At 49.3% G+C, this 121,303-nt stretch overlaps 1 protein-coding gene and 2 long non-coding RNA genes across 3 annotated transcripts; all 3 read right to left on the bottom strand.

Moving 5' to 3' along the window:
* Positions 1-11,184: 11,184 nt before the first annotated feature.
* Positions 11,185-15,105, bottom strand: LOC118968713 (uncharacterized). The gene is made up of 3 exons (XR_012127109.1): positions 13,111-15,105; positions 12,122-12,184; positions 11,185-11,553 (listed from the first exon to the last, which is right to left on the bottom strand). It is a non-coding gene; the product is annotated as an uncharacterized lncRNA (long non-coding RNA).
* A 6,822-nt stretch (positions 15,106-21,927) lies between these two features.
* Positions 21,928-27,362, bottom strand: LOC140847277 (uncharacterized). Its single transcript, XR_012127115.1, has 3 exons — positions 27,013-27,362; positions 25,743-25,888; positions 21,928-23,948 (listed from the first exon to the last, which is right to left on the bottom strand). It is a non-coding gene; the product is annotated as an uncharacterized lncRNA (long non-coding RNA).
* A 4,303-nt stretch (positions 27,363-31,665) lies between these two features.
* On the bottom strand, positions 31,666-119,770 carry CRTC3 (CREB regulated transcription coactivator 3). The gene is given in 15 exon segments (XM_037000477.2): positions 31,666-35,020; positions 35,476-35,578; positions 36,823-36,903; positions 36,992-37,177; positions 40,854-41,152; positions 43,493-43,710; positions 48,241-48,290; positions 49,870-49,955; positions 50,653-50,688; positions 57,047-57,147; positions 59,109-59,171; positions 60,905-60,966; positions 69,227-69,346; positions 111,968-112,066; positions 119,490-119,770. Coding segments are annotated over 15 exon segments (1,845 nt in total). The 5' UTR covers positions 119,622-119,770; the 3' UTR covers positions 31,666-34,811.
* Between the last annotated feature and the right edge of the window lie 1,533 nt (positions 119,771-121,303).

The raw sequence follows: 121,303 nt of genomic DNA, 5'->3' as shown, positions 1-121,303 counted from the left end.
TATGGGAAAAAGAACAAACAACAAAGATTCAATAGGAATTCACCTCCAGATAGTCCAGACATTGGACTTAGCAAAGACTTTAAGGAAATTATTATAAATATATTCACAGATCTAAAAGAAAATGTGTTAAAAGAATTAAAAGAAAATATGGTCATAATGAGTGAACTAATGGGAAACCAAGCCTAAAGGTATATGCAGTAGGTAAGGGGACCTAGGGATCTAACTGCTCTCAAAGTGCTTTGACCCAACCCTCAGTGTTTCATACCTTCCTTCACTCCCAATTCTAGATATACCTGGTCCTGTCAGTGGCTGTGCCTTTTAGGATTCTGTGATATAAACAGGTTGGTTTTCATTTTTGCCCACTGCTGGCCCAGGAATTGTCCCTTCTCGGATCTACTAAGATAGTCACCATTCCTCTTCTGTCTAGTTTCCAAGATTTTTTATTACTGTTGTCTCCTCTATTGTCCTCATGCTTATAGATTTCTTATAGTTTTAAGAAAATCACTTTCCTCTGGTCTTAGTAGTGGTTTTAGAGGGAATGATCTGAGATGTGCATGTTTAATCTTCATTTTCAGCCCAGAACTCCTGCACTAATTCCTGAAAGTGATTTAAATAACATAACATTTCCTGGAAACTGTGCTTAACCAATATGTTAGCAGCCTTCTGCTGGCCTCCCCTCACTAAAAGGCCTCAAATGAGATTTCTTAATCTGCCTTTCTCCTGGTGCCTTCAGGGGCCATCAAGCCTTTGAAATAAATTACAGTTATGCTATTCCCAAGCCCATTACTTGGGCACAACAAATCAGTAAAAAAGAGACACTCATTTTCTTCTAGGGAAGTAGCCATCCCCAAGGGACCTGGGCTCATCACAGTTTCACAAATGCATACCTTCTTGGACATGTCTGGCTTTTGCTGGCAGTACATATCAAATTATGCTTCAACTATAAAACCTCTACTGCATCCAACTCAAGCTAACAACGTTAAATGATTACCTAGGTCTTAAAATCTGAAAGGCTTTTTCTTCCTTTAAACGAATCCTGTCAGCCTCAGCATTAGGTATCCATGATTCTAATAAACTCTTCACCCTTTTCCACCATTTAAGCAGTTTTTTTTTTTTTTACTTTTGTTGTACAAAGACTAATGGAGACAACTCCCTATTGCCTACTATAATTCTCCTTCCAATTGCTAGCACCAGATGTGCCTCCCGCTTGTGTTCTGTGGCAAGGACATCTATCCGGTTGGAGCCAGCTTCTATTTCTGTCTTGACTGCCTTCTAAACAGGGAGGGAGCCGCTCCACTTCAGGTACAGCACTCCCTCTAAAGGCCAACACACAATTCCTATCTAACGTCCAAGTATGTTTTCATATGAGCAAAATAAGTTTTGCTCACTTCAATTGGTCACATTACCCTTACACATTGCTCCCAAGTAAACTCAACTTCTTTACTTCCAACTCCACCATACTAAAAACCTCATAATTGTATTACAGTGTTTGCACAAATTTCCATTTGCCTTCACACCTTTCTTTCCTCGATTCTGTTAGCAGAATCTTGATTTCATGCAGACATCTGTGCATGCCCCTCCTCCCCTAGAAACTGACACTACTGGGAAAATCTTGATTCGTTGGGAACCATTGCCCTGAATAGGGATTGGTCAAGTTCGGATACAGTTCTGCCAATGAGACAGAGGGAGAAGTCTGGGGAGGCTTCTGAGAAAAGTTTCCTCATTCCCCACAATAGACCACCAGGAAGTCACGCTCTTTTGCTGATCACTGTTGGGCCTGAATATGGCACCTAGAGCTGCAGTAGCCTTCTTGTGATTGAGACAGAATCCAGCCTGGGGAGGACAGAGGAAAAAAGACGGAAGGCCTTTAGTTCCTCCATGACACCCTGAACATACCAATGATGGAGCTGCTGCACCTCAGGAAATCTTGTCAAATAAAATACTCAATTTTTAAAGCCAAACTGAAGTTGAGCATACTAGATTATTTTCTGTTTGTTCTTTGAGACCCACGCTCCACTCCTGTCCGAGAATCCGGAGGTTGGGTTTAGCCAATGGCATGCATCGGCAGGAGCTAAAAGGGTGGGCGTGGAGAGCCAGGCTGTGGTTCAGTTCTGGCTGTATTATTTCACCAAGGCCATGTTACTGAGGCTCCCATAACCACCCGTTGCCCTCTCAGGCAAGGGGGCAGCTTCTCTCTGTTGCTAGTTCATCCCTCGTTGGCTCCCTGAACTCTACCCATACTTTTGCAAAGAATTCCTACATTAGCCTCTCTTGAATGTTCCCTTTTGAGTGTGCCCTCCCTTTTCTGCCAGGCCACTGACTGATACTTTGGGTTTTTAACTATGCAGTTACTGTCCACCTGACTGAGACTATACTGGTCTCAGAGACACTTAGGTGATCTTTCTCTGGACCTCTTCACTGGTTTCAGTGCATGAGGTAAGGTGACGTTCCCCTTTGACATCCGACATCTGCGCAGGTGAGGCACTGACTGCTTTCAACAAAACACATACTCTAATACATCTGCCAGTATTTTTATAAATTCCAGCTAACTTTTGGGTTGTTCATATTTATGGTCAACTGGGAAAGCAATAAATAGAAATACATCTCCAAGGATCTTTAGATTAATGACTCTTCATGCCTTACAACTATCTTCTAAAGAAGCCTTATGAGACACTCCGGCTGAAATGCTTTGGCTGCTGCAATCATTTTCTCTCATCTCAGGCGATGGCTTTATTTTCCTCACAAACCAATGAGGCTCCTCTCATAACTTTCATGAAGTTGTCTCCCCAAACCAGCCCCCCGTTTCAGGCAGGAAATGTGCAGAGGCGGGATGGTTGGTTATTCCCTAGATGTCCACTTGATGGCGCCCAAGAATCTTTTCCTTCACTGCTCCCATGATCCCTGGAACCGCTCATGTGAAGGAATGAAGGGGATATGATAAAAGAAGTCTGATAAAAGTTGTTAAGTGCTCCAACATGTTCCAGTGTGGATCATAATGTCATGCCCGCCATTTTTAAAGCATATAATGGAAGGACACAATCCGCAACAGATGTAATCTGTTCAACTTCAACCAGATGAAAAAATACTGATCACATAAACAGGAACGTGTGTTCACAGGATATATAGAAATACTACCACGTGTAAAATAGAAAATACTATCGTCATCAAAGAGCTGTGAAAAGGTTTCACACTCAGATTTGAAATACCCTTGTCCTTTAACATAATGGGACTTTATAGGTCAAACTGGAAAGGAAGTCTGTGACACTTCTCAGAAACAGCAAGAATTTCACTGTTGACTTTCACACAGATTCAGCAATGGGAAAATTGCAAAATGGGGTTTTGAAAACTAAATTGGCCAAGACATGTGCAGAAACCTGAATCAAACAGCCTAGCTCCTGCCCTTAGTTATTGCAGGTATAAGATGCATAGCTATCAAAGAGACAAGACTTTCTCATCTGGAAATTTTAATGGGTTGGTCCACAAAACTTCCCACTGTTATGCCTAGGGGCACCCACTTAAAAAAAATCACACGTTAAGTGATATTCTATTAAAGGAAAGCTTTTTTTAAAGAGTATGTCAAGGCCTTCCATTCACAAGCTTCCTACACAGCAAACGCTGTTGGTGCCTCACCTACAGCTCCCTGGGTCCCTCTAATTCTCGTTCCACGTCTAACGAGTACTTTTTCTCCCACACCAACCAATCTACCACACCAGCTGTGTGTCATACAATTCAGCTCAACGCTGACACAGTCTACCCGGACATGGCATCAGATCCACAGGTTAAGGTTTAAGTCCCACAAGATTGCCGTCCTCCTCTTCAGATGCCAGTTGTAAATCTAGGTTACCACCCGGGCTTCTGACCAACTTCTATAGGCTGGAGGATCCCATGACCCCTTCCTTGGCTTTGATTGATTTGCTAGCCTGGCTCACAGGACTCAGAAACAGTTTATGTAATAGATCACCAGTTTATTATAAAAGGATATAACCCAGGAACTGGAGCCAGCGGGAAGAGATGAACAGGCAAGGTCTGTGGGAAGGAGCCCAAGCTGCCGTGCTCCCTGAGCGCCATGCTCCCACCGTCTGCACACATTCCCCAGTTGGGAGGCTCTCTGCACTCCGTTCCTTTGGGGTTTTATGGAAGCTTCACTCCACAGGCATAACTGATTACATCATTGACCACTGGAGACTGATTCAACCTCCAGCCCCTCTCCCCTCCAGGGGACCAGGGGCTGGGACTGAGAGTTCCAACCCTCTAATACACAGTTGGTTCCCTTAACAGCCAGCCCAACTTTAGGTGACCTAGGAGCCTCCCAAGTTACCCCATTAACATGACTTTTAAAGACACATTTATTGGCTCTCATCACGTAGGAAATTCCTAGAATTTTAGCTCTATACCAGGATCAAGGATAAGGACGAGACATATATTTCTTATTATAAATCACAATATCATAATCTCATTCACATTTTTGTATGTCATCTTCCACCTCTGTGCCCTTCGCTTCCAGTGGCTTGTACCTGTGACTTTGGGCAGAGGATCTTCCTTGGGCTACCAGGGCTGCCGTGCACACCAGCACACACAGGGGGCCAGAGCTGCCGGCGTGAAATGTGCAAAGTGATCATACTGCCTGCCTCCCTGTGTCCGTGGCCAGGCCCTGGAGCAGCAGTACAAAAGCCCAGCTCCCTTGTTCGAGGGGGACAAACTCCGAGGCACAATCACCCTCCAGAACTCCCTGTGGACCAGGCTGAGGTCGAGGTCTGGCCTACATCACATACCTCTTTCCCCCATTCTTTGTTTCTCCCTGGAGCGCTTCCTTAATAGATCCTTTGCACATGACTCCTGTCTCAATATTTGCTTTTGGAACCCAATGTAAGAAACCCACCATCCCTGATAAATAAACCATGCTGCCACGTACAGCCTAAAGATGAGATACACATCAAAGTCCACCAGAAAAAAAAAACTTCACTGAGACACTGCTGGGAGGAAGTGAATCCGTGACTGCAAAACCATTCTGCTCCGATGCAGGCAGGGAGGGGACCGAGGCCAAGCCATTTTACTTACAGCTTCACTTCTGACAGAGCCAGGAGCTGCCAGGAAATTGCCCACCGCTCTCATTTGTGCTACAAGAGGAGCGGTCTCAGGCGCTGTGGGGTGTGACTCTGTTCCCCCTGATTGCTCTGGAATGGTCCTGGGTCTCTGTTTTAACTTCCTATTCAAAGATTTGCAACCCCAAAGTGAAGAGACTTACTGGCAGAAGGTCAATAGTAGCCTTACGCTGTGTCACAAAGCCCGCGTCACTCCCCTCCGTCCATCTCATCACACAGGGATTTGATCATCTCACATCATCACGAGAGGGGTGAGAGCAGGACAGAAAGGTATTTTGAGAGAGACCACATTCACATAAGTTTTATTATAGCGTATATTTATAAGTGTCCTACTTTATTATTATTGTTCATCTCTTACTGTGTCTAGTTCATATATTAAACTTTATCATAGGTATGTATGTATAGGAACAATATATATAGTGGTTTCAGGCATCCACTGGGTGTCTTGGAATGGGTCCGTGGATTAGAGGAAAATACCATATATTAACATAAAAATTTAAACAAAGTGTGTGAAATGTGCAAACTGATAGTATCGAATAACTCAAATGTTGGTTAAGAGAGAAGGTCTTTTTCTGTTGAAATGAGGACGGGGATGGGAGAAGGGTGGGAAGGAGTAACAGTTATGGGTGAAGAAATGGAGGGCTGGTTTCTGAGATGCACCGAGCCTGGACCGCCGAGGCGCCAGGGCACCGGGTTCTCACCTGGACGCCTGTGCCAGCTGTGCAGTGTCACAAGCAGTTTCCTGAGCTGCATCACGTTTCCACACCAGTTTGCATTCTCTCCTTGATGTTTCTTGCACTCAAAACTTTTTACTCCTCTCGCAGCTCTAACCTAAACACCATGTGAAGCCAAGTTTTTTTTTACAATGTTATGGGGAAGCAGATGAAGTTCCACAGGAGGCGAAGACAGGCGTTTAAATTTAGATACGGTGGATGAAAGACAGTCTCATGCTGCGTCTGAATCAGAAACGAAGTAGAGTCACTTCTTTATTCTAAAAGCCAGCAGTTGCTCAGAGACAAGCAGATTGAACCACTTCCTCCCTGCTCAGAAATTCTCAGAGCGTGAGCACGCATGCACGCGCGCGCGCACACACACACACACACACACAGACAGACACACACACAGACACACGGTTAGAAGAACAAAGAAAAGGAGCACAAAGGAAAATAATGCATTGATTATGTCATTTGCAACTTCAAGGCACAGTTACATGTTTCATGTCACATGATTTCCTGCCAAAAGCACATTTATGAGTCCAGATCATTCTCTCAAACCAGGAGGCTAAGGATTACACTGCGGATAAGTACTAACCAGCCTATTAAGACAGACTAGTTATTTTTTAGAGAGAGAGCTGTTTCTTTTTTAGATTTGTATTGGGAAAAATTCCAGACATACACAGAACAGGATAATGATCCCCTCATACACCCCGTCACCCAGACTGAACAATCGGATCATTCTGAGTCAGAAGAAATCATAAAAAAGGGATCTGGGGTTTGGAGTATGGAGCAGGGCAGAGTTAAATTTAGCTTTCCTGGGAGCTTGCTCCGACTTGATTCATCAGCTCATCACAGCTCTTTAATTTCAGTGTCCCTGTTGGCGTTAAAAAGAAGGCTGCTCACAACTTACCATCTGCACCAAGTTTCTAAGGTCCAAGTCGAATGTCGTGCTCTGCTCAAGATGCTCTGTGTCGGCTGGTCCCTTTTTAATCTACATTGGGGAAAAAAAGACATTACCATTCTACATTCCTTTCAACAAAAGTGAGACTTACATTCTCTAACTACGATCGTCGTGTCTGCGATGGTGCCGGGTATCCATGTAGAAATGATCACCGGGCAAATAGAGCTATGAGCCTGGGTCTCAGGAGAGGGTTCTGGAACCAGAGATCCCTTAGAAATGATAGTCCATAAAATTGGGAGACAACGTCAAGAAAAAAGATGCAGAAGGAGAGTGAGGTCTGGGGAGCACTCTGTGAAAGGAAGGCTCCCGTTCAGGTTCCAGGAAGGACGAGCAGGAGCTAGGCCATAGGTGCACAGCCCCAGGGAAATGGGGCCTTGGGGGGTGCCCCACCGCAGGGACACCGCATGGGGAAGAGCACGTCCCACGGGCCCCCCGAATCCTCTTATCGCTGTCTTCTTCTCCATCCCTCCTGGACTAGTGCATCCCTACTCCTCAGTCAGACCACGGCCTAAGCATCTCTTTTCCGACCTTCTGGCCAGATCAGACTCCCCCTTACACACCTGTCCTTTTTCTCTCTGAAACATCTAGGTTGCCATGACTCTAATCCCTGCCTCCTTGAGTGGGTGGTCAGCTCCATGAGGGCACAGACCATGCCTGCTTCATTCCCAAAGTACCTACTGTGCCTAAGCGCTTGGCCCAAGCTGTGCTCACACAAAATGAATGAATGAATGGATGGATGGATGGATGAATGAATGGATGAAAGGCGTTGGCACATTCCCAGGACTCAAGGCCAGATATTCTTTCTGCAACTGCACAGAAGCTCCGTTCTGTCATCTGCAGCTCCCACCCTCAACCCTGAGTCAGGCCAGCTGTCGCGGCCTGCTGCCGCTCCCGTGCCGGCCTCCTGAGGGGGAGCAGGCCGGCCTCAGCTCCACACGGCAGAGACCACCAGCCGGGTCAGAGCCGTGTTGGGGAACTGCTGTGGGTGGCAGGCAGGCTGGAAGGGGTGGGAGGTGAGGAGGGAGACAGTGGAGGGGCACAGCTTTTTCTCAAGTTAGCTCTGAAGGGGAGGAGAGAATCAGGGTGGAAGGTACAAGGGGCTTTGGGGGCACAGCAGCTTTTTTTTTAATTTGGGGGGAGACTGAAACATGTTTAAATGTGGGGGGAAGGCTTCAGTTAGGAGGGAGAGGGTGAGTGATTAGGAGCGGGAAAGTAGGCTACGAGGAGGAGGAAGGCACCTGGCAGGCACGCGGACTCAGACGTGAATGTGGCGCCGCCGCTCCTGCAGCCCAGGCCCAGCAGGGGAGATGTCTGAGGACTGATGTCTGATGGACCGCCCACCTCCAGCTTATTAGAGGTTGGATGGGCTGAGAGAGGAACCGAAATTAGGAAGCAGATTTCTTGGGAGAGGCTTGTTCTGGGGAGTCCCCCTCCCCCTGGGTGGGGGAAGCTGTGTTTCCTGTCTCCTCAGATCAGCTGAGGGGAGCCACTTGGAGAACTCCAAGGGTGAAGCCATGGGGACACAGGGTTGAGGCCTGCCTGGAAATCTGTGGGGAGGCTGTGGATGTCTGTCAGCAGTGGGGCTTCTACACAGGGCCGTGTGAGAGGCGCTAAGGGCTGGCCCATCAGTGTACTTCCTGGGGACCAGATGTGGGCCACCAGGGCAGGACAGAGCGGCTGGGGGTTGGTCTAGATCGCTGGTTCTATGCCCCAGGAGACATTGGGCAATGTCCGGAGACATTATTGATTGCCATGATTGGGGGGCCCTGCCGGGGGGCATCTAACTCACAGAGGCCAGCGATGCTGCTAAATACCCCAAGCACGGGATGGGGCAGCAGGGAGGGTTTGTGTTGGCAAGTTGTAGGAGTCCCTATATGATGGTCTGCACTTTTTCTGTAGAATAAGAAACTCATCAGCTGGGAGCGAGGGGGGGATGGGAGAACCATGGAGATTTGCAAAATCGAAAAATTGAAATGGTCATTTTAGGAGTGAAGGAGCCATGACACACAGTAGGGCTGCCAAAGGACAGGGAACAGCCACCACGTAAGAGAATGGAAGGGCCAGAGGTGCGGCGGATTCCTGGAGGCCACCCAGGTGGCACAGAGGGCCTCTTGGTTAACAGTCCCATCTTCTTTCACTGCTGTAGGTCTCCTTGATCAGCGATGACACAGTCACTGCCAGGAGCCCCTGGCCTCAAGCACCCCATTTTGATTTGCAGAGAGAGATCTTCTGACTTGCACCCCATCAATGTCCTCGAGTGTGGCTCTAGTGCCACATGACCTGGGCCCAAGCCTATGAGATGTGGACAGGTGCCTGTCTCAGTACCCTGAGCAGAAATGACTGGGTACGTAGTGGTAAGTGATAGATGCTGACCCGACCACAAAGGGAATTCCCTGCAGGGATATGGGGCCCCTCACAAAATAAAGGGGAACATGAAGAACCCGGTCTGAAAGGGACAGGAAGCAGGGAGGCCCCGGGGACCCAGAAGCAGGCACCCGCAGGTCATCTCATCCAGCCACCATGGGGCCATGTGGGCCCCACTCTGCTCTCTCTTGCCTCTCTCCAGAGCCCTGGGAGAGAGCACCTAGGTGGGCCCCGCTCCCCCCCAGGAGGGAGGACGGACCCCAGGACCCCAGATCTGGCTCCTATAGGTAATCGGAGTGCCGATCCAGAATCCAGGGATGAGAAAGTGAGGCCCAGGGATCTCCCCAGCTGTCGGGAGGAGAGTCCCAGGGCTCATTTCCTGGAAGCCCCTTCTCACTTCCAAGAGCCCCTTCTCCCCTAAACTCTGAGTCTCAGACGGCAGGAGGAGATGGCATGGCAGCCCCAGGAGGTCTCCGGACCCCCGTCTAGAACCTTCACTCCAGGAGTCTCGCCTCCCCTCGCGGCATCTGCCCGGCTCAGCGGCAGGCTTACACATGCAGTTTAACCATTTCACACCCACTGACACAGGGATTACACAAGCAGGGCCCCAAGCCTTGTCTTAACCTTATAAATTTTTTTTTCTGAAAGGGCAAAAACACTATTTTTGTCACTGTTTTGCAGAGAAAAAAAGTCCTGTTTGTCCTTATGATTCATTCTGGTGGTTTTGGACGATGTTGTATTGATTCATGACGACTCACTCAGCATCTGGTATGAATTAAGGGGGACTTTCTCTTGGTGGCAGTAAAATGAAAGATCTGAATCAAGGCTAACATTAAAAAGAGGCCTGGTGGGAGCACAAGCGTCTGGGCGACCTTCAGGACTTGAGTCAGTGCCATCAGATGCTGCAACATCTCAGGCAAGTTAGCAAAAAGCAACGCAGCTTCAGTGAGGTGCCGCCCTTGACGTAACGTCCGCTCCTCACCTTCACACCTGCTTCTGTGTTGTTGTTGCGCAGCCATTATCCCCATAAGACACATGGGAAATGGAGGCAAGAAGCTGCCATGGATGTCACATTGGGGGCCTGATTTTCTCTGGTTTGTTCCAGGACATTTCTCATGCCATCCTCGAAGCCATCCACAGTTCCTCCTGGGGAAGGATTCTGCCACCCCACGGGGCATTTGGCAATATCCAGAGACATTCTGGGTTGTCACAGCAGGAAGGGCACTACTGGCATCTAGGGTGTAGAGGTCAGGGATGCCACTAGTCATGCCACAGTGCTCAGGACAGCATCGTGACAAAGAATTTTCCAGACCAAAATGTCAGCAGTGCTGAGGCTGAGAAACTGCTCCAGTCCAAACTGACACTAAATCCCAAATGACTTGATGGTTTGAGGTCAGTAACTATGTAATGAAAAGGCTTCTAGTTACGGTAAAAACAGATCTGAAAATCAAGTAATTTCTGTGTTGAAAAGTATGTATATCTTGCCTAGTTCTTGGTATCTAAATACCAAGACTCCTGAGACATGGCCGTACCAGGGCTGGGAGAGATGAGCAAAGAAGGTATCAGAGACTGTAAGTTGGGTTAAAAGCACACAGGAACCAACTTGAAGGGGCTCTCTCTAGTCAAATAGGAGAGATGTTCAATTTGATTTGAACATTAAAAACAATAATGCAAATATGCTAAAATCCATATCTACAATCATGTGGTTTCTAGAAGTTTGCTTTATTCAAAAGAAAAAGGTGCCTCTGTTTTACCTGGGTGGTCTCATTATTCTTTAGTGTTATCAACAAGAAATGAAAAGAGATTTTGTATCATCTTGGCTGAGCTTTTATATTAAAACTGTATTAAAGCTCTTGTATTAAAACTGTAAATGAAAAGAGATCTGCATCATCTTGGCTGAGCTCTTGTATTAAAACTGCTCCAGAATGGCTCCGTTTCTGGAGCTACTTTAATACAAGAGCTCACAGATAATAAAAGACCACACAGGCATCATCAACGGAAGCATGACTGCACACATCCTCTGAGGTGGCTACAGCTCTGGTGCGGGAAAGAGAGAGTGACTTGCTGTCTCTCCTGAGGGTTTCATCCCCAGAAAAGTTCACTATGGATTCAGTGAGATGGAGAAATGACAGCGGACTGTTCCTGGGGTAAAAGGGTTTATACCCGACTTTATTCTCATGGGCAGTAGGTTGAACACTAGAATCAGTCTGCAAGTCTATAATCCACCTCCATCTCTGCCTCCACCCAGAGCCCTGGGCAGAGTTCTTTATAGAGGGACTCAGTCAATGACAGCTCATTGCCTATGGGTGTGGGAGCAGTCGCCCAGCAGCAGGCCAGTGACGTCATCAAGTAGTTTAGGTTCAGGTGAGGATCCTGGTGTAGGAACCTTCACTTTATCCACAGTACATCACTACAGATTAAAGAGATAGTAAAGGATAATAAGGGAATATGATGAATTTTATGTCAATAAATTCCATAACTTTGATGATATGGACAATTTCCTTCAAAGACTCAAACTACCAAAGTTCACTCAAGAAGAAATAGATAACTTGACTAGCCCCATGTTTATTAAAGAAATTGAATTTGGAGCAAAAAACCTTGTCACAAAGAAAGCTCCAGGCCCAGATGGCTTTACTGGTGAATTCCACCAGACATTAAAGGAAGAAACAATGCCACTTTGATACAAACTCTCCCAGAAGCTGAAGAGGAGAAAATATTTTCCAACTCATTGCTTGAAACCAGCATTACCCCAATACCAAAGCCAAAGACATCACAAGAAAATACATAGAAATCCTTAAAATCCCAATACCTACAAAATTGGCACCTATTCCTGAGACATCCATTACTTGTTGCCTGCCCCTCTTTAGAAAAGACATTATCCTTACCCAGGACCTGGCCCTTAAATGACCTTGAACTGTACTACATGACCTTCTTCCTGGTTCCAGGTGTTCAGACCCAAGGGCAGCCATTTAACTTACATCCAGAGACGGGCTTGAAAAGGTGTTCTGGAACCTGATCACATTCCTTCTAGGGAGGTTGACCTAAGAGACACAAAGGGAAGGAACAGTTGGTGGTGGGAGTTGAGGATGAAAACTCATGCTTACTAGGGTGGCACTACGACCGGCTGTGGGAGCCGTAGGATCCAAGACGAGACAGGAGAGGAAACGAGTCCAAAGAGGGAACTGCGGCAGATGCGTCCGCGTAGGCAGGAACTTCAGGAGAGGGAGGGAGAGCCGGGAGGGAATGCCCCAAGTCTCTGTCTTTTGTGAGGCTGACCTCTCCCATTCTTTTGGACTCTTGTATGACTCTTAATACTTGACAAGGTGAGTAGACTTCTGTTTCTGACAGCAAAATACTCAATAAAAGTTAGGTTCCTTCTCTTCCTGCAAGTCCTTGGTGTCTCTTCTTAGCCTAAGGACACCATGGGTCACCTTTTTCATTCCCAAAGGCCTCAGAGATTTAATGGGATTCTCTGTTCTTTTGTGTGTTCATTAAAAAGATTGTTTTTATTGAGGCATAACATATATAAGATGCACAAATCTTAAATATACAACTTGAGGAATTTTTACACCTACACCCACACCCACACCCCTAAGTAACTACCACCGAGATACAGGGTATTTCTGGCAGGTTCACTACTTCTACCTCTCTGGAGCCGCAGAGCAGACTACGAGCCATTGGCTGGGTGTCTGTGAACTGGGGTGTGTTCTCCCATAATTCACAAGTTGAGCCCCTGGCCCCTGATGTGACTATACTCGGAGAAAGCGTCTTGAGGGTGTAATTAAGGTTCAGTGAAGTCATAAGGGTGGGGCCCTAGTCTGATAGTATCGGTGTCCTTATAAGAAGAGACCCCACAGCGCTGAGTCCCAGCTCCCCCTCCCCTACAGGCACAAAGAAGAGGGCACACGGGCACACAGCCAGATGGCGGCCCCCTACAAGCCAAGAGACGAGGCCTCAGAAAACCTACCTGGCCAGCACCTTGACGTTGAACCTCCCAGCCTTCAGAATTGTGAGAAAATGAATTCTATTGTTCAAGGCACCCAGTCTGTGGGATTTTGTTATGGCACCTCAAGCAGACTAATACACAATGTGACCCATCCTGAAACAAAGAAAGGAGAAAGAAGTTTTAAACAGAAAGCCACCTTTGGCAGGAGCTTGGGCAGCTGACCCCACAATATAAACAGATGGCCTGTGCCCAGCGTGGGGCAGGAGGAAGGTGCTGGCAGAGCAGCCCGGAGGGCAGGCAGCTCCGCTGGCCGCCCAGCCCAGTGCACTTCCAGGCTCACCTGGACATATTGCAAGGAGACGTTCCGTAAATTTGGAACTACAGCTAAATGTCAGCTCCCATCCACTCTCATCTGTCCCTTAGGAAGTGCTCCAAGTCACCCCAACGAGCCACTAGGGCTTCCATTTTATTTAGATGAAATTTATTTATTTATTTTTACTTTATATTCCAAATGGGAGCCCGGTAGGTAGACCCAGCTGAGCATTGACTTCACCACGGAACGGACTTAGGGCCCCTTACCCGCCAGATTACACTGAGCCCTCTCTGCAAACGCTGCCCCGCGCTGCATGACTTCACGCCCCTGTCAAATGGTAACAGCCCCTCATCTGAGTGTGGGTGAGCCTTTGGCCAGGAATAGCTAGCAGGGGTCAGGCTTGGTCCAGGCCCTGTACTTTGTCATTGTGTTATGGGCTGTCCACCCACAGGCTTCCGTGTCCCAAGCGGGCCATGCACTAGACCTGTCACTCCTTGTGTCGAGAGCTAATGCATCAGTGACAGAGAGCTTCTGGTCGCTGCATTTCTATCTGCAGAGTTTTCATGTCTTTCGTGGCTTCCACAATTTCTGTTGCTGCAGTGCTACGATGCAGCCCCTTCTGTGTCCATGTGCGAGGGGGCCGTGCCCTCTGGGCTGCCAGTGGGATGAGGGACGGATATGCCCCAAACTCAAGATGGCCTTGGGTGGGGGGCGGGGGCGCAGTCAGGGGGCCGCCATGGGGCTGCTGCGCTCTCCGCGATGTTCATTTTGTTTCCCTTATACTAGGCCACAGGGACGTGAGTATCTTGTTTTATTCTTTATGCTTTTTTGTATGTTTCCTAAAAGCTTTGTAAAAGGGATTAATACAGAGAAAAGCCGGTGTGCATGAGTATCACAAACAAAACAGAGCGAAACCTGCCCGGCTTCGGGGCAGGGTCGTCTCCCTAAGGGGCCGGCCATCCTCCTGACCCCGCCCACCCCAAGGGGCCACCTCACGGCCTGGTGGCTGATGGTGCTGGACCCTCTATGCAGGTGGGTCCAGAGTCCCGGGAAAGCCTCCTGGGTGCAGAGAGTGAAGCTGTGCGCTGTGCGTGCACTGTCAGGCCGGACATGCAGCAGCCTCGGTCAGGAAGCATTTGGGGTTCCTCGTTGATCTGAAAAGGAGGCGCGTGGTGGACATGGCCGGACTGGGGGAAGAAACGAACCAGCAAACAAAAACAAAATCTTAACCCTGTTTTTGGTCCTTGGGTGACCATTCAATACTCTGCCTCCTGGAAAAAATGGGAGGGTGGACACCGGGGCCCCGCACTCCCTGTCTGCCACCCTACTCCACCTCCCTGCCAGGTGCTGAGCACGCAGCACTCGCACAGAGTGGGAGGTCCCACAGATGGGGCCCCTTCAGCCTCCAGCTCTCCTGCCCCTCACCCAACCTCTCTGTGCCCACAAAAGCGCCCCCCTTGCCTGCACCTCCGTCCTCCTGCCTTCGGTCACCCTGTGCTCTGTGCATGCCCCAGGGAGCTCCCTTCTCCAGGCTCAGTCAGCCTCACCGATAGCTCTGTTAAAATAAGAAATGTGGTAGAAATGTCTGCACATCAAGGAACCAGAACCCAGTCTGGAAGGCTGATCCTATGTTCCTCTTTTTCTCGACAATAGAAATACAGACCTGTGACTACCTCACTGGTTCCCATCTTCCCCATTTGTGTCATTTGAAAAAATATCCAAGGAGAATTGGGTCCCACAACATGTTGGGGAGCAGACAGTGTCCACAACCAAATGACCTATTTCTTTGGGCGAGGGTCTTCTGGACCCTTTTATAACCTCTTCTGGGAGCAGAGATAATTAGCAAAAACGCTTTCCAGTCAAAGCTCCATTTCCTCATCAGACCCCTCTTTGTTCAGTAATTGGCACATTTTGAGACAAGAGTTTTCCTAGGAACTTTTGAAAACACTCCACGTTCATTTTGTTCCATAGATGTAAAATGTGTCTTTGTGTGAAAGCAGAACACAGACCTGGGTGAGACTTGGACTTCTAAACAGTCACAATTTGATGATCTTTCTAGAAAGAGGAGAAGCCATCCAGCTGCCAGTGGCACAGCGCTCTCAGGCTCCAGAGCAGAGGTCCACCACAGGTCCTGTGCCACCTCGACGCTGACCTTCTGGAAAGTGCTGTCTGAGCTCAGCCTCTCCTCCCCTCTCCTCTCTCTCACTCCTCTCACCCGTTCCGCCGTCCAGCCTCCGGCGTTTCTGTCCGCCCACTGAAGCCCCTGCCCCTGGGGCCGCACCAGCGTCCTTGTCACTCTGTCCTGTTGACCCTGCTCAGATCTGTCACCCCACCCTGGGGCCTCATCCACGCCGCCAGACTAGGACAATTCAGCATGGCCCCCTGTCCACTGGAATCCAGGTGAACCACCAAGTTCACTCATGGGGGAAGTCAAAGGCCTCAGGTTCCTTCTGATTCCCGGGCCGCTCAGGGTCCGGCTTCCTGCGCTGCCTCTCTGCCTGCATCGTGCAGACCTTGATGGAAACGCAGCCTCTTTTTGGTCCCCCCACAACTTTTAATCACACCCCTCCATGGGGTTACCGGTCTCTGCTAAGGTTCTGGGGGGACCAAGCCGGGTGGTCATGTCAGGCCTTGCTCAGCCCCCATCCTCTGCTTTCTTCCCCAACCTTTTACCCCTTTACCTTCTGTTTTGCCATGACAACTGCACAACCTGCCTGTCGTCTGGAGCATCTGCCCCTCCTCTGGGCGCTGATATCTGCTGACACCCGGCCTCCAGGAGTGGGCATTTCCCGTCTCAACAAGCTCTTAACGCTATTTGAAACAGAACTTCTGGAGCCAGCTACTAATTTAAACATTATTCTTCCACCTTGTTCCGGCCCTGGCTTTCCTCCTAGCTCCAGACCCGCACGCCTCACAGGCCCTGCAGACTCAATATGTCCACATGAGACCCCATCATCCGCCCACCTAAGCCAGCTTCTCCTTTCCTTTTCTCTCAGGATTGGTGCCCCACCGACCTAGGTGCCTGGGTTTTCCGGGGCTGCTTCCTCGGGCCAGCGTCATCTCCTGCCCAGACTCCTGGGCACGCCCCTCCCACCCACCCTGGCAGGGCAGCCGCGGGCATCTTCCAGAAAGGTGAACCTGACCTAGAACTGCTCTGCATCAGACTCCCCAGTGGCTTCCACTGTCTGCTGACACCCCGGCTCACACCCCCTACTCCCGCCACCCACTCCAGGCTCCAGCCCCCTGAACTCTCAGCTGCCCCCTCCCGCTCTGGGCCTGTGCGCCTCCTCCACACGCTCTCCTGATCCCTTGCCACCTCAGGCTTGTTCTTTGAGTCGGTTTATCTGTTATTCCTCTTCCAGACATCTTCCCCTGACCCACCACTGGAGTCAGGTGTCCTTCCCATGGTGTGTAGGGTATTAACAGCATCTTCTACAGTCATAGTAATACGAACACCATTGATTTAATTAAAACTGTGATAGGACTCTCTTGTGAAGATGAGGGGGAAAGGCGTGTGGGTGTGTGAGTGTGCAGGGGAGACGTGCGCGATGACACAGCTTAATCTTCCTCTGCCACAGTAGGAATGCAGAAATCGGTAGATGACAGTTCAACATGAAAACCCAATAATCACATAAGCGTATTGCTGAGGTAAATAAAATAAGTAACTCAAGATTTTAAACTTTGCAGGGCTAGATGGTGGGCATGGTTGCTATTTAACCAATGTTTACTGTACAACTGACCAAATAAAAATTAAGTTAGGAAAGTAAGTAAAACAAATCAAATCAGAGCTGCTGTGCTGGGTGAGGCGGGCAGACCCTGATCCCACGCCATCCCTGGGACGCTCACAGCACAGCTGGAAACTAGACAAACCATGGTTTCAAGAAATGCCCAAGAGACAAGAGAAAAGCGCCAAATGCCTTGGATGAGAAACAGCCGCCTGAGCAACAATTAGGCTCTCTGCGGTTCTGGATGGGAGAACTTTCTGCATTTAGCAACTCTGCAGACAAAGGAGCACAGACATCTCCCTGCTGCAGCTTTGCAGCATTCAGAATCTAAAAGCCAGACCCGTGTCGCCTGAGAGGGAGAAATCGTCTTGCCCCCACGTCAGCGGCCTCCTTCTGAGACGGCTTCTCGCGGCTGAAGATACGCCTTCCTCCTCACTTACAGGGGAGGGCTGGACGAAGCACGTGGGAAGGAGCCCCATCTCCAGAGCTGTCTCGGCTAATACACAGAATTTTTCAGATACAATCCTGGCCATTTTAAATCAGTAAAACTGCATATTTCTGTTAGATCCTTCCTGGGCCAAGTTTCTACACAAATTTTCAGCAATGTCAATGCATGACATATAATTATAGTATTTTTAAATTAGAGAGGGCCTACACGAAGATGCTCGCCCAACATACTGCCTTTAGAAAACCTTCAGCCTGAATCATGTAGGACAGGGACCTACTTTTACTATCTAATCTCACAGTCACATGTGCAATATGTCTTTTTTAAGCCTTAGGAATTTATATATAGTTATAAAATCTGCAAAAAGGGAGCAGTACATGGTGGGGGTGTGGAGTAGGGTGGCTGACCCCGAGGACGCACTCCGGAGGCTGCGCCAATTGCCCCCAGTCCCAGGGATTCAGACCTGTGAAGCCTAGAGACAAGATTGGTTCACAGAAGCACCGAACTTATTAGGGTTTTGCAGAGACTGGCCACATTTCAGCGGAGGTGAGAAAGCTGGTCCGCAGAGGGAGGGAGGGGAAGCAGTAGATGCGCTGGGGAAGCAGAGCTGGGAGGTGGGGGTCCTGCGAGAGACAGGCCATGAGGCAGAGCCCCATAGTGGCCAGGAGACGGACAGACCAAGAAACAGAAACTATAAGGACAAAGACACGGGGACACAGTAAGAAAGAAAAGAGATGACAAGGACAGAGAGAGGCATAGTCCAGAGAGAGGAAGGCGGAGGGGCCAGGAGATGGGCCCTGGCTCCCCCCACGCCCCACCCCAGGCCGGGCTGCTCCCCGTCGGCAGCTGGCAGCTGGCTCTGCATGGCCAGGAGGGCACCGTGTTTTCCTGACCTGGTGGAAGGGACCTTTGGCACAGTCCCTGGGTGAGTCAGTCCCCAGACGGTGCCTGGGGTGGAAGGGAGCTAGGGCTGCTGTTTGTATTTGTTCTGGAAATTCATTTTTATCCTTTGCCGGGTGGGGGGACCACGCAGTGCTTTCTCCCAAGAAGGATGGGAGCTCTGCATGTCAGTCAGCGTGATCAGACTGGCCGCGCTCCTTGTTCAGACGGTGGCACTTTGCCCCCAGTCCCCAGTCGTTAAGTCGACGCTGCTGTGGGAGTGACACTTCAGTGACTGGGTTTTATTTTTGTCCCGAAGGTACAGGAAGTTCTGTCCGTTTCCTTACTATGCACTGGGTGGGCGACATGTCCATGGCTAACAACGGATGGCCTTCCCCTGTCTCTCTTCCCCATCCTCTCGTCTTACGTCACATAATTTTAGGACATCTCAGGATTTTTCCTTAATACGGGGAGGTGCACAGAGTGACCACAGTGTCTAGAAGTCACACTGTCCCCTGGGCCACCGCCCAGGCCGACGGGCCCGCCGTGTCACAGAGCCGCACCCGCCAGCGGCCCTGCGGACTGAGGCTGCCCGGCTGAGTGTGATCCCATCTCCCTTCACCACCCACTGACCGCCTAGAAGCCCACGCCTGGGACGGGGCAGGCAGCCCACAGGGGCTGCTACACAAGGAAGGTGCAGTGAGGAAGGGCTTGGCCTTCCCGGGGTTTCCCCAAAGCCCCGTGGGGTCATCTTCCTGACTTTCCTCGGAGATTCCCCTTCCTCGGCCTCCTGGCGTCAGGCGTCCTGGGAGACACCCAGTGCCCCGGGCGTTCTGGAGTTTTCAGTCCATAGTCAGCAGCGGCTGTTGCTGTCTGACATTCAAAGCTGTCTTCATTATCAAGATTTTTGGGAGTCATTTGACTTTGTTTCATTCTGCTTAAAATTTGGGAGAAGTCTTTACTTTTCCATGAAGTTTAGAGATTTCACCCGGATGTAGCTTAGAGGCAAGTTGGCTTCTCGTTTAAATCAGTTCAAGATGACCCATCTCAGCTCATTATAAAGTTTCTCATTCACTGAGTTAACAGATATTAAGGGACTACTATGGGCCAGGCACCATTTTAAGTGACTAAACAGAAAAACTTCTTTGCCTGTGTGAGAGAAAGAGGAAGAGGGAGAGGGACATAAACAAGCCTGGATGATTGATTCTCTTCCACTTGACTTAATGCAGACACTTCAGGGATCTTCGCCATGTATAACTTCACACTTTGCCCTAAAATTCTGAAATTTTCCCCAGTTTTCCTCTCATTTCTCCATTAATTTCCCCAATTGCCACATAGGCTTCTCTTGCCTAGCTTCTGTCTCATGATCCAATCTCTTAAATCCTAGGAATTGTAGTTTCCAGTGACAAACTAATGAGACGCGGCAGGGCACCCAGTCCCGGGACGGTCCTTGTCTAATCCCCTGAGGGTAGGTAAGAACTGCCTTCTAAAATCTTCCATTTCAAGGAGAGATCTCTTTGAGAGAACAGGATTATCAATAAGATTTCACTGCTTCTTTTTCTTCTATGTCCGGGGCTTTCTCATTGGGATCAGATTAAGTTTCTTTCTCTTAGAGTCAGATTTCCTTGCAATTCATGTGTAAATTCCGTAACAGCAAGGGGACTTTTAAAAAAATCACTAAACCTGGTAATATATGTGTGTTCAAAAGAGAGGAGAGAGAGGAAACAGAATGGAGGGGGGCAGAGGTGAGACGACAATTTAGTGCTGCAGATCCTGTCTCCCTTTCTACGCAAAGACCACATGCCCGCCTTGAGCAGAGACAGGAGATGTGCTGGCATCGGTGGTTCTCTCGGTGGCTCTTGGGTCCCGTGTGCCTTTCACCCTGTGAGCATCTCATCATGAGGAGTGTGACTAATGTCCCCAAAGATGTGTATTTTTCATACAACGAGACCCAAAAGGCAAGACAACTTCATTTGGTGCTCAACTGAAGAAACAGCCATCTGTCCCCACTTGGAAGAGAAAGCTGGCTGAACTGGAGTTTTAATAGGCGGTACTTGTACAGCAGAGAAATTTATGGGTAATTTAAAGAAAGGACTTTCATGAGGAACTCTGACTATATGGGTTAGAGTCTTACATGGAGATCTTCAAATCTGATCCTCAGGGAAGATGTGACCCCACTGTACTAGACACATCAGTCATGCATCTGGGGTTCCACAGCCCCTTCTCATGGGTTAAAATGGGGCAGACACCTTTCCCCAGAGCCTCCGATTTTTAGCCCCCTGACAATCCATAGATAGGTACAGATGCACAAGATGAACCAATCAGATCCCTCCTTTCTGGAATCTGAAACTGGGAACAGCTAAAGAAAGACAGTTAGCCACAGCGCTGAGGCCTGAAAGTCACATTCTACCATTTCTGCAGCATCGTACTGGTTACCCAGGTCAGCCCTATTCAGCCGGGGAGGGGACACAACCCGCTGCGGGCACCTACGCCGTGCCAGGCACTGTTGTCGGTAATGAGGGCCTAGAGGCGGACAAGGCTGCTGTCCTGATGGCGCCCACCCAGAGGGGAGCTCGAGGCAAGCAGGAAACGAATGCAGCCAGACAATGGCAGAAAGCTCCAATTTTGGAACGAAGCTATGAACTCTTTTCACAAGTAACTATTTGGTTTTTGAGAAATGCTGTCAGCTTGCATTTGGGTTCTGTTCGTGTTTGTAAGTTTAAAAGGGTTGTAAGGAAAAGGGGTTGAAGAGGTTAGATAACTCAACAGGCACACCACAGAGGATGTGTGTCATCGGGTCACTTGGCTTCCCGACGCCATGTGCCTTCTTCCTGCGCTCTGAGAATTTCCCACCTCATGAACACACACCTCCCCACGGAGGGAGCCAGATGCGTCCCCAGGCCCGCTTGCAGATGGAGCAGAGCTTGTGACATAGATACCACCAGTCAGATGCACCTGCTTCGGGCTTAGTGACACGGGGAAGCAGGTGCCAAGGAACCTCCTCTGGCAAGGATGACAGCAGACCCGCCCAGCCCCCGAGGCTGCAGCAGGCGTTCACCTCACAGGCGGGTCTCCAGGCACCCACGGGGCAGAGGCACTGTGTGCAGTGGGCCCACAGCCTGGGTCTGTGGTGCAGGAAGGGAGAAGGGGAGTAACCCAGTGAACGAGGTGATTTCAGCGAGAGGTCAGTGCTGGGAAGACGTTAGCACAGGTGTGCAGATGGGTGTCTCCTAAGGACACCAAGCATGACACGGGAACTGACTGCGTGTGAGCACATCGTACCAGCAAACCACAGAGCATACGTTACACATCATCATTCATGTACTGTTGGAAGGGTGCTGATCATCAAATTCAGATGGAATTTCGAGAGACCCACAAACCAAAGCCATCCTGAAAAGGAACAAAGGCAGATGACTCACAGTTCATGATTTCAAAACTTATTATGAGGCTACAGTCATTAACACAGTACGGTATTGGAAACAGGACGGATATATAAACCAGCGGAACAGAATTAAGAGCCAGAAATACACCCATACATTTATGGCCAATTGATTTTTGACAAGGATGCAAAGTACATTTAATGGGGAAACATCAGTCTCCTTAACAAAAGATGCTGGGAAGACTGGATCTCCCAGTCGTAAGAAGAATGAAGTTCAAACCCTATTTATACCATATACAAAAAAATAACTCAAAATAGATGAGACCTAAATATAAAAGCAAAAATCATAAAACTCATAAAAAATAGTAAATCTTCATGTCTGAAATTTGGCAATGACACCAAAAACATGAGGAACAAAAGATAAATACAGTAAGCTGGACTTCATCAAAATTGAAAACTTTTGGGCACCCAAAATCCATTATCAAGGAAGTAAAAATGCAACCTACTGAATGGAAGAAAGAATTTGAAAATCATATATATCTGATAAAGGTTTAATATCTGAAAAAGGTTTAAACTTTTTAACACTTAGCAACAAAAAAAAAACCCAATTTAAACATGAGCAGAGGAACTGAATGAACATTTCTCCAATAAAGATATACAGATGGCCAGTTAAAAAAAAAAGTTTGCAGTTGTGGGAAGAGAATCCACACAAGGTGATGTGCGAGAGAGTGACAGGTGAGGAGGGGCTATTTTTGATTAGGTGGTCAGGGAGCCTGTCTGAGCAGGTGACATTTGAGCTGAGATCTGAAAGATGAGAAGGAAGTAGCCACGCAAAGATCTGGGTAAGGAGACTTCCAGGCAGAGGAGCAGGAAATAGGAAGGATGAGCTTGGGGCTGACAAGCAGATGGCAAGCTGGCGTGTCGGGAGTTGAGAGTAAATGGGTAAAGGATGTGGGGAGATGGGGACGGAGGGAGGGGCCTTATGCCAGGCCTTACATTTTACTGTAAGGGTGGGGCAGCCATCAGAGGGTGTAGAACAGAAAGTGATACTGTCCTGTGACGGCCAGCCTCTGGAGCGTCCCCCAGCGGTCCTCGCCCCCTGCATTCACACACTGGGTAGCCTGTCCCACTCAGCACACAGTTGACCTGTGGCTACTGCGGAAATGACAGCGTGTGACTTTCAAGGCTAGGTCCTAAAAGACACCGTGACCTTGCCCTGCTCTCTTCTGCCACTCCCTCTGCGGAAGCCGGTCCCCACGCCGTGAGGTCGTTCAGGCAGCCCTGCGGCGAGGGCCCCGGTGAGGCACTGAGGCCTCCTGCCAACAGCCTGTGGAAGAGATCTTCCAGCCCTGGTCAAGCCTTCAAATGGTGGTGGCTCCAATGGCATGGTGACTACAACTCTGTGAGAGATCCGGAGCTCCCAGCTCAGCAGCTCCCGATTCCTGCCCCATAAGTGTGTGAGATCATCCGAGTCTGTTGTTCTAAGCCACCGAGTTTTGGGGTGATTTGCTACATCTGTCCCTGTTCACAGCTGGTGCCTGTTTGGCTTGGCAGGTGCCCAGGCTTTAGTAGCTGTTAGGTGTTATGACTATCAGCCCGGAGTAGGAGTGATGACATAGTGAGATGAGACCAAATGGTGGAGGCAGAGAGAAAGCAGCACCCCAGGGACAGCTGAGTCACTCGTGCCCTTTGGAGGAGGACAGAGCAAAGATTTGCAGCCCAGCTTGACAGTAGTCTCGGCCCTTCCTGGTTCCAGGCTGTTCTCCTGGGTTCCCAAGTTTGTGTGTCTGCACTGTGAGTGCCCCAGGACGCAGGGTGACGCGCGTGGGCTCTCTTCTTTGTTCCACCGGGAGCAGTTTTGAACCTGATGTTGGCCCTGGGCTGTGGTCCTGGCTCCCTCTCTGGGGCTGGGCGCTGGGCACAAGGCACTGCAGCAGAGGAGCCCCTTCATCCTGCCCCTGTATGTGGGCATGGCCACATCCTCCCCTCACATCAGCCTCCCCAGGTGGAGTAGGGGCTGCGGGAAGAGAATCCTCTTTTTCATCCCTTCCAGTAGCAGGGGCTGGATGACACAGATTCGGGTTCTGAGCTCTGCTCCTTTTCTGATCTGGCTTGTGCCTGAGAGTTTGGGTGGATTTCAAGGACAGTTTAATGGGATGTAAGAATTGGAAGTGGTGGAATTTCAGCTCACTCTGAAAAGCAGACACATAACATTTCCCCCCATATTGGCATTAATTGTAAAAATATATTAAATAGAAAACATTCAAACCATATACAAATATAAAACTGAACTCTCCTTTCTTTCCCACTGATTATTTAGATCACCTGAACAAACAGTTCTGTGATGAGCCTACCTGTTCACATATCCTTGTGCAGTGCAACAGGTGTTTGCCAAGAATAGATGCCTCGAAGTTTATCTGCACGTTTTACATGTTGATGGATCCTTCCAGTGGTCCTTCAAAAGACTGTCCCCCAGGTAAGGCCAGAGCATTCAGAGAACTACTTCCCTACTGCCAACACTAGATATTATCAATGTTTAAATTTGCATTTCTCTGGTCCCTACTGAGCATAAATGTCATTTCTCAACTACTGGCCATTTGAATTTCATCTATGAATTACCTGCTCTTGTCCTTCGAACATTTATATATTAAAATATAAAGCTAATCCTCTGACGTGAAGGGATTCTTTGTATCTTAGGGTCATTATGCAGGCTGTGCCTTGTGTCTGTCACTTATTTGTCTTGTATTTTTGATATGGTTTCCAGCCCTACAGAAGCTTTACATTTTTATGAGGTCAAGTCTGTCCATTTTTCTCCTTTAGAGCTTCTAGGTTTTGTGTCTCACTTAGGAAGGTTTTCCCCACTCCAAGAATATAAAATACATGTTATCATATTTTCTTCCAGTACCTTAATAATTCTGTATGATAGCTGGTGTCAAACTGTCCTCCAGAAAGGTTTTTTTTTACCAATTTACAACCCAACGGCAATGCATGGGAGCCCTACTTCTCCACCCCCTCCCCAGCCCTGAGCATCTGCAATCTTCTCAAATCTTTGCTTATAATAGTGAGCCACGTGTATCCCATTTTAATGAGCATTTCTTTAATTATGAGTGAGATCCAGAATCTTTTCATATGGCTATTAGCTATTAGTTATTTGTTATTTCATTCTCTGTGAATTGCCTGAGCCTATCTGGGCCCGGGTTTTTCCACTGGCCACCTGTCTTTGTCTTAATGATAAGGGGCTCATTGAGGAAATGAGCCCTGTGTCCCGCCCCTGAGCAGTAAATAAGTCCCCCGGATTTATTGCTATCTCTGTTGTCTGCAAGCAGCACCTGTTGCTGAGGCTTGGTGTAGTGGGAGGGGGAGCAGCAAGCCCTCACCACACCCGGAAAGTCACCTTGTCAGCAGCCCGGGCGCCCCTGCACGTGGCACACCCCTGGGCCAGCCCTTCCCTTTAGGGTGTCCTCTTCTGAACATTCATGTTAAAGATTTTTCCCTCCAGCTCCACCTCATTTATTTGCCTTTCACTTTCCAACATCCCTTATTCCTCATAATTTCCGGTAAAGAGGATGTCCCTTTGCACTTTCTAGCCCTATGATAGATGATTTTAAATACATATTTTTTTGGTTATGGTCCGAGGGCTGGGTGGGAATAGAGAGGTTGTAAACAGTCCCTTATTACCATTCATTCCAGCTGTAATTCTTACATAATCACATAACTGATTTCTCATATTTCTTGCAGTTTCAAATTTGATTTTTCTCCAAGCTTTCAGACCTACGATCATGTCATCTGCAAATAATGATCATTTTACCAAAGACATGTTAGCAAGCTTGCATTGCTGAGCCCACTCTCATTTACACAAGCTAAGTGACAGGGCAGGCAGTTTTGAATCGGAAAAAAAAATAAAAATCACACCTGTAGGCCGGAGGCTGCTGGTCGGCTGGTCCTGGGCTGGGGCAGAAAGGTTTCCGCAAAGTGGCTGAAGAACAGCAGGAGGCGCTCTTTGCAGCAACAGCCACGCCTCCCAAGGTCTCGGGTGTGGCTTCCTGGGCCGTCGCTTACTGGTATTAATATTGGTAATCAGTAGATGTAATCGTAACGTTCACGGATTGGTCAGGGGCCTCTCGCAGGTGTCCCGAGAACCCCACCGGGTCCTCCTGCTGGAAGTGCTGGGGGGCCCCCCGTCCTTCCTCTGGGCACCCCCTCCGTTCTTGCCTCTCCCTATAAGCTTTCAAAGTCTCCAGTGGCTCCGCTCCCGACCCTCCTCCGTCCCTGTTTGTGAGCCTCTCCCCAGGCGCCACTGAACATCAGCCTCACCAAATGGTCCTGATGGACAGGATTCGGGGTCAAACAAGGTTGAGAAATGCAGACTCCCTCTTGAAAATGGGCTGGCACTGTAAAGCCTCCAGGGGTTTAGTGCCGACCCCACCTGGTCACTGTGTTTAAGCTGCTGGTGCCCCTGACCTGTGGAGCACAGGCTGGGTGCCCCTCACTGGTCCTCGTTCTACAGAGTGTGTTTGCCAGGCCCACCGTGGGGTGCGCCAGCTCCCAGGGCCCTGGGTGGGCCAGGACTAAGCAGCACCGTGCAGTGGGGCGGGGTGGGGGAGCGCGAGCTGTCACAGATGTTCCCCACAGCTAGGCCGGGGCATCTGTCTCCAGGGAGATCCCAGCTCCCAGTGCCACTGTCTGATGGGCAGGAGAGAGGCAGAGGGCAGCCAGAGCCCCTCAGGCCGAGAGGGACAGAGCTGCGCCCCAGGCTACGCCCAGGAAGTTGGGTCTTGGCAAGCTGGCGGGCTGCAAAGCTGAAATGACCCCTCCTCTGGGAATTCATGAGACAGTGAGTGGGCGGCACACAGACTCTGAGGAGCCACTCCATAGCCAGGCTCCAGATGGCAGAATAACAGCCACTCAGGGGCCTCAGCTGGTGCCTTCTCTCCAGGGCACTACCATGATTAGGGCTCAGTTTCAATGACCCCCAAGACTTTCTCTGCCCCATTCAAGCTTCAAATTCCTGGGAGAGCACATGTGATTGACTGAGTGAACCAAGCAGCATCGCCAGGGGACAGGGGCTGGGTCTGCACGGGCCCCAGCAGCCTGCGAAGCCTGCCTGCCCGTCTGTGCACAGGGCCTGCTGTGGGGAAGCGAGGGCCTTGCGGAAAACAGTGAAGGACGAGTCAGTACTTACAAGGCCAGGCTTGGAGCACGTGGAGAATAAGCATCATCTGAGGTTAGTCCTGAGGCTTATGAGCTGGGAAAGCTGGTGTGCTGAGATCTGAGGATGGCAGCTGGGCCCTGGCCAGGCTGGTCAGCCACACCGGCTCCTTCTAGGGGAAGTGCGGAGGCTCAGACCGGAACCCCCTGTGTTGAGAAAACTGCATTCAGTGCCCTTTCAGAATATAGGTGTGCCCTTCTCAACGAGTCCTTACTGTGTCTCTGAGGGCCAGCAATAAAATGCTCATTTAATAGAGAGAGTAACAGCAAAGCTGATAGCCCCCATTCACGAAGTGCTTTCCAGGGGCGGGCACAACCCCACGAGGCGGGCATGATCATCCGATTTTATAGATATGGAAGCTGAAGCACCGGGAAGCCACAGGCTCACCCCAGCTTCACAGGCGGGAAGGGTAGAGCCCAGGTCTGAACCCAGGTGTCTCTAACTCCAGAGCCCATGCCCTTGGCCCCTAGGCAGCAGAGCCTCATCTCATTCCTGTACACATACGTGCCTGCGACCATATGTCCGTCTGCCCCACCTGGCTGCCTGCCCATTTATACCTGTTCTCCTGGCACAATTGTCGCCTCCTTTCACCCTCACAAAGCGTCCTGGTTTGGATGATACATTTTAAGGGAATGTGGCTAGGGGGGAACCTAGATGGTCATGGCAGGATGCCAGTAAGCATGGGTGGAACACCTGGTCTGCAGCTGCCCCTCGCTGCCCAGAATTCTGGCTCTCAGTGCCCGTTCTCCTGGGGTGGGTCTCCATTATGTTAGTGAGATGGGCCTCATGCCCCCAGGCCCCTTGGGCACCCTGCCGAGCAGGCTCCTGGGGTTTCCGTCACTCCGAGGCTCCTGTTTCTGCTGTCCCTGGTCCTAGCCCCCAGGCACGCACTTACCAGGGTCCCTGTTTCCATGCACCAGCCGAGCTGGGAAAGAGGCCACTGTGCTCCCCAGTGCTCCCTAAGGGCAGCTGTGCTCTCAGTTCCGGTGGGTGCTGGAACTTAAGGGCTTTGGAACCTTCTTGTTGGAGTTTGCAGGTGGGTCCCGGGAGCACAGGCTTGGGCCCTACAGAATGGCCCATCCTGGAAAGGGTGCAGATGGGAAGGACAGAAAGAATGACACTGGGTGCCATTTAACTGGGCACTGGGAAGTCAGCATTGAGTCAGACACAGTTCTTGCCTAGGGAAGGGGGAGGGCAGGCGCTACAAAACCAGCCCTACGGCTAATGAAGTAAAGCTGTGGGGACAAAATGCAACTCTCGCACAGAAGAAGAGACAAGCCGAGAAGGTGTCTGGGTCATCGGTTGCCCAACAAATGAGCCCGTAACTCGAAGGCCTCCTGCTAGACGCGCTGGCCGCTGGCTCCTGGGTCTTCCGTGCTGACTGGGAGGCCCTGCCAGTCTTGGCCAGGCCTGGCTACAGCTGCTCTGGGACGCGGGCCTGGTGGGGGTCTGCCTTGGCCCATTCTTCCGGGAGTGGCGGGCCATGTTGGGGAAGCTGCTCTTTGCGACAGCCGAGGCCCCAGAGGGCAAAAGTGCCTCCGACCCAGCGCATCCAGGCTGTGCTGTAGGCCTCGCAGCCACGTGCCACCACCAGGGCAAGTCATGCAGCAGAGCCCAGGCAGAGGGGCCTGGAGGCATTCAACCCCACAGCGTGCGGGGAGGGGCATAAATATCTGCCAGACAATAATCCAAACCTCACAGGAGGCTTCCCAGGGCCGGTGTCATCTGACCTTGGCCTTGAAGGAGAAATTGGATTTTTCCGAGTGAAGATGGGACAGGGCGCTGCTGTCAAAGGGACAACATGTGGGGGTGGGGGTGCTGTGAGGAAGCAGTGGCTCCCTGAGCTAGAGGCCTGGCATGCCCTGGGACACAGTACTCCCCCAGCCCCTCCACTCATCATTTTCTTTATTTCCAAATTCCAGAACTTCAACTATGTGTCACCAAACACAAGTTCAGGACTCAGCTTTCAGCAAGATGCTGCACAGGGAGAGTGACACTTACCTCTGTACTGGGGCTCACCCTGGCCTCACGGCATGGACCAGCCCATTCCATAGCCCGCCCACTGCATTTCTGAGTTAGGGATTCCAGCCTTGCGGCCCCGCAGCCACATCCCCAGCGGGCGCCAACACTGCCCTCCTCGGACAGACTCCCGGATGACAGGGCCAAGTGGCCATGAGGTGAATGGAAATAAAAGGCTCAGGAACGGAGGCGGGGGAAACCCATTCTGGAAGGGGCGGCGTGAGTGGGGGGGACGGTGTGCACGCGGAGCGGGGGCCACACGATGGCGGGAAGGACGGCTGCAGCACAGGCTGCTGATACACAGTGAAAATAAGAACTCACAGCCCTGGGAGCGGATGGAGAGAGGAAGGGCGTGAGCATGTGTCCTCACCCTAAATCGCAGGCCGCCCAGAGATGCCATCTACAGCTGAAACACGTTTGAAGATGAAATTCAGCCTCTCTTTACTTTTGGAGAAACAATTTAGAACTGCAAGAAGCACAATTATTTGCAGCTTGGCAATTTCTTTATGTGCATTTAGGTTTCCTTTTGTTCTGTTAAAGGTAAATATATTTTTTCCAAAAAAGAGCAAGTACTGTGTGAACCCTTTTGGTAAAAATTTCCACCCATCTACGTGCACTGTCCTCTGAGTATGTGCCCGAAGGACGTCCGTGGATGGCCCTGCGGATGCTCACTGTTCCGGATCCCTCGGACATTTTCTTCGTCCTCTTCAGCGTTACCTGAGTTCTTATAATGAGCCCGCGCTACTATCATAAAACGAAAAGCCTTAAAAAATATTAAAATCTATTTCTGGAAAAGAGAAAACCCTGAACTGCGCTCCTGGGGCCGGGCTGCTCGCGGGCGCCTCCGCCGGGCTCAGGGCGGCCAGTGGTAGGGGCCCAGGGGGCTGCCTGCTCTCCCGGAGGCCCCCGCCCGGGGACGTGGCTCACCCCAGTGCCATCTGCCAGGGGTGGAGCTGGCGACCTGGCCTGGGCTCCACGCCCAGCCAGCGCCTGAGCCTCGCTGGGCCTTCCTCAGCTGCGACCCCGAGAAGTCCTCCCCCTGCCTTACGTTTGGGGTGCTGTGAGGGCCACGTGACACACAGCGTCTGATCGTCCACAGCGAGAGGCCGCCACAGAGACTCATTAGCACACTGGGCCGTCACGGGACTCAGTTCGACCCATCACCACCAACCCAACCTAAAGGCGAAACCTGTCTGGGTCAGGGGCTCTCTGGCCGGTTCTGGATCCTGACAGCCACGCCTATGGTCTTAGCTCCACCTAGTGTCCCCACTGGGCACGGTCACATACAACCGGCTTACTGGAGCACCGCAATTTCCCTACTTGCAAAGGGTACAGCGCTCATTAGGCAAACAGGACCTAAATAAGATCAACTTCATCCATTCCTTCCTGCACCGGGCTTATGCATTTCAAGGTAAGCACTATACAAATTCAGTGCTTCTAAAGATTTCTGCATCCTGTCTTTGAAAAGACAGTATATTCATGCAACAAATAATGACAACTGACATTTACCGAGTGTTTGCTATGTGCCGGCCACAACTAAGTGCTTTAATTGTCTGAGTTCATTTCAACCTCTTCAATGCTGTAAAATGGGTGGTGATGGGGGCTTATTGTCCCACTTCATAGGTAAGAACGCTGAGGCTAAAACTAGAATTCGGCACTTTGCTAACTTCTGAGGGGAAGCAGAGGCTGCCTGGTGGGGGTGGGCATGAGAGGGGAGCCAGACAGGAAGCTGCTAGGACGAAGGGCAGGGAAGGAGCAGAGCTGAGGAAAGGGCTGCCTCCTTGGGTCTGTTTTGGCAAGGAGGAGATGAGGCACAGCCGTGCACTGACGGGGAAGAGCTGCGCAGCGATGCAGGTCGGGAGGAGAGGAGGGGTTTGGAGTGCCCCTGGGGGTGCTGGCTGTCTCTGGTGGGCTCCCTGCAGGGAAAGGCCCAGGGTCAGGGGCCAGGGAGTGGACTAGGGTGCTAATAAAGGGAAGCTGGCAGAGGACAGGCAGGCTGAGAGAAAGGATGCAGGGTAGAGTTCTCGGTGGGGTCAAAGGACAGTGCGTGTGTGGACCAGAGCAGAAACAGTGGCTCAGGAAGTCAGGGTCAGAGAAGGGATTTCTGAGTAAGATTTCAGAGGAGTCGCCTTTATGACAAGCCTTGGGTGTGGCTGAGGAAGTGGGTCTGAGGGCAGCGTGAGGCTCTTCGCTGTTGGGGAGGCTGTTCCCGTGGACCTGCTGGGCATGGGAGAGGACGGGGGCTTGGGGGTGTGGAAACAGAGACAAAGTCCTCGGTGAGGTGGGGGCCAGGGCTAAAGGCCAGTGCCTGACAGTGGGGCATCGCGCGAGGAGCATCAGAGGCCTGAACCTCAGGAGGGAGGGGCCTCAGGGGAGGGTCTGCAAAGGGTGCTACCAGAGTGCCCACTGTCCTTGGTGACCATGCCTCCAAAGGAACGACGTGCCCCACTTCCTCCTGCACTGCTCGGAGTGAGCACAACAGCGCGGCCAGCAAGAACACGCAATGGGCAGGCCCAGAAACCCCCCCCCCCACAGTCTGTGCCACGCGGGGGGCAGCAAGAAAGGCTTTCCCCCCCATCTCACCAGAGGCCGAAGGAAAACACCAAATGCAGGTGCAACCTTATTGTGCTGCTTTTAATTATGAAAGGTGTAAAATGATGCATTATAAAACTTGGAAGCTACTTTGTACAAATTTCAATCTTTAAATATTGTTTAACGAGGGACCTGGAAGTTAGGACACTGGCAGGAAGTCTGATAATTGCCGTGATGTTTCCATCAGGAAGTAGTGGAACCACCTGGGCATAAATCAGAAGCGCTGACAACAACTCAGAATCGGAAATGTCTTCAAATACGTGAATGGACTGGAATACACAACATTTCAGCTCAGGTAATATACAGTAGACTCAGGAGAAATAAAACAGGACAAAGGAGAAGCTGCTTCTTGACATGATCAAAAAGATTTTCTCCTAACACCATCTGTCCTTAAAACCACAACTGTACAGAAAGAAAAATGGAAAAGGCTTTTAGTTCTATGCTGTTTAACTGCTAGTAAATGAGAGTGGTACAGTCAATGATTTCTTGTGACGAAACTGAATATTGAGACTTAGTTTATTCTGAAGAATGCAGCCCCTCAGCTGCCACGGACCAAGCCGGGTCTGCTGCAAAGGCAGCAATGAATGCAGACTTACCTGCCCAAGGTCAGAGCAACACCTGTCTGTGGGTGTCCTTGACGCCAGCTAAGCAAAGTGGGTGGGTTATATAATGCCCAAAACCTTTCACAGGGAAAGATTGGACTGATGGACCTAAGGATAAACTGACTTCAGTGCTAAACCTACTGTCACCACTATACTTCCCCAAACAGGCCACCTTCCTGGGAGCCTCTGCCTCGGTGGGTCACCTGGAGAACGCCCTGGGGCGGCCCCCATGGTGGTGCAGGCCTCCAGATGTAAGGCAGGGCTGCTGCGTCCATGAGGCCTGGGGCCCGACACTGATGTCCCCCATGGGGAAGGCCCTGTGCTGACACTGGATTATGCTGGGACCTCTGCTCTTCAAAAAAAAATCCCCCTAGCATCAGCACCACATGCTGTCTCAACGGCCAGAGCAGATCCGGGGCCTTGGCCGGAGGAAAGGACGCAGGGAGTGGGCTCCTTTGGGCCCGCGGGCTGCTGTGTGCATGCCGAGGAAAGGCCCCGTGGCTATGCAGCAAGTCGCCCCCTCTGAGCTCTCAGGTGTAAAGGGGTATGAGGTGAGCTGGGAGTAAGGCTCGCAGGGGAGGCTGACCGCCCCCTCCTGAGCCAGGGCTCGAGCCAGCAGGGCTCTGGCGCACCTCCGGATTCTACAGCGGGATTTGGGGCTGAGGAGCAGCAGGGACACTTGGATCCCACAGAGGCGGCTGAGCGGTACACAGCGGGCTTGCTGGACAGCCTGAAGGTCAGGCGGCCCTCTGAAGACCAGGGAGGCAGGAAGGTCTGGAGACATTGACGCCCAGGACCCTGGACAGACCCTTCCTGCTGTAAGGGGACGGACAGCTTCGTGCCCACACGGCACAACCTTGGGTCTTGGGTGGGAGAAATCCAGTGCTCTTCGGCGACACTCCCAGGTCTACGCGGGAGAAGGATGGCATCTTTCTTTCTCCTTTGTGTCCCCGCTATCCCCACCCTGCCTTCCCATGCCCGCATTCCACCCCACTGGCCAGACCCCTCCCAGAGGTGCCGCTGGCCCCCGACCCACCAGTCGGCCTCTGGTCAGGGCCTGAGTAGGAGGAGACAGGTGGGGACAAGTCTGGTAATGCTGTGTCCCGTAAGGTCCTGAGGACTACTGACGGCTTCAAGGATTCGGCCTTCATTTTTCGGGAGACTACTTCTCCAACCTCAAGGAACGAATCCCTTTCTAAAGCAATTTGGAGGAAAACATGGATCTGCGAGGGAAGGTGTTTTGAGGCCTGGCCGGGATCCCTGGGGTTCCTGCACGCGGGGGGCCTGTTTGCTCAGCTGCCCCAGAGGCGCTCAGCAGACAGTCTCTGCAGATCTACTATGGAGCATGGCCTGGCGATCTAACTGTGGATTGGGTCACCCGGTGTTAACAGCATGGTAACGTGCGTGCTGAACCACAGGCACGAGCGTTAGAAAAGCTAAAGCTCTGAGAAGGTCTGGCAAGGAGCAGGGAGAGCTGAAGAGGAGACGGCCTTCCGGCAAGGCAGATCACCCGCTCGCCCAAGGCTGCATCGGCACGCAGCTATGTGGCCCTACTCAGCGCCAGTACTTGCTGAGTGCGGGGTCCATCGCTGGGTAAGGCACAGGCCTGCCCTCCCGGAGCTTGCGGTCTGGTGGTGTGAGAGGAACACACACGCTCCTCAGAGAGGCAGCGTCCCTCCGCTGCCCAGCTGCCGGACGGGTCTGATTCAGACCCCCAGCTGCCCCTCCAGCTGGTCTTGCGGAGTGGGGGGCCTGTACTTGTCTGGAGCTCCTCGGGGGGCATCACGTGTCTGTGAGATGCCAATGGCTGCCCCTCCCGGCTTCCCTGGCCACCAAGGAAAAGCGCTGTTCTCTTCAGGCTCATCCATTACCAGGAATTTCTTTCAGTGACTGAGTAAGTCTTCCTTTCTCTCTTGTCCGTAGGAAAAGGTGCCCTGAAGCAGCAGAAAAGAGGTTACAAACTGGCAGGACACAAATCAGCGTTCAGTTTGCTTAAGTCAGGTCTGTTCTCGGACTCTTTTTCGTATTAGAATGAAGGCATCTGAGCGAGCCATGGCTGCCCGGCTGGCGGGGGCCAGAGGAGGCACTGTGGTGCTGGGGTGCCGCGGGGTGGAGCCGGGCCAGCTCCCAGAGGCCTGTCCCGACTGCCTCCCACTCCGGGCCCTCCATTCAGGGCTGACCGAGACCAGTGGTTCTGACGGCTGCCGGGGCCTCCCCTTACGTGACATTTCCTACTCTCACACATTGACCGACTGGCTAGACGGCCCATAAAAGGATGCAATGGCCACAGTGATGGCCAGTCCACTGGAAGCTCCAAAGCTGCCTGCCTTGAGCACCATCACCTGGGCTGCAGGCCCGAGCGGCGGTGCGTAGCTCTGCGGCCTGGCATTAAGCCACGGTGTGCGACGGGACCTCATCTGGGAGCTGGGAGCCGTGCAATCGGTTCCTTCCATGTCAGAAGCCCGAGATAACTAAAGCCCAGGGCGCAGCTGGCTCCGTCCTATTCCACTCTACCCCAGCTGTTCCGGAAATAAAGGCTGCTGTCCCATTCCACTGTGCTCACAGCCGGTCAGCTCGAAACGTGTCTTCAACAGCGGGGTCGAGAAGGCCCATGCCGGAGCCACTCAACATGCTGAGCCCATCCAGGCTCAGGGGCTCGATCTGGAGCTCCTCTTCCAGGGGGAATGGGGTGTCCATGCTCAGGCCGGCCTCAGGCGTGCCTGCCAGCGCGCTGCTGAGGTCTTTGAGCAAGCTGGGAGTCGAGTTTTCTGGAAGGAGCGGCAGGAGGGAAAAACAGTGCAGGTTAGGGAGCACGAGGGCCCTGGGCTACCAGGAGGGCGCTGCCGCCGCCGTCCCCCACAGCGCCGTCCCTGCCAGCTTCCCAGCAGGCCTGGGGGCGTCTCCAGGCCACAGCCTCTCGCTGGAATGTGTGCTTTTCCGGTCAGTTCCATGCCTCCCAGTTTCCACACGTTTGCTCCCTTTGGACAGCTGTCAATCACTCAAAACTAAGTACTGCAGAAAGGGCTCCATTTCACCAGGCCCACTGCCCACTGCCTCACGGGCCGTGGCGCTGGACACCTACACCTCAAAAAGGGAAAGCTGAGCTGCAGGACTTTCATTTCTTGCTCTACATAATGCTGTTGTTAAACTATTTTACAAGGGTTATCTGTAAAAACAGGGCAAAATGAAAACAGTAAAGACGCTGAGGGGCAGCCACACTCACCTGTCAGGATGGCATTGGGGAAATGCCCACAGTTGGAATACAGGTTTGGTCTCAAGTGAAATGGGTCCTGTGGCTCTCCGGGACCTTGTTGCACCAGGGGCACCTGGATGTGTCAAAGGTCACACTGTGAAGCACCGTCTCTGCCTCAAGGCGTGAATAATGCATGTGCTCCCAGAGCAAAAGCAGACACGAACCCTGTCTCAGGGTCCCTTCCCGCTAGGGTCCCGGACTGCTCTGCTGTGACAACCCATCCGTGATACTCTTGCCAGGCAGGCAGGTACTGGGTGGGGAGGGGCAGCCGAGGTCCACAGTGCCAGTGCCTTGTCCCTGGTCACACGCTGCCCAGCCCACTGGGCCATCCCAGGAGACACCAACAGTTGTGATTCTTGTGGCCCCTCTCGTGTCTGACACCTCCCCTCGTCAGCCACACCGAGACCTGTGGAGACTACCAACTGTGGGAAGCCTTCAGAGGCTCCACCTTTAACCGAGGAAGTGATGTGACCAGTGGCTCTTTTCCTCTTTGGTTTCTAGAACAATGAGAAAGTGAAACCCTTTCCTTCTCACACCCAGAGGGAGGAACCTCAGGCAGGCAAGCCCTGTGGCTGAGTTAGTGGGGCCTATCTTCAGAGCTACTCCAGAAACTAATTTTCCAAATCACTGAAATGTGAAAAATTAAAAAAAAAAAAATCTCTCAAAAGTAGGACTTTCCATCATTTTTCAGGGAGATATACTGACTCACTAGACTAAAATGGCTTCTGCAGGAAATGGGGAGGAAGGACCGCTGGCTCTCACCACGTGGGGGGCTTTGCCATGGCCTACTCAGGACGCTCTGGGAAGTGCTCACCTTTCCTTTCTCTCTGCTCCATACTGACCCAATACTATAAAATCTAGGGATATCAAACACGGTCAGCGCTAGGGAGAAACTAGAGAGCAAAGGGACGGCCAGGGGAAGCGGCACAGGGAAGGGGCCCTGCCCGCACCGGGACCGGCCCTCCCAGGCCACACACCATGCAGGGCACGCAGCTGGCCTGCAGGCTAAGCGCTCCCCGGGACTCAGCCTCCACAACAGGACACGCTGGGGACTGCTGTGGCCCCTCCCACAACTCTGGGACTAGAGTGGCCTCAGAAGTCTTATACCGCTTGTTCAAACAGTCCCTCTGTGGAGGCGGGACGCTCGAGGCGCCAGCACTTCAGGGCCGAGGCAGAGGCCGGGCTCTGCTAAGCCCCGAGGACACTTCCACTCAGGGCAGAGGAGTGGGCCTGGTCTATCTGAGGGGGTTCCACATACGCAACAGTCTAAATGGTGCAGTTCCTGCTCCGAAGGGGCAGGCCTGGATGACCACTCACCTGCTGGGGGAAGGACGGGCCTACCCTCATGGACTGCTGGTCAAAGCTCACGTCTGGGAAGAAGCTGGTCAGCGATGAGCCCTTCAGGGAATAAGGAGGGGACCGTTCAGCTTGGAACCCGCAGAAACATAAGCACTCCCTCCCTCCCAGGGCTCCTTCTGGGGTTCACCTGGGTGGCGGGGAGCTGGAAGTCTGGCTGAGGAAGTGACGAGGCTGCCTGGGGCTCCTGGGCACGGGCCTGCTGTAGGAGGGGCGGGGGCAGCTCCTGGGCTGTGGGGTAGGGGGGCGGCGGGGACACTTGGGCTTGAGCTTCTGTGGGTGGAAAGGAAGGCTGGCTTTGCTCTGAGGGCACCACCTGTAAACAAACAAAGCCACTGGTCAGCTCAGCTCCGGGTCTCTGCGAATAAGTCCTTCAGCATCAGGAACCGTCAGCACGAGGGAAACGCCCGGAACCCCCCTTCACCAGCGCACTCTGTGCTATGCTCTGAGAAGCCCATTTCTGATCCTTCAAAGTGTGTCTCAAATCTCGCTTCTCCACAAAGCATTTCCCATTCAGTGACAATTTCTACTGTTGTTAAAAAAAAGCCGATTTAACCAGTTTCCTCTTAGTTTTCTCAGTGAAAATCATGTTTGTTTCTCTAACATCGTAACTTCTGGTTAAAGATGGAAGACTGAAACAAGCAGCTGGCTCTGCAGCCCCCCCAAACTCTACCAAAAATATTAAAACAATATTAAACAATAAACATGAAAATAATAAATAATACTAAAATGACAATAAAAAACATGAGGACAAAGACAATAGGAGAGAAGAAAATGGCAACAAAATTTGGAAAATGAAAAGCAGATGGACAAGTGGTAGCCAGCCAGCTTAGCAGAGCTGAGAAAGACGCTGGGCTGGCGGTGGGGAAAAACCAAGGGGCAGTCGGACTCACGTGACACGATCCCCAAAGGAACCGGGGCGGAAGGGGGCAACAGGCAGGAATAAAATCGGGGGTCTCATCAAAGTTTGCGGGAGGGGCAGTTGGGCCATGCACACTGCCGACTGGGAGACTGCAGGGCTGCACGCTGGTGGCCTCGCTCGGGGTCTCCGGACGGGGCACACCGCGCCCAGGAAGCTGAGGCGCTCGACACGAGGGCAGAGGGCTCAGGAGAAAGCCCACTACTGAATCCTGAGGGCTCCGCCTCTCTTTTCTGACTCAGCTCTCGCAAGGCTGGAATCCGGGCACATGCCCAGGAGCAATGTGGGAATAGTGTCTTTTGGGGATCTGACTGACCTGAAACAGAATCCTAAAACTTACACGATCAGAGGTTCCCCGAGCCAAGCTAGGTCATTCTACAATGAAGAACACATGTAACAAGGCCACTCATCTATGTAGAGCTTCCAATCACATTTTTTGTGTCCTCTTCTTAAATACAAGCAGGGCGCCAAGCATCACTAGACCATGAGAAAAACATCTGAATGAAAGTCAGAGGCCAAAGCAAACACACGGAGAAAAGAAACCTAGGGAAATCCATGTAGGAAGGAGTACCCATGAAAAACAAAACTATCATTATAATATTTAGGCTATTAAAGAAATCCTTCTCTGTTAGAAACACGTATTAAAAATATTTGCGACATGTATCTCTAAATACATTTTTTTAAAGTGGGAATATGGATGAAATAAAACTACAAAAATGTCAATAATTTTTGCGGCTAGATGATGGGTAGAGAAGGATTCATTACATTATATTCTCTACTCTTATGCAATTAGGAAAATTTTTATTACAAAAAAGAAAAGAAACCAGAGCAAAAATTACCACTGAAACCCTCAGAGAGATGAAGAATGACACCATATACATGGAATAAGTATGATGATGATACTATAAAAAAGGAAAACTCTGAGAACAAAAATGAATTCTTGGCAATTTATAAAGTATAAGAGCAGAAATGAAAAACTGAACATAAAGACTGGAAGAGAAAGTTGAGAACCTCTTCTAGGAAGCAGAGCAAAAAGTGGAGAGAAATGAGGATGTTAGAGGAAAAGTACCGGATCCCCAAATTCATACAGAGGGAGTTCCAGAGAGAACAGAGAAAATCAAAGGGAAGCAATCATCAACGATATAAATGAGAAAAACTTCCCAGAAATGAAGGACATGAGTTTCTAGATGGAAGAAACCCATCAAATATCCAGACTTTGGTTATCAAGGCATGTTATATGGAAGTTTTAGAACCCTGGGGACAGAAAGGGGATCCTAGAAACCTCCAGTGGAAAAAAAGGAGCTTTAGTCCAAAATCTAAGAATTAAATCCACTGGATTTCACAACAGCAACTCTAGAAACTAAAAGGCAATGGATTGACACCTTCACAATTCCAAAAAAAAATTATTTCAAATTTGAGTTCTGTTTCCAGCCAATTACCAGTTAAATGGTGGGTGGAATAAAGACATGTTTAAGTCATGCCAGGTCACATGTACTCTTTCTTGTAAAGCGATGATTTGTTTTTAAATGTACTAACTAAGAGGAGAGCTGCCCAGCCCTGAGAGTTTGGGATTGAGTAACACCTACATAGAAAGCCAGACCAACAAAAAATAAGGCAGTTATTAATTCTCAGGAGAAAATAAATGTTCATTCTGTTATTTCATAGCATACTATATGGTTCACTCTGAATGCATTACTCTGTGAAAGCACCGAACACTAAGTATTGCTCCGATCAGAATTATAGCAAGCCTCATTGTGAACTGAGGCAGGGGAAATAACATGGTGTGTGGGCGATTGGTTTTGGGACATTTGAAAGAGAACTCAATCCTCATCTTCCATGGTAGGATGTTATTACCTAACACTAAAAATCTAAAACAAAATAAGCACGAAATAACATGGTTTTACCAGAGAGATTAGCTGAAATGCTTGAAAGCATCATCTCTAGGTAGTAAGAAATATGGGCGGCAGGGGAGGGCAAGACAACTTTAGAACAATTTGATTTTTGTTTAAAAAGCCCTTTAGAACTATTTGATTTTTTTCAACTGTGTGCATGGATAATGGTTTTTTTTTTAATCTTAATCTGAAGCAAATAAAAAATGAAAGCACCTGCAAGAGGGTGCCATCTACCCCTAGTCTCCTACGGTACCCAGGAAGCAAGAGTAATATTTTCATATCCTATAAAATAATCTTGAAAAATAAAATTAAAGGCAATCCAGTAACATAGGACCACTGGAAAAAACAATTATGAAATACCCTCTCACTCTCTTCCCAAGACCCTGTAGCTAGTAACTGGCAAGGAGTGACTCACGGCTGGACCCGCTGCCACCTTCCACTGTGTTCTGTCAACCCCTCTTTGCTGAATCATTACTCATTTATGGGGAAGAGGTGCGTAGGTGATATTTTAATGTATCTATGGAGTGACCAACAGGTTAAAAATACATTCACTGATGCCGTCGGGAGGAGAGCCACCCTGAGCTTAGAAAAAAAACAAAGTCAACAAGTCAAAATATGATGTTTGAACCCCACGTTTCTGCAACAGGTTCGTGACTTCACAATGTGCCTCTTAACAGACTTCCCTGCGTCCTTTTATAGAGGTGTGATCTTCTTATACCCAGTATTTCAAGAACAATGGAAGCGCTGTTTCTCAGATCTGCCGTCATTATTAGGGACGCAGGAGAAGCCTGCTCACAGGTCGGGAAGGCAGGAGCCGCCTCCCTTTGCTCTCCTCTCCCCTGTGGCTTAAAGTACTTGCAGTCAGTCGGCGAGCTTCGGTGCCAGCCCGGTCCCCCCGCGCTGTCTTAGACCTGCAGGGCCTGCGCTCTGCACCCGCCCCTCTCCCAGGCCCAGCTCTGTTGGCTGGTGACTCAAAGCGCTCAGGGTTTGCTGTCGAGGAACCAACACAACGAATCTGCTATCAGAAAGCATCCTCCCAGTCTGAGTCATTCCCACTTCTACTCTCTCTGATCTCACAGCGAGGGAGACGGCCCTCACCTGAGACCTCACGGCCACTGCCTGGAGTCGTGGGCCTAACCGGTTCCCGCAAGCTTCAGTCTGTGTCCCCGGGAGTTCCTTACCTGTGACGCAGGGTAGGGGTTCAGCGGGCTGGTTGAGGAGAGCTGTCGGCTGAAACCTGGATGTGCTTCGGGGCCGGGGGAGAGCGTGAGGGGACTGACGGGGGGCTGCCTCCGCCGGGAGGGGCCGCCCAGGTTTGTGGTGGGGAGAGACGGGTTGCTGAGGGAAAACAGACGGAGCGAAGGGTGAAGGGCAGAGTGGCTGGGTGCGGAGGTCGGCAGGTGGCTGTTCAGGGAGGAAGAAAGTGCTGTCTTATTGAGCGTGGCCTGGATGGAGGGGTTACTCCGAGAACTCTGCAGACCTAGAAGACAACAGGTTCACACGTGACTCACCATACTGCAGACCAAATCTTTTCTTTTCCAAAGACCAAAGGGACTTAATTTCGTACTATCGGTATCTGACGACAATCCTGTATGTAAAGGTGCTCCTATCAACTCTCCTACCGAAAATATACCAGACGCACCAACGCAAGGACAAGACGCAGGCAGACAGGGATGATGCCAGCGAGGGGAGAACAAGCTCTTCTTAGAGGAATGAGGACCCGGGGGCAACAGCTGGAGGGCAGGACGAGGTGAGCCGGGGTCACAGGGAGAAGGTTCTGTGCGCTCTGCTCCAGCGCAGGGTGAAGACCCCAGGGCTGTACGACAGGTTGTATTAAGAACCCCCGAATATCCATCCCAGCGCACTGCCTGGAGCACATCCTTTCGCGGGGAGTCACGGCTCTTGCGGAGCCGCCTCCAGGGACCCACGAATACCCCGGGCACGCCAGGGAGTCACAGGAAGGGACCTCTCCCATGCCTCCTGCCCCAGGGTTCCCTTTTCTTTGTTTTTCTGGCTCCTGTTCATCACAGTCTGTTTCAGTTGAGGGGAAATGAAGTTTTTGAGGGTGCTTTATTTGTGGGGTGGGCAGTGAACTTTGGTGTGAGCACCAGAGTTTGGGAAAGGCATTGACCCAGCCTGCTCGGGCACAAGCTCCACGAGGCCAGGCACCCTGTCCTGTGCCCTGCTGGACCGGTGGCACCTGGCCGGGGCCTGGCACGGAGGGGCTTCTCTCCGTGAATGAAGGCTGGTGTTGTGCATCTCAAAAGGCAACACCGTGTTTCCAGGTTCAGCCCGTCATCTCGTACCAGCTGGTGGAATGAACAGAACTGCGTGTTGTTTCACACTGATAGAAAGTAAAGGGTTCAATAAAAGTTATGGAAATGAAGACATGACAAAATAACGCAATTTTGGCTGGCAAATGATTGTTAAAAAGTAGGCAAGATGTCTCTGATAAAACCCTAAGGTGTTACCCCACAACTCAGCCCTCCGTGAAAAGGCAGGAGATTTGGCCAACTCAAACAACAATCACAGCTAATGATCTGAATTCGGATATTTTTAAAAACCCACTTGCTCAGCAAGAAAGTTCAACGATTTTTGAAAAAATACATGTACCATGCATCTTAAGGAGTACATAGAAACTACAAAAACTTGACAGTGGTTTTTATGTGTTCTGGACAGAACAAGCTTTTTTGAGGATGGTGACGGCAGTGATGAAGCCTGGCTCCACCTGAAGTCAAGAGTGAGGGCTCACTGGGGACGCAGCTCCCCCGACCCTGAGGCAGGTAGGCGGTGCTGCTTTGCCACGACCTTGGATGCCCCTGTTCATGAGAATTGCCAGGACACACAGGGAAGGCAGCAGGATAATTAAATGACATCAGTAAATGCAGGTGTTCTCTACAATCCACTCTTTACACCTGAAATCACGTTGCATAACGGCAGCACCAGGGCAGCCACCCGAGAACCTGCCAGGCGGCCACCCACAAGGACTCTCTCGTCCTGAGTGGTAAATTCTGATCTGTGTTCACAGTCTTGTTGAACCCAGAGTGGAAACCAGCCGCACTTCCCCAGGCGAAGGACCATCGTGAGCATCTCTTCCAAAGGAAACCACAATTCCTAGGACTGGTGGGGTTGTACCCCATCCTGGGAATTAAAGGGATCAACACCTGCCCTAGACGTCGACAAGAGCATCTGTCAGGGTCCACCAAGCAAGTGCACGCAGACTCATACAGTCACCCCCGAATCACATGACGGGCAGCCCTTTAATACAGCTCTGTGCTGCATTGTGAAGCACTTCTGAAAATGTGAACCGATAGTTTTGAACTGTGGTAGATTTCCATTTAATATGTGTACCTACTAAGTCTAAGTATTTTCATTGTATCCACTATAAACTTTCTAAAATTCAAAATATTCTCTTTTGAAACCCAAAATGAAAACGGAGAGATCTAGAAAGAGATATGTGATCATAAAATACCATCATACGCTGCTAAGAGCCACTAACACTGTCCAACCAACCCAGCAGGAAGGGACACTGTCCCCTTGACTCGCACATCTCACTCATCTCACTCTCTGGGCACCGGACCCCCCGGGCTAGCAAAGACCGTAAAGAACGAGGTTTAGCAGAGCTGCCCCCAAGCTCACCAAACCCAGCGGGAATCAACCACCAGAGTGACATGCCCGCAGGGCCGGGAGCCCCGCAAACGCGCACGTCAGTCTCTAACTCGGAGGCGGTCACTGTCGTTCAGTGACTCGCTGACAGGCCACCCGGGATTAAGCCACCAGGGGACATGGGCATGGACCTTACTGAGGGGGGGACACTTACCGGAAGGGCTTCTTATGCCCAGGTGAGTCATAGCAGCCGGGAGGTTGCCCACGCTGTTCCCCACGCCCATGCTGCCAAAGCCGTGGTTACCGGCGTCCAGGGAGGCTGGCAGGGGCGCCGAGTAGTGGAGGTTGGTCAGATCTGGCAGTGACCCCCCAGTGTTCAGGGTCCCCAGAAAGGGGGAGAGGCCTATGTTTTGACCGTTGTGTGGAATAGCACTGAAAAAAGGAAGGCAAGTATTACTTACTAAAATGCATTTGCTGTTGGGGAATAAGACAGAAGATTTTGTCCTTATCAAATAAGAGCAGAGAGTATCAAAGATCTAAGTCCACTGACTCTCTCCCATTCTGAGAACGTGTGACCTTGGCTTGACCTCTCTATAATGCAATTTCCTTACCTATTAAATTGGACTAAGGATGGCATCTATGCCATCCCCACAGGACTATTTTCCAAGACCAGGTTAGGTTATGGATCCAAAATTAATTTGAAAATTATAAAGCACTAGATGAATTATGGGCACTGCTTTATATTCATATGGTTCTTTTTGCTGGGTTTCTAAATTATCTTTTCTACCAAAAAAAAAAAAGTATCTCTATATCAACCAGATACCTTCCAAGATATATATTTTTAAATTGTAGTTTTACAAACTTTAAAGTGAGGAAGAGATGTTACCATTCACTTATCAAAATCTGTTGGTTGGTCACTGTGTGCCAGGCACGGGCTACGTGCTGGTGGGGCAGTGACGAACGAGCACACCACGTGTTCACGGTCAGGCCCACCCCTAACATCCGCAGGCCGGTGGCAAGAGTCAAAGGGAGGCCCCCATACCATCCGTTTACATGCCTGAAAATTACGAATCAAATAAACTAACCCTTAAAGGAGCTACGTCTGTTTCTGTCTTGACAAATTACACCTTCATAACAGCCTGGAAGGCCAGATTCAAATTGAGAATTCCCTGACCCTTGGAGTTTTGCACTAGAACATATAGAAACCCAGCCCTGGTCTTCAGTGCCCCCCTTCTCTGCCCACCCCAGACCTACTGGGCACCAGCCTAGGGCCAAGCTGGGGCCACCCTCTGCACCCCCGTTGGCTGCCCCTCAGGACAGGTGGTGCTCCCCTGTGACCCCCGGCAGAGCTCAGACTTCAGGGGAGTGGACCTCGGACATGCAGGGTCTAGGGAGGAGCCTCAGCACAGGGCTGCCGGGCACTGCTCCCCGAGTTCCCAGGCAGGCAGGCAGGCAGGCAAGGAGGGCTGGTGAAGCAGGCAGCCGCAGCATGGAAGGAAGCTGCCCAGGCAGGTGTGATAAGCGGTGGGGTAAGCACTGGGCACAAGTGACGCCGGGACGCAGGAGCTGTCAGGGTCAGACGGGCTGCGGAGGAAGGCTTTACCGAGCGTGCTCCTCGGACCTCAAGCAGCTTGGCAGGTGAGGGTCAGGGCAGAGCAGAGAGGCGAGTAGCAGGGTGTAAGGGCAAGAGGTGGGGGAGCGAGGAAGAGAGGAAGTGCTGTCCTGAAGAGCCTGGACCGGGACTAGAGGACAGGGAGCCCAGGCTTACGCTGGAGAACGCCATTTCAGAAACGCCACTTCCATTACGGTGGGGAGGGTGGCCCAAGGGAGCAGAGGGGCAGGCAGAGCGGGTGGAAGGCTCCCGCCATGCTGCGGGTCTGACCGAGGGAACGACAGCGAGGACGGAGAGAATGACTGGAGGAGGCACTGAACTTGGGTGAGGCACTAACTGCGGGCAACACACACCCGTCGGGAGGGCACCCCCGGAGCCAGGAGGCGGGAAGGACTGGCAGGCCGGAGGCAGCTTCCGCTCTGGAGTGGGCTGCTGAGCTGAGTTCCAAGGCTGAAGAACTCAGGTGACCCAGGCAGGAAGGTCATTTCAGGCAGGGGGGAACCGCACAATGTGCCCTAGCCACTCAGCCACAGCACTAGGTGGAAGTTGGTTGGGAGGGCGGTGGTGGGAGACGGCTGGACAAGCACCTGAGCTGCGACTGGCATGCTGATGACAAAGCCAGTGGAAGGTCGAAAGCAGGGAAAGACACGCCCATGGGTGGGACAGGCAGAGGGGCTAACGCCTGGGGGCGGGCAGGCCTGCAGGCAGAGACGTGAGGGATGGCACCGCTGAGCAGACAGGCAGACAGGTCAGAGTGGGGCCGAGAGCCAGGGACAGGGCCTAGGGCTGTTTCAGGAAGGCCTCAAGGGTGACTCCGACCATGCAGCACGGGATGGCCCGGAGGAGTCGGCGGCAGGCAGGGACATGGCTAAGATCGTGAATTGTTTTAGACGTGATACAAGAACATGACACGGGGGTGCCTTGGTTGGAACAGAGTGGGTGGGAGCCGGGCCACAGTGAGCTGAGGGGCGGACAAGCTAGTAAGGAAGACTCTAGAGTAAATACTCTTTCGAACAGTGTGGCTGAGAATTCTGGAAACGAGAAGGAAGGAAGGAACTAAGGGAATGCAGGGTCACGGAAGGACTTTTGGGTGAAGGATCCTTAAGCTATTTAAATGCAGAGCAAAGACCTAGGAGAGCAGGAAAGGTGGGGAGGACAGAGGGAAGGCTCAGCAGGGGAGCGGCCTCACAGGCCAGTGCCGACAAAGGCCAGGGAGTGGGCAGGGGGTGCCCTGAGTGGGAGAGACGCCTGCTTCTAGACCAGGAAGAGAGGAATGAGGGCCGGAGGGGAGCCCGGCGTTCATTCCCCATGGCCTCCCTCTTTGGGGTGAAAGCTTCAGGGCCCCGGTAACAGGGGGGCCTAAATGGAAATGGGGAGTAAGAAAGGTATCCAGGTTGGTGGGTGAGGGAGAAGAACGTGATATCCCGTCTCAGACGGCGGGATGGACTGAACCTCGTTACAGGGTTAAAGGTCAAGGACTAGGAGGTAAACTTGGAGCCTGGAGCTGCTCGCTGGGAGCACAGATGGGCTCTCTGCCTGACAAAAGGGTCCAGGGTGGGCGGCTGGGAACGAAGGCGGGGCGGGAAAGGCGGAGGCCTGGTTCAAGACCCCCCAGGGATGCCGACCTGACTCGAGTGGGACCCCAGCCACGCCAGCCTCCGTACCCTGCAGGCACGCCCCTGCCTCGGAGCCTGTCCGCTCACGGTCCCTCTGCCTGGAGCCCTCGTCCCCCCACTTCCTCCCGGGTCTGGCCACAAGTCGGCTTGTCAGAGAGGCCTTGCCCCTCTCCCTACCTGGCTGCTTTCTCTGCACTGTGTTTGCCAGCACGTGGCGCACACACTATTTACCTGCCTGACTGCCTGGCTCCCTGGTCTGTTTTGTTCGCTGTTCTGCCCCAGTGCCTAGAATTGGGAGGAGGGTCAGTAAATATTTGGAAGAGTTAAAGTCACTGAGTGGAACTTTACCTCTAACCTAGGAGCAAGAGAGCAACATTCTCCATCTAAGAAACACCCACTTTAAAACTGACCCGCTGGAGAGCCGCGGCCGGAGGCTGCAATGCAGCCCCCTTGGCTGGGGCAGAGGCCCCGTCCGCGGGGACGTCCTACACGCCCACATGAGGGTCTTCTGCCCAGGTGTGAGCCCCGGCAGGCTTTCCGACTTTCGGAAGAGAAGGTCGGCCATCAGCTCAGCTCAGTGGGCTGCTAGTCACACGAGTTTATGTTCAACCAGCCAAAACACACGTGCTCCAGGGACTCGGCAGGGAGCGCCCTGAGCCCTGCCGGTGACAAACTCACAGAAAGCCTTGTCGGGGGAATGATACCTAAGGATTTCCTGAAGGAGATTTAGCTCATGCTCGGACCCTCTAAAATGTGTGCTTGTCCAGCTCGGCCATGAAAGCGTCTCCTTTTCAAAACATGCTATTTTGGCTCCAGAAAGCATTGATCTTTTCATGCTGGTTTCGGCTCTAAGCCATGGGGCAGGGGCTTCACCCAGCTCTTAGGATGGCGCCGTCAAGTCCAAGGCGCCGTCCTCTCGGTGCAGACCCGCATGACAGACAGGTCCTCCAGCCTGTCACAGTGTCACAGGGAAACAGTGTCTGGACCACTGACCTGCTCACACTGATGGGGTCCCTCCCTGCATTTGTTCACGGGGGGGGGGGGCTCCCCGTCATCTCTTACATCTCTTCGTTCCTCCTTAGTCCCAATTTCCTCATGAATATTATTTTATTTTTTAAACTTTCTTAATCTTTTTGTACTATACATATTTTGGTAAGCCGTCTCAAATCTTTCAGGGAGTAAAGTTGTATAGTACCACACACACTCATTAATGGTTTCATAGAAACTCTTCATATTGCAAATTTTCCTATGTATTAATCATCCATTAATTTTTAAATTCATGGTGAAATATGCATAAGATTGACCATTTTTAAGTATACGGTTCAGGGCATTAAGTATATTTGCAGACACTGCCTTAATTACCGGCTATGTAACCAGGGTGCCAGGTTACCCGATGTCCCCTTTCCCTGTGGCTAGGGGCAGCAGGCTGGCGCCCCTCTCCATGCCCGTGTGCTTAGGCTGCTGCTTCTCCCAGGTGTGCTGTGTGCTTACCGAGAGTCAGCCAGATTACTCTCGAACATACTTACAGCAGCTCTATTTGTTATTGTAGTTATGTAATTTAATTACTGTAAACAAATGAAATATGAGCACCAAGAGAGCCGCTGCTTTTGTGAGAAGTCAGGTAACTTTCTATATAACAAGTGAAGTTTCTCAGGGTCCTGTGACAAGTGGGGCTTCCCTTTGGGGAGAGCCTTCCGGCGGCCTCCGAGCCATGAACAAAGGCGCATCACTTACGTGCCTCCTCCAACATCACAGGGTCGAGGGCGCCCCGACAGAGACTGGATCTGCAGAGAGAAACAGAAAGCGGGGCTTACTTGTTGTAGAGCCAAGTTCAAGTGTTTTCAATGTCTTTGTAGGTGTCCTGGGACCCCAGGAGTGTGAGCCAGCAAACAGAAACGGCACCTTCACACGGCAGCTGCCTCAATTTCGACTGGACTTTCCCAGGCATAACATTAATAATACAGTAACATGCGACAGACCATTACTAGATTTCCTTAATTTGTTGCTTTATTCATTTATCTTCTAGGTGAATATTATTTCCTCCAAAATGCCCCATGTTTAACATACAGAGCTTTTAAATAAATGTTACTTTTCTAATTGGTTTGAGAGGAAAAGAAAACAGAAAAAATGGGGTGAAGAAAGAGGAAATTAATGTCAGAAGAAAATAAATATTTCAACTAGTAGAATATAAGGTCTAGGGGGGATGGGCAGAGATTTTATCTTGTTCACGGTAATAGTCCTGCAGCTACAAAGCCTGGCAATACATGTTGACAAAAATAAATGACCCTACTGACTCAACCTTCTCCCAGGAAATGATTTAACTCAATGCTACTCTGCAGACGTGATTTACGGAATACTGCAGATCCCTAAGAACGGACAGAGGCGAGCACTTTTCCCAGAGAGAGTATCCCCGGCCCTCGGGGAGAGTGGGTGCCCCTGCCTTCTTTGCTGGAGGAGATAAGCTGTCTTCCCAGAAAGGCCTCCCGAACCACTTGGGCCTCCTACAGCCAAAAAACACGCGGCTGCCTCCGCTGTGTTTAAGTATGTGAATTTTAAATAATCTCTTCTCCCCGCGCCCCCCCCTCCCCGCTCCGAAAGATTAAAGACCAAGTACATCTCATTTTCATAAAAGGCCTTCCAAGCCCATCCTGACGCTGACAATGACTTTGGAAGACTGGGCAGGAGAAACGGGAACGGGAAGCCTGAACAGGTGGGGTGGTTAAGAAAATACAGGAAATGGCAGTGGAGCACCCCCAAGGGCTGGGGCGGACAGACCCGCTCTCTTTCAAAGGCACCACAGCTCCCCTACGGGAAGAAAGGCCCAGTAAGACCCATGGGACCGCCCTCCCCCACAGTGGGGGAGGTCTCCAGAGAGCCACTGGGCAGGTCAGCGCGCACAGCTGGAGATACAAATGCTCAAAGGCTCGCAGACATCATGAAACACACGTGACCCCCGGAGGATTCAGGTCAACTGTCCCTGGTCAAGGAAAGGGACAACTGGTGGGCGAGCAGAGCTGGTGACTGACCGGTGCTGGCTACACAACAGAAGCACCTGCCTGCGAGTGGGACCAGGTTTCTGCACTTTCAGTAACATGAATGAAATGGGGGGCTCAGAGGTTTTCCTGGACAAGCACATTCACATGAAAATTAGAAGGCAAGAGATGACTGTACTGATTCATCAACAACCGTGATAGTTTCTATTTGAACCGTCACTGCCCAGCATATTTTTCTTATCTCTGTCCCCAGACAGCCCCTCTTCCTTGTCCCCAGTTCCTCCTGTTTTTCCCTCTGCAGGATTTCACGATGACCTCGGAGGTGCAAACATTCAGCGAGAACAGACAGAGTTGAGGGTCGGGTACCTACCTCCCTGGTCTCCCACAGCTGCCTTGGCAGCGGCTTAGGAACATTTAGCAGATTCTCCTCTTTCAGTGGGCCGGGGAAAGGTGCTCCTGGAGGGGAAGAGGTGGCACAGTCATCGCATTAGAAGGCAACCATCCCACTTTTGGCCAAATTATCTTTCTAAAAAATGATTTATTTAACAAATATGCACTGGCTGTACTAGGAAAGGTGTTTTGCACACTGCTGTGGGGACGCCCAGATGAGTAAGACCTGGACTCAGCCTCCAGGGGATTTACAGTCTAGCTGGGGGGAGGGGCAGGACACGTCGGAGTCCACGACCGATAAGAGAAGCGGGTGGGGGCCCAGGAGGGCTAAGGGTACCGCGCAGCTCACCAGCAGGCAGGGAAGACACCACGGCGGGCCCTGGAGCTGGGCCTGGAGCCCTTCAGAGGTAAGGAAAAGGCCATTCCCAGAGGGAAGATCCGGAAAAGGGCCTTCGGAGTGAGGACATGGTGGACAGCTACTGAGCAGAGCTGCTCTTTTCAACTGGGGTGCAGGGTAAGGAGAGTGGTAGAAATAAAATTTGGGAGGTCGAGGCCAGATCAGGGGGGGCCTGCACGGTCTCATGGCCTTGGGCATGACTAGCCTTAATTTTATAATCGTACAGAGCATCTCAGAAAAGTGGCAATCAGCAGTGGTCGGCACTTCGGGAATTCCTGAGAACATGAGCATTAGTTCAGATGCTAAGAGGTCACATCTACTGCAGTCAGCATTCCCCGCAGCACAGGTAAGTGAGTCAATCCATACCTTCCCCGTGTACATCATTCTCACCGTCACAGAAACCTAGTGGGAAAGAAGGACACTTTGATGTGGCACTTTCACTCGTATTTATTCATGAACTTGTAACTTCCTGATCTGAAGTAGAATTTTGAAAATTCCAGAGCAATTTTGGTACATGAATGTCCACCCAAGGTACATTAGCATTTATACTAAAATTAAAATCGATATGGCTAATTAAAGGCTAGAATTGGTTCCTTCCTACTTTTCTTTTCCTTTAATCTTAGTTTTAAGTTTTTTTTTACTGCCTCTGTCCTGAAAGAACAATTCACAAAGTCTAAGAACCTCTATTCAAATCATGAAGACGGACAGACCCAAACTCTCTTCCGGACGCATAATCGGTAGGGGAAGGACAGGCAATCCAAAAAGCCCACGTCGCCGCCTCACACTTACGGCGAGTGCCTAGAGGAACAAACTGGAAGTTCCACGCTGTATGTTTCTATATACATTTTTTTGTAAACAGTCAAGTTATTTTTTTGAAAATGTATCTCAAGTCTCTGTGAATTTAAATTGTATATATAATCACTATTCACAAAGTCTTAAAAATTTGATTCAGAATAAATTCTGGTTGAGTAAGTAGTTTTAATCCATAAAATATACTGCAGATGACACAGTATTTCTCATTGCTCTAAGCTAAAACCAAAGAATCGTGACAAGAATGAATATGTTACCATTCTCTTCGAAGGAATCAGGTATACTGAAAGACTTTTCAATATAAAATCGGGACAAATTTCGAAGTTCTAAGCCTTTAAAATAGTTAAGCATATTTACTTAAAGTTTACATAAATTTCTGGATAAGCTTAATGTATAAATTAACCTGACTAGTCTGTGTAACTCTAACTAAATGTCTATTAATCATTCTCTCAACATATACTAGGTTCCTGCGCTGAGTAGAGCCGGGTGTGGCCAGGAGACAGAGTAAGCACAGAAGACAGAACATGGACGCAGATTCTGTAACACTGGGAGGAGACAGAAACTTTACTGGAGCCCAGGGGCAGGGGCAACCCTGAGACTCGCCAGGAGCAGTAACAGGCCCGTAAACTATGCACACTCAGAGAGAGAGAATGTCTGTGAGGCCCATGGAAACAGAATATAAGTTAACTATCTAAAACTTTATTTTAGTGCACATAAAGACTTGGGTAAACAAGGTAAAATGCAGCTTCACGGGTTCAACCCTCAAAGATTTTGATTCAGAGGGTGTGACAACAGGCCCGCCACCTTCATTGTTAACGCCCCCTTCGGAGGCTGCTACCTCAGGCGGCCTGTGGCCCTGAGAGACGCGGGCTCGGCTGCAGGTGATCGGGACCGGGCACAGCTAACGAAAGGCACTGTGCGCAGCACGTTGGCAAGTGAGGTGCGGAGAGACAAGAGGTGAGGCTCTGCAATCCGTGCTGTCACGAGGGGGAAGAGAAACTTTGATTCATACTGTGGCTTCCTAGGGACCCTCCTAGGGGCCAAGTTCTCTAACGTAACCATTCTCATCACCAGAAAGCAATCACCTTATTACAGATCAAACCTAAGTCTGTACAGCAGTCTGGTATGGTTATGCTGAAGCATCTCTTCGTCATCAGGACACCAGTCACTCCGAGTTTAACCAGTAAGGGCAGTTTTCAGTTTAATCAGTAAGGCTGACCAGTCCCTGGAACTCAAGGAGTCAGCGGACGGCTCTGATGTGACACTGCCTGAGAGGTAAGCAGACGCCCCCCATATCAGCCCATTAGTACCATCTCTCCCCGTCAGACTGGAGCAGAAGGAAGGCTGCATGGAGGCGGCGGCACTGGGTCAGGCACGGGAGGAGGAGGAGGACGGTAGTAACAAGCGCCAGCATCAGTGCCCGCCTGTGTGCCAGGTGCTTCACACAGTGATCTCGTGCTGTCTCTGCAGCAGCTCTGAGGTGAATGCTCTCATCGCCCCCGAGATCACACTGCCCGTGAGTTCTGGGACTAGACCTCTGGCCCAGGTGCCTTCAGAGTGTCCAGCTTGCTGTACCTACAGGGGTCTAGACACTTGGGAGCGAGGCTGAAGGGGATGCCCCAGTGTGGACAGGAGGGGGAGACGGCAGAGGGGGGCGGTGAGGACAGGGAGCAGCAGGGGCAGAACGGTGCCGCCTGGCCAGAGCCTGAGGTGGGAGGTATGGCGACAAGGCTGGGCCATGCAGGGACCTCCGGGCTCGGACTGGAGCTGGGACACGATCACAGCCAAGCCTGAGGGGACCGCTCCGGCCGCAGAGCTGGAGGTGACGGTGGGGCCTAAGGGCGGGCAGACCAGGTGGAAAAGAGCAAAATGGTCCAGGCAAGGAGGACACGGCCGCCGAACAGAGGTGGGGGTGGGAATGGGATCCGTTTCAGTGGCCAGAGGACGGGGTGGGGGCTGACAGAGACGTCAGCACCAGGAGGACGTAAAACCCACACACCCAAGGCTGGATTTTTACTAATGGACACAAAATATCACAGGATTCAACTACAGATAAAGGGTTAAAAACAGAAAGGAACAGCATTGTGACTGGCTATCTGGGAGGAAAGTCACTCCCATCAGCCCCACTGGGGAGGGGACAGCAACAACCCAGGCTGCCTCGGCCCGGCCGCCACCCAGGGGTGCCCTCTCCCGTGACGGAAGCCACATTCCCTCCCTGCACCGAGGCTCACTGCCCTTGAAGCAGCTTCTAGCACAGAATTCATTTGCTGCATGGAAGGGGCCGAGACTTAGGTCCTTAACCAGACTGCGTCCTTCAAGAAGCCTTCCTATCCCAGGTCCTCCTGCCACGGCGTGACCCTTTCTGCCCCTCGCCAGGTCCCCTCTCCAGCCTGTCTGTGGAATCAGGGGTCATTCACAGTCTCGCGCCTTTCCAGGTTATCTGTGCTTTTGGCCTTCTCCTTAACTGTGCGGGTCAAAGGGCACCGCCTGTGGAGGTCAGAGGCCAAGGCAGCCTCCTGCCCAGAGAAGCAGCTCAGGGCTGATGTTCCCAAGGCCGGCGACACTCAGCAGCTCCAGCTCGGGATGGAGAAGTGTCCAGCACCCCTCTGTGCTTGGTGCCTGGCTGCTCTGAGAGCCGGGCCCCCCTCGGCATGCTGCGGCGAGCGGGGGGAGCTCGGGGGTCCTCGGCTATGGGACACGGCAGTGCCACAGAGGCCCTTGCCCGCCCGTCTGTGCATGTGTGGGAGAACCGAACCACACACGCTGCCAGGGGGAATGATCAACATCACTCTTTATAGATTCTGGATAATTAAACAAGAAGAGAGAAACTGTAAAATTCTTGTTTAGCTGTATAAAAGATTATTCCTGTCATTTGCATCAACTACTTACTATTTATTTCTAATTCTCCTATAACTCAAAAACTATTAGGAAAATTACTAAATATGTATCAGGCTAATGGCTTTATTTTCTTGGGCCACAAACCTCTGTTCATGAATGTATCACAGTTTATTGCTCATGTAGTCAAGCTATGAGCAGATGCTCCCTTATCTGCTCAAAACCAAGGGAAAAAAATAGTTGGAACATTAATTGAGGCTACATCGTAATACTCAGGAAAGATTCCCAGGGAAATAACAGTCATTACTGTTTCTGCGGCAGAGCCTAATTCTAGACTTCAATTATACTTTCCCATCACTTTTCAAGTCTTTATTTGGTTGATCCTATATTAAGAAATACCTTTTTGCAAAGCTAGTTGATATTTTTAAAACCCAAAAGGAAAGAAATGAAAAACTTTAATGAATTACAGGGGGAAAATACATGAGACTATTTAAATCAGCTCCCACCAACAGATATAATTCTCCAGAAATAATTCTTATCCTTGGAGACTTGAATAATGTTTTAAACACACTGTCTTTCCCATGTAAACACATCCATATTTGGATGTTTCTGAGTTCTGCTGTACTTGCGAGGCAACTATGCAGAAGCAGGCACACAGTTCAGACGTTCAAGCTGGGGGGTCAGCCCACCCTCCAGGGCAGCCAGATGCCGTGGCCCAGCCATCTCTATCTGCTGATCCCACACGGAGTGGCCAGTGAGTCTCTAAGCAGGCCAGCAATTCTGCTCCGGGATTTCTTCCTTTCTTTCTGCCTTTCCTGTTGCTTCCAGGATGGACATTCACATTCTTTGGCCTTTCTCACCATCCTCACTCACACCTTCAGACACGTCTCACCTCTTTGCTCAGAGGCAGATGTCACTCTTCGCATAAACACTTCACTCAACTGATCACTTTCTTTGCTGACTTTCTTTTCTCTATGCATGCAGGCCTCAAAATCTCCTTACTTGAATCACCTATGATTTCCTTGTCCTTTCTAGGCCACTGGCAGTTCCTAGAGAAGCATAAACTTGGACAGAGGGCAACACAAATGAAGGAATGGCAGAGGCAGAAATGCAGCTCTTTATCGGGCTTCCAAAAACCTATCGATCTGGTTCCCTCCCTGGTCAAGGAGGCTAAGATCTGAGTGCACTCACCAGCTCCGGCACTGACCGGTCTCTGCTGCAGTTCACGCTTTGCTTACGTGTCCTCATCTCTTCCTATCTGGAAGCTCAGCTACTCCATCTTCCCACACACCCCACTTCTGCAAGCAGAGGGCCGTGGGCCCATATCCAATCCCAACAGAACTGCCGGCTCTATGCTCATATCCCCATGTGTGCAGACCTGGCTAGATGGCCAGAACCGATTCTAAAAGATCTCATACTTTACAAGGAAAACAACTCTTTAGGTAAATGCAGTCATCTCCGGACTGCCCCAAGGGAACAAATAAAGCAACAATTATGATTAAATCCCATCCCCACATATGTGCAAGGAAATAAAGCCCTGACTGTTCTCAGAAGGAACAGAGACATTTTGGCTTTAAATGGCTTGAGAAGTAGAGAAAACCAGAAAAGCCAGTATCGTCTCAGCCCAGGTCTATTCATTTCCCGTTATAAGACCAAACGCCTAGCCCTACCTGTGCGCAGGTCATCCTGCACGAGGCGATGCAGAAGCCTCGCTCCTGCTGGAGTGTAAGCCCTGACGGGCAGGCTGGGAGTGTCTTAGTGGCCCAGCCTTGCTCCTGCGCAGGTCACAGGCGGCACTGAGATCTGCTTGGCAAGTGCCCTGTGACATAAGCCACCGTGTGACCTCTCCCACTCCTCCACCATGGAGGGATCCTGGGCGCCAGGCCCTGGGCTGGAGATGAGATCACCGGGATGCTAACTTCAAGAAATCTGTATGCGCCCACGGAGAGAAGCACCTGGGAAGAAGGCAATCAGGTGGCACAGGTGCCAACATCGCCACCTGCGCAAGGGGCTTTGGGGTGCTAGCACATGGTGGTGCTGGGCTGCAAAGGGGGGAAGGTCAAGGATGGTCTGTGGGAATGGTGACGAAGCTGCGGGTGCTGGTCAGGTAGGTGCCAGGAAGGAGGGGACAGGAACAGGATGGGACATCAGTAGGACCCAAAGCAGTTCACGCGGTCGGCTTGGGGGATGAGGCTGGTGAGTGTGGACAGAAGGGGAAGAGGCGGGCGAGGGCCAGACCCTGGGGCTCTCAGCCCAGATGGAGAGATCTGGACTCTCTCCTGGAGGTGAAGGGGTGGCACCGAGGTTTTAAGCAGTAGAATAATACGGTCAGATTTGGGTTTGCTGTGGAAGCAGGGGGCGCGCATGTGCCTTCTCCCCGCTCCCGGCCACTCCCGGCCTCTCCACCCTTCTTGTGCCTGTGGCCCAGGGGAGATGGTGGATGAGCCGTCCGGCAAAACAGGGGGTAGCTGAGCGGGCCGCCCCAGCTCCTGTTCAGCACCCTGTCCTCCGCTCAGGGGCGCCTTCCCACAGCCAGCCAGCCCCCTCTGCTCGGCCCTGCCCTTCAGTCTAACCCCGTTACTCTTCCCGTGGGGGGCCAGCCTGGGCCAGTGCTGCTGGCCGCTGGGGGAGTTGGCGTCACCCGGGGGTTCCGTCCTGATAGGCATGGGCCCACAGAGGGAAGCCGCTTCCTCTCATCGGTAGTAAAGGTGGTATTTAGCTCCACCTGCTACTTCTGGTTTTATTTCTCAGTTTGCTCAGATTCTAGATGGGAAAGAAGATTTCCAGAGAACCCAGCGTAAAACTGGGTTGGAGAGATCTAAGACTGAAGAGGAGGAGACTAGTTAGAAAGTTACTGTGGGTCCATGTGAAAACGGTGAGGGCCGAAGCATGGGACAGTGCAGTCGGGGACGAGGAATCTCGAGGGCCAGGAGATGCCAGGGAGGGGGATGGTGGGTGGGTGGGGCACGGCGGGAGCACCCAGTTCACCCTGAGCGCATACACGCCCTGCTGGAGCGCGTCCTCAGCACCAGGGAGGCTTCTCTCCAGGTTCCTGTGGGACAGGATGCGAAGCACCTGCAGACAGGGGCCGTCAGCAGGGGCCTGTATGTCTTACCCATGTACGGGGCAGGCCAGGCCGACTGGCCTGCTCCTCCGTAGGGGTCCTGGGGCTTGTTGCTCAGAGCACTCGTGTGAAGAGCAGAATCAGAATTGGTCCTAAGAGGATAAGGAGAGAATCTGGCTGAGAATCCGTTTTTCTGTAGTGAAAATGCAATATCCTTTGCTGACAATTACCAACAGAAGACAAGACAAGACTAACCGATTTACAAGCATCCACACAGTGAGGCGATGGACCCACCCAAAGTCCCTTACACCCGTGACAGCCTCTGAGGGCCACCCGCCTGCAGAAGGATTTGTACCGTCTTACACTTTGAGGCTGATGGCGTAATCGCCTATTTCAACAAGGCAGACCTCAGATTCAGGCTAGGAAACCCCCTGCCCCCCTCACGGCTCAGATCTCTGTGACCAGTACATCTGTGGCTGTGCGAGGTTCTCTGCGTCTGAGGCTGACTCCTCGCCTCTGAAGGACCACCTATGGCAGGAGTCCTCAGACCCGAGCAGGGGGACTTCCCAAATAATACTGAGCGTTCCTCATCCTCCCCTCCCATTCTCTCACAAGCACTGGACTTTCCAGCAGCCACGTGACACATGGCGTCACCCCAGGCTCAAAGCACAAGCAGAGAATCTCGCCGTCCTCGAGAGATTTCTAAAAGGCACAGCAGGGTCCTTCTTCTCAGTGATTTTTTGTTTTAAAAACTGACTGTTCTTTAAGAAAGATATCATTTATGTTGACATGTAATGACGTTATTATTGCTATTTTGTTATTTTTAAATGCATTAACAAGTATCTTATTATTAATGAAAGGTTAAAATAAACCTCTCAATTTAATTTCCAACATCGATAGACAAATATCAACAGATACACCCACATAAAAGCTCTTTGAGGGCCTCAGTGGTTTTTAAGATTATAAATGAGTCAGACAAAAAGTCTGGGAAATTCTGGTCTATAGATAATTTCTGAGACTCTTCCAGACAGCTCTAATTTATATACAGCCTTGACCCCAAGAGATGATTATTTACTTATTTCAGCCAAGAGTCAAACTGTCTGCCAAAAAAGAACTTGTGAGACTTCAAATTAGCCTAAAACGCTTCTCTGGGGTCTGTTCCAGGTGACAGCCATGAAGCTGCGTGCCTGCGGCTGTGCCGTGTCACGTGGGTGAAGAGCCAGGTCCGAGCCCCGCGACAACACGAAGGGTGCGGGTGCTGGGACAAGAGAGCCCTGGGTTCAGACTCCCGCTCCTTTATGGATTCGGGGAGACTCGAGAGAATATTAATCAAATCCAGAGAGACAACTGTGAAAATTTGAATATAAACTGGGTATGAGATAATATTAAGGAGTTCTGTTAAGTATAATAATGGCATTGAGGTCATACTTTTCTTTAAAAGGTTCTTATCAGCCTATGCCGTCAGAGACACACCCGGGTGGAGCACTACATCCACGGGGGGAATGCTGCCGAGGCCTGAGGCTGCAGGACAGGCCGGGGACTTCCCGTGACTCTTGTCCCCTCTGTGCATGTGCAGAACTTTGCATAGAGGGTGGTTGTTTTTTTAATCCCAGTTCCATCACATATTAGCAAGTGGCTTTGGACCAGTCATTTAACTTCTTAGGATGAAAATAATATTCATTTCTGTAGAATGTTATCAGGACTGAAAAAATGATGTAGGTAAGGAAACTCAGCCCGGAGTGTGGCCGAGAGCAACCCCGGGAACAGCTACCCTGCACTCAGCACCTGTGCCTCAGGCCTTATAGAATCCTCACGCCCACCCTGGCAGGTCCCTACCTCCCCTGGCCAGATGAGAGATGGAGCGGGTCAAACAAGCTGCCCGCGGGCACACAGTGAGAGGCCCGCCCCGTGGGCCCGCCCGCGCCTCATGCTCACACTGTTATACTTCCCTGTGTGGACACTCAGTAGATGGTGGGATTGTTTGCAACACTTCATGTAAACACAACGGATAGGAATATACGCCGGCAACTGGATAATATATAAAGCTTATCAGGACAAGCAGATTGACTGGTTTTCTTTAAAATGTATTTCTACCAGGAGACAGCCCGTGTACCTGTTGAGTGCAGATGTTAGCCTGAACCCGGGGTGCTTTTCTTCTTTCCAAGGAGGGTGCTGCCTTTAAAAACCGGAATGACATAAAAAGAAAATAAATTCAATGCACAGGGAGCACAGGAGCCACCCTCGGGCCTGGGTGTGAGAGCTGGTCTCTTCTCGCCTAGCTGGGTAACCGAGGAAGCCACCTCAACGTGCTCCACGCTTTGCCGGTGTGCCCGGTCCCTGTCAGGGTGTGGTCAGGCCCCCTCTCCGGTTCCTGTGTTTCCTGAGTCCCCGATAAAAACCACCACAAATCCATGAGGATGGCATTAGCTACTGGGCGTGCAGAGAGTTTTGTTGTGTTTTGTTTTAAAGGGCAAACAAGCACCTTGGAATGCCTCTTGAAATAGTTCAAATCTGTAACCAACTGCTCTCGAGGGGATGTGAGGCCTTACGCCAGACGTGTGAGAAATGACCCCTCATCACAGGCCCCGCGGGTGTGTGTGTGTGTGGGGGGGGTGCCCTGGCAATCCTGGATGCAAAACCCGCATTCCCACACACACAGCAGGGAGGAGGGGGGTAACTGTTCCAGTTCCCCAGCTGATGGGAATATTAATCTAATCCTAGTGCTCTGGAAAGCGGAAGGCATTTTTGTCTTGGATATAAATTTTTTAAATATCAGTTTGGAGATGTCTTTTTATGACTTAAAGCAAATTACTGTATTTACCCTACAATCTTGTAGGGTGGCTGAAAACCTAACAGAGGTAAGTGCTGGCTGTTGCCCGTCTTGGTACCGACCTTCCACCTGCCCTGGGACCCTGCCCACAGCACGTGCTCGGTCACTACTCACCCAGAGAGCGCATGGAGAGCCTACCTCAACCCGGGGAGCTACATTTTTTTGATATGTACATTTCAAATGCCTCCTAAATCTGACTTGGTGATCTGAAAGTGTCACCACACACACGACAGATGTAACAGACTTCTCAGTTAATTTTATATTCCGTCACCCTCTATATACAAAATACTCAATTTTTTGGTATATATCGCCTATATTCAAAAACACTCGGAGATACCCTAAATCAAACCCACTGTGCAAATTACAGTTAGGAGCTTGCTAAAGCATGTGTTCCTTTCAGGAGCTTACTAAAACACTCTAGAGAAAAGGTGTTTATTTTTCCATGTCTCAAATATAAGAATAGCAAATCAGAGCATTCTACCGGTAACTGTATTTCAATTCCATTTCTATTTGGCTTTAAATAAGAAGATCTAGATTTATTTAAGTAACTTTTCATTTTAGACTTCCAAATAAGCTTGTGATTATACATGGAAAGACTTAAGTTTTATCAGAGAAAACAAGGTTCCATGATTTATGTTAGAAATTTCTAAAACAATGTACAAGGTGGTAAAATAAAGGGAAACCATCTGAAAATAACACATATCTGTCATATCTTTTAAAACACAGCTTGCTTAAACTGAAGGAACAAAACAGCAGCAGACTCACAGACTCCAAGAAGGGACTGGCGGTTACCAAAGGGGAGGCAGAGGGGAGGGCGGGTCGGGAGGGAGGGAGAAGGGGACTGAGGGGTATCATGATTAGTACACATGGTGTGGGGGGTCAAGGGGAAACTGTAGCACAGAGAAGACAAGCAGTGACTGTGGCATCTTACTACACTGATGGACAGTGACTGCAGTGGGGTATGGGGGGGATTGATAATGTGGGTGACTGTGGTAACCAAAATGCTTTTCATGTGAAACCTTCGTAAGAGTGTTTATCAATGATACCTTAATTAAAAAAAAGAAATACAGCTTGCTTACCTTGGCCAACTCTCATCCAGGGGCTGTGAGGAGTAATGGGCTCCAAAAGCACTACCATCAACGTGGAATTTTTAATAAAGGAAAAATAAAATTAATGGAAAGCTGAGGCAAAATTACGAAGCTGCAAGACGCAGGCAGCAGAGCCTTCGGTTCTTATCTTTACACAGATAGCTCTTCCTCAGGCTTGGTCTTATCAGCTTCCTCTGGGAAGTCCATTCCTCTTTCTTCTAACCAGCACCCTCCTTGCACGACCCACGTGGGGTGTTTCTCTCTCTCTCTTTTTTTTTTTGCTCATTGCAGCAGCTTTTGTTTTCAAGAACTGCACCCTGCTCCCCCTCCCCCAAACCTGGTAAGGCTGTCATTCTGTGCCGGCCTCCCCGTCCCATGGGACGCACCCAAGCCTAGCATTTCCGGTCACGCACCTTATCCCCTGGGAACAGTGATCGGTTCAGGGAGGGGCTCAGGTCACAAGCAGGACCAAGAGGGGTGCTTCTGAGCAGAAAAAAACATGCCCCAGGTGAGGTGCTGAGCTGAGAACCACGTAGACCCGGGCCCTTCCTTGGGGAGAGCCTGCGTATGGCAGGAAGTCCACACAGAGGGAGCAGCACACAGACACAGCGTTTCAGTGCTACCTGCCAGCCCCGGGATCTACCCCTTGGGTTTCCAGAGGTGCACGCCAATAAATTTTTTTTTTCCAAGTTGAGGGTTCCCGTTGGTTATAACTAAAAGAGAGCTGCATTAGGTTTGTGGGGAAATGTTGACTTCCTTGGGTCGTGAGGGGCTCTGTTTTCGAAGTGCTGCGTTCTCCACTGGGCCCAGCATGCCTTGAACATGTTCCAGATGCGTGGAGAAAATAACGCAATGCTACACTACACGCGTGAGCACAGCACAGCCGTTTCAGTTGACCTCATCAAGTACATCATAAAATAGTCATCTTAAAACATTTTTAATCATTTTAATTCTGCTAAAAAATCTCCCATGGGTCTATATAAAAGAAGCCATCACTTGCTTGGGCTCAGGAGACTGGGCGCCTGGATGGACAGAACCCCGTTGTGAGGGCTGAACGGGCATCCCAGGTGAATACAGAACCTGGCAATAGGAAAACGTGGGCACTCACTACTTCTGAATGATTTAGAGTGAAATATTTCCTTGATTATGAGAAGCATTACGGGCACATTTCATTTTCTGTGTATTAGTTTTGTCGTATCTTATTTTATTTCTTATTCTTACTTTTTAATCTGAATCTAAGTCAATATAATAAAACAGATGTTTTCAAAAGACAGACATTTCTTCAACATTGACTATTAGGCTTAGTTATATGAAGTACAGATTAGAATACAGCACAGTAGGAGACGGGAGAGAAAAAGCAATAAAGAAATAGGAAGGCCCCTGACAGGTGAGGCGTGTCGGTGTTTTAGGGGCAGAGCCCTGAGGGAGAGGCCCCAGGTGCCACAGCCTGGGGTTATCTGTCCTTCCCTCTGCCGTAGTGTGATGAAGAGCTTAATTTCAAGAAGCGGAAGTTCACCACGTCTCTTAGAACACTACCACCCTTGAAGCCACGAAGTCCAGTTATCTAGGCCCACTCATACACCTTGGAGCAGTGGTGAAACAGAAACACAATGATCAAACACTGGTTGTTTCAATGTCAAGGTGCACGTGGGCATTTTAGCCTTTCTGATGTGTAATAACAACAGCAGTGTGCGGTACTCTCCTGAACCGCTTTTTTAAGAGAGTCTCACTATGTTGCCCGGGCCGGAGTGCAGTGGCTCCCGACAGGCACAATCCCTCTAACGATCAGCCTGGGAGTTCTGACCTGCTTCATTTCCGACCTGGGCCGGTTCACCCCTCCCTGGCAAGGTGGTGGTCCCCCCGTCCCAGAAGGTGGCCATACTGATGCTGAACTTCGTGTGGACAACTGACCGGCATGGCGCATGACAGCACAGACCTCCTGGGCTCAAGCGATCCCCTGCCTCAGCGTCCAGAGCAGCCAGGGCTCTGGTGTGGGACCCTGTGCCCGGCTGAAATCTGTAATGTGACGAGGCTGAGGCACCAAGAGTTAAAAGATGTGACCTCTGAGCTCTTGTAATTCCGTCACATTTCACTTAGTGGGTATTTAAAAACTCAAGGACCGTTGGCATCAGGAGGGCCACTGATGTTATTAGCTTATAGTGAAACTCAACAGAAGGAAAACCTAGGAAAGATTTATTTGTTCTTCTGAAGATTTTAGAAAACTTCACTCAGATGGCTTTAATTATTCCACAATATGGATATGTTTGTTCTCCTAAAGAATAACCTAAAGACAGAACAAAACACCCTTATTTGTAAACCTGAGTTAAGCAAACATTTCTGGAGCTCCTGCCCAGCTGCCAGCAAACAGACAGAAGAGCAGCAAGGCCACAGGGCTTCGACAAGCCAGGCCAGCTCCTCGCCTGCTGCTGCCTTGGTTATGCCAAGGACAGAACACAACCCCACAATAAATCAAAACCACAGGGAAATGTCACCTCGCACCAGTCAGAATGGCCACTGTCCAAAAGACAAGAAACAGCAAGTGTCGGCGAGGATGTGGAGGAAAGGGAGCCCTCCGCACTGCTGGTGGGCATGTAAGTCGGTGCAGCCACTGTGGAAGGCAGAGGGGAGGATTCTCAAAAAACTAAAACTATAAATACCACACGACCCAGTAACTCCACTTTTAGGAATTTACCCAAAGAAAACAAAACCCCTGATTCGAAAAGATACATATGCACCCCTATGTCTATTGCCACATTATTTACACTAGCCAAGATATGGAAGCAGCCAAAGTGCCCATCAGTAGATGACTGGGTAAAGGAGATGGGGTACATATACACCATGGAATATCAGTCAGCCATTAAAAAGAAAGAAATCCTGCCATTTGTGACAGCATGGATGGACCTAGAGGGTATAATGCTTAGTGAAGTAAGGCAGAGAAAGACAAATGCCACATGATTTCACTTATTTGTGGAATCTAAAAACAAAACAAAATAAAACGAACAAAACAGCAGTAGACTCAGAGACACTAAGAAGTGACTGGTGGTCACCACGGAGGTGGGGCTGGGGTGGGTGAGTGGGAGGGTGAGGGGGATAAAGGGGCCCAAAACTCTCAATCATAATACAAGTTGGTCACAGGGAGAGTAGTACAGCATGGAGAATATAGACAATGGTTCTGAAACATCTTCCTATGTTGACAAATAGTAACTGCACTAGTGGGGGTGAGAATTTAATAATATGGGTAACTGGTGAACCACTGTGCTGTATACTTGAAGCCAATATAATGTTGTGTATCAACTACACTTCAATTTAAAAAATATCCCACGTGCTCGCGGACCTTTTTATCCACCCCCCAGCGCACGCCTTCTCAGCCCCTTTGCTTGTCCTCTTCCTCTGTCCAGGCCCGATAGTCCCTGAGTTCTGTGGCCCCAGAGACCCTCAGCCCAGATCTGCTTACCCTGCTCTCAGAGGGACAGGATGGGGAGATGGGCTCAGCATCTGTGGGTAGCAGGTAGAGTGGGACGAGGGAGGGGACTGGAGGCTCCTGGCATAGTCCCCCTGGGAGAGGCCGCTGGGCAAGTCCGAGAGCCAGGACCCCCTACCCTCACCTCGATCAGCCCACGCAGGCCTCTGGGCTCCAACCATCACCCACAGCCCAGGGGCTCACAGAGCCACACCTCCAGCCCCCAACAGTCCTGGTGGATGCCAATTCCCTGCCTGCAGCTGCCTACCTGGCTTCTCCACCAGAAGTACTTCAAATTCCACCTGACCCCCTAGTTGTCCCCTCTACCCGCTCCACATCATCAGTCCACTGTGTCCACAGAGATGCCACCCGCCAGGTGCTCCCATCCGCCTCCTCCCTCCTCCCCGGCTGCCCTGGCCCCAGGTCCCTGCGGCTTGTACGGGAAAACCCCCCTCGTGTTCCTGCCCGGGTCCATCCAGGGGGGCCTCCTGCTGTCGCAGCCCAGAGCTGTCCCAGCGGAAGCTCTTACTCACCCTTCCCACAGGAAGGGGAGGAGCACTTTGCTGATAAGGGAGGACATCCGTTGGCCCCTCTACCCGCGGGCGGGGCCCCCGCGCCACAGATGCGAGCAAGTCCCACTGAGCCACCCTGCGCTGCCTGTCTCGTGGCTGCTGGGCAGCCAGTGCTTCCGGCTTCCTGTCCCCACAAGCTAAGTGCACCTGCAGCCCACGGGGCTCAGGAACCGCCTTCTGGAGGCAGCCTGGAGGCCGGCCACTTTCTCCCCTGGCCTCTGAAGCTGTTCCACCAGGGCCAGAGTATGCGGAGCAGGCTGGTGACCCTTCCACGCAGCTGGCAGGAGGAGTGGGCTCCGCGCCCACCTACGAGGACCCACCCAGCAGGACGGGCTCGGCGTCAGACGGAGCATGTGACACCAGCCCCAGGCTGGTTCCTTCCCGATTCTCAGCCACGTCCTCACCACCGCTCTCCTTTCTCTTGGCCTTTCCCCTCCAGCTACATCCCGCCAGGACGCATCTGAAAGTCAGTGTTAAGGGAGGTAGGAGGGGACCTTTCTGAGTTCTTACAAATGTGACACACTGCTTCCCTTAGCACACGAGTGACAAAGAAGTGGCATATAGAACTTTGAAGTCTGAGTATTGTCCTGCTTCAAACTCTAAAAACCAGCATTTCCTTGTCCTTTGGGATGGAAATCTCTAATGGGTGTTAATGTAAAAATTGGGTTTTGTGATCAAATACATTTTAGGAGCCCTGGGTTAATGATAAGAAGTTTCTTAATGGCAGGGCTTCTCAGAGCCCTCCTGGAAACTGGGCGCTCCACGGGAGGACAGAGAGTACCATGTTTCTCAAACACAGTAAGCCATGCATTTCAAAGAAATAGTGTTCTATAGACCAATGTCCTAGAATTTTCTTCTCATTGGATAAAAAGATTCAAAGCAAGGCCTCTTCCAAGAGGGAAGCCATTCCTCACTTGGGCGGGTCCTAAGGCATCTCTTCGCAACTGTTCAAACTACCTTCCGGGATGCAATACACTCTCAAACCTTGGTGGGATTATAAATCAGACATTTTCTAATCATTTGGTTTTTGTCCTTTTCTACAAATACACCTCTTTTAGAGAAGGGCATTTTCCATGATTCTTCAGTGTATTCCCTTCCTTTTCAATTAGTCACAGGTCAGAGACAATATTACATTGGTTGTAAATCTACGTTAAGAGTTCAGAAACTCAGCAAGACGGCATTTGGCATCTGTGTTTGCTGCAGAGTGAGAAGGGCCGCCGAGGACATCAGCAGCAGAAGGCGGAAGACCTTCCGTCCAAGTTCCCAAGCCCAGGCCCCAGCCAGGGGCCGGGATCCTCTCCTCTGCTTTGAGTGGTGCCCAGGCCAGGCCAGGCCCTGCTCTTTGCCTGAACCGAGGCTGCTCACAGGCCCTCTCTGAGGTTACGTCCGCCCCCTGCAGAAGGAATCTCCCTGTGGAGCAATGCTTGCCGCAGCGGACCACTCCGGAGGAGGCCTGGACATCTGCTCAACAATGTTCACTTCACTTGAGATCACAGCGTGACAGGACTGGGCCCTTGTCCGGGCCAGCTCGCCCCTTCTCAACTAACATCCAAGCCAAGAAACAGAAGAGAATTCTGAATGCACTTGTTCTTTTTGTTCTAACAAAGATTCAAACCAGTGTTAATACTCTGAAATGAGAAAACTTCATTAAGGGGAACAGATGAGGTGAAAGGCCACCATTCTAAGCAAATTATTCCAGAACCAAACGAATGCAGGCCATGTAAGGACAGATGGAACCACAGCTGGCTTCCTCCAAGTCCTCCTGAATATATTAACCTTCGACATAAAGTCATCCCACTTTTCTATTTTACTAGAAGCTCATTACCCTTGACTCATCAAAAGAGACTCGCTGTTCATTCATGGGCAGGCCTATACCACAGAACCTTTTTTTGAACCAGAAGACGTCTATCCCAGGACCTCAGTTAGGTGCTTAAGAAAATAATATAGAAAGATGTGTCAGGATGGGTGAACCAGCCTCGTGCTGACCAACAAGTTGAGTTTACGTGCGTACTGATCTGGCCTCTGCTCCTCCCCTCAGGAGCCCGTCTGCTCTGCCGCCCTCACAAGGTGACCCATCAGCTTTGGCCCTGTGATGTCACCTGAAGAGACAGAGCCCAGAACGTACGGTATAGCGCGTTCCCCTTCCGGGACTCTGCGCCGGCTTCCCCTCTGCCGGGAACATTCCCTCCCCAGCTCACTTCCTCTTTGCATTACTGACGACCATCTGAAGTTACTTTCCTTCACCACGTTTTCTCTGTTTGCTGCCTGACATCTCCCACAGGACCGTAAACTCAAAAAGAGACAAGCGACAAGTCTGTCCTATTCATCACTGAGCCCCCCGGTGCTTAGAACAGTGCCTTGTAGAGAGAGGATCTCTGGAAGTATCTGTTGGACACATGAACATACCATCCCCTTCCGTGTTACTTATCCTCCAAGCCTCAAATTTTCCCCAGGATGCCCTCTCCATCTCCCCACGACGGGCACAGGCTGCCCCATGAGTGCACACAGCCCGGGCTGCCTCTCCCATCGAACCGCGAGCCACCTGAGGTCAGGGGCCTTGGTATGTTTGCCGCCATATCTGCTCAAAATGGTGCGTGATGCTAAGACACTGAGATGGTTTGTGAGTGAATGAACATGCTTCTCTGTCATTCTTCTTCAGTTCCCTCCTCTTCTAAGTTATTTATTTCTCTGGTTAAAAGGCTGTGAGTATATGTAGCTGTTTAGACTACACTTGCTGTAAAAGGATCCGAGGTAGCTATAAATGCATCAGATACACATCACAACATTTGGAGAGAACGCCTACGAGAGAGAGGGCATTGAGAAATTAGAAAAAGATGTAACAAACACTTAAAGACTTTTGCTTGAAAATCCCAAGCAATGTAGACAAGGGTCTGACGCACTCTGCCGCCTGCACTGGCGTGAATCGGCCAGGAGCACCTCGGTCCTTCCCCTTCGCATCCTGTGTGAAAGTCAGGACACATTCCAGGAAGGAACTCACAAAATCAGTTGTCACCTTCACTTTCCCTGATAATGACCACATAATACACAAAACTAGAAGTCAAGGTATCTCAGTGGACCAGATGTGTGTCCTTGGGGGTGGAAAACAAGAGAGAAGTAAATATTCCCTGGGGTCACCATCGTTGCCTCCAAACAAATGAAAAACTGCAAGAAACTTGATGGCTTGGAAAACAGTGGTTTCTTCTGTCCCTACAACTCCTCCCACAGGGTTTCTCTTAAACGAGGTCCTGGGGACTAGAGACACAGGCAGGGGAGGAGGCCAGGCTGGCTAGTCAGCTTGACCCGGGCTGCCTCAGGGCCCCTGCACCTCAGCAGTGGAATCGTGGGCAGGTCGCTCGGACTCAGTTTCCTCATTGGAAACGGGGCTGAAAAAAATACACTGCTTGGTGAGTCTGGGGACTTACATGACATATCAGTGGCCCCACACAGTGCCTGGCATGGGTAGGTGCTCAGCAAACACAAGTGCCCTCCCCCACTTCCTGAAGCCGGCTCCGCTGTCACTGCCAGGAATTCAGCTCTAGTGAGGCTCACCCCGCATCGCTGCACCTTCCCCCACCCTGCGTGCAAGGAGAGTGAAGTGAGAGTGCCCTCTGGCATGCTCACCCTGTCCTCGCCCACAAGAGCCAGCTCCGCTCCGGATCCCAAGCAGTACACCTGCCTCCAGCTCCAGGTACGTTATAAAATTGTCAGATGAATTCACCGCCCCCTTTTCCTGCTTCCCACCACAGCACCGGGCTTGCTGAGGGCACATCACTGTGTAAGAATTGTCCTAAATACCAACTTTACGTTCCAGTTGTCATTCACTGAGTTTGAAACTCCATAAATAGCAAATCACATGAAATTTCTTCCGTAATTTCTAACAGCAGGTCAGCGGGGCAAGAGAAATAAAAATAAATCATGTATCTGTGCATGTGTTTTAGCAGGACAGACTAATCTCTGTATCCTGCTTCAAAGACACGGTCGATTCTGACTTTGCTGGTTTCTAAAGAAAACGCCTGGACAGCCCTTGAGTCGGGGCTGACTTACATGCTGTTTAAGTTTGGCTACTTCATTACACGGAGCTTTATTGATGTTTTCATACAATGACCTTTCCAATTTTTAGCTGCAAAGATGTTTCTAGTTTTCAACTCACTTATTTTTATTGCCTCCCTTCATCAGATAGAATGAAAATTTTGAGGCCAAAGAATTGCAGGGAAGATAAATCCCACAAACCTCCCAAACGCTTCAAAATGCATACTCTCCTCAGACAGTGAGAAAGGATATTTGTCGTCCTGGCTTGTCCCCAGACCTCCGCTGAAGTGGGTGGAAGCGGGTCCTGGACGGCCTCTCCACCAGCCCGTGGTGACGGGTGCCCCGCACGTTGTCCGCCTGGTGCAGTGACGGCTGGGAAGGGAAGGGAACAAGTGTTGGCCTTGACCAGGAAATCGCCACTCACCCCAAGAACAACGACAGACGCCAGCATCGGGTGAAGAGACTGATCTCACGATTTTAGTGGTGTGTCTGACTGTGTCTTGAGTCAGGTATATAAAGTAATGCAGTACAGGGAGCTGTTTTCACATAATTAGAGGACAATATTAAATAGCATTTAGTGTGTTAAGATGAAAGCTGACAGAATGACACATTCGAAGCTGTCCCAGTCAGGAGGTGGGGAATCAGGGACTGTGAGATCATGCATCAAATCCTAGAAATGAGAAAGTACACCTGAAATGTACAAGAGGTATATTTAAGATAAAAATGAAGTGGATACCTATAGCATACAGCAATAACAGATATAGTATCCAGAGACAAACTGGATTCCTACAAGCTGAGGGCTATTTGTTCTGCACAGTGTCTTCTTAACATTTTGATTGGATTGACAATGTTTAAATATTCCGGTTTGGGGCTTCTAGTAAAAAATGAGAACACCCTGGCCACAGTGGCCCCACACTCCTGCAGGGCAACAGTAAGCTGAAATCGCGAGCAGCTGTTCTCTGTGGTGAGACACCTGCTCTGGTGCTTTCACTGCTGACACCAGGTCACCTCATCAACTTACTACAGTAGCATTTGAGTTTGTGACCCTGGATGAGGAAAGAGATCTAGATACACGTGGGAACCATGCAACTCATCATGCCCCCAAATGGCACAAATGAAAACCTGAACAGATTCGAGATAAACCCACGGTCAATATATCCAAAGTCCTTTGTTAAGGGAGGCTTGGGGACATTCTTAACATTTTTGAGATTGGCATCATAACAGGCAAATTTTGGGGGTGACAAAGACCAAATCTTAGGCTAAACTATCATATAGGTTCTATATTACCATTATATCACATAATGGAGCAATGTATATATAATATAATGCAAGAGATGCATTTGTGAAATATAGGAAAACAGATTTTCTTTTGTGTAAACTGAATCATGTGGAACAGCTAGCCTATCAGGAAAGGAATCCATGATGGAGTATGTTTTTATAGAAGAGATTCTTTTAACTAAGAATTGGTTGCTAATTTTTCTTTGTTATACGCATGAATTCGCTCAGATTGGATTTGGGAATTACTCCTGTTTTTCCTGAGTGGACTGATACAACATCTGGGCTAATTTAGTTTGACAGTTCAAATCTGTTTTTACAATCCAAATCTATTAACTGCAAAAATAAAGAGATACTGCTTAGTGAGGAACACCGCTGCGCCTGGAAGAAAAGTGTCCCGTGACAGGTGACCTGGGTGTGGATCTGAGACAACAGAGCACACTCTTCCAGGGAGTGGAAACCAAAATACCTTTGGTAATCAAGAGGACGCATACCACAGCATATTTTATCAGAACCTGTTTACCCAAAAGGCATAATTTTTAGAGACAGATGACTGTGTTCCAGGATAAAAGAAAAGGTCCAGTTCTAAAATTCACATGGAACCACAAAAGGCCCCAAATAGCCAAAACAATCTCTGGAAGGAAGAATAAAGAGGGGGGGGAGGATTATGCTCCCCAACTTCAAGCTCTACTACAAAGCCACAGTAATCAAAATGATTTGGTACTGGCACAAGAACAGATTCACAGATCAATGGAACAGACTAGAGAGCCCAGATATAAACCCACACATATACGGCCAATTAATATATGATAAAGGAGTCATGGACATACAATAGAGAAAGGACAGCCTTGTCAACACCTGGTGCTGGCAAAACTGGACAGCTATATGCATGAGAATGAAACTGGATTATTGTCTAATCTAACCCCATACACAAAAGTAAAGTTGAAATGGATCAAAGACCTGAATGTAAGTCATGAAATAAAACTCTTAGAAGAAAACATAAGCAAAACTCTCTTGAATATAAACATGAGCAGCTTTTTCCTGAACACATCTCCTCAGGCAAGGGAAACAAAAGCAAAAATGAACAAGTGGGACTACATCCAACTAAAAAGCTTCTGTACAGCAAAGGACACCATCAGTAGATCAAAAAGGCATCCTACAGTATGGGAGGATATATTCATAAATGACATAACCAATTAGGGGTTAACATCCAAAATATATAAGGAGCTCACACACCTCAACACCTAAAAAAGCAAATAACCTGATTAAAAAATGGGCGGAGCATCTTAACAGATACTTCTCTAAAGAAGAAATTTAGGTGGCAAACAGGTACATGAAAAGATGCTCCACATCACTAGTCATCAGGGAAATGCAAATTAAAACCACATGAGATATCAGCTCACACCAGTTAGGATGGCTGCCATCCAAAAGAAACAACAACAAATGCTGGCGAGGCTGTGGAGAAAGGGGAACCCTCCTACACTGCTGGTGGGAATGTAGATTAGCTCAACCATTGTGGAAAGCAGTATGGAGGTTCCTCAAAAAACTAAAAATAGAAATACCATTTGACCCAGGAATTCCACTCCTAGGAATTCACCCAAAGAAAATAACACCCCACATTCAAAATGACATATGCACCCCTAAGTTTACCGCAGCACTATTTACAATAGCCAAGATATGGAAGCAACCTAAGTGTCCATCAGTAGATGAATGGATAAAGAAGATGTGGTACATATACACAACGGAATATTATGCAGCCATAAGAAAAAAACAGATCCTACCCTTCGCAACAACATGGATGGAGCTGGAGGGTATTATGCTCAGTGAAATAAGCCAGGCGGAGTAAGACAAGTACCAAATGATTTCCCTCATCTGTGGAGCATAAGAACAAAGGAAAACTGAAAGAACAAAACAGCAGCACACACAGAACCCAAGAATAGACTAGCAGTTACCAAAGGGAAAGGGGCTGGGTGAGGAGTGGGGGGTGGGGGGTGGGGAGTGGGGGTGGGTGGGAGAAGGGAATTAAGGGGCATTATGATTAGCACACATAATATAGGGGGAGCACGGGGAAGGCAGTACAGCACAGAGAAGACAAATAGTGACTATAGCATCTTACTACGCTGATGGACAGTGACTGCAATGGAGTGTGCGAGGGGTACTTGACAATGTGGGTGAATGTAGTGACCACAATGTTGCTCATGTGAAATCTGAGCATAAGATTGTGTATCAATGATACCTTAATAAAAAAATAATTAATTTTAAAAAAGAAAAAGAAAAGTACAGTGATGCTGAGTGTACTAGAAAACCTAGCGTTTCCATCCAGCAGTCTGAGTACCACCACTGCCAGTCTGGATGCCAGAGGCAGCTGAGGCGGTGGGGCTGAGGGTCTTCAGAAGGGGTTCCAGAAAGCAGAAAGCTCCTGGGAGGTCTCCTGGACTCCCCGTCACACACGTTATTGTCCCCGTACATCCGCCTCTTGCATTAAGCCCTGCTGGCCCAGATCCTGGGTTACTATTTGGACTCAGTGTTGGAAGGGATGCTCTCTGCTTCCCCTTGGTGTTCTCTTCTCTCCCTCACCGGGGCGTGACTTCAACTCTCTGCGCCTGTAGCAGCTGATCTTCCTCCCAACTACGTCTGGCATCAGCCTCCTCCACTCCCCGGGGCGCCTTGCTCACCAACTGAGTTAGAGTAGCTGCCCAGTCGCGGCAGCTGGGGACTCAGGAGGCTTCGGAGCCAAGCAGCCTGGTAAACTCGGTGTGTTCGGTAGTCGGCCTAAGTCTCTGGGTCCCCAGAAAGCTAGTGGCAATCAGTCATGTTATTCTCCTGTTTCCATGAACTTGCTGGGAGCTGAAATTCTATCATTTAAAAATGCATGTCTTAAGTCAACTGTAATACAAAAAATAAATAAAATCCTGCTACCCTGAAGACCAAGTGCTTCTTTTTTTCTGCTCCTTTCCAAGTTTTTATCCATAGTTTCTACATGGTTGTACCCACAGAGCACATATATTTTTGTTCTGTATTTAACATTGTTTTGTGAACAATTTTCCATATATTATATAATCCTGACTGTTACTAAGCAGTGTACAGTATTTCATTTCTGATGTTCATAGGCCAACAGTCCAGCTGTAGTTCAAAGAACTTGTGATTTGGAGTGAAAAAAAAAAACAGCGCCAGTCCAGGATCCTCCCCTTACTGAGCTCCTTCATGTTCCGCACCCGCGAAGTGGGAACGATGCTGCTGATAACCCGCACAGGCTTTGTGAGAAAAGGAAGTTAGATATGAAAGTTGTGTATGTGAAAGTCGCCTTATCCCAGGGATACTGGGTGTCGTCAACTGAATCGTGTCCCCCAAATCATAGACAGGGTGAAGCCCTAAACCCCTCGTGGAACTGTATTTGGAGATGGGGACTTTCAGGAGGTAATTAAGATTAAATGATATCATAATCCGATGGGGCTGTGCTTGTGAGAAGGGGAGGAGACAGCAGGCGCACACGCACGCAGGCGACAGGCCATGTGAGGACACAGCAAAGCGGCAGCCGTGTGCCAGTGGGAAGGAGAGGCCTCATCACAAACCCGCGCTGCTGACACACTGATCTTGGACTTTCAACCTCCAGAACTATGGAAAATAAATTTCCGTTGTTTAAGCCCCCCAGTCTGTGATACTCTGCTAGGCAGGCTGAGCAGGCTGAGCTGGGCACGGAGGGGAGGACGGATGTCCAGGTGGTGGGGCTCTGGGAAGCCTCTTGCGAAGGGTGAGGCCACCGTGAACACCAGGAGAGCACCACTGTTAGGGGCCTCCCCAGCATTCGGGGCCTCCCCAAGTGTCCCTAACGGACGCAGATCTCAGGTGCCCATCTGCTGCCTGCGCCATGTCATCCCTGAAAGCTGCAGCCAGGGATTAATGGCTGAAAAGAATGTTGGCAGGGCCTTGTGACCTGCTTTGGCCAATGGCTCGCAAGCAGACATGACACACATCCTGTTCAGATAAAACTCTCATTTGCTTTTCCTTCTGCCAGCAGAGTCCCAGGTAGGGGCCGCTGCCCAGCCTCAGCTGCAGGGCACACAGGGAGAAGAACAGCGGGTGCCCTGCAGCCACCAGCAGGTAATATGAAGGAATAAGCGCTGTTTGCTGGCAGCCCCGAGTTGTGGGGTTGGTTGGTACGGCAGCAACACCGACTGTAGTGGAGAAGGCTAATGGCGGTGTAGTTTGGAGGAAGATCGGCTACCTCAGGCAGCGACGGTGGGGCGCGACCGCAGTGAGAGACAGCACCGTTCACCCTGAAGAGCGACAAGGCTGTGTACAGTCAAAAGAGCCTGCCCCCCGGAGCCTGGAGGAGGGCCTCAGGCCCAGGCTCTGACGACACTCTCCTGCTTCAGAACCAGGACCGAGGGCCTCTCTGCCCCCTCATGCAGACGCTCCTCCCCGGGATGGCTGGCATCCGGCGCTGGCCCATCCGCAGGCAGGCAAGCACCCGCTCAGGGCACCGGCAGGGCAAGGGTGACAAGGGGAACTCTGTCCGAGAGAACGTCCTGCAATGTTCAAGCACCCATTGTGGGAAAAAACAGACTGTGGCTGGATTTCCTTACCTTTTTAGTTTTTTGTTTGTTTGGGATTGGTTAGTACTTTTTACTCTGAAATATGCATAGGGAAAGGAGGTCCAGTGATCTCCTCAGGCCTGGGCCAGCACAGGACTTGATGCAGGCCCTCGGGCACCAGAAAGGGGATGGGAATGCCTGCTGGGCACGGCAGCGGGAGACAATGCAGAGGGGCTGGCGTCAAATGCCTGACAGAGGGCTCAGCCCCGGGAGCCCCGAACAGGAGCCTCAGCTGCAAAGGGGTGCGCTAGCAAGTGCCGGTTCCGTCGTGACTTCACTGCCCGGGGCTGCGTGGGGAGAAATGACCGAGCGGTAACCCAAGGTGGGGACAGCGGATTGCAGGCTTACGTCCCCAGTCCAAGAGAGGCCGACTGAGGGTGGAGCACAGCCAGATCCCAACGTGAGGGGCACCGAGGCAGGGTGCAGGAGGGGTGGGAGGCTGCTGGGCTGCCAGGTAGCCAGTTACAGCCAATTCTCACGTGGCTGCTCAGTAGGGCTTGGTGGGGAAGGAGGCACATCCCTAGCAGTTCCAGGCGCTGCAGGCGACTGACGTCCACCTGCGGGGAGCCCTGGTCTCACGCGCGCCCCACTCCGCAGGGCTGCAGGCTCCCGGCTGTTTCTGAAGGGATTTCTACATGCGCGGCAGACTGGTTCAGGTTTGCAGATATTAGGGTGGCGGTGACACAGTTCACGCTGATGCCAGAAATTTTCTGAAAGACACGCGCATCTTCCAAAAGAAGCAGAGTCATGGGTTTCAGGTTCGGGCAGCATCCCAGAGCTACTGGCAGACGGCACGGAGCCTCAGGGCGCCTGCCAAGGGACCCGCAGCCCGGCAGGCACCCGCCCTCCATCTGCCTCCCACCCCTCCGAAAGCTGCAGGCTGTGACGGTTGGCAGCACTTCCTGGGCGCGACTGGTCTGCCCGTGTGACCTGTATCTGCGTCAGCTCCTTCAGCACGTGCACCACTCTGCTGGCATAGCACTTGTGGTTAGTTAAAGCCCCAGATCTTTCTCACCTGACTAATAAACCACAAGCAGATTCCCACTAAGCCCACAGTTCGTCATGAAATAAGGTGAAGTCTGAGAATTGGGAAGCTATTTGTTGTCCACACAAGGAGACTGTCATTATTAAAGGTACGTGTATTCTTGATGTGAGAATGACCAAGCCACGCTTCTTTCTTGCAGCAAAATCAGTTCTAGCTTATGGCTGTAATATTTCTGTACAATGCTATTAAAGGCGGGAGAAATGTAATTTGCAAATTCTCTCAAGTGAAATATGGATTTTTAAACGCTGACCAAGTATATTCAGGATGACCAAGCACATCCTTGCATGGTAAGAAGTTCTATTGTTTTTAAATATATATTAAATATATATTTAAAACATGCAGAACACTGAGGATTAAGCATGTGCTCAACGGTTCCTCTGAGAAGCCTTGACCCAGACCACTACGGCCACAGCATCTCCACCAACGGGCACCTGGTCCATATTCTCGCAGAGGGACAGTTCTACACGAGGCAACTCTAAACAGCTCCATTTATAAACATTATGAAATTAGAGACCAAGAAAAAAACCTTCTGTAAGAGCGACGTTCTTCTGCAATATCAGTACCAATACTAGAAACAGGTCCTGGCAGGAGGCTTCAACAGCACGGAGTCTCCCTGGAGCGCCATGTCACCACCCCTTCATGGCACGAGGACAATACGCCAGCCCGAACCGGGGCCACTTGCGTGGCAGCGTCACCCATCTCAGCCGCAGACCGGGAAGCAAAGGAGGTCCCCCAGCAGCAGAAACAGCTAGGAATCCTCAGGCGGGCGCCCAGGGGCCGCCGGAGGCCCTCCGCTGCATCTCGCCCAGGCCTAGAAACCCGGCTGCCTCGTTTTCCAGCCCAGAGCAGGTGAAAACGGGGGGATGAGCAGAAGAGGGGGAGGGGCTGCGGAGCGGGCGACACAGACGAGGCCGCGGGCTGCTGGCCACCGCGGGGTGCCTTCCCTCCGCGGGTGGGAAACCAGGCCCCGGGGGAGACGGGGTGGCTCTCCCCACGGCCACACAGCTGCAGCAGCCGGCGACTCAGATGCAGGGGCCCGACACCCAGTGTTCTTTTCACCGCACCGTCTGCCTCCTTGGCAAAGTAGCCTATATAAAATCAGTTATTTTTGAGATGATAAGTGAATTTTTGCTGACATACAGAAAAAGGTAAAAAAGATTTAAGAAATTTTCCAGATTAAATTTCATGGTTCTTACAAATCTACCAAAGATCTAAAATTCAACTGAAGGAGACTAGCCCTGCTGAAAGATCTGGCTGTAAACAGCACACCCACAACTTGCTGTTGGGCCCAGCAGTCCCATTCGGCGTAGACCTCTCACTTCGTATTTTACAAAAGGTTAGTTAGCTTCAAGTGCCAAGGCTACTTAGTGACCAGCCCAGGCTTCCGCCCCCAGGATTAAAACGCCGCCTCGATCGCTCTAATTCCTCTATGCGCGCGTCTGCATCCGTTTTCCTCCGCGGCGGAGCTTCCTGGGTGCAGGTTAACAGGTCGACCGGCCCCAGTCGGGGTGATGGCGCTGGCCCCGAGGCCGCGCCCACACTCCCGCTCTGCGCCGGGCCGGCGCGCCCCGTGCTGGCGGGCCCTGCTTTCGTTCCTGGCAAACACTGCAATCACTGGCCCCTAGTCCCGAGTACATGTCTCCCGGGGAAAAGCGGAGGCTTCACAAGCCTGGGAAGCACGACGGCTCCTGGAGCTTGCAGGGCGCGTCATTCACATGCAGGCTGGAGTTAATGGACGATGTTTTGGGCCCGTTTTAAAAAGGCAAGTTGAACAGACGGACAGCTGTGCGTCCCTTGGGAAGCCCGGCTAGCGATCCTTCCAGCTGCAGCCGGGGTCTGCTTGTCCTCGTGGTGGGAGTGGGAGCCGAAGGACTGGGTATACCAAAGACCCGGCCATTAGCTCACTGCCTTGGGCTTCCGTGGGCCATTTCCATTGTACCTTAAACACTGAGCAGAATATAAAAAGGATTTTTTTTATTTTGCTATCATTAATCTACAATTACATGAAGGAGATTATGTTTACTAGGCTCCCCCCTTCACCAAGTTCCCCCACATACCCCTTCACAGTCACTGTCCATCAACGCTGTAAAATCACTACTTGTCTTCTCTGTGTTGCACAGCCCTCCCCATGCCCCCCACACACTATACATGCTAATCGTAATGCCCCCTTTCTTTATAAAAAGAATTTTATAGCTTGATTAGAGACTGTGTTATACCACCATTAAAAAGAAACGACAACAACGAAAACACCTTAAAGAGAAATTCAAAATACTTTACAAATATCCAGGGACCCCTCGACGGACCGCAAATCACCACCCTCCGCCTCCACCTGCGGCTGCATCAGCACCGGGCAGGAGCTGGTGCTTAAACGGGCGAGGCCAGGGCTTGGGTTTGCAAACCTGGAAGGCCCCTAACTTCTGGAAACACGTGAGGCTTTCTTTCCATCAGTCGGCTGGCACTACACTACCTTCATGCTAGTCTCATTCCCGTGGGAAAGGACAATGCGACCCTCAGAGCCCCTAACTCACCTGGGTGGGTAGTTTTAGTTTTTTGTGTTTTGTTTTTTGTTTTGTTTTTTTAACATGGAGACTATCGCTTTCTTGACCAACTGAATTTGGGATCCAATTTTTCTCTACGCGACCAATGAGCCCTGCTAGATGAAAAGAGGCAGAGCAGACCAGAGCGGGTGCCAGCGCCAGCCTTGGGACCTGGCCCGTCACCGTATCTGTGTCCCTGTGTTACCTTCCCTACTCCTTAATCTTAATGATGGTGTGAAAGGGAAGTAAAGTAATAAAATAAACTAAGCTAAAAGATCACTCTAAAAAGTGACAGTGATAAAACAGCGTTTCTTAAGACAACAAGATCCAAACACACAAAAAAATCCAAGCAATCAAAATGATCTCAGAGGGGCAGGAGAAATAATCTACCTAAAAGAGAAATAACAGCAAAGCAAAAGGCATGCCCACCGTATGGTCTAGGCGGGGCTCGTGCTGAGGGCTCTTGTGCAGGAAGCACCCGATGAGAAGGTCAGTGCCCCGGGTAGGCACGGAGCACACTTTCCACCTGGAGGTGGGCATGACACCCTGCTGACCTGCCACCTTGCCCGGCATCTTCCCTCTCAGCACCTACGCAGCATCCATGACAGGGGCTCCAGTACATGTTGGGTCAATTATTATTATGTCTCCCAATAACTGGTCTCCAAAGCAGAGTGTGTGCCCCCCAGTGGGTACCCAGGATGTGTACAGGGTGCAAAGAAGATACTAGAAGCTATTTTCTCATCTCAGTTCTTGTGCACAAGATATAACAGTAGAGTGGTATGTGTGAAATAATTTATAAACAAACTTATCCAGATTAGGGGTTACAAAACTTGTTTTTTACTACTAGGATGCATCATCCAAACATTTAAATGATGAAACACTGATAAATTATGAGACTGGCGATGGCTATATGGGAGTTTGTTAGTCAAGTGTTTCTGTTTTTGTAGAGAGCTAAAATTTTCCATACTAAAATGATGAATTGCAACTTCAAATCTTAAGGGCTGACCGTGGGCATCCAGGACTAATGCACACCCCAAGCCTCTAAAGGCACACCACTGTCTTTCCAGGAACTAACACACAAGCCCCCACAGAGGTGGGCGGTTTAAACTGTTCCCATCCCCACCTTCCTGCCTGGTGCCATGTGTTGGGTGGGGAGGGAAGCCTGCTGAGCGTAGTTCCTTTTTTAACTTTGCTGCTGATATGATCATGACTAGAGAAATTAGCTCCGGGCGAACTGGTCTGGCCATTTCTTCCCTCCAGACAAAGCTGACTCGCTTCTAATGGTGATGACAAGGATAGAGTGGCCGGTGCAAGGGAAGAATTGGTTTCTGTGCCTAAGTCTCGAGCAGAGCCAGGGTAGAGCAAGGCAGGAGGAGCCTGGCCTGGACGCAGGTCAAGCAGGAAAGTGACTGGACAAGAGAGGAAGGACGGAGGTGTCCTCTGAGGCCAGAAGGGTCAGGAGGTCCCTCAGGTAGAGCAGGGAAGGGGTCAAAGCACCCGACCCCAGCTCCCTCCACTCACCGGCCTCTTCCTGCCGTAGGAGACGGAGGCAAGGAATAGTCCTGTGCTGGTGCTGCCCGCCTCCCTGTGCGTTCTGAACCACACTGGACCCACCACAACGATCAAACTTAGAAAGACACTTCACGAAGGGTAGAAGAGAGACGTAGTTGGGATTTTTTTTTAAAGGGAAGATAGATGAAACAGCAATGACAAAATGTGGACAATTACTGGGGACTGGGCAGTGGGAGAATGGGTGAAGGGGGTCAAAAGGCACAGACCTCAGTTACAGATGAGTAAGTTCCGGGAATATAATGTGCAGCCTGGTGACCATCACCGACAACAACCAAGGTTGCTGAGAGAGTAGATCTTAAAAGTTCTCATCACAAGAAAAACAGTTTGTAGCTACGTGAGGCAATGGATGCAGTCTAGACTTCCTGTGGTGACCCCTTCCCAGGATATACATAGAATCATTATGTGATACACCTTAAACTAATACAATGTTATATGTCAATCATATCTCAATTAGCCTGGAAAAATTAGTGAAACTGGTGATGAATATAAAGCAGTTCATTATTCTATTCTCTATTTTTGAGTATATTTTAAATTTCCAAATAAAAGATTTAATTTTTTTAAATTAAACTGTGTCACTCTAATAAGTTGAGGATGCCTTTTTTAGCTTGAAATCCAATAGCTTCTGTAGATAAAGGAAATGATTAAGTTTTCTACCACATAGCCAACAAAGATTATTACTAAAATACTTTTGTTCTCATGACATCAAAGGATAAAATAAATGTGTAATTTCACAAAGGAACTAGAAAAGTATCATAAGAGAAACTGCTTCTGGAGGGAATAAAATACTCTGGACTATTCAGTTAGATCTAACAGCACATGGTAATTCTAAATAAAGCATATTGAGGTTTTTTTTTTTATATGTACATCCTGTTTTTGATTTAAAAGAGCCTAGGGTACTTTTCCTCATCTGGCAACTTGCTCACGGAGAAGCACGCACAGCGTCCAGTTCCATCTGGAGTCAGACAGTCACAAGAGCCTGGAACACCCTGACAGGCCAGCCAGCCGGCCTCGCAGCCTCCGCGCCCGCGGCCACGCAGCGTCCCCTGGACCCTGCCGGGGGTGGCGACCGACTGCTCTCCCAGGCAGGTCACTCCTTTTGTACAGCCACGCCAGGCTTCTGGTATGTTTTCCCTTAGGCTGAGCTGTAAAATCTGCCCAGATGAGAAGTTTCTAAAAACTTATCCCCATAAGATCATTCTCCCCACAAGGAAGCAAGCTACCAAAAGTGGGAGAATAGGTGCACGGGGCCAGGTTCGCCACTTAATTTGAGTTAAAACTGCATGAGAGTCTAGTTGCTTGTTTAAAGACCCCAAGTTAACTTGGTTTGGCATTTCTTTTACCAAGCAAATAGGAAAACTGCCAGGACTCAAACGGAGGAAGGCTTTCCTTCCGTCTGCCAGCGCCCCCTCTGCCTACAGACCGGGGAGGGACCCCAACCCTTAGATGTGAGCTGGCGAGAGCGGCTGTGCTGACCCAGGTCCCTCCTGTGGATGGTTAATGGGCTCCTGGCCTGTGACTGGAGGGGTAAGCCAGGCTGGCCCTACCTCTGCCGGCTCAGGTGGCCTCACTTCTGGGAAGAGGGAGGAGGGAAGACAGATGTTCCATTTGAATCCCAGAGCCCAGGCCAGTGGGGCCCTGGAAGCTGCTGAGTGAGTGGTCAGCAATAAAGCTAATCAAGCTACGACCTGATCCTCCCCGGCGCCCCACCAGGGCAGCCCACAGGAGGGAATGTGGCCAGCCAGCCTCCTCCAACCACCAGGAGAATGATACGGTTCAGCCAACCCCGGTTAGGCACCATTGACACAGCCCTAACTAAATACATCCCTCGATTCAGGGTACCTGGTACCCTAACAAATGGGGAAGGAAAAATCATCAGCAGCAAATGTGGTTATTTTTGTGGGATTTCAAAGTTTTGAGGTCATTTTTGTGGTACTTCATCTGATGCTCCACTGTGGGGGTGTGCAACCCGCATGGAATATAAAGCTAGAGTCAAAGGGAAATGTTTATTCAGTGCAGTAACACAGATATATTTGCTCTAGAGCCACAGTGAAACTTATTGAGAAATGCTAAAGCTTTTCTTTCCATTTTCCATTTACTTTATTTGCTTGCTCTTAGGAAAACTTTTGAGATCTTTTGAAAATGTCTGGAGTTCCTGGGAAAGCTTTTCTTCATTTCTACATTTATTTTTTGAATACATTTGACATGTAACATGGTATAAGTTATTGAATGCATTTGACATGTAACATGGTATAAGTTATTGAGTACATTTGACATGTAACATGGTATAAGTTTAAGATTACAGGTGTAACGTTGATACACTGTAATATGATCGCCAATACAGCAATTTTTATCACATTACATCTTGACACTACAGTGCTGGCTGTATTCATCATCCTGGGCACAAGGTCTCTCTGGCTTGCTTACTACCCCTTGCAAATCTGCACCCTTAGTCCTATCCCCCCACCATCAGTCTTAACCCCCACCATCCCTGGTAACCACTATTTGACTGTTTTTTCCAGGTTTAACTTTTTTAGATTCCACATGGACATGATATCCTACAGTACTCGTCTTTCTCTGACTTATTTCAATTAGCATAATGTGCTCAAGGTTCCTGCATGTTGATGCAAATGGCAGGATGTCCGCCTTTCTCATGGCTGAGTGACATTCCCTTGAGTGGATACACAACATCGTTTTCATCCATCCATCCGTGGATGGGCATTTGGGTTGTTTCCACATTTTGCCATTGTGGATAATGCTGTGAGGAACATGGGACACATATATCTCATTGAAATCTTGTTTTCATCTCCCTGGGAATGATTCACAATGGTAATGGAGAGACTGAAGGTCACAGGACTGTCACTGGGATGTGGCACAGCCGGGAGGAGCAGGGCCTGTGTGAGGATAATGACTACCCCTTTCTCCTTTCCCTTTCCTATAAACCAGCTTTATAATTGTGACATTCTGATTTATGATAAGAAACATGTTTGGTCTTCGCCTCTTTTCTAGCACAGACCTCCTAAAAACCCTTGGAATTTCCGAAGAGATGAGAATGCTAATTATGTTAATTAGGTGACTTTTGACCCCTCACCTGAGGGTGGGGCTGGCTGACTGGAGAATCAAGCAAGTGATTGTAGGGACGGAACTTTAAGTGCCCCCCTCCAGCCACCTCCCTGGAGGTGGGATCGATCCCCAATGGCCCGTGAGTTCATCAGTCACATCTGTGTCATGGAGCCTCCACAAGCCGGGTCCAGCGGAGCGGATCTGAGGAGCGCGGCGTGCTTGGAGAGGACACGGAAGCTCTGTGCCCCTTCCCACACACCTTGTCCTAGACATCTCTTCCATGTGGCTGGGCTGTTCGTCTGTGTCCCTTATCATATCCTTTTATAATAAACTGTAAAAGTAAATAAATGTTTCCCTGAGTTGTGTGAGATTCTCCAGCAAATTAACTGACTCCAAAGAAGGAGGTCATGAAAACCTCCAATTCGTAGCCAAACTGGACAGAAGTTGTAGGAAACTTAGGAACCTAAATTTGCACCTGACATCTGACATTGGGGGTGGCAGGCAGGATTTTAGGGGTGGGGACCCCTCCCTACAATGCACCTGGATGTTGACCCCTAGGAGTCCACTCGGCCAAGCTGTGGCTAATGGGGTCAGGACATGCCAGGCCAGGCTTCTTCCCTGACCCAAGACCCAGCACTGTGTATTTTTGGGCTACACAGGGCTGCTGGTTTCCAGTGGGGAAGAGAGAAAAAAAGGCAAAGATCCACACCCCACAGTGTAAAGCAAGGGTTTTCTTCTTAGTGGTTCTTAGATGTGGAAGGACAGATAAACCACAGACAGTGAGTGTCATTAGTAACTAAGAAAATTCTGGCTCTCCTGGAACCATTACCTTTAAAGATAACAAATCAGCTTATATCAAATCATTTGTATTAATATATATACATTCTTAAATAAAAAATATAAAGGTGGAGAGGCAACCCGCACTTCGGTTCCCCTTCCATCCAGTTCCCACGTCCCCGTGGGTAACCAGGTCATCTGTTTCTCGTGACCCCTTCCCAATACTGATGTGCATATACAGTGGGTATGAATATACTTCTGCATGGTAGCCACCAACACACTGTTCTGTGCCTTGTTTTTTAACTTAACCTGCGATTAAATTTCCAAACCTGATTCCAATTTCTTAGTTCCTTCTCAAACTTCTCAAAATATAAAAATGGCCAAACAAAAATATTAGAAAAGTCAACAAAAGTAAAAGTCAGAACTGTCAGAGAACATATGCCAACTCTTTAACTGGATCTCTCTCTGTTAGACAGCTCATGGTGGCCAATCTCTCTAGGCCCTTCTATCCACCTCTGTGTGACCTGGTCCTCAAAGGCCGGGATCACCAACCTCCTCCCCCCACTGGCTCATGCCCGCTGCCCCCAAACCCATGCAGTGGGTGGATGGGGGCTGAAATCCAACCTGATGCATCGTTCCTGCCCGCCTTGCCCCATGCCTCTCGCCTCTGCACAGCCCAGCTTCACGATGCCAGGGTTGCCTCAACCACTTCCTCACTCCCACTCCCCTCCAGCCCCCTACCCCCCTACTCCACTGAAATTTCTCTCCCCAAGATAACCATGGACTTTCCTTGTTACTAAACCCACTGGATTTTTTCAGCTCGTACGCTCCTTGCCCTCTCAGAAGTGTCTGCGGTCACTGACAATCCACTCTCTTTTGAAAATGTTCTCCTGGCTTTCCTCCTGCCTCTTTGGGTGTTTCTTCCCAGTCTTCTCGGCAGACTCCTGAATTTCCTGACCATCCTTTAAATGCTGGGATTCTGGGGGGCCCGCTGGACAGCTTGTCCAGCCCACCGGACAGTTCTTCTAGGACTGCCTGCAGGCATTTAAACTCAACACATCTGGAAGTGAACCTGTCATCTTCCTCCTAAAGCAGCCCTATCTTGTGTTTTGAACCTCTGGGAATGGCACCACCCAGCTGCCTAACCCAGGAGGCCTGGGGTTGTGCCTGAGTGCCCCCACCCCTCCCCATCCCGGGCATCGCCAAGTCTGGTCCCTCTGACCTTCTGAACACTCTCAAACCTACCACTACCCTCAGTTCTGTCGGCTCTCCTCAGGATTACTGTTAACAACCTTGTAATTGGTCTTTTTGTATCTAATCTTGTTTCCTCCAATTGAGCTTCCTCACTGCAGAGTAATCTCCCTAAAACACAAATCTGATCGTATTACTCAGCTGCATAAAGCCCATTAATGACAGGACTTTTTTTAAAAGATTCTAGCAAGCTGATTTGAAAGTTCACTTGGAAAAATTAACATGCAAAATACCTGGAGAAATCACTGAAAGAAACACTAGAGTGAATTAACTGTACTAGATTTTTCTAATGTTATATAAAGCTACAAAAATTAGTTTAAGAATAGACACATGAATCAATAAAAGAGAATAGGAAATCTCAAGATATAATCAAACATAGATGGGAATTAAGTATATGATAAAATTGTATTTGAAATTAGGGGAGAAAAGATGGTTATTCAATAAACTGTTGGAACAAGTGACTAGCAAACTGAAAAAAATTAAGTCAGGTCCACACTACACACCTTATGTTAGCAAAAGCTCCTGATGGATCGAACATTTTATATCTAAAAATGAAGGCAAAAAGCACTATAGGAAACAAACAGAACCCTTTTTAGCATGACAAAACTGAGGAGCCATTAAAAAGCATTAAATTTTGATACATTAAAAAAATTTAAATATCTGCATGGCAAAAAAAAATCCCATCATAAAGAAAATCAAAAGACACAAATGGCAAACTTGGAAAATATTTACAACTCATGTAAGAGGTAAGTGTCTACTCTTTTACCATACGGAGAGTGCTGCTAAGTAGTAAAGAGCTCAACCACCCAAAAGAATTAAGGGCAAAAGATATGAACAGATTGTTTGCAGTAGAAATAATACAAGTGATTCATAAACATTGGAAAAATGCACCTCACTCATAAGAGAAAGGCAATTTAAAACTACACAGAAACATGATTTTTCATCTATGAGATTGACAAAGATCAAAAAGTTTGATACGACACTGAGTTGGGGAGGATGTGGGCAAACAGGCCCTCTCACACATGGCAGGTAGGGGTGTGAACTGGCACCACTTCTATGGAGGGTGAACTGGCACCATCTATCAAAACCAGCAATCCCACTTCTAGAATTTTTTCTTGCAGCTATACCTGCATGTGCATAAAATTCTATGTGTATAAGGTCGCTCACTGCAACATAGTTTGCCTATTTTTAAAGTCTATAAATAACTTAAATATTCATAGAGAACTAGTTGAATAAATTACTGTAAATCCATTCAACAGAACACTCTGCATTCAAAAAATAAAGAAAAGTGAGAATAAAGATGCTCTTTGTGAGCTGATATGGAAAGTTCTCTACATGTTGGTGAAAAAAGGAAGGCACAGAAACGTGTATGTCAGCTACCTTCTGGGAGAAGGGGCAGAGGGAGTGCACTGCACACTCACACCTGCTGCTATCTGCATAAAACGTGCCTAAAAGAATAAACAAACATGAGAACAGAGGTCACCTCCTTGGAATGCACGAGGTGCCTAGCATAGAGATGGAAGGAGTATTTTTCACTGTATATTCTTCATTATCTTTAACCTTGAACCACATGTATATGTGTATGTGTGTACATACACTCAAAAACATAATACTAAAATCATAAAACATTATAAAGTAACTATAAGGATGTGGAAACAGAGGAAAAGACAGCCATATCAATGCAACAAAGCACAAAAAGAGAGAACCATATAAAAAAATTAATTATTCAAAAATTGAGACAACAGGTTGACCATCAAGGAAAAGAAATGGGATCTTTGTCTCCAATCTCACATTAAAATTAATTTCAGCATAATAACAATATTAAAACAAAATTAAAAATGGGTGAATGTCTGAGAAATCTTAGAGTGATGAAGGCCATTCTAAACACACTACAAATTATAACAGAAGCCACAAAAAAGACCAACACATTTGCCTCATAAAAGTTGGAGCAGAAAACTCCCAAATGAAAATTACTAAATGGAGCAAATATTTGGAATGTGTGCAGCAGACTGCGGTGGACAGACACTAAGACGCTGTCCCCGGTGAGTCCCACCTCCGGGTGCTCGTGCCTCTGTGATTCCCGGCCCTTGAGGGCAGGGGGGACCTGTGACTTGCTTCTGACCAACAGGATAGGAACGTTGATAGGATGTTACTCCTGTGACCATGTTATGATTTTTGTAGGATTATTCCATCTTCTAGCAGACATGCTAGAGAGTATCCTCTCCATCGGCCTCGAGGAAATAAGCTGCCATGAAGAGGCCACGGCAGAGCAGCCCACACGGTAAGGAGGCCAGGCGGCCCGCAGACGCGGAGGGCGCCTCCGCAGGAAATGGATGCTTCAGCCCTACAGCCGCACAGAGATGAATTCTGCCCAGAACCCCAGGGATACTCCCCGTTCAGCCTCTGAGAAGACCACAGCCTCAGCCAGTCCCTGGACTGCAGCCTGGTAAGACCCTGAAGCAGGAACCCAGAGAAGCTGTAGCCAGACTTCTGACCTACAGAACCTGTCAGATAATAAAAGGTCATTTTTATTTTATTTGTGGTAATTTGTTACACAGCAGTAGAAAACTTATTCACAAAAAGCTAATTTCCTTAATATTTGATAAGGAGTTCTTATAAGTTAAGGGAGTTCTTATCAAGTTATACTTGATAAAAAAAAAAGGCAAAAGACATAAAAACAGTCTATAGAGTAGGAAATACAAATGGCCAAAGAAATACAGAGATGCTCAACCTGGGTTTTTTTATGTCCTTAGCAATTTAGAACAGTGCCAGACACACAGGGGCCACTCAGTATTTATTCGTTGAATAAAAGAATGAATTTCACTCATCGTTAAAAGAAACGCCAAATAAAACAAGGAAATATTATTTTTTACCCGTTAGACTGGCAAAGGTTAAAAAAGTGAATATAATTTGAAGAGACATTTCTCCAAAGGTAATATACAAACAGCCAACAAACATACAAAAAGATGCTCAACACCACTGAACATTAGAGAAATGCCAATCAACCACAGTAAGATCTCATTCACACACATTAGGATGGCTACTGTTAAAAAGTCAGAATGTGACAAGGGTTGACAGGGATGTGGAGAAAGTAAAATGATTGTGTGCACTGTTGGTGGGAATGTAAAATGGTGCAAATGCTGTGAAAACCAGTCTGGTCTTTCCTCAAAAAATTTAAAATGGAATTATCCTATGACCCAGCAATCCCACCTCTGGGTATGCACCCAAAGAGTTGAAAGCAGGATCTTGGAGAGAGATCTGCACACCCACGTCCACAGCAGCAACATTCACAACAGCCAAGAGGTAGAAGCAACCCGAGTGTCCACTTCTGGGTGATGGATCAACAAGGTGTGGTCTATACACACAATGGAACGCTAACCAGCCTCAAAGCAGGCAGGGAATCCTGGCACCTGCTGGCTGTGGATGAGCCTTGAGGACAGGACACCGAGTGAAATAAGCCGGACACGAAAGGACAAATACTGAGTGAGTCCACTTGTGGGCGAGGCACCTGGAATAATCACGCTCACAGAGACAGAACAGGGCGGTCTCCAGGGGAGGAGGACGGGGGCTGTTTCCTGGGTACAGAGTTTCTGTTTTGCAAGATGATGAAGTTCTGGAGACAGGTTATGCAACAGTGTGCGTGCACTTAACACTACTGAACTGTGAAAGTGGTAAAGATGGTAAAGTCTGCCGTGTGTCTCTCACCACAATTTAAAAATATGGGTGTATCCCATGGTGAGCGGCTGTGAAGAAACAGACACCCCCACTATGCTGGTGGGGGGAGCGCTAACACCTCTGTAGGGAACACTTGGGTAACATCTATCTTAATTTTAAATGTGCAAACTCTCTACCCTGTTATTTTACTTTGAGTAACATAGCCTACAGATACCCTTACATAAATACCCAAAGTTACATACATAACAAGGGTGTTCACTGCAGTTTTGCCTTTTAGTAGTGAAAAACTAGACATAGTCTAAATGTCTCTCAGTAAGGGACTGGTTAAGTCAGCCATGGGCCAGCTATATGAAGGTGTATGATGCACCACTGAAAAGAATATGTATCTGTGTACTGGTAGGAAAAGATGTCCAAGCTGTTCAAGTTTTACATGGAAATTATTTAGTATGGCACAGTTCCACTTGTGTAAGTAGAAAGCATACATACACAGTATGTGCTTGCATGTACACAGACAACTTCTGCAAGGGTGAAAAAGAGATACTTAGCAGTAGGTATCTCCGGGGGTTAGGATGGGGGAGGGAGTGAGGGAGAGGAAAGGGGACTTTACTCTTCATTCTATATGCTTCTGTATTATTTGAGGTTTTTGCAACAAACATGTATTACTTTTATATAAAAATTAATTTGGTAGAATAAGTAAGTGAGCAAGGAGGAGAGTACATAAAAATACATATTTCTCAATAGCTTTACATTGATTGCCCTTGGGTCAAAATCTAAATTCTTGAGTAAGAAAGTAAGGTCCTTCATGGTCCGGGTCCTGCTCCAGCCTTCAGACTCACTGCTCACCAGCACCCCTCATACTCGGGCTATGCTCCTGTCTCACCAGAATTCCAGTTCCTCAAACAGGACACACTTTCTCTTGCCTCCCAGCTTTGCCAAACGCTGCTTGTTTTCTTGTAAAACCCCCCACTCTGACCTTCAGGCATAAAGCCCTCAAGATCCAGGGCAGACAACTCTTCCTCCAGGAAGCCTTCCAGGGGCACCCCTGCCCCAGTCTGGCTTACGCGCCACACAGATGTGTTCAGAGGGTGGAGAGCCCTCTGAGCTCCTCCATCCTGGGCTCATCACACAGTCTCACAGTGTCCTGCAAAACCATTTGCCTCTCCCCCTGAACTGAAGCTGTGCCAAGCAGCGACCATGCCTGCATCCCCAGCATCAGGCACGGTGTCCGGCACACAGATGGTGTTCTAAGCATCTCTCAGATTGGACTTCGATTATGAAAGAACTAGAACCACATTGTAGACAATTTTTAGGAACACAGAAGGGGGAGGCAGAAGTGTGATCCGAAACATGCAAACATAACCACTGTCCTCATCCAGTGTTGTGGTCCCCCGGCCTGTTCTTGCACAGCTGTGTTCCCAAGCTGGAACATTCCCAAGACCCTTGCGACACAGTCATTTGGGACGGCGACCCTGCTCTGCACCCTGCGAACCATGAGGCTTTCATGAGCCAAAGTAAAGACTGCTGTTTGTATAATCAAGCACTGTGTCCAACAGACCGACACCCCAGGCTCTTTCTCACCACCGACCTACCCCTCCCTTCTGGGGACTTTTACTCTGCGCTTCGCTCATAACTGGATTGGTTGAACTCTTGTGAGGATGCATTACTATTATAATTTTTTAAAAAGCAATGATTTAGTTAACAGCCTACTAGAACAGCTTCTGAAAATTATTATTCCACCCCCAAAATAATTATTACAAAGAAATACCAGAACATTAATGTAATGTATGTGTCACTGAAGACACTGCTAAGAATTTCAAGGATGCCCCTAAGAGTGGTGAGGTCAAGGGTAAAAGGTCATACTGAAGCGCACACATGCCTCCCCGCCCTCCTGCCGAGGGCCCACCCAGAGAAGCTCAGGAATTTGAGGAGAACCCCACATCAGGTCCAAGTGACCCATCAGAGCCAAGCCTCAGGTGCCTGGCCCCTGTCCCTTACCAGCAGCCTGGGACCAGACAGTGGCCTCATGGGCTGAGGCTCAGGCATTTGGGTTAGGGTCTATGTTTTGCTAACTACTTAATTTTTTTTTTAGCAACATTAGAAAAAAGGTAATGTCAGAGTAACAGTGTCAAAAAGACCTTGGGGACAAAGCAGCTATGTCCTAGCACCTGTGTGAGAACTTCATATGCTCCTATAATCCTCCATGCATTTTACATCTCCATAAATCTTTTAGATTTTGTACCTCTTTTTAAACTGTTTGCTTAACATAGCAACACAAGCATTTTTCCATGTAGCTGAAATGTCTTTTCTTTTATAATTTTAAACAGTACTGAGCAGACGTATCATATTTTACTCAAGTCAACTATGCACTAGGATAAATAATAATACTGCAACATTACCAGGCCTAAAGTTTTCTCCTCATACCTGGACTATTTTCTCAGGCAGGAGTCCCAAAAGTAGAATTCACCAAAGAATATGAATATCTTAACACTCTTCATACGAAACATCCTCAACTGCTTTCAAAAAGATGTATACCACTTACAATATCTGTAGTAATGTGTACAAGACCAAACTTCATTACCCCCTCACCAACAGTGAGTATCAACTCAAAATGTTTTCCTAATTCAGCAAGCAAAAAGGCCAAATTATTACTTTGATATTAGCCTTTGTCATTCACAACGTGCTGGGTACATTGCGAGATGCTTCATATACATCATCTCACTGAATCCTCACATCAACACTGGTGAAACGGTACTATTATTATTGCCATCTTATAATTAAGGAAACTGAGGCTTAGAAAGCCTAGATTCTTTAATACAAAGCTCAGACAAGACGGAGAAGGCTCTGAACCCCGGCTGTCTGAGTCCGGAGTCCATATGCTAACCCTTGCTGCCTGGAGGGTCTCATCATCACATCCGCATTCCATCCACACGACCTTGTTTGTAGGAACAGCAAACCTGCTCCCAGAGATTTTTGTGGAAGAATTTCCTATTTTCTGATTTTTCTATCCATGGCAAATACAAACAAGTTCAGAGGGTCAGAGGTAGCTTGAAAGTTGGGGCTTCAGAGCCCAGGTTTTAGCAACGGGCAAGACAACGGGGTTTGTAGTAAAAGCAGATCAGAATCAAGACAAGCACGTCTACAGTGACTGCAGGACTGGGCCTGGGCCTTTGTGGCCGCCGCTCCTCCCCGGCAGGGATGGCGAGTTCCGCAGGTGCCGGAGGCCTGACGTAGGGCAGAGAACACCAAAGAGGGCGGCCGCGCTACTGGCCCTCCAGATGGCTTCCAGAGTGAGTTCCTGCAGAACTATCCCCCCTTCATCTTCGTGTGTGAGGGCGAGAGAGCAGCTCTGCCAGCCCTAATGATGTCACAGGACTAAGAAATGAAGAAATCAGGAAATGATTTCTTCTTCCCTCAAGAAATACTGTGGTTGAATTTCCTCTACAGGTTTCGACTTCTGCATTCAGAGAAAGTAGTTCTGTTTTAGCAACCCAACAAGAGAACAAAAAGATTGCGGAAAGACGGTTAGCATCAGAGAGCCGGGCCCAGAAACCTGGCCCTCTATCTGTGGCTGTGTGACCTGGGGACGAGCCTGATCCTTCGCCTGAGCTGTCTCCCTGTGAGCAGAGACAGCGACAGCCCCTCCCTCTGGGGGTCCAGGAACGATGAAACAATGTATACAGAGCACTCGGCCATAGTGCCTGACGCACGGCGCAGAGTCAGGACACTCCCGCCGGTAAGGGCAGTGGAGGAAGTGGCAGCAGCGATAATTCGGCGGGAACCTGGCTTGGAAGGAAGGAAGGAGGAAACCTCCTTTCCCACTGCATTCAGAGCGAAGGGCAGATGTGTTGGTCAAATGGTATGAGTGGCTAAAAAACTCCATACCGGGTAAGCAGAATTTGGTTCTAGCACCAACCACTTACTAGCTGAGTAGCATTGCATTAAGCTAATCACATACTTCTTGCCTTCAGTGGTCTTACCTGAGAATATTGCATAAAAGAGCTGCAGGGTCTATTCTGGTTCTAGAATTCTGATTCATCTGCCAGGGCAAGCAGTCAATATGGAGAGGTCACTGCCAAAATAGAGCAGGCCACCAATGGCAGAAGCCCAGCCTCTTATGCGGCTATGATTTGCTTCCCATAAATGTTCTCCCTTTAATATTCTTCTCTCTAGAAGGCAAATAGTGATTCTGTGGCATCTTACTACACTGACGGACAGTGACTGCAATGGGGCATAGGGGGGACTCAATAAATGGATGAATGTAGTAACCACGTTGTTTTTCATGTGAAACCTTCAAAAGAGTGTATATCAATGATACCTTAATCAAAAAAATTCTCTCTGATTCATTTGAGTTACATTTTAACTTATAAGCTGCCCTAAACCTTTTAAACGATAGGTGTGAGCTAATTAATTCTAAATTAACCCCCTAACTGCTTAGAGGCTGAACAGGCACAGACTGGAAGAAAGCGTCTCTTGAGCAATTTCATGAATGACAAAATGGCGGTGAGATACTGAGCAGAGATGAGGGCAACCTCCGCCTCACCAGCGGGTCAGGTCCCTGAGCGAGTCTCCCGCCTGCAGGCATCCAGGCCGAGCCCCGCCTCACCCCGAGCCGACCCCCGTCTGCACTGCGCTCTGATCTTTCAGGCCCTGCTCGCCTTCCAGGTCTGGCCTGCTCCTTCCTTTGACAGCTGAGCCCCTCTTTCGTCCTGGCTTCTGCCCCCCAGTTCTGGCCTTCACTGACTAAGTTCCAGGCCGACAATCTCAGTTCAGAGGAGAGTTAAAACCAACCCAAGGACAGACCTCCCGGACAACCAAGGGAAAGACTTTAAGTAGGCTGAGACCGGCAGAAAGACTTCTCAGTGAGGGAACCAAGCAAAAGTCACCCTGAACTGGGCATCTGATGGCCCCAGGGGACTAGAAAAAGGCATGTATCTAGACTGAGAAAAGCAAAAAGAATGTAACACTTCTCCTAACTGAAAACAAATTTATTTTGTGTGTCTATACAAAAAGTATAGACAAATTTGTCTATACAAAATGAAAAAATAATCCGTAAAGCGAGAGCAGAAGCCTGGGAAAGAGAAACCTGGGGTCAAATGCTGCCTCTGTCGCTTGCCACTTGTGTGAGTTGGCACATCGCCATTTAAGCACCAGCAGAATGGGGCTGCGACCGCTTTCCTGGGCACTGGTGATGCACAGCACACTGGCGGACACTGGGACAGCTTGTACTCTTCCCACCCCGTAAACTGTCTAATAACATCTGGGGGAGGGTTTCCCTTGCACTCAGGCAAACCAGCTTAGAAGGTGGTTACCATGGTGACGGCCTCCAAAGAGGCTGCAAGAGAAAATGGGGAGAAGAGAGATTTCTGAAGTCCCATCCCCAAGAGGCTCGGGTAGAGATGGGGAAGGGCCGAGATGTCAGCCGGCAAGCTGCTGTCCCAGCGGCCGTTTCTATACCCAGGCAGCTCCCTGAGACACAGACTATTACCTTGAAGCGGAGAAACTACTTTGGGTCTGGCATCAAGGCCTGTGCACAATCTCCCACAGATGCTATTCTCATTCTTGGACAACGTCCAAAGTAATCACAAACAATTAAAGCTCAGTTTTAAAGTTTAAAGCATAAAAACTGTTTCATAACATACGGACCAATTCGGATTCCTGACTATTGTGAAACTGCAGGGAACCGGAGTCCGACTTCGGCTGCTTCTCCTGCCAAACACATGTGAGAACTTACAAGCTTAGCCAGAGATGATCGCCACTTTAAAGGCAAGGCTTCTCCCTCTCCTGGATGCCTCGGCCGAGGGAGGCTGTAGTCAGGGAGAGAGGTGAGAGCGCTGCTTCCCGGTGGTCGTGTGATCTGGGTTGCACGCGCGACAGGGAAGCGAGGGACCTGGTGGCCGGGGCTCTGTCGGGTGCTGGGTCTGCCACCACCAGGCCCACTCCCTCTGGGTATTCCCCTGCCTCTTCTGGAAGCTGCACGGGACCAGGGCAGCAATGCACAGCCTGGCTGACTTCAGGACAGGCCGAGGAAGACTTTCAGTAAAAGTGTTTTCCTGTAGTCAGCGAAGAATGAGCAGGATGTAACTAGCCTGTCAGGAATTTAGGAAGCTGTACATACACAGCAAAAGCTTAGGTCTCTAGCAGATAGGGAACCTGCAGTCAAAGACAGGAAAATGGTACCAACAATTTACTGAAGTCAAATTAGGTTGGTATGCCAGCTCCCAAGGCTTCACTCAACAGGAGAGGTTGCAGCAGGAACTCGACAACATGTGTTGGGCACTAACTGTTGGGCATTTTGTTCTAAGGACATACGCGCATTAGGCACTGCTGGGTAGCCGCATCCCAGACGAGTGAGCTGAAGCACAGACAGGATAAGGGTCCCGTCTACGGCCCCCGTGTAGCTGGTGGTGAAACAGTAACAGATGTCCAGTGCAGCGCCCGGGGTCTCTCTTGCCCACCATGCTGAGATGCTGGGGCAGAGCATGGAAACCGCATTTACGCTGATGCACCGGACGGCAGGCTGCAGGGGCCAGTGAGAGAGATTTACTGAAGCTGCTTGTTCAGAGCAAGGACTTGTGTGGCAGTAAAGGTTTCTGAGACACCCATTTTATTGAGCCCCCAAGTGGCTTTACAAGACAGTTCTTGTAAGACAAGACAGTTCTGGTGAGACATCACCAGAAACTAGACATGAAACTTGAGGGGGAAACAAGAACGCCTGTGACTCTTTCAAGGGACTTGTATGATCCAGACCCACACTGGGCCTGCAGTCCACGCAGGTGGCCTCTGGAAGCTGCGCTCGGCTGAACCACTGCAATACCAAGACCTCTGCGGACCTGCAGCGCCGGGGGCTGGTGTCACGTCACATGATCACAGAGGAGCCTCCCAGGTTTCAGCCATAGGAATGGGGAGTCTGGTTCTGCGGCTGCCCCTGGCGCTCACTCCACAGGGCATGGCTCGAGGATTTGTCTGCCCTCCTCAAGCCACACAGCTGCTGGGAGGGCGGGGTGAGCTGGGCGCAGACACGCCACAGAGGAGACAACGTATGCCTGGTCCTTTGGAGCCGGGCCCATAAATTCCAGAACTCTTTGGAAATCTCTAATGATGTGGCCAAGTTCTGATGATGTGGGAAATGTTTGGGTCTACTTGACTCTGAGAAAACACATTCTCTTTCAGACATCTGCTACAGCAAAGCCGAGAGCCGCCATCCGTGATGCAGACCGGAAGTCAGGATCCAGAGCTGTCCCAACGGAGCGACCCGCCCACAGAGTGCCAGCACTCGGTAAGTACCTGTTGAATGAAAAATCTGTATTCTCATTGACTTGCTCAGTCACTAACCCTGGACCTCTGACTGTATGAACACCAAAGAGTCTGGAAACATCATCAAAAGACAAACAATAGTGTGAGAACACTACTTGTAACACACGGGACAACATGCATCTCTAATATTTGAAGAACTCCCGCAACTTGATAAAATAAAGGAAAGAACAGTTAAAGAAGAGAAAGGGCAAAGGTTATGAACAGGAAATCTCACAACAAACAGGAAAATCCATATGAAAATAACATACCCACGACCTCATACAATCCTCCTAGCCGAGAGGTAGAATTATTGTCTATATTTTATAACTGAGGAAATTGAAGTTTGAAGGGCTTTTAACTCAACCAATGATTGTCATGACTGGGACCTGAGAGCAGATTTGTCTAATAACAAAGTCTATGTTTATTCGACCACGCAGTTGTATCTGAACACCTGTGTCATAGCTCAGATCCTCTTGGTCAAATCACTTAACCTATCTAATTAGACGCAATCTTCTTGTCAGCAAAATGAGAATCACAAACATACCGCCACACGTTGCTGTGAGAATCAGAGGAGATGGTGCATGTCAAACACCTGGAACAGTGCTGACACAGGGCAGTGGTTCAACTGTCAGACTCATTTATTCAACAAATATTCAATGACTCCCCTGGCCAGGCCCTATTCCAGACTTGGGGAATATAGCAGTGAACCAGAGTGCCCTTGACCTAGTGCGCTTACGCTTAGGGGAGGAGACAGATTATGCATAAGGTAAATAAACAGAAATACACAGCGTATTGGACAGTGAGAAGGAGAAAAAATTAAACACAAAAGAGGGTTGCAGTTTTAGAGAGGGAAGGCCTCCCTGGTGGAGATACTTGAATAAAGAGCTGAGAGATGTGAGGAGTGGGCCACTCGGTTATGCAGGGGCAGGAGCGAGTGCAGACGCTGCCGGGCGGTGGGTGGTGGGTCAGGGCAGAGAGGCAATCAGGGCCCTGCGGGGAGTGAGGCACTGAGCACTGGGCTTTGTGCTGAGATGGGAAGCCTGGAGGATTCTGCAGGCAGGGGGGGATATAATCTGGCTCACAGTCAGATGGCAGTGCTGAGAACTGAATGGGGAGACAGACAGAAGCCAGAAGACCAGACAGGAGGCTCTTTGCAAAAATCCAGGTCAGAGATGATAGTGGCTCAGACTGGGGTAGTCAGGGTCCGGGTATATTTTTAACGTAGAACCAAGAATGTGTGGGAGGCTCAGATGTGGGCTTTGAGAGAGAGGAAGGAGTTAAGGATGACTGCGAGGTTTTGGCCTGAGTAACTGGAAGAACAGAGTTCAGTTGCTGAGATACGTGCCCAGGACAGGGGCTTCCTGACTGCCTGCAGGCACCGTGGAGCAGTGAGAACCCAGGGCGCTCTGGAGCCCAGGCAGAAAGGCAGAATGGGTGGCTGACATCAGGAAAGTGCATCGGTCACTGTGTTTCTGGGCAGGACTTCAGTCCCTGGGAGGGAGGCTGATAAAAACAGGGCACAGGGATCTGAGGCAGGTCACTATGGGATTCTGGCACGCGGGAACCAGACAGGAGTCCAGTTATCGGAGCTCAGGCACAAGGCCAATAATGGTGACTTGCAGCCAAATTACAGAGTGTGAGGCAACCTCAGTGCCTCTGCCTCCGAGGGGGCTGGGTCCCAGAGATGGGCGAGAGGCTGGCCACCCGGGGGTCAAGTGGCCCCCGAGCCTGGGAAAGAAGGCCACAGGAGCAGCCAGAAATCAGACCCGACTCCGTCTGCACCATCACCAGCTCATCAGCGTGAGGCTGGCATATTACGGACCTATTGATTCTAGGCCTTTAACATACTGGGCAGGGCCACAGGCCAGGTCACACAGAACGGCCCAGGCGTGCAGCAGCAGAGTCCCTCCACTGGGAGCCCCATTCTGTATGCATCTGAGATCTTGCGGGGAAGAAGAAAAGGCAGTCCCTGCCCTGGACGGGAAGAGCGGGATGTCAGCTCGCCAGTGCACCGTGAAGTAACAGCAGAAAACGTTCAGGGGGCCAGCTGGGAGGCAACATGGCCACCGCCGCCCTGTCGCCAAAAGGTTAGAAAGCGACCCGAGGGGAACAGGGCAGACAGAGGGGGAGAGGCTGCTGTTCTCAGCCTGGTGGCTGGGCGGCTGGCAGGCGGGTAGTCTCATTCAGCAGCACAAGGTTAAGCAGAGATCAACTGGGGATCGTTCTAAGCAACATCTTTCTTGCCAACTTTGTTCTTAGACTCCTAGACACTGATTAAACTTTTCCAAACACTTTCTGTCCTAGCTAGAGTATAAGACATTCCCACAAAATACAACTTGTTTCAAAATTAAAGCAAGTAAGGAAAAAATATATTTAATACATTTATTTTCCTACTTCATTATGAAGATATATATAGCCATTTCACGATCTGTTTGAATGAGAATAATTTCTTCAGTTGGCCCTAAAAACAAAACTGGGTTTATTTTCTGACAGGGTAATACATACTATCGAGCAATTACAAAGCGGCGGACCTTCACAAACCATCACTTTTGTTAACATGGAAACATCAGTACAAACTGGTTTGTTCTTGAGTCACATTTCTCTGACAGTCAACAGGTTTTCTATGCGTGTTTGTACACCATAAATTAATGGTCTTTTCTGTTTTCCTCAAAGTTCTCTCTATTTAAAAAAATTAAAATTTTAAAACAGTACATGAGAGAGATTGCAGAGAACCCTGAAGCCCCAGCGAAACGTGCTAGGCGGTCCCTGGTCACTCACCAGCCGAGGGACTCAACTCAGCACAGCAGCCTTGTGACCCCTGCAATAGACACTGTGCTTGAGGAAGCCTGCAAAACACGTTACGTATGACCGACGTGGAATGTTAGATCTGCAAAGGCTAAGGATCTCCTGTAATTAGGTAATAAATATTCAAGTCAATCAGAGTCAAAAATGTTGTTAGGTTAATTATCTTTGCCAAAAGACAAGGCCACATGTGTTAATGACCTTACAAACATTTCTATGCTTTGACCAAGTAATTCTACTATGGAAATCTATGATCAGAAACACAAGGGACTCAGACACCAAGATGTTTATTACTAAAAACTGTTTATAGTAAAGAAAAATTGGAGTCAACCAAAATATCCAACATATAAGAAATGGTTATAAATTATAAGGTATATATGATGGAATATTATTTAGTCATTAAAATTATACCTATGAATTATTTTAAAAGCAGGGAAGTAATGATTACATAATGGTTAAAATTTTAAGAAAACAGGATATAAATATGGACAGCGGTATCACATGTATTAAAGTTGCATGAAAAACAACTAAAAAAACACATTAAAATGGTAATTTTTGGTTAATGAAATATGAATATTTTTTTCTGTACCCTTGTAATTTTTACGTATTTCCCAAACTTAATACAATGAGCATGTGTTACTTTTTTAATGAACAACAAAGAATTCAGGGCCAAGTTATAAACAATGTCTTACTTTTCCTAAATGTAAAAGTTTAAAATTGGAAGCTAAAAAAGAAAAAGAACATGCCCAATGTTTCTCTGCTACTTTCTTATGCACACAGCCTGCCCATCAAACTTGATGGGAAGCTTCCTAAACAGACTTCTCTCAGGCATCGTCATAAACCTAATGCTGCCTCCCTCATAACAGGCGCTCAGTTAATACTTATAAATGAGGAAAGTTGGGGCAGCGGCAGTAGCTGTTCCGTGTAACAGAAGCGGCTGCAACAGCCCAAACGGTCTGTCCCTGGCACGGCCCATGGGCGGGCCTGGTAAGCACGGCTGGGCTCCGGGCACTGTGGCCCTTTGGTGTGGCCGCAGGGGGAACTGAGGTGGGTTGCATGGAGGCACGTGGAGAGCACCCCATGACCTGCGGCCCTCAAAGGGGTTCTGCCCCCACGGGACACAGCTTTCAAACGCAGGACTGTGTTCCTGCAGGCGCACTGGCTGTGCCCAAGCTGGGCGCTCTCCACTTCTCTGGGTGCAAGTCGACAGAGATGTGGGGGGGTAACCTTGACTTGGTGCTGATGACATTTTTAAAATAATTTTTAGTTATTAACATTAAGCTCATATGTTTTACTTATTAGGAAGAACAAATTACTTGTGACACAAAGGCCACGGGCGGCATGGCTGAGAGCCGCCAGTGACAGTGACACCAAAGAGCACGGCGTGCCGTCGGCACCTCCCATAATGCCCCCTTCACCCCCACCCTGTGCAGGAGGCACGGCCGACCCCCTGGTGACAAGTATAGAAACAGGCTTGTAGACTTACTAGGACACCCTGCTGGTGAGTAGCGGAGCTAGAACCCCACCCAGGGTGCTGTCAGAGCCCGCGGCAGAGGAGGAGGACGTAACTACAGTGGTGGTGGCGGGGGTCAGGGGTCATAGGAACAATACTGAGAATAAGAGGAAACACCTCCAGGGCTTACCTGCACCAGGCACCACTCTAAGAGTGCTACGCCTATCACCTCATTCGTTCCTCCCATGAAAACTCTGATCTTCATTTCACAGGGAGGAAACCGAGACAGAGATGTTAAGTGACTTGCCCAAGGTCACACAGCTGGAAAGTGGCAGAGGCCAGATCTGAATTCAGAACCCAACCTTTTGGCCATCATACATGCAGCCTCTGCGCTGCCCTAAAGCTTTATTTGAACATAAGATGTACATTGGCATGGAGGTCCTCATGGTTGGTTTTAGCCAAAGGACAGACTTCTCAGGAGAGGGTCCCATGTCTTCCAACTTTTCTGGCACAGAAACTTTAAATCAGTGAAATACAATGATTTCCCTCATTTGTGGAGTATAACAATGAACCAAAACTGAAGGAACAAAATAGCAGCAGACTCACAGACTCCAAGAAGGGACTAGTGGTTACCAAAGGGGAGGGGGGGGGGGGGGGGGGGGGGGGGGGAGGGAGGGACAAGGGGACTGAGGGGCATTATGTTTAGTACACATGGTGTGGGGATCACAGGGAAACAGTGTAGCACAGAGAAGGCAAACAGTGAATCTGTGGCATCTTACTACACTGATGGACAGTGACTGCACTGGGGTATGGGGGGGACTTGGTAATATGGGTGAATGTAGTAACCACATTGTTTTTTCATGTGAAACCTTCATAAGAGTGTATATCAATAGTACCTTAATAAAAAATTTTTTAAAAAGAAATACAAGTGAGCCTTTTACAGCACTATTTGGAGCACCCGTGCCATTGCGACCCTCCGCCGCAGGAATCAGCAGGAGCGCGGGAACGGCAGAGGGCGCGTGGCAGAAACTAGTTCTGCTGTCCGAGTTCCCACAGACGCCCGCGTCCCTGACTCAGTGTGTGGGGCCAGGGCTTCTTTGCCCCCTGGATGATTTCAAAGCCCTTTATTCCCCACCGCTGGGGAATTCATGAACTGTCTTTTATTTTTTATTCTATACGTCTTCTATTTGAAATGTGTGGTTAGATTGAAAGGACGAGAAAAAATACTACTTCAATCTGCGTTTAAAATATGACAACCGCAGTTTTGGTCACAGTTCCTATGCTGGGACAGATGCACATTCCAAAGCTGTGAAGTAAGCCCCTAACTTGGTGTGTTTCTCACTATTTCCTTAGGCCCAAGAGAAGAACATGCTAATGGAAGTCAAAAAACAAAGGCAAACAGTGAGCAAATCAAACACAGGCAGTAAAAAGTGATCGCTGCCAAGTGCACGTAGTATGGCAGCGCATGGGAGGTATGGACTCCTGCACAGAATTTAGGGACAAGCTCAGAGAAATGTCACTCTCTGAAAAAGAAACTCAGACATAACATAAAATAGATACTAGTATCCATGAAAACCTTCCCTGGAGAAATACTGCATGCTAAAATAATTTGTAAATGTCCTCTAGATCTCATGCAGGAGCCCAAGGCCTCTGCCCCATCTCACTCTATCTGCCAGCATGCGGAGGAATGGGCACCGTCTCAGGGCCAGCAGAGAGCAGGCCGGCCCCAGAGCAAGGCTGCCCAAGGTCTGTGACCCTGGGAACAAAATTCCCTCTCACTTTTTAAGTTTTGAGCAGATGACTATACCACAAAAGCCACAGACTACAACAAATGAGCACACATAAAGAGGATTCAGTCAGGGGCTTGGGAGGGGATCAGTTATCTTTACACCCTAGTTCCCTTAACCCACTCCAGCTCCCAAATCCTTGGTCAACACCTCCATGCCTCCCATTATTTCAGTTTATCCTATGCCTCTCGTTATCTCATTATTATCCCTCTTTACCTATGAAAAAACAGGCTTAGAGAGGCGGAGGAAATGCCCATGGTCACAGATAAAGAGGGGTGGAGCCAGACAGCCCAGGTCTGCCAGACTCCTGCATACCGCAGCCCCATCCTGGGGGTGCCCAGGGGAAAGACTGACTGACGGCAAGCTCACCTGGCAGGGTGCTGCCAAAATTCCAACAGACAAGAACTAGACAAGGGACAGTCAGGAAGTGTGACGAGTTGGGCACTGGAGGTAGGCAGGCTCTGAAAACCAACAGACAGCAGGAGGCTGTTTTGAGGTCTCCGTGCACACCCTTCCATCTGTGACTCAAGACATAACCAGTTGGGGATAGTCTCTAAGATTCCGTGGTCAGCCACGGTGATGGGCAAGCAGCCCTCCCTCAGGGGGGCAGAGGCCAGACGCAGGCTGCCCGGGCTTCACAAGCGGATGGTGCTTACCAAAGACTAACTGGGCCACAATCTCCTGTGGAGGGGCCGGCTTATTTATTTCTGTTCCCTCTGCCTCATACAGAAATACTGTATTTCTGCCACCACACTAGGTGCTTGAGAAAAATAGGCTGACTTCATTTATTATTTATTAATCTATCAACTAATGAGAAGTGAAAAAGAATAGTGAACTACTCAAGGAGGGAGGGAGCACACCGGCCCCCAAGGGTCAGCTCGTTTAGATGCTCACCTAACTCCTGTGCATGTGTGTGTGTGTCTGCATGCACGCTCACACGTGTGTGCATGCACACACTGAGATCTAAGGATGAGCCCTTCTACACTACCCTTCGGATTAAATGGCACGTTTACTGTGTGAAATCCTGCCAGCCAGAGACTTGCTCCTCCAGCGTCCTCCTGAAATGCAGGGCTGAGTAGTTAAGTGGAGGGTCAAACTTTTTACATGAAATTTAATCAGAATACTTTTCTTATAATCCAAATAAGCATTTTAGTCAAGCCACAGAAATCTGACTGGCCAATGAAAGGAGGGCGGGAAGGACCGAAGCACTGGGCTTTCGGGGGCATGGGCAGCCTCAGTCCAGGGCTGAAACTGGGGACGGGGGCACGGCGGGGAGCCGGGCAGCCTGAGCGGGGCTCCACTGCGAGGCCCCAGCCGCGTGTGGCTGTCAAGCGCTTGCAATGCCGCTCGTCTAACCAAGCAACAGTTTCAGTTTTATTCGCTCTTAATCAATTTACATCTAAACAGCTGCCTATGGCCAGTGACTACCACACTGGACAGGACAGGTCTGAGGAAGAGGGCCGGGAATGAAAAGAACACAGGAAAAAAAGACACTGAAAGGGATAAGTATAAACTTCCCACTTCAAAACTGTTTCTAAGCACTACTGTGTCTCTGACTGATGGGTGCCTGGGACCCCTAGCCCTTCCGGTTCATCCTGCAGCTCATCCTGCACTCACGAGACCCTGTTAACACCCCTGCCAGGTCATTTCCACCATCATCATGAGGTTCGGGGAACTCTGTTCTTTGCCTACGGGCGTTCAGTGGGAGGGCGGCCGGAGGCCCCTCAGGTCGTCAGACTCCAGAACTGTCCAGATGGCATCAAGGGACCCAAAGAAGTACCAGACGGACAAGCGCCTTGTCCATCCCGGCATCCAGCCCTGTGTGATCTGCTGGAATAGTCACTGAGAATCGGCCCCTCGTTTCACCACAGGGGCATCTCATGTACTTGGGACACAGTCTTGGAAGCTGCAGAAGCTGTGGGAGGTGAGCTCTGACTGCAGAAAGTGAAGGTGTTTAGATTAGGCCTGGGGGTTCCTATATGTCACTTAGAATATTACTTTGAAATTCAAAAAGGCAGCTCTCAGGATCTTCCAGCACGCAAATGTGCACATGGGACTGGATTTTCCACGTTGTGCGTGTGAGGACAGAAGAGGTTTCAAAGGCTGCTCAAGGGCTGCTGGAATATTTAGGGGGCAATGAGAAGGCATAGGCATCTCAAAACTTCCCCTCCTGCCTGGCTAACCTTGAACCAAGTTACTGAAACATTCCCCGCTCCCCCCCAGTTTTCCTTGGATACATGTTTTAGATTAAAAAACCCAGGCATAGAATTATAAGGGAAATGATTTTTTTCATATTTAACACAAACTTATTAATAAATGTTTATCACCTTAGGCCAAGTATTCTTGACATGGGATCAAAATACATGCAAAACTGAGTGTAATTATGTTTGAAATGTAATAAAAAAGCCTAGGTTTGAAATTAAAAAGGCTTTTTTAAAAAAAAGAAGTGAATGAGAATGTGTACACATGTATGTATTTTTCTCAGGAGGGGTTCATAGCTTTCACCAGATTTTCAAAGTGAAGGTAACTTTTTAGCTTTTTATTTTCTCTCATGCTTTATAGATTGTCTTTTCATACAGTCCTTTATAATTCTTAGGTAAAACAAATGTTTTATGTATACACATATTTTTAAACTATTATAAATATGAACTTTTCCTCCCTTTATGTATTTTAACTTGCCATGGATAACACACCCAAAAGGTTTTTTAAAGGATTTAAATTTTTTTTCAACTGGTTGTACCTCGAAATTTAAGTTTAATTATTGATGACAATTAATTCTGCTCAAGTTCAATTTCTCCTTTTTAAATTTACTCAGAATTTCTTTGGCCTAGTGTATGATCAATTTACACACACACACACACACACACACACACACACACACACACACACATATCTCCTATGAACAAACAGTGAAAACAACCCCAATGTTCCAGAGTAAGGGAGCAGTTAGATAAACAGTGGTACATCCAAGGGACAGAAATGTTTTTGAAGACCATTTAAACAGAGAGGAAAATGTTCATGACATAAAAAAAAAAAGATACAAAACTACATATGCAGTATGATGCTGGTTTTGTTAATAATATTTCTGGTCACAGAAAACTAAAAATACTGAAAGTGCCAAAATGTGAACAGGGATGTTATCTATTTTCTATGGTAAGCCAGTGTCACTTTTATAATCAGGAAAAAAGTATTGTTTTTAAAATTTGTCTGTGAATATCTATAAGATATCTTATCTTTTTAGAGAATAAGTTATATTGAATATATTTTTGTGTATAGTAATTCTGATTTGTTAATGCTATCACTCTCCTTTATCTTTATTTTGAATATTGGCTCAGCTATTATAGTGAATTAAAACCTACAATGATGCTTTCATTGCTTTTATCACAGTCTCATTTTATTAGGGACTTTTACTTTTTAAAATTTGTTGCTATGTTGTTTCATCACATAAAAGTCAAATAATGCTCTGACAATTTACCAAATATGTGTATTAACCCTAAAGGGTTCTTGTGAAGATAAAGCAATCTATGCAGAGAGCTGAATGCAGTGTCTGGCACACCAGCTCTCAATAAATGTCTGCTATCATTAGCAGTATTTTGAGATTAATATTACTATTTCCCATCTGTTTGAATTTAACTGATACATGTTTTGTCAATCACTTTTTTAAAGAATCTCATAAAAACATCAAAGGAAAGCCACTGAAATTGAACTAGGAGTCAAAGACTTGATTTTTAAGCTCTGGTTCTCACACATTGCTGCGCAGCCTCGGGGACTCATTATCCCCTCAAGAAAGTCACCGCTCTGGACCGGGCCCTCCAGGCCCCAACTGCTGTGCCATGGGGCTTTCTCCCTTCTGCTACCTGACTGTCCCCTAAACTAGTTAGAATTCATAAACCCTCAGTCACCAACAAAATGACATGATTTTGTTAAAATGTAGTAGTCAGAAATGTAAACCGTGCACTTAGTTTTTAAAAATACAATTGGAAAGGACTAGGTAGTTACACACAGGATGTGAAAGGCTACAACTATGTACCAAATAGCCCTACACTGAGAGAAGCCCTCTGATCCTCTCCCCAGCGGCCTGACAACCCGGCCGCACAACCAACAGGTGTCCCAGCTGTTCTGCAGGCTGGAACATGCGAAAGAACGCCGGCTCGCCGCAACCTCTGCCGAGATAATGCCCCTTCCTGTGCCTGCCAGGCCCGCCTGGAGGTCGGAGGGCTGTAACCCAGCCACGCCTGACTGATGGCCCACCCCTTGCTGAGGATTATCGACAGGCAGCCTGCAGAGCTTGCTTTGGTTTACTGACCTGGTAAGTCTGTGTTCTCTGTAAAGGGCCCTAGGGTCAGAGGAACAAAATGTGCTTTTAGATCCTACCTTAGGGTAGAAAATTGGTCTTTAACCAGTATTAAAACAGCACTATGCTTACCAACCAATGTGCTAGTAAAGAACGGGTGAAATAATAGATGTGAAAGCTTTGTGTAAACTCCAGCATGATCTACAAACATAAAAAGAAAGACTGGGGTGAGCGTTTAATAATGTAGATAACTGGTGAAGAACTACGTTGTACACCTGAAACCAGTGTTATATTGTCTATCAGCTAAGTCTTGTGTTTAAGTAAATAATTATACGCAACCTAAGCTGAACCAAAATCTGTGCTTCTAGACTGTGTTCACGGGTTGGAAGACTCAGGACTATTAAGAGGTCCGCTCTCCCTGTCCTAGTCTACAGAGTCAGTGCAGCCCCATTCAAAATCCCAGCGGACCTATTTGTAGGTCTCAACAAGTTGATTCCAAAAGTATATGGATAAACAAGAAAAGAACAGCATTGGAGGACTCCCATCCCTGATTCCAAGCCTCCCTATAAAGTCACTGCAAACAAGACAGTGGGCTGTTAGTCTGATTTCACTCATGTGCGCAAAGGAAAAACCAAAAATCAGAAACCAAAGCACACAGGCAGAGAGCAGACTGGCGGTTCCGGAGGCAGAGGGTGAAGGCAGGTGAAATGGGTGAACAAGGTTAAGGGGTACAAAGTTCCACATATAAAGTAAGTCAGTCACGGGTATTAATGCACAGCATGGTGACTATCGTTAACAATAGAGACCAAGTCTTAAAAGTTCTCAATACAAGAAAAAAATTTCTTTTCAGCTATGTATGGTGACAGACGTTAACTAGACTTATTGTGGTGATTATTTCTCAATATATATAAATATCAAATCATTATGTTGCACACCTAAAACTAATATGTTATATGCACACCTGAAACTAGTATGTTACATGCCAATTACACCTTTAAAAAAAAATGTAGTCTTAGCAAAATGATAGACACAGAGACCAATGGAACAGAAGAAAAAGTCCAGAAATAGACCCACACATATGTGGCTGATTGATTTCCAACGAATGTGCTACAGTGATTCCGCAGGAGATGGAAAGCTTCTCAACAAATGGCCCTGGAACAATTCAACATCCATGTGCAACAGAGAGTGGCCCTCCACCCATACTTCATACCACATAAACAAAATTAACTTGTAATTACCTAAATGTAAAGCCTAAAACTATAAAACTTCTGGAACACACACAAAAAATCTTTGTGACCTGGAGTTAAGCAAAGAATTCTTAGATAAGACTCAAAAGGCACAAATCATGAAAGAACAAAACTGATAAGCTGGACTTCGTCAAAATTTAAAATTTCTGCCCTTTAAGTCTTTGTAAAGAAAATGAAAAGATAAGCCACAGAAAGAAAGTACTGGCAAAACACATATCTGATAAAGAAATGGTATCCAAAATATATAGAGAACTCTCACAACTCAATAGTTAAAAAATAACAACTCAATTTAAAAACTGGAAGAAGCATTTCTACCAAAGAAGATGTAAGAATGGCAAATAAGCTCACAAAGACCTGTTGAACATCATGAGCCATTAGGAAAATGCAAACTAACAGCGTAGTGAGACACCACTACACACGCAGTGGAGTGAGCCAGCGTTTGAAACTGAAATACTGCAACTTCATACCCAGTAGGATGACTACCAGCAAAAAAAAATACCCAACCAACAACAACAACAAAAAAAAGAAAGTGCATGTTGGAGACGTTATAGAGAAACTGGAACCCTTGTGCTAGGATGGTGGGAATGTAAAATGGCACAGCCACTGTGGAAAACAGGATGGTCATTCCTTGAAATATTTCAAACAATTGCCACATGATCCAGCAACCCCACCTCTGGGTATGCACAGGATCGGGAGCAGGATCTGGGAGAGAGGTTTGCACCCCCATGCTCACAGCGGCATCGTTCACAACAGGCAAGAGAAGAAAACAACCCAGGTGTCCATCTGTGGGTGATGGATCCGCAGAACAGCGTGGGTACATACCATGGAAGGCACCCACACATGCCCCTGCCACCCCGGGGTGAGCCTGAGGACATGGCACTGAGTGAAATACGGGAGGCACAGACAGACGAGCATTGTACGTTCCCACTTAGATGAGGTCCGGGGAGCTGTGAGTTCACAGAGACAGAAAGACACACGGTGGCCACTGGGGAAGGGAAAGGGGGGCTTTAGTGTTCAGTGGGTACAGAGCTCCAGCTTTATAAGATGAAAAGTCCGGGAGAGGGGATGCACAACAGCGTGAGTATACTGCACACTACAGAAATGCATGCTCAGAGATGGTGAACAGGGTCACTTTGATATTGTTTTTTAACCACAACTTACAAAAACTGAAATAGCCAGTGCTGGAGAGACTAGAGTCACTGGAACTCTCCCACCTTGCTGGTGGGACCGTGCCAGAGCACAGACACTTTGTCAAACAGTTTGGCAGCTCCTTATGAAGTTACATATACACTTACCATATGATTCAGCAGTTTCACTACTAGGTGTTTACGCAAAAGCTGTCTGTGAACGTCTTTATTCACAACTGCCTGAAGGTGCTCACAATCCAAATGCCCACCAACTGAGGAATGGGTGAACGGTTAGTGCCTCCGTACAAGGCACACTGCTCAGCATAAGAAGGAAGGCGTGACTGGAAAACACAAGGGGGAGGGCCAACTATGCTTCCCAAACAGATATGCTCAAGCCTTAACCCCCAGTCCCTGTGAATGTGACCTCCTCTGGACCCAGAATCTTTGCAGAGGTCATACTGGATTAGCGAGGGCCCTCAACCCAATGGCTGGTGTCCTTATAAGGGAAGGAAGAGGGACATCTGGACACTGAGATTTGAAAGAAGGTCACGTGGAAATAGCGGTGGAGAGTGAGCAATGGAGCTACGAGCCAAGGGACCCCAAGGACTGGCGGCAACCCCCAGAAGCCGGGGCGAGACAAGGAAGTCTCCCTAGGGCCCTCTGAGAGCAAGGCCCTACTGACACCTTGATTTTAGAACTCCAGTCCCAGAACCGTGAGAGAAGAAATGTGGGGTTTATGGCACTTTGTTGCGGCTGCCCCAGGAAACTAAAGCATGCAACAACACGCTGAGTCCCAAACGCCATATGCCAAGTGATAGGGGCACTCAAACGGCTACCTATGCGTGGTTCCACTCACAGGACACACGTGGAAAGGCAGAACCACAGGTCAGCGGTTTCCAGAGGCTGGAAGTCGGGGGTGGAGGTCGATGACAAAGGACACAGGCGACTTGGCAGGACGATGGAACTGGTCTGTATCTTGATTGTGGAGATTTCACAATACAGAGCTGTTAACGCTAAAAAGGCCAGTTGTGCGGTATGTAAACTGCACCTCAAAAGAGTTTACCTAAAAAACATGTGCTTCTGGGATTCTCTTTTTTTCTCAGTTTGTCAAGAATACTGGGAAGAAGGCTCCTGCTGGCCTAACCTGGGATAATGTGAGCATCGAAACCACATTAACAGTTGTGAATTAACACTCATGGAATAAAATAACAAATCACAAAACCAGATCTACAGAAATAAACAAAAAGATTTGTAAACTGAAAGATTGATGAGGATCAGGTTAAAGGATCTCCTTGCAAAATACTTCCTAATTACAAAGGGGAAGAGGGACTGCAGAGTGAAGCCTGACAGACACCACCTTAGGTAAGTGGAAAAAGTGGACATCGTCAGCAATGGGACTAAAGAAAATCACCCACTTAGAAGGTAACGGCACCTCTCCTGTGCTCTTCTGGCCAAAGACGCATAATGTGAACCTAATTATGAAGAAACATCAGAGAAACCCCGACTGAGGGATATGCCACAAAATAAATGGCCTGTCATCTTCAAAAGCAGCTGGGTCACAAAAGTAAAACATAGTTTTTTTCATGTCAAAAATAAAAGACTGAGAAACTGTTCAGACTGAAGGACACTAAAGACAGTAACTAAATACACAGGCTTCTGAACCGGGCCCTTTGCTACGGATGACGGTAACGAGCAGTGGGGGGAAACGCGCACAGGCCTGTGGGTCGGCTGGTAACGTGCCACCGCAAGGGTCTGGAGCGGGGCGACTCTATGAGGTCGTGCAGGACAACGTCCTCGCTTGTAGGAAACACAGCGAGGTGCTGTGGGTTGGCAGGACATCGGGTCGGCAACGTGTTCTCAGGGGGAAAGGAAAGCTACTTGTACTCTACTAACTTTTCTGTAAGTCTGTACTGGTTCGAAGTTTAAAAAGTACTCAAAGAAAGAATCCTGGGAAGGCCAAGGGCTGTCACTTCAGCCCATTCCTCAGCGGGACAGGAGAGGGACAGTAGGGGAGATGCCGTGTTTCTCTGAAGTTGGCAATACCATACCCCAAAATCGGGATCTGAAGCGCAGCACACCTTGGGAATGTTCATCTCCGGAAGCACGAAATTCAGCAGAAAGCAAAATCTGCCTTATTTTGGATACGGACGATCTAAAAGGCCAACATATGAGTTGGGTCTACGGGGAAGACCTCCGTCAGGGGTTATCACCGTGAGACTCCCAGGTCATCACACTCAAGAAAGGACTCCAGCATGACAGGGTGCAAATACGTCATCCTGTACTCGTCCTCATCACCATTATATTTAAGCGCTCCTGTCAGCGCTCCCACATGCAGTCCCCAGCTTGACTGTCACCTGTGCTTTATGAGACACCATCAGCCGATGAGTCCACTTCCACAGCAAAGACACAGCCCCTCAGGCGTGCCGAGGCAGCCAGACGGGTCGGTTCATGCCACATCTGAAAGTCTACATCTCAGTGTCGACACCACACCTTAAACTGTGGAATCAGAAAAGCTCCTCGGTTTTCAGAGACCAGGATCCTAAGTCAGTCGCATCAGACCTTGACAACAGTATCACATGTCACTGGCTGAAACGCCACTTTGTGCTGTTTCCAGCAAGGCCCTTGGCTGACGTGAATGGTCAAAGTGCCAGCGTGTGCCCTAAGGGCCAGGCAGAACCCTGCTGCGCTGCCCATGGATCTGTGCTGCCCAGTGTGCTAGAAACCAGCCCCCTGACGGTAGCGAGATGCGGCTGGTCCAAACTGAGGTGCTTCCAGTGTGAAGTATCAGATTTCAAAGACTTAGTACCCAGAGGGGAAAAAGAAAAAAGAATGTGAAATGTCTCATTAATGTTTTTTTATATTGATTCTGTGTTGAAACGGTAATATTTTAGATACGTTGGGTTAAGTAATGATTTAAATAATGTTAAAATTAATAATACCCGTTTTTCTTTAACATGGCTAATAGAAAAGCTTCAGTTACCTCCGTGGCTCACGATTTATTCCTACTGAACGGCACTGCTCTGGACCACTTGTGAAATGACACTGTCTTACACCGTGGGGACTAGGACAGAGCGTGAGGTGGACTTCCCAGAAGGCGGAACTGTGTCTGGGCCCGGTTCGCCCCTCGAGAGCTAATCTTTTCAGGGATCATCTCTGCCTGCCCTCTCACACTCTACTCGGCTTGAAAAAGTGAGCGGAGGTACCTGGAACTCGGACGCACTGCTGCGTAGCTGGCTCACGTTTGGTAAGGATCCTCCGTGGTACTGGGTAAGGCGCAGTTGCTGAAGCTTCTGAAATTGAACCTGGAAACAAAGAGATTTCAAGACTGCTGAGCGATGACAGCAAAGATCTGACAGAAGCATCAAAGTATGCTGTTTTGTAGTGAAATGTGCAAGAGTGACAGTCTTGGTTTCAATTTTCTTTTCTACTTAAAACCTTCAGGTTCCCAGAGCTTTCTGGTTTTTTGATTAGTCTGTTTTTAGAAAGAGTTTACCCATGTTCCAAACATCCCATTCACCATGTTAGCAAGATAACCTTTGCAAGGCCTTTGAGTGTTTATGTGTAGGTGAGCAGGCACAGCCTTTAGCAGCGAAAAAAGAATTCCTCAAAGAAAAACTAAGCCACTCTCTAGTGACTCTGACACATTAACTGTGTTCCCTGCTCCACACTTTTCTGGTCTCCATCTACATGCGTAAGCACAAACTGCAGACAGCTGATCGCCTAGGCACAATCTTGCATGCTTACATCTTAACTCTGTTCTATGATATTAGGCAATTCCTTTTAATGGCTACATAACATTCTTTGTCTAAATTATTTCTTTAGAACACACTGCAAAGAGTGATCACTAAGCCTCTGGGTACGGGCCTCCTGATGGCTCCCAACGCACACTGCCAGAACGCTTTCCCAAAGGGTATACCAACGTATATATGAGAAAACGTTTCACCAAAAAACTCACCAACAGTGGATTTGACCATTAATTGGGGTAAAGGGGGAGGCCAATTCAACGGGTATCAAACGGTATCCCACTGTTTTAATATGCCTTTCTTCTGTTAAGTTCTTTCTTGCTTCATTTTTCAAAAGGCAGTAAACTGGTTACAGTTCTTGTAAACCCCAAAGTGGTCCAATTTGGTCTCTAAAGAGTTCTGTTTCTAAAGTAAAAAATTACTTCTGTGGTTATGTAACCTTGGCACTTGTAATTCATGTAGGGAAAAGGGTAGGTGGGAAGCCCGAGGCAGAATTTTACCCTTTCATTTCTCTCTTTGTCTGACAATGATTAAAAACTATGACATACGAGCCCCTGAGGTGAGCCAGATGCTGCCCCACTTCATCCCTAATCCTCCCCACACCCAGCAGTGCAGACTGCATCCCCTGCCTCCACAGGCCTGGGGACCCCGACGACATGGGGCGTCCAAGACTTGCCCAAGGCCGCACGGCTAGAGGAGGCCGACCTGTGGCTGAGCCAAGGCCCACTTTCCTATTTCTGCCTCGGTCCCTTCCTTTGCTCCATTTCTCCTTCATGACCGTACTGGTGACAAGCTCAGAGAAAAAGGGAGTGTGGGAGGCCAGAAGCACCCCGAGCCTATGAAGCTCTCTGGTTTTCTTTTGTGTTTACATTTACCGTGAAAAAACTTCAAATACATACAAAACAGAACGATGAAACCCCATGTATCCATCTTCCAATTCAACAATTACCAGCTTATGTCCAATTCTGATTCATTGTCCCCCCTGCCTCTACCCACGGTACCCACAGAAGAAACATCACACCGTCCATGGGTCAACGTGCATCTCCAAAAGATAAGAACTTGTATCTTGCAAGTTTTAAAGGCATATGAAACCCTGAGGCAGTTTTAATTTCCTTATACCCAGAGTATTTGATTTCTCAACTGGGAGATGATTATAATCTATCAATCGAAACCCAGATCTGAGAGTCAAATACAAGAAGGACACGGTGGGCTTTTTCTATCTATCAGCTGAGCTACAAGAACAAAGTCTCAGCTTTTGATCTTAACATCCTCAAAGCACTTACCAGAGGCATTTGACTCGCTGTCCTTGAAACCCTCTGGACAAAATTCTTGGCCCTCTTGATCTCTTCTTAAATCAATCCACCCATTTATTCACTCATATAAAAACTCCTAACTCTATTAGGTACTGTGCCAGGCACTGGCCCACTAAGATGACTACGTGCCGAAGCTCCCGCCTTCAGAGAGCTCCCACTGGCGCCTCGACTCCTACCCAAAAGCTGAGTTTTACTCTAGCTCGAGACCTGCCTTCAGCTGAGCCTGTGTCCCCCGCACGGACCCCCACTCTGCCCTCCCTCCCTGAGTGCCTGTTCCTAGAGCGTTCGGAGGCCGCTGCGCTGCAGCACCACGAGCACAGGGCTTGGAGCTGGAAGCCCTGCTTCTGAAACCTGGAGCTCCGTGGGGCTGGGGAAATCTTTCTGCTCTCGAGTCCACACAGATGATGTAGGATCGAAAGAGAAAACAGATGTGAGGCGGTAGGTAAGATGGAAGGCTCTGGACAACTCAAAATGTAACCGTTATTGTTGATACTATCAGCTACCTCTTAACCCCTAAAAATCCTGATATTTTTCTTTTTTGAAATTTAGAATCACTGAGCGAGAAAGAACCTTAGAGACCGTCTTCAACCCCGTCACGCTTACTGATGGTGACACAAGGACCAAAGAAAGAAGAATGATCAGCGGAAGGCAAGAGGCCTCAGCCTGGCGGGCCAAGCGTCACATTCAGCCTGGAGAGTTCTGGTTGGCCCACATGAGAAGGACCCACCCAAGGCTTTACATTTTAATTTTAAAATTGTAAGACTGCATAAAAGTCTGGATTTCCAACTTCTTCTGATTGAAAGATGAGACAGCACTGAACCCATATTCTTGCACGGCCAACAACGCTTGGAGCCGACAAGTGGCCGCCCATTAGACAGGGCTGGGGTTATTCTGTTTGCCCAACACCTCCCAGCGTCCTATTATTCTTCCACGGGGGACCGAGATCAGCTACCACTTACCACCATCTCATCCCTGGCCCCTCTACTCATTTTCCGTACGACCCTCACCCTGTAACTTGCATTAGCAACCTGTAGCCTATAGCCACATACTGTAGTAGAACTTCCTTCAATGTCTATATGAAATGAGGCCCATGCCCCAAATATTCCTTTTTTGAAAAGTCTCATAATAGTATAATCCTAAACAAAATCCTAACAGGCCTTTTTACAGAAATTGACAACATAAATTCTAAAATGCAAGGATGTGCCAAGGACCTACAATAGCCAAAGCAATTTTTAAAAAGAGCAAAGGTGGAACACAAAAATTCCCTTGTTTCAGGAGTTACTATAAAGCTATAGTAACCGCAGTAGTATGCTATTGTCAGAGGGAGAGATGTTACAGATCACTAGATAAGAAGAGAGGGTCCACAAACAGACCCACGTGTACGTGGCCAATTGCTGTCTGATGAAAGTGCCATAGCAATTCAGTGGGGCGAGGAAAAGTGTGTCAGCAAACGCTGCCGGTACACAGACATCCTTAGAAAAATGCAATTGAGTATATAGACATTCAGGGTGACAGCCAAGCTCAAACCCCTGGCTCTGCCACTAACCAGCCACGAGACCTTACCTCTCGGGCTTCGTTCACTCACCCACAAAATGAAGAACACTCCACACACACATTCCACAGAGTCCCTGTGAGAACCACGGACCAACGAACACAAAGGGGTCGGCACAGCTCCCGGCAAAGAAACAGCACGCGATACTCAGCCTGAATCCTGTCTTTCTAGTCTCCCCTCTACAGTCCTCTCTGCTCCGTAACACATCCAATGTTTGTTTGAATAGAAAAGCAATGGTTTTTCCCAAGTCTTCCGGCCAAATTAACGCTCCAGGCTGCTGTGCTGTGTTTATCCGGTGGTTTTTCAAAACTACAAGTTGTGCTTCAAAGTCGAACTTCTTGAACAAGTTTGCAGCCCTGTCTCTGTATCCTCCCATCTGACCCCCCCGTGCCTCACCCGGTGCCCTGTGCAGGTGGCCCTCACCACGGTCACCCCCCACCGCTACATGACCAGACCGAAGGGCACATCCTCACCAGGTCACACACCAAGTCAGCAGCACTGGGCTCAGCAGCTGGCATTCTCTCCTTTTAACAATAACCTTCCTGGCTTTCCTCCTACGCCCCTGGTTGCTCTTGTCTTCTCTGCTTGCTGCCCCTCTACCTCACCTCTAAACGCTGGGGCTCCTTGGGGCTCCTAGGACCTTCCACTCTGTAACTGGGTCAGAAACTCAAATGCCCACAGGCGCTGAGTATGGAATATAAGGCAGTGAAGCAGGCTGGAATAACTGTGAGCAGCACCATAGGGAGTGGTGGGGACTGTGGCAATCTGAAGACCACATACACGCACAAATGGGGGCAGCCACTATTCAGCACCAGGCAACTGCTACCATGTAGAAATGTAGGGTGAGTATTGTTAGATGATCCCATGTTTTCAAAAGAAGTCAGAATCCAGATTTTAATATAAAATCTCAAAGTTCATTGCTGGCTCTAATTTTTGTAAAAAATGGGGCACACACACCCCCACCCAAAGAATTTAGGTCACCAATTTGCAAAATGTGTTCTCAAAATTTCTCCTAGGCCACTGATTCTACTCTCACAAGTACACCCCAAAGATCCCACATTTAAATCAACAGCCCAGATTTCCCTCCCGAGTTCCAGGACCTGCTAGACCACCTGCTAGACCACCTCTACTTAAATACCTCACAGGCGGCTCGAACCCAGCACTGCGCGACACTGAGGGGTCTGACCCTCTGCAGTGACCCCTCTCCTCGTGGAGGGTACCCTGAAATGGCTCAAGTTTGAAAGCTGGGGATCATTCCTTCACCAAGCCGGATCCTAGCCACTTCCTAAGTGTCAATCATTCATTGCTCTGCCCACTGCTGCCATCACCACAGGCCTTAGATGAGTATTAAGACCTCCAAACGGTTTCTCTGCCACTTTCTCCTCAGTTGTAGTCACCACTCTGGAACTAGAGGGATCCTTTTAAAATGCAGATCTCCCCGGGTTCAACCCCTTCAATGATTTCAATTGTCCTTAGGATCAAGTCCCAAATCCTGTCTCCACAATCTGACCCCTGTGAATGCTACATCTCAAATCACCCTCCTCGTCTCCTCGATGAACCTCTGTTCCCTGTGCCTGAACCATCCCCTTCCCTCAACACACAGGCATAGGCTTCAGACACCCTCCCCACGTGGGCCACCACCGAGTGGGGACTCAGGGATGTTCCCAGAGCTCCATCCGCTCCCCCTTCTGTACTCATCAAAATGTGCCCTTGCTTGTCAAATGAATGCCTTCCACAATAAACCCCAAGTCTGTGAGGAGGTGTTTTACTTGCTCACTATTATATCCCCAGTGTCTACCCTACACACTGGGGACTTGTTAAGTATTTGATGAACAAATTAATAACAAACTAGTAAGCGACGCCACGTCTTCACGTCCTCCACACCCACCCTACCGACCACAGGGGCCGCTCTGGTGCCCACACACCGATGAAGGGCCCAAGAAACAGCCGCCTTCCAGGCACCACCTGCCTCCACTTCCTCACTTTTCTCATCCCAGGTACCACTACTAAACCAATCTCGCTAGAATTCTCTTATCAAACTTTTTCTACTCCTTACTGGAAAGCTGAACCCCTAACGTGAGAGAGAAAAATTCTCCATAATCCAACCCACCCCACCTGCTAGGCAAATAGGATGTAAGTCCAGCTCTGAAGGACTGGCTGTGACGATGTAGAGGTGGCACAGAGGGGGGAGTGCCTAGACGGGCTGTGGCCGTCTGCCCCGGGCCGGTCACGGAAAGGCAGTGTATCTGCCACCCAGTCACCAGTGATGAACTGGATGGATCTTCTCCACCTGGGATTGCTGGGGCCTTAGGGGTTTACAGACATTTGCCTGAGGATTTAAGAGTTCTCCATGAGAAGTGCTCAGTTTTGTGATTTCATGATGACAATAACCCTGAAAATGTTTAAATAAGCAAATATTACTAGCAAATTCAGTGTTATACTTTGCTTGTGTATTTATGAACACAGTGGAGCCATGAAGAATCACTTGCAATTGGCAGAGGAGAAAAGAACACAGGCAGAATTAACGTGAAAAAGATGCAGCAGGTGAGGGGCAAAGTGACATCACAAGGTTGTAACATTTAGACTAGAAAACAATGGTGGCCACACTGAGTCACCACATGGGACACAGCTGATCACCCGGCTGAACTCCAGGGCATCTGACCTAAGGCGTTAGCACCATATGCACACTGACAACTTCAATTCAGTTGAGGAAAATAGCATCTGTCACATTAACGTTGTTAATTTGAATTGATTGCGTTTTTAACTGATTTTGTACATATGTTTTAATTTATGGTCCATCACAGCCATAAGCATAAACTTTTATACAAGTTTATGTTTGAACATATTTGAGGAACATAAACGCATTTAAGTGAACACTAAGGATCTGTGCGAAAAAAATGTTTACCTTTATAAAGAGTCTGTACATAACTCATGGCTTCATCTTTCAAGGAGGTCTTAAAGGGGAACATTGACTGGGGGAGAGATTGGATCAACTCTAGGGGTACAGACACACAGAGCACATGGATTTGTACACATGTGACTTAAGCGCCCGAACAAGTAACAGGCTACAGCGCCCATCATGCGCCAGCTTCCACCCATTCTCCTCACTGCTGAGCTTGCCATGCTCATTCCTGAATCTCACCAAGGTCACAGATGCAAATGCCTGTGGACACCAGGCAGGTAATAAAGGAGCGAAGCTAGTTGGGGCATGAGAAAACTTTTTCTTGAAATCTCAGCCTTCTTTATCTGTATTTTTTTTGTCCTCAGTGTGATAGAAATGCAAATGAAAGAACAATTTCCCTTTCGCCTTTACTTCACTATAAGAAAAACACCACGCAAAGTATGATCAACAGCAAGTGCCAGCTAGTTTCGGTGCGGGGAATCAGGACGGGGTGTGGTGGGCACGGGGGCCCTAGAGAGCCCATCAGAGCGGCGACCAGCACCGGCTCCAGCTGCCGGCTGCCGGGTGGGACTCAGGATGCATCACCAGTCTCCCAACTTTAAATAAGTAACAATTTTGCGTAAATATATGTACATATATATATGGAAAGAAAGAACGAACTTTTGATTTCCTATGAAAATCTCCCAATTAGAAAATTCTGGCAACAGGGTTAAGTTTTCCCAAACACTGTGCTGGTCTAATGAGTAAAGCGCGCCTGCGGCTCGGCGGGCCGGGGACCCCCAGCGCCGGGCCCTCGGCGCTCCCGCGGCCCCCACGCGCCCGGCGGCCCCAGGTCGGCGCCGGGGTCCCGCTGGCCCCGGGCTGCGCGGAGCCGCCACGGCCTCGCTCGGCCGCTGCCTCGGTCGCCGGCGGCTTGGCCCGGCTCGCGCCCCCCTCGGTCGCCGGTGGCGCTGTGCACTTGCCGGTCCCACCGCACATCCGGGGCCGCGAGGACGCGCCTCGGCGGAGGGACCGCAGCCTGGCGCCCGACGCGGGGCCACCGGCGGGGCCGCGACCCCGAGCCCGCCGGCGCCGGGCTCTCCCGGAGGGTCTGCCCCGGGCCGCCCGCGCCCCGCGCCGCGCCCGCACCCCTCGCGCCCCCGGCCCGCAGGCGCCCCCGTCCGGCCCCGCCCGCGCCTCGGCCCGCGCCCGCCCACCCGCGCGCCCGGCGCTCGCCCGCGACAGGGTGGGGTCGGTCCTGAGCCGCTAGGAGGCCCGCGTCTCCTCGGCCTGCCGCTGCGTGTGCAGCGCGATCTTCTCGCTGAACTTCCGCGGGTTGGCGCCGCCCGAGCCCGGCGAGGCGGCCATGGCGCGGCCCGGCGCCGGCGGAGGGGAGGCGGCGGGCGCGGGGCCTGCGTCCCGGCCCGGCCGCCCGTCCGCAGGCCGCCGCCCGAGGCCCGTCGTCCGGCGACCCGGCACAGCAGCCGCCGCGGCCCCGCCGCCCGCCAGCGGCCGGGAGCGCGCCCGGGTCCGCCCCCGCGCCGGCCCCGCCCTCGGCGCGGCCCGCCCGCCGCCCGGCCCCGGCCCCGGCCCCGGCCTGCAGCCCTCCGGCCGCCGAGCGCGGGCATCCCCGGGCCCTGGGTCGCCGTCACAACTTGAGGACGGGGTGGAATACCTCCCGCGCCTTCCCGGTTCCGGGGTTTCCTTCGGGAGGCGACGCTGGGCGCCCCACGCGTGAGCCCCGCTTCCCCTCCACCCAGCGCGCCGCCGGGCCGCCCGGGTCCCCCAGGGCGCAGGGACCAAATCTGCATCTGTTTGGAAAACGGTCTCCCGGTTTGCCCGGACTTGGGACGCCGTCCCCGCCGGGGGCAGCCTCTTCGCTCCTCGGCCCCGGCCCCTTTTCCAGGTTCTTTCCAAGCCTCCCCGTGGCGTCTGCAAACCCCAGGAGCCTCCACTTTATAGGCCGCCCCTCTCGGCATCACCGTCGATGTGCATGAAGATGTCCCCGGGCAGCTTGAGAGGGTGTCGCGCTTGGTAGATCAGGAACTATCAGAGACGTGCTCCCAAGTAAGATCAGCAGCACCCACGCGCTCCACCCAAGATTAAACCTATGAAAACATTTGGCCTCATTTACCTGGTATTTATTAAAGAAATATAAAATTAGACGTAACTAAAGCCCCACCCTTATTCTGTCTCCTCCAGATAGTCTCTGGGCTCACGTTGATGCCCATCATTCCCGTTCCTGTTTGTATGCTTCTATTACATAAGCATGGACCCACCACCTGCATATGGATACCAAATTTTGTTTTTAAACTTTAAAGAAATGACGTCATGCTGAGTAATCTTTGGCAACTTTTTTCATTCCCCATTATGTTCTCGGAGATTCGTTTGTGTTGATTCATTTAACTCCTGTGTGGTATTACATTGTTTTTCACTTGTCTCCTGTATAGTGTACAGCTGGAGTTTTTAGAAAATTTAGTATGAGACTCTGTTAGCTAGAGCTGAGCTTATTTTATTAGTTATAATTAGATTTCTTTCTTCCGTTTTATTTTGTGCTATTTACCATGCCTTTTCTTTATATTTTACCTTCTGCTTTCCTGTTCTGTAGTCTGGGTTCAGTTTCAGAGAACAGAAATCATTCCAGAGTTTAAGTACAAAAGGATTTATTATAGGGTATAAAATAATTTAAGGACTTATTTGGCGGTCTGAAGCAGCTCTCCAGGTTGAATGTTCAGGAATGACTGAGAGCTGTGGTGCAGAGCCAGGCCACCAAAGGAGCCACTGCCTCTCCTGACAACCTGGAAGCCACCGACTGAGTTGGAAAGCTGCCACTCCTGAACCACGTAGCTACTGTCGTGATAAGAAGCCACTGCAGAAAAATCAGACCCCCGCACAACCCCCTCACCAACAGACACAGCACACACACAGGCCCTGCTTCACTTCCACCTTACCAAACCAGAGAGAAAATTTGATTTTAAGAGCCAAAACTGCATCCAGGATCCTAGCTATAATAACATCTAGGAAATGCAGTTGTAGCCTTTCAGCTTCTG

This window comes from Manis javanica, chromosome 18, assembly GCF_040802235.1.
Source record: "Manis javanica isolate MJ-LG chromosome 18, MJ_LKY, whole genome shotgun sequence".
Taxonomy (NCBI): Eukaryota; Metazoa; Chordata; class Mammalia; order Pholidota; family Manidae; genus Manis; species Manis javanica.
Note: the sequence above shows the minus strand (reverse complement) of the source record. Positions and strands in the feature narration are given on the sequence as shown.